The 133757-nt window shown below is 40.0% G+C and overlaps 3 protein-coding genes and 1 pseudogene across 4 annotated transcripts; 2 read left to right on the top strand and 2 right to left on the bottom strand.

Moving 5' to 3' along the window:
* Window positions 1-13030: 13030 nt before the first annotated feature.
* Window positions 13031-15297, bottom strand: LOC141649524 (uncharacterized). The gene is made up of 3 exons (XM_074458212.1): window positions 15210-15297; window positions 13208-13428; window positions 13031-13153 (listed from the first exon to the last, which is right to left on the bottom strand). The coding sequence occupies exons 1-3, from the start codon at window positions 15295-15297 to the stop codon at window positions 13031-13033; spliced, it is 432 nt and encodes a 143-aa protein (XP_074314313.1).
* A 51253-nt stretch (window positions 15298-66550) lies between these two features.
* On the bottom strand, window positions 66551-122853 carry LOC141647873 (ferrochelatase-2, chloroplastic-like; annotated as a pseudogene).
* On the top strand, window positions 82998-86240 carry LOC141646228 (serine/arginine-rich splicing factor SR45a-like). 2 transcript variants are annotated; one of them, XM_074454196.1, is made up of 6 exons: window positions 82998-83072; window positions 83352-83384; window positions 83794-83895; window positions 83991-84093; window positions 85169-85318; window positions 85902-86240. In XM_074454196.1, exons 2-6 carry the CDS (start codon window positions 83362-83364, stop codon window positions 85923-85925), a joined length of 402 nt encoding a protein of 133 aa, XP_074310297.1. In that variant the 5' UTR covers window positions 82998-83072; window positions 83352-83361; the 3' UTR covers window positions 85926-86240. The 2 variants fall into 2 exon arrangements, with proteins under 2 accessions (XP_074310297.1, XP_074310298.1); XM_074454197.1 differs by having other exon boundaries at window positions 85905-86239.
* LOC141649523 (uncharacterized) lies at window positions 87063-89490 on the top strand. The gene is made up of 6 exons (XM_074458211.1): window positions 87063-87182; window positions 87263-87563; window positions 87641-88174; window positions 88251-88384; window positions 88487-88562; window positions 88655-89490. The coding sequence occupies exons 1-6, from the start codon at window positions 87063-87065 to the stop codon at window positions 89488-89490; spliced, it is 2001 nt and encodes a 666-aa protein (XP_074314312.1).
* Window positions 122854-133757: the final 10904 nt, after the last annotated feature.

The raw sequence follows: 133757 nt of genomic DNA, 5'->3' as shown, positions 1-133757 counted from the left end.
TCTAATTAGTTGTAATACAATTTATCAATATTAATCATATCTTAATCTCTTCTTAATTTCTCTATTATTCATCATTTATTTTGGGTAATTAGAAGATTATTTGGGTTTATTGGGAGATTGACAACCTTCCATCAATCATCAAGTACTTCTATTATTTTTTGCATTATTATTTTGGAATCTCTATAGGTATAATTCTCTTAACCCTTGTTTAATTATTGTTAATCACTTTCATTTATTCATCATGTTTTGCTTTACTAGTATGATTGACAACCTTGTTAGCATACTAAACTTGATAATAAGTGACTAGTTTCCTTAGCTAGGGTTAATGGGGAATTAGGGGAAACCAACATGGGGATTGATTCATGCTTAATCTAATATGCTTTCATAATTAATTTGCTTGCTTGTTGTGATTTCAACTTATGCACATGTTATGTTTGATGAAATGCGAGCATATGAATCCTTGCATTTTTTATCCATCACCTATCTTTTTAATGAGGCTTGTAAGCTTATACACCAATTCGAGCCTCATTAGACCATGCATATAGTTGAATAGGAATGATTAAGTCGACTTGTAGGTGTTGTACAATCTAATCGATTCGGCTCCCGGGCCCAAACCTTCCTAGGGATTGTAAGCTTATACACCAACTCAATCCCATCACAACAATAAGTGCTTGCTTATAATTGAAAACGTGTTTGTATGATTCTAAAACAATTTTCTAGTCACTTACCCCTGAGTCAATAAAATCAGCCTAGAATTTCGATAAATACTTATTGGCTTGGAAAGTAGAGTCTGTGTAACCCTTCAAGACATAACTTAGTGTGTTATCCAAACACAAGAACGTATCCTCATTCCTTCTCAGGAATTTATAATGGATGTTCTTGAAGGCTTTCAAATGACTTTTATATGAAATAATTTGTCATTTACTCATTATGCTCCAAGCATATGATTCATCATGGCATGTGCATATTTTGGCATACATGATCGTTCTAATGGCGGAAACATTAGCAATCGATTCCATGTGATCAACAACTCATGGGTTCAGTGAAGGACTATGACTCTCTCATAGTAATTCCACTTTCATCAAAATGAATAACCTCCTCAAGCTATGTTGATATTAAATAGATAAAAAATCTTTTCAACATAAGATACTTATCCCAGTGCCAATTTAAATTTCCCTATATTATGATAGATTTGGAATTTTAGAATGCATCATCTCTTCTTTCATCAAGAATTGGAAACAAAAACACTTCTTCATTGATGGCAGTGTTAGCATGTCATCCTTAATGACATTAACATGAAAGAAAATTTCTCCCACTGATCTCCATGTCTAAACATGACAATATCGACTCCCACTTAAATCCATGTATACTTATGGCCTCTCGATAACTCGAGTAAAACCATTTTCTTATCACATAATTGAAATGATCATTGCAATTTTAAGTGTTAATTAAAACCTCGTGTTAATGTCACACATACACTCTTTTCTAAATACCAATTTAGAAATTGGTCTTAACTTGCTTATACACACTATGAGGTGTAGCAATAATGATATGAATCTTAGCTTGGTTACATTTTAACTCAGCTTTCTTGACAACTTTAGTGTCTATATATGCAACTCTTATGCATAGACTTCACATTGGTTCATTAGGCTCTTTTGTAAAATTGAATTGAAATTACTTGATACAACCACTTCATAATCATTATTTAAGAACACTTTCTTTTGGTCTACTCATTAATCTTGAGTTTGACCTAACAAGCTTAAGAGAAAATGTCGCACATTATGACCTTAATAGGTGACCCTCTTGTAATGGCATTGTAATCTAATAAGACATACTAATCGTTATAAAATAAAGGATTAGATTCATATCCATGTCTTATACAATTTTAGGGTCTAAAGACCTCCCATAACTCGTATGGAATCTAAGTGGTTATAACTCTTAGTTATAAGTGGTGTTATCAATTGGTTTATAAAATTCTCTATCTTGAGTTCAAATAACTCTATTTGACTTTACAATCGTTCTTTCTTATGTCAAATAAGATGTGATATTTAGTCATAAAAGCATAAGAGGGAATCAAATTCATGGCTTATGAACTCATTACAATGATCCAATCGTTGTAATTCTTTTATGATCAATTTAAGTCAAATAAATTTATGTTGTTGAAGTAAAAAGTGCATAATGACAAGTTTTTAGAACATAGAAAAATTCCATAAACCGAATGACTTGGGTTGAAAGCCAAGTCATTAAAATCATACAACCATTGTTTGCGTAATGGAAATAAATCAAATTTCCATGTCCAACACGGAAATAAAATAAGTTCTAAAACAATAAGTCAAAATACAATAATACTAAGAAGACAATACAAAATAAAAGCCAAGCTTCCATAGGTCTTCTACTATGGGCGGCTACCCTAGCATCCCTTTGTTGAAGATCTTTCTCAAGCTTGCTTGTCCTTGCCTTTGTCTTTGCTCACATACCCTATATTTCATTAAAGGGGGTGAGAATCACAACTTGTATCAAAATACCAAAGTTGAGATTTATATCAATAGCACAATAAATTAGAGAATTTATTACCTACTGGAGTCACACGTCCAGCTTTAACATCTCCTAGATACTTTGGGCAATTACGTTTCCAATGGCCCGTACCACAACAATAGTGACACTTATCTTAAGAAGAAGCATTCTTTTTGGGCTTAGGAGAGATATTCCCAATAGCTTTCCCTTTGCCCTCATTTGGAGTGGGTTTCTTACCCTTTCTAGCGCGTTTCTTGAATTTTCCTTTGCTCTTATTATTAATATTGAGTACATCCTTGGTCGTACTCACATTGAGACCCATGTCTCTCTCGGCTTGTACAAGCAAGTTTTGCAATTCATGGAGAGAGGTTTTCATGTTTTGTATATTGTAGTTTACCCTAAACTGAACATATGCTTTTGCGATTCAAGTAATGGAGAACTCGGGCAATAACGAGTTGTTCGGGAATTTTAACTCCTTGCGATTAGAGTGTCTCAACATGATCAATCAATTTGAGCACATGAGGGCTAACCTTTTGGCCCTCTTTGATGTTGAGCTCAAAGAATGCGGAGGCCGCCTCATATTGGATATTCTAGGAGCTTGTGAAAACATGGTCACAAGCTTGGTGTAGATCTCATAAGCGGTGCCTATCTTAATAGCACTCCTTTGGAGAATGGCTTCCATAGAGAAGATCAAGATATTCTTGATCGCGGCCGATTCTTTTAGGTAAGCCTCATAGGCCTCCCTAACCACGGCGTAGGACCTAGTAGTAGGTGTAGCGGGAGCGGCTTCGGTAAGGTAACGAAGCTTGTCGTCACTTTCTGCGGCCAAGCGGAGTTGCGCATCCCAATCGGCAAAGTTGGTTCCATTCTTTTCAAGTTTACATCGATCCATAAAGGATCGGAGCCAAGAAGCATTAGTGGTGGAGCGGTTCCACTTGTGGAAGCGGATGAAATCGGAGTTGTCATTGCAAATTAATCAAATTGAGTACAAATGGAATGAAGGAAACAATTAACATTTATCAATTTACTTGTAAACATTTTTAACAAGGTTTTAAAATTATGCATTTATATAATGACCTTGCACCTAAATTATATAAATGATTCCGAGATCCATCTTTACACAAACATGGGCACGGGAAACCGATACAACCCATGCTTGCATAAATTTGGTGAATTAACTCTTTAATTGATTCTACTATAGAATTCTCGGTCGATGTATTTCTTAAATTCTATCTCTAGCCCTGGAACTTAAGACTAGTCTTTATATCCCATTGAATCTGACCAAAGTTCGCGTGTAATAACGTTTTATTACCCCACTTACCCAATGAAAAATGAAAGTACCACGGGGAACCGAATCTTCCCCAAATGTCAAAGGGATTCATGAGTCCTACTATTTGGTAAGGCTAATCTCAATTTTAAATATGTGAGAGGTCTTGTCGATTTATTATCTATCATCTTTAAGTGAACTAAGTCGATGAATACTTGATAATTATAATTGACAATAGTCGATAAGACGATAAAATATGCATGTGAAGTTATGGCGATTTGGCAATGTATGCAAACATATAAAGCAGGCAAATAAAGAAAATAAATGTCCTAATATGGCTTTTCCTAAAATAAAAAATCTTATATTCTATTACATATTCGGAAACCAACTCCTTTGGTCCCTTGAATCTTCATTTGACACGCCTCCTAAGAACAAACACCGTCTTGATCGAAACTCCTTTCCGAATGGCACCGTCTTTAGGAAACTCCGGGATTACAAATAATTAAATAATAAAATGTACATTGTACTTCCTATTATACATTTGGAAAATGAAATCTAATGAAATAAAATAAAAGTGATACGAGATCACAATAAATTACAACCGAATCAATATTCCCTTACATTACGGGCAATATCGATTAAAACTAAGGCCATACTAAGATAAAATTACATAATTCAAAATTATATAAAAGAAATATGACATTCATCAAAGGAAAAATGAAGCATTATAATATGTATCTAACATTCTAAGTTATGTGCCAAATCGCCCTATTTAAACTCATATCGTAAATACAAACCCGTTTTATGGTTATTCGCGATCTTTAGCTCATTAAAACCACAAAATAATACTAAAATCAAATTTTAGTCCAAGTTAAGTATCCTAACCTTTTAGGACTCAAAAATTAGTCATTACTCAATTTTTTGACAATAATTCAACTTGATATATCACTCATGCTCATTATAGACCTTAAAATCATAACTTTTTTATGAATAAATCCAAATTCAATTACAATAATTTCAAAATTTGAGTTTTAAATTTTTGAACATTCTAGAATAATTCCATGACACTCATAATATCAAAAATCAAGGTTAAAATTTTTTGAATTTATATCGAAAAAATTATAGTTGCAATTTATCGGTTTTATCAAATAAAACATCTAAAGCATATGAAAATTAATCTAATAAATGTTCCAACTTTAGATCTTATTTTTGAGATAATAATGCAACCTAAAATAATTTTCTCATGCCATGTATTTCATTTTAGCTATTTTTGCTAAAATAGTCATTATTTATATCATTTTTACACTAAAAAATTCATAAATCATGCAAAATAAATCAAGTTCATCTAAAATTTTACAACCAATGAGTAAAATGTGCATGTGACAACATATTAAAATTTCATTGCCTCTTTCGAAGTTTAACTAATTTTAACCCTTTTACCTCCATTTATTTCATTTTTATCTCATAAAAATTATAAATCATGCAAAATAAATCAAATTTATACGACATTTTACATACAATAATTAAAATATGCATATGAGGTCATATAAATATTTCAAGGTCAGAAACAAAGTTTAACTATTTTTAACATTTTAAACACCATTTTAATCAATAAAATGTAATAAAATTACTAAAAATCATTAAAATGAGCCAAAAAATACCATAAATCATCAAAATGACCTAAATATATTATAGGACCAGAATATATCAGATGTAAATATTTTCGTGACTTTATAATATAAATTAAAAAATATCTAGTTTTATATATTATACTTTTAACTCGGATAAACTATAAACCGATTATGCATGCAACAATCATAACTCTTGATACCACTTGAAAGGATTATATAACCCTCTAATTAAACTCTTTTAATTATAGATCTATATTTCTCATAAATTAGATGTTGATCTTATGCATGCATAACATTATATAAATAAAAAGGTAAGAAAATTTTTCCTTACATTAGTAAAATCGGTCTAAGGGCACAAGTGAGGATTCCTTCCAACACTTGTTCTTGAGCTATAAATTAAAGGATGATCCTCCAAAACCCCAATATTAGAGATTCTCCTCTTGATGGCACCAAGACAACCCCTTAATTCTAATAAATATATTAACTAGATATATAAATTAGAATCCTTAATATTAATCTTAATATTATTTCTATTACTACCTTTAGTAATCTAAATATAAGATTCTTTGAACAATTTATTTTTCTAAAACTTGTTTTAGAGAGATAATAAGAGAAGTGAGAAGTGAATAATGTAAGAATGAATTATCGAGTATAAGAACAATTCTTATGAAGTATAGAGGGGGGAAAACCGGTGGGTGTGGGGTGGTCTAAGGACCCAATGCATGCCCTTTCACTTTTGCAATTTTTTCTTCTCAAAAACAAGCTAGAGTGTAGATTAGGTTAAATGGTAATCATTATGTTTTCTATAATATAAAATAATTTAACCATTTCTCCCTAAACGCCCCTCTAAAACCCCTCCATATAAATAATATGGAGTCCATTTTAATTTTTTGTCAATTTCATTTTGACATATACTGTGTAACATGTAACATGTTATTAATAATATTAATGCATATTTAACAATTGAATATCATTACATATATTAATTCAATTATATATAACAATTGACTAGTAATTCATGATTACAAGTATATAAAATGGTTCACGTTAATATAATCTACAACAGATTGTAATTATAATTAACCGATCATTCTCAATTTAATTGTTTCATAAACAAAGTTTTAGTAATATAAAATATTTTATTTAATAAAACGAATCTCATTTAATCGAATTATAATAAGATTCATATTCTTACTCTCATATGTAAATTATTCAATTTTAAGGAATTAATTAATCTGTATCAATATACAATTAATTAATTAATTTATCTATTAAGGGAATCGTCTTTTAGGTGTGACCTTAAGGGATCAACTGATCACCACAGTATAAATGACAGTAATGTCAAACTCTAGTCAGCCAATCATTACCGATTAATGTTGACCAGTTGACTTATATAAATGAATCATCCCTTTACGTATTCTTGTTATGAGTTTCAATAATGTGATCGCACTATTGTTGAGAACACATTCTCCAACAGCATCAACATTAGCTCTGAGTTATTCATTCACCATTTTTATGATTGTCTTTTGTATTGTATGTTTTCTTTCCTTAGGGACAAACAAAGAGTTGGTTTGGGGGAGTTGATGAGTAATTTCTATATATACTTTTATACTCCCTTAAAGTTTTTTTAAGACAGTTTTCGTGCTAGTTGCGTCATTTATATGCCAATTATATTAGAATATCGATAATGACGCTATTTGGTGTTTAATGCAGGAATAATGCATTTATGGAGCAAAAGAGTAAAATGGAGCACCGCGGGATTGGCATGACAGGATACACGGAGTATGGCATGGAAATCTAGAAGATTGAAAGAAGAGAAGTGAAGAAATCCATATGAGAAAGAGATGAGAAGAGTGGATACTCGATCAAGTCAGCCAGTACTCGATCGAGTGGTTGTGTACTCCATCGAGTGTCCTATAGTCGATCGAGTATGCAGTCTGATGAAGACTTTTCTGAATATTACCTAAAACCTGTTGTTTTGTAATATAAATACAAGACTCATTTTAAATTATTAGGTTACCCTTTAATTATAATTAGAACTCCAAAAACTCTTAGTTAGTCGGCTACATCATTAATTTCGGGTCTAATCTCTTTAATACGGTACTTTGTTAACCTTTCCTTAGTTATTAATCATTCAATATTTAGTTTATTCAATCGATCTTTTGATATTCCTTCTTATTCTTATTAGCATCCTTATTTGTTTGCAATTAGTTATAGCTAAACAAATCAATCTTCAAGAAAATCGTTACCTTGAGACAATTTATTGCATTAACAAATAGTTTATGGGTTAATTAATGAAAATACTCTGAACTATTGTACCCCTTCTCAAAATACTCCATACTTTAGATTAACCAGGAATAATAGCAACTAAAGCATCCCCACCCACATAATAGAACGGATGGAAGCGCTACCTGTTCTACCGATTGCCTTTATTTAATATTTTTTTATTATTTTTTCACTTTTACGTCCCCTCTACCTTCATTTGTTACATTTTGTTCTTCCTTTTTCTTGTTCCCTCCTGTACTCTTCACCTATTCATCCATCATCCTCATTATCAATCTTCATCGTCATTCACTTCTCTACACAAATGACCTGAGTGAAGACTGTTTAATTTCAATTTCGCTCTCTATTGATTCAAGGCAAATCATCAATTTCGGCCTCAGTTGATTATTGTTGCTACTTATTTATTTTTTAAAAATTTGATTTTTTCAACGTTAATATTCTCATTTGCAGTGCTTTAATTAATTATTTTTTTATTTATTTTTTGGAATCTGAAACATACGATTAATCACTTGATTTGATTGAGCAAATTTTGTATTTTTCGTCAGAAAATATGGATATTTAATTGAACCTGTATCTTTTGCTTGATTTAAACTACACTAATTTTGTGTATTATTTGCGAAGCTAGTTGAATTTGTTGGGTATCAATCTGCATTCCTATTTAGAAACACTAATTTGGGGAAGAAAAAAAAAAGAACAAGGGTAGTGTTTTAATGGTGAATGTTGATTTGGGGAAGAAGATGGTTGGATAAATCAGAAAAAATTAGTTATTGCTGAAAAATTTTAATTTTTTCAACTTTGTGTTGAATAGATCATGTTTTCAAGGTTTGTGCCTTCTTTTGTACATGGTCTTTATTAGGTGAATCTGAATAAGGTAAGATCTGTTTTTATTCGAGTTTGTGAAGACTATAATTTTAACTTATGGAGTTTGTAAATTGAGTATTCATGATGAATTGGATGAATTGTGACGTAGGTATATTGAGATAGATAATTTACAAATTTAAAAAATTTATAGGTATCCCTAGGAATCTGGGATGGATGAGCGGAAAAGATGAAACTCTTAATGAAGAAAAAAGTGACGTCACCTAAAACATTATCTGTTGTATCAGGTCAAAAAGAGAGCAATTTTGTTAGATGGGGGTGGGTGCATTAGTTGGTAATATTCGTAGTTAATTTAATGTATGGAGTATTTTAAGAAGCGGTGCAATAGTTTAGAGTATTCTCGCTAAATAACCCATAGTTTATTACCGCCTCCCTGTGTATTCGATACTTGTCTTACCGCTAGCTATTAGTTATTATTGAGTTAGGTTTATTTTGATTAAGGTGATACGACTTTAGCCCTATCAATAATTAAAGTTTAGTTGATTACATAAACCAAAATCAAAGAAATACATTTGTAAATCCAAAGTATAAGAATATCTAAGACTCGGCGGATGCTATGAAACTAATATGCATCGTCTGTGTTCCGTCTAATCCCGCATGCAAGTTCAACATCATCACCTGCTCGACTCATTGCTCATCATTCCCCTATGGATCACCACAGTTTTGACAACAATTGAAGGGGTTAGTATTGTAACACCCTCATATACCAAGGTGCTTTACCAAGACCACCCTAGCACATGGAGATGCTACCATCTCGGTTACCCGAGGTAGAGTAATCAAAGGAGACCATAAAGAAACATGCTTTACGTTAAATATTTAAAGTGCGTATAATTTATAAACCAAACCGAGTATAAAAAATCAACTGTCTCAAACTGAAATCCAAAATAGAAATAAAACTGTCATATACTATCAGCGGAAGACTAAAAGACTCTGACTAGTGATTGTACTACCCCCAGCTAGATCCCGCACGTACTCCATAGAAATATATGTTAATCAACTGCTCACCATCCCCGAATAGATCACCACAGTTTTCAAAACATTTAAACGGGGTCAGTTACTGAATAATCAAAATAAGCAAAACAGCAACATCCAATTACATAAGCACATTCCTCTAACTCCAACTCATCACCAATCACCTGTCTACACACATTAGTGTGTAGACCTGCCAGAATATCCATCTCAACAGGTATTCCACTCGGCCAGTGGAGACCGCAGCCTTGCCACCTAAGCCCCGCTCAAAACCGTAGAGCAAATAAACCTATGACCATTAATGTGCACATCCCCCTTGTGACGGAAACCACAAGGGCGAATTAAGGGCGTGAAGCCATTCCCGCAAATGAATCCACTCAGCCGAGGGCGCACCTCGCAAACCACATACAATTACAACCATAAACCACAATATATATAATCATGTCAATACCAAGAAATACAATTATGACCACAATGATAACCATGTAATTCATCCATCAGACCATCACATTAACTTAATTCAATTATACAGTAACCGAATAGGGAAAACTCTACCTGCAATTGAATCACCAACAACAACAGCAGCAGATCAAAAAGCCACTTCTATGAAATCACCTCCTATAAAAATAATCTACTACAACAATTACTCCCAAAAATCCCCAAATCACCCAATTAGGGTTTAACCAAAATTAACAAACAAACATAAAAACAACATAGGAATCTTACCCAAACGACGATGATCACAAGGGTATAACGATCTCAGAAATACGATAACCCTAGCCTTGATTTGATAGCAAAAGAAAACAAAACTTGAAGCAAAACAAACCACATCCAATCCCATTGAGCCCGGTTTTGGAACTTCGAACAATTTGAGTTCCAAAACGAAAAACGTCTAAGAACATGTGGTACTTTTTGGCCTAGGATCCTTCTATGGAAAATTTGGAGCACTTTTGCCTAAGATCTTTTGTCTTGGAAGGGTTTGAATCATATTCAAACAAGAGGAACGTACAAAACCGGGTGGACCATGGATACACGGTTTGCAATGTCAAGTACAAAGGTCGCTTTCAAGCTTCCCAATTTGTCCAAGACAATTTCTTGCCTCCTTCTTATATGCTCTAGCTCTTTTACACTCTTTTGGCCGGTCCATGTGAAGCTTCCAAGCTTGTTAAATATGCATTATCCCATTAGTTTACTTTCTTGTTTTTCTATTTGAATTTCAACTTATGTAAGAGCTTTGTGTAAGGCCTTCGGGCCACTTTTGTACCGGCACTTCTAGGGTCTTTTGGACCGTTAGATGCTAGGGTAGATGAATGGTGAGTATTGCTTAGCTTGGACTATAAAAACAAGGCTTCCCTCATCAAAAATTCAGATTTGATGAATGGTAAACACAAGTTAGAAGCTTTGCTTTCTACTAATCTTCTTTGCTTAGTGCTAGAAAACCCTCTTTTGCGTTGTGCTTAGAGTTGAGTGATTTTTTTTCTTAGTACTTGGCTTCCTCTTAGGCTTAATCTAGTGGCTTAGTGCTTAGATTAAGTCATATCTCGAGTTACTCAATTCTAATCATACTTGCAATCCCATTTTCGTGTGTTCTCCAAAACAAAGTCGTTGCCATAAACAGTCCGTTTTAATGTTCAAAATGACTTCTAAAGTTTCTGCCCAAACTTTTAGTCGTTTTATTCACAATTAAACATACTGTTTTACTGTTAAAATCGAGTCTTAAGAGTTCTAGTTTAGAACTTGAACGTCGTAGAGTTTTCTTGTGAAAAGTTTAGAAAATAAAGGTAAAAGTGACAAAGAGTGCCGATTAAAGCTTTAAATACCTCTCCACGATTACTATCAAACCCGGCCGAAAGTCCGTAAAACCCGAGCTACTCGATCGAGTAACTAACGTACTCGATCGAGTATCCCCTACTCGATCGAGTTGCTCCCACTTGATCGAGTACATTCAAAGCACAATATACTCCAGATCTGTAATCAACTTACTCGCCAGAGTAAGTCCTACTCGATAGAGTACCCAACAGCTCAAATATCTGAGGTATTACAGTCTTCCCTCCTTAAAACTGAACTTCGTCCCCGAAGTTCAAACCCATACTAAAAATAAAACTCACTATACTCAACTATACTCAACTATAACGTAATGACACAACTAAAACTCAAGGCAAAACTTAAAACATAACTTAACAACCCAAAACATACACTAAACTTGACCAAAACTGACCAGAAATCGCACCAAAAGCTTATGCGATTATCTCCTACCCCCTTAAAGAAACACGGTTACGTCCTCGTAACCACACATACCTGATCAAAAAGAAATGGATAGAGTTCCTTCATAGCTTCTTCCTCCTCCAAATTTGCTTCCTCGACGTTGTGGTTGGACCACAACCCCATTAGCAATACAGTCTCCCCATTCCTAGTCTTGCAAACCTGGCGATCTAGATACTCCTTTGGAACTTCGAGATAAGACAAGGATTCATCCAACTTAATGTCCTCAACCTCTAACACATGGGAAGGGTCACTCACGTACCGTCGGAGTTGAGACACATGAAACATATTGTGTACTCGATCCAAAGCTTGTGGCAAGGCTAACCGATAAGAAACCTCGCAAACACGATCCAAAATCTCATAAAGGCTGATGAATTTATGACTTAGCTTCCCTTTCTTACCAAATCGCATCACCCCATGCATAGGTTACACCTTCAAAAGAACCTTCTCCCCAACCTGGAACTCAATGTCCCGACGATGTAAATCCGCATACCTCTTTTGTCGATCCTGGGCTGCCTTCATCTTTTGTCGAATGAGCTTCACTTGGTCAACCATATCTTGTACCATCTATGGTCCTAAAACCACTTCCTCTACGGTATCATCCCAACAAATCGGACTCCTACACCTCCTCCCATACAACGCCTCAAATGGAGCCATGCCAATACTCGTATGGTAGCTGTTATGGTAAGAAAACTCAATCAGATCCAATCTATCTTCCCAACTACCACGAAATTCCATCACGCACGCCCTTAACATGTCCTCCAAAGTCTTAATTGTTCTCTCTGTCTGTCCATCTGTCGCCGTATGAAATATGGTACTCATCTTCAATGTAGTCCCCATCAATTCCTCCAACTCTTGCCAAAACCGAGTAATGAATCTCGCATGTTGATCTGACACAATATCCTTCGGCACCTCATGCAATCTCACCACATTTTTCTTGTAGCCATTCGCCAGCTGCACCTTACTCTATGTATCTTTCATAGGAATAAAATGAGCGGATTTGGTCAATCTATCAACGATCACCCAAATCATATTATTACCTTGTTGAATTCTCGGTAAACCCACAATGAAATCCAATGGAGATAGATTCCCACTTCCACTCAGGTACCTAAAGAGATTGAATCTTACCTTGCGATCTTCGCTGCTCCCCTTTGACTCTCTGGTAAGTCAAACATCGAGCCACAAACTCAGCTGTCTCCCTCTTCATCCCAGGCCACCACAACGTCTACTTAAGATCCTTGTAAAGTTTGTCACCACCTGGATATACTGAATACGAAGTGCAATGAGCCTCAACCATGATTATCTTCCTCGTCTCCTCATCCTTAGGTACACACCATCTCCCATTAAACTGAACACTCCCAACAGTATGAATAGAGAACTGAGACACTATCCCCTTCTATACTCCAGCCCTCCACTCCTGAATCTTAGGATCAAGAGCTTGTTTCCTCTGAATATCATCATAAAGCTCTGGTTCAACTGTCAAATCTCCCCTAGCATCCCCCTTCTGGATCACATGTATCCCCATCTTGGTCACTTCATCTTTCAACCTCATCAGTGACATAGTTGTGCATAGGGAATGCACACTCTTCCTACTCAACGCATCTGCCACAATATTCGTCTTCCCTTCATGGTAGATAATATCCATGTCATAGTCACCAATGAGCTCCATCCACCTCCTTTGTCGCGTATTCAACTCCTTCTGAGTATAGATGTACTTCAAACTCTTGTGATCAGAAGACACCTTAAAGGTCTCCCCATATAGATAGTGCTCCAAATCTTTAGGGCAAAAACCACTGCACCTAGTTCCAAGTCGTGAGTAGGATAGTTCTCTTCATACGGTTTCAGCTGCCTTGAAGCATAAGCAATAACTTTCCCATTTTGCATCAAAACACAACCTAACTCATTCTTTGAAGCATAGGTATAAACCTCGAAGTTCTCACTCCCCTTAGGTAAAGCCAAGACTAGAGTTGTATTCAAACGCTCCTTTAATGTTTGGAACGCCGTTTCACAACGCTCATCTCAACGAAATCTAGTCTCTTTCCTCATAAAAGCTGTCATAGGTCTGGCGACCTTAGAAAAGTCTTTCACAAACCTCTTGTAGTAGCCAGCTAAACCCAAGAAACTCCGAATCTCGGCAACATTCTTTGGTGCTTCCCAGTTTATCTCTGCCTCAATCTTGCTAGGATCCACCAACACACCCTCTTTCGAGATCACATAGCCTAGAAAGGCCACCCTCTCTAACCAGAACTCACACTTAGATAACTTAACGTATAACTGATTATCTCGCAAGGTTTGTAGTACTAACCTTAGGTGCTTCTCGTGCTCCTCCTTAGTCTTAGAGTAGACCAAGATATCATCAATGAAGACGACCACAAATCTATCCAAGAATAGACTGCAGATCTGGTTCATAAGATCCATGAATACCGCTGGTGCATTAGTCAACCTAAAAGGCATCACCACATATTCATAATAACCATATCGCGACCGAAAAGTTGTCTTTGGAATGTCCTCGTCTGCTATCCTCAACTGGTGATAACCCGGCCTCAAATCGATCTTAGAAAACACTCCTGCACCACTCAACTAGTCTAAAAGATCATCAATCCTTGGCAATGGATACTTATTCTTCACGGTGATATGGTTCAACTCCCTATAGTCGATGCATAACCTCATACTCGCGTTTTTGTTTTTTCACAAACAAAACTGGTGTACCCCAAGGGGTTACACTAAGTCTTATGTACCCCTTGTCTAGTAACTAATCCAGATGCTTCTAAAAATCCTCCAACTCTTTAGGCCCAATCTGGTACGATGCTTTTGATATCGGTCTTGTCCCCGGTTTGAGTTTAATACTGAATTCGATGTCCCTCTTAGGAGGTAACCCCGGTATCTCAAATGGAAAAACGTCACCAAACTCCCCAACCACTGGTATGTCAGATGCTGATGGCTCCTCTACTCGCATATCCCTCACATGACAAAGGATTAAAGAACACTTCTTTCTAAACCACGACTTTAAAGTCATTACCGTGATCAAATTCATCTTAGGTTTTACTAGGAACCCATGTATGACACTTTGGCTCCCTCGGGCCCTTTTAAAGATACCCTCTTTTGCCGACAATCTATCTTAGCCACATATTTGCCAAACCTGTCCATCTCGACGATAACCTCAAACCCATCCATAGGAAAATCTAACAGGTTGACCGGTAAGTCTACCTGCCCCACTATCAAGGACACCCTTCTATATAGCTTAGAACATGACACTTACTTCCCCGAAGGTATAAACACGTTATCTTTTTCCAGCTCATACTCTCCCAAACCCATAGCTAAGGCATGACTCCTAGACACAAAAGAGTGAGTTGCCCCTAAATTAAACAGTATAAAAGACTGTATGTTATGAACAAGGAAAGTACCAGTAACCACATGAGCATCATCCTCAGCTTCCTGCTTACCCATCATGAAAAGTCTACCGTTGTTCTTCAGGCCTCCTTCTTGTACCATACTAGCTCATGTAGTAGATTTAGCAGTTGATGCCTGATTGGTATTAACTGCCGGACGCTGATAGGAATTACCACCATTGCGGTTGCAACCGTCATTATTATTGCTCTGTCCACCTTGGTTTTTCCACAACCCACCTGGCCAATTACTTGCATAATTTTGCATCGGTCCTTGAGAATAGTTCCCCTGAGACTGTCTATGAAAGCCTCTCCCAGCAGCACTAGTACACTTATGCCTCTTGTGGCCAACACCGCCACAGTTAAAACATGCGGGACTCCAGTTACCCCTACCACTACAATCACTACGACCGAATGAGGAATCTCCACCGAATCCCGTCCCAGAAGAATAAGCCTTTGACTGATTGTGGTTACCATGCTTGTAACCAGATTGATTACCGCCCTCACTCTCGGCCTTTCTCTTCTCTGAGCTCTTCTCCCTAGTTTCCTTAGCCATTTCGACTATCCTTTCAGCCCGTCCAGCTCTCTCATAGACCTCTTTCACATCAGTAAGAGTCCCTGTCGGTAGCTTTTCCATGATCTGGTAAGTTAGCCCTTTCTCAAATCGAAGTGCCAAGTTTGCCAGAGTTAGTCCCATATCCTTAGCATACCTCGACTTCTCATTGAACTTATGGGTAGTACTCTGTCACGGTCATGTCCCCAGTCGTCTTAAAAGAATAGAACTCATCCCGAATCTTACATCGAACATGCTACGGAACAAACTCATTTCTCATAGCTCTTTTGAACTCGGACCACGGAATTACGGTCTCACCCTACTTAAGATAGATCTCTAAATCATTATCTTTCACCTTAACCCACCACTCTTCGGCTGAGTAACTTAGGTAGAACGCAACATGTTCTACCTTAAGCTCCACTGGACAATGCACCACCTCAAGGATATTCTCCATCTCACGATACTAGTTGTCTAGCAGAATCGACGCGCCTGTGCCCACATAGGTAGTGGGGTTGAAGCGAGATATGGTAGTACTCATCTTGGAGAAATCTACCCAGTCTCCTTTTCTTTCGCCAACCTCTTGAGGGTCTTAGTGAGCGCATTTTGGTGCTCAAGCATTTTGGCAATATCCTCAATGCTCATATCTTGAGCCTTAACATACGCGGCTGTTCTCTTTGGCGACATATCTTTGAGCTAGAAAAAAAAAAAAGAGGTAAACGTAAGCTCATAGCCTACTGCTCAAAGCAATTATGAACCACACAAATACATACTCAATCGAGTATTTACACTCACTCGATCGAGTAACCTACGCACTCGATCGAGTACCCCAACTCTAAAAGCTGACCAGAGCTGTCATAAAACATACTCGATCGAGTACCAAAACGTACTCGATCGAGTACTCCCCTTACTCAGTCGAGTAACTCGACTCTAGTAGCTACTGCCCAACACACAAAATGCCCACTCGATCGAGTGCAGCCAACTTGATCAAGTCCACCCTACTCGATCGAGTTCCACATACTCGATCGAGTCATGCTCACGAATTACACTACCCGCATGCTTATATATATATATATATATATATATATATATATATATATATATATATATATATATATATATATATATATATATATATATATATATATATATAACTTTACGTCTTTACGCAATAACAATAACATAAATATACTCAAGACGGGGGAGGAATTATTTATACCCATCGCAACAGGTATTCCAATCCGTCGGTGGGGACCGCAGCCTTGCCACCTGAAAAGTCTATCGATCCGAAATACTCAAGAGGGGGGAGAAATTAAGTATTAAAACTTTTATCCCACTTTTTCGAAATGGGCGTGACTAAATAGATAGTTACTTAAACTTTATTGATTAAACTTTAACTAATTAACTAAACAAAGTTAAAACGTAAAGAAACGAACAATAGAAAACGAGTGACACACGTGATATTGAAGTGGTTCAGTTTCATAAGTCGAAATCTACGTCCACTATTCTCGATTAATAATTTTAGTATCTTTCTACGGATTACAAAATTACTAACCCACTCGTACAACTAACTCTAGTTGTAACTCAAATGAGTATCGTTAAATACTCGGTTTTTGTCTAACTTACGTTAATAATAAAGCACTCAATTGTTCTTTTAAGTGTTCACACAAATGAACGAGTAAGAAACAATATTTAAGTACTATTATCTAATTACGTAATCTTATGGAATAATAAGCAAATTGATGCACGACTTTTCGTAAAGATTTTCGAATTGCAAAAACAAATAGATTACTTGATTAAGAATTTGACTTAATTTGTTTGCAAAAGAATTTTAATATCGCGAAAAGTTAATTTGAAATAATGAAGCACATGTGTATATATAGTAGAGGAAACAACTAGGGTTTATTCGAAACCCTAATAGTGCCGTGAGGTATGGTGATTTGTTTCATAAGAAACAAATCTTATCTTCCCTTAACTAATCCACAAAATATTTCAATTAAGTAAATAGGATAAATCCAAATAATTGTTTAAGATAAAAATATCTTATGACAATCTATGCTAGATTTAACCTAGTATATTACTTGTGCAAGGAGTATACCCAATATGAGAGACGGCTCATAAGCCCAACTTATTCGAAACCCTAGTCTAAATAAGGAGTGTGGATTTAGGGTTTATGTTTGAATAATTTAGCAAACCCTAGGTAGAATGACGACTCATAAGTCGTTTTACTAACCAATAGGCGGATACATGTAAATCATTTAACCTAATTGAGCCCGTATCTTGCCTCAATCATACATATACACATGTTTTGGAAAATATATAAATGATTTGAGCTTTCGAACATTGATTTTAAATCCTTAAAATCGTGCCTTCAAAATGCAACCTAAAGTTATAGAACAAATGACTATAACATTAAGCTTGGTAAGAAAAGTTATAGGTGAAATAGCTATAACTTTATCTTCCCAATATTACTTCCAAAGATACCATCATTAGATGATGTCCTATACTAGCTAATCTTCCTGGAGATCTTCAGTAGTAGGATCATCTCTTCATCTTGATCAAAAGCTCTTCATCTAGAGCTTCTTATATACTTGATCATGTCTTGTGCTTGAGTGATCATCATACTTGTGAATGAAGTAGTCACAATGATGTTTTAGGAATCTTAAATGTTATAGCTCAAGCAGCTATAACATTACTCTAATGATGCTTCACAAATCTTCAAAGTTATAGCCATGGATGCTATAACATTGCTTGCTATTATCGTAACCTTTATTAAATCTAACAATGACTAACAAACGATTACGCGCAAAGAATATATACATTATAAAACATACTTGTCATTATCAAAACAAATCATATAACTATATGGTCCAACAAATTCCCCATCTTTGATGATGACAAGTCTCTTACGATATGTGACTAAGTACAAGTTCCCCCTTAACATAATACTATAAATAATATAGTCAGTCGAACGCAAGAACAAGCTACTTATATTCAAAGTTATAGCATCTAAGGACCTTCAGAGATTAAAGGTTTTGACAAGGAGCAAGCTTAGGTAAATACTTAAGTCACGGTCATTTCTTCCCCCTCTTGAAAACATCGAAAAGACGAGAACAAGACATAAAACAACTAGAATAATATAGACCAAGGAAATAAATAAACATGCAAACACACATTATAGAACGAGAAGGAAATTAAATCGACGATAAGCAAGTATAATAGAATATGTATAATACAAACCGAAAGTGTGAAAGCCTATGAGCCGAATAAACAAATATGCCAATGGGCCGAATAGAGTATAAAGTGCCAAAATGGACCGAATTAGACAAATAGCAAAATATAAGTCTATCAAAAGCAAAATGAAATTGAGCAAAGAGTTAGGTTAGGACGGGTTAAAGGAATGTCGTGTTTCACAACATTGGGGTTAATGAGCGTGTCGTTGTCCACTCAATCAAACACTATTTATATCCAACTACTAGCATAGCAAGCAAGTCGGAGTCGAACCCAAAGGACGGGGGTATTTGAATTATTCAATCTAGTTGTAGTTGCACTAGGTTGTCACAATTGGTTTGAGTTGTTGATTCTAAACTAATGAAAGCATTAAAAGGCAATGAAAGGTAAAACAAGCGATAAAATTAAGGATGTAAACAAATGATAAAATATGCTAGGGGATCACGGGATCATAGGGAAATCATGGTAAGATAGCATAAATGAGTCACATAGATGCAAGCAATTATTATTGTTGGAATCGAGTTAGTTTATATATTACAATTCCTGGGAAGTTTTGGGTCTTGGAGCCAAGTTGGTCAAGACTTTACAACACCTACAAGTCGACTTAATTCTCCATATTCAACTATATTCATGGTCTAACAAGCTTTGAGTTAGTTTATTTCTTACAAGTTTTGTTGAAAGGATAAGAGAATCATCCTAGGTTGTCAATCAAGCATTTCATCAAACGTAACATGTGCATAAGTTGAAAGTACAATAACCAAGCATTCATATAAACGCATTAAGCATAGATTTATAACATAATTACTCCCCTAATATCCCACTAACTCTAGCTAAGAGACTACTCACTACACATCATGGTTAATATGCTAAAAGTGGTGTCAAACATCACAACACAATTGAAAATGATGATTAAGCAAGGTGATAAAACAAGAGATTAACAAGTAAATAAAAAGGGATTAAGGAGGTTACCAACTTGGAAAGTAAAGATGAACATAAATAAAGAAGAATCCTTGAATAGAGATGGAGACTTGTCATTTAGTTTTCAAATACATACCCAAAAGATCCAAATGTAAATAACTTGAGATGAACAAAGGAAATGGAAGAACAATAGAAGAAACCCTTTGATTAATGGTGGAGAGTTGTCAATTCCTCATTACAAACCTGAGAATTCTTCAAGTACAAAGCTAAATCTAAGATTGATTGATAAATTATTGAGGAAAGATTAAAGTGCAATTTGTGGAATGATTAAAGATTAATCTATTCTAATCTACTCCTAATGAGAGCTTAATCTAAACTAAGGGGACTTCCTCTCCTTTAAATACAAGAGGGGTATATATAGTTGGTACAAGAATTAGGTTACCTAATGGGTTAAATGACGATTAAGCCTCTCAAAAGAGGATAAGTGCCTTACAAGCCCTCCAGGGAAACGTCCGTCGTGGGTCTGTTGGATGCTCAACCTGTAAGGAAAACAGCATGTCCTGCTCTCGGGACGCCTGGGCTAAGTCTTAGGACACCCATCCTGCCTTGGGGACGCCCGAGCTGATACTGGGACGTCCGTCCTTTGAGTCAGCTCGGCTTCTTCTTCAAGTGGCTGCCTCATGATACGTGGGGATCGTTGAGGAGCCGTGGGAGTCCTTCATCATTGCCCATTTGCTTGTTTTATTGACTTAGGCCTTTACTATTGGTCTCCTCCTTGTTGCTTGGTCGTTAGATGCGATCACTTTAGCTTCGTTTTGCTCCATATGTTCAACGCTAGCATTCCTCTCCTACCAAGGACACAAAATCTCATAGAATATGCAAAGTAAGAATCTAAAGATAAGAAACAACCCTAATGCATGCAAGAAAGCATAGGAACGAGGCTAGTTAGGGGACTAAATGTGCATAAATACGAGTCACATCAAATATCCCCAAACCGAACCTTTGCTCGTCCCGAGTAAAGAGGTGACTAAAACTATGACCTTTATTTATACTAATCTAATAATATAGCCGATGTGAGACAATTAGCGGGTCTCACTCCGCCCCTTCAACTCACAACATGACATCCATGAGGTAAGATACCTTATTGCTAAACAAGGTAGGGCTTGCCAAAATGGCGATACATCCAAGCATTAAGCACATAAAACATATAATGGATGCGTCTACAAAAGAATAGCCACTTTCCTCATCTAAGTGACGGAAATTATCTAAAGGTGAAGCAATCTAGAGGTCCACTCAGTCGAGAACGCACCTCGAGAACCACAGACAAACAATAACAACCAACTACGTTATACAACAACAAACACCAACTACCAATTCCAATACGATATGAATCAACAACAATAAACAACCATCAACAATACTATGTAATCAATAACCGAGTAGGGAAACTCTACCTGGAATAAGAAACCACAAGATCTTCACAAGCAGCTAATCAATAATGCTCCTCTACAAAGCCTTCTCCTATAACCACATATAATCATACAATCATCCTCTAAACAACATTATACTCCCAAACCCCTAACATACCCGATTAGGGTTTTAACCAAAATCAACAAAACAATATAAAAACTATACGAGGATCTTACACTTGACACGACGAACTCAACGACCTAAAGAACACGACGATCCGACAACATTAACCTTTGGGATTTGCTAAAAACGCGAAGAATGAAACAACGTACTCTTTTCTCTCTTTGAAAGTTTTTTAGAAAAGTGAAAAGTAATTAAGAAATATGACGGAACCCTTAAATATTAATCACACATTATTAACAAAACCCGGCTAAAATAACTCGTAATTCCAACATACTCGATTGAGTAAGTGACTTACTCGATCGAGTGCCCCTTAATCGATCGAGTGTCACACTTACTCAATCGAGTAACCATCAGGTATCCTACTGTTTCGTATAAAAATATACTTACTCGACAGAGTAAGCCCCACTCGATAGAGTACCCATAGACATAGAAAACGGTAGTATTACAGTCTTCCCTCCTTAAAAAGAACTTCGTCCCCGAAGTTCAACTGAAACACAAAAACAAAACATACTAACTCAACTCCGACATAACAACACAACTAAAGACTCAAAACAAAACTCCCAACCAAAACTCAAACCGACTCAAAACAACTAGTATTTGTACCAAAACCAACATAAACCATACCAAAACCTTAAGCTTTCACCTCTTAACCCCCTAAAAGAAACATGGTTACGTCCCCGTAACCACACATACCTGATAAAAAAGAGACGGATACCACTCCCTCATAGCCTCTTCCGCCTCCCAAGTAGCTTCCTCAACCTCATGGTTAGATCATAGAACCTTAAGTAACATTATTTCCTCATTCCTAGTTTTGCGAACCTTGCGATAGAGAATATGTTTTGGCACCTCAAGATAAGACAAAGACTCATCCAACTCTATGTTCTCCACCTCTAACACATCTGAAGGATCGCTCACATACTTCCGTAACTGAGAGACATGAAACACATTATGCACCCTATCCAAAGCCGCTGGCAACGCTAACCTATAAGCAACCTCACCCACACGATCCAAAATCTCATATGGTTCGATAAACTTTTGGCTCAGCTTCCTTTTCTTACCAAATCTCATAAACCCAGGCATAGGAGGCACTTTTAAAAGAACCTTGTCTCCAATCTGAAACTCTATGTCACGGCGGTGTAAGTCCGCACAACTCTTTTGTCGATCCTGGGCCGCTTTTATCTTTTGCCTGATCAGCTTAACTTGTTCTATCATCTCTTGTACCATCTTTGGTCCTAAAACCACAACCTCAGCTCTATCATCCCAGCAAATCGGACTCCACCACCTCCTCCCGTACAAGGCCTCAAACGGTACCACACCAATACTCGTGTGATAGTTGTTGTTGTAAGAAAATTCAATCAGATCCAATCTATCCCCCTAGCTACCACAAAACTCCATCACACAAGCCCTCAACATGTCCTCCAAGGTCTTGATAGTTCTCTCTGTATGCCCATCTATCGCAGGATGAAAAGCAGTACTCATCTTTAAGGTAGTTCCCATCCAATCCTACAACTCTCTCCAAAACCGTGATATGAATCTCGCGTCTCTATCTGACACTATATCCTTAGGCACCTTATGCAAACGAACCACATGCTTCCTATAAGCCAAAGCTAACTGTATCTTGGTCCAAATATCTTTCATCGGAACAAAATGAGCTGACTTGGTCAAACGGTCAACTATCACCCATATCATGTTGTTACCCTGTTGACTCCTCGGTAAACCCACTATAAAATCCATATAGATGGATTCCCATTTCCACTCAGGTACCTCAAGAGACTAAATCTTACCTTGTGGTCATCGCTGCTCTCCCTTAACCTTCTGACATGTTAATCATCGAGCCACAAACTCAACTGTTTTCTTCTTCATCCCAGGCCACCAGAAAGTCTTCTTCAAATCTTTATACAACTTGTCACCGCCTAGATGTACTGAGTATGGTGTCCAATGAGCCTCTGTCATGATCATCTTCCTCAACTCTTCATCATTAGGAACACACCATTTCCCATCAAATCTCATACTGCCATCTGTGTGAATAGAGAATCGAGACATTGTCCCTTTCTCCACTCCTCAATCTTAGGATCCAAAACCTATTTCCTGCGAATATCATCATAAAGATCTAGTTCCACTGTCAAGTCACATCTAGCATCCCATTTCTGTATCATATGAATCTCCATCTTCCCCACCTCATCTCGCAACCTCATCAAAGACATAGCTGTGCATAGAGTGCACACTCTTCCTGCTAAGCGCATCTGCAACAACGTTCTCCTTCCCTTCATGGTATATATTATATAAGTCATAGTCCCCTATCAGCTCCATCCACCTCCGCTGTCTCATATTCAGCTCCTTTTCAGTGAAGATGTACTTGAGACTCTTGTGATCTGAAAGCACTTTAAAGGTCGCCCCATAAAGATATTGCCTCCAAATCTTGAGAGCAAACACAACTGCACCCAACTCCAGATCATGTGTCGGATAGATTTCCTCATAAGGCTTCAATTTCCTAGAAGCATAGGCAATTACTTTCCCATTCTGCATTAACACACAATCCAAACCATTCTTTGAAGCATCTGTATATACCTCAAAGTTCTTACACCATTCAGATAATGCTATGACTGGAGTTGTGGTCAAACGCTCCTTTAATGATTGGAACGCCGTCTCAAAACTTTCATCCCAACGAAACCTGTTCTCTTTCCTCATCAACAATGTCATATGTCTGGCTATCTTAGAAAAGTCTTTCACAAACCGACGATAGTACCCTGCCAAACCAAGAAACTCCTGATCTCTGCCACATTCTTCGGTGCTTCCCACCGAGTGACTGCGTCAATCTTTGTCGGATCCACAGCTACACCCTTCTTAGATATCACATGCCCTAGAAAGGCAACTTCCTCGAGCCAGAACTCACACTTAGACAACATTGCGTATAGCTGATTATAACGCAAAGTTTGCAACACCAACCTCAAGTGCTCCTCATGCTCCTCCTTAGTCATGTAATAGACTAAGATGTCATCGATGAAAGGCACCACAAACCGATTCAAAAACTGACTGAAGACCCAGTTCATCAAATCCATAAACACTGCAGGTGCATTAGATAACCCAAACGGCATCACCACATACTCATAGTGACCATACCTCGATGTAAAAGTTGTCTTTGGTATGTCCTCATCCCGAATCTTCACCTGATGGTAACTCGACCTCAAGTCAATCTTGGAAAAGACTGTTGCCTCGTTCAACTGGTCAAACAGATCATCTATCCTTGGCAAAGGATACTTATTTTTCACTCTAACCCTGTTCAGCTCTCTGTAATCGATACACAACCTCAAACTCCTATCTTTCTTCTTCATAAACAGAACGGGTGCTCCCCACGGTGATACACTAGGTCTAATGTGTCCCTTATTAATCAAATTATCCAACTGCTTCTTCAGCTCCTCCAACTCCTTAGGACCCAAGCGGTACGGGGCCTTAGAAATTGGTCGTCTCTGGTTTCAGCTCCACACTAAAATCTATCTCCCTCTTTGGTGGTAAACCTGGTATCTCCTCCGAAAAAAACATCTGAAACTCTCCCACCACTGGTATCTGATCAATTGTCGAACTCACCATACTATGGTCTCTCACATGGCATAGGATCAAAGGACACCTCTTCCTCAGATAAGACTTCAATGTCACCGCTGCAATCACTTTGACTTGGGGTTTCACAACAAACCCACGATAAGACACACTAAGTCCCTTAGGACCTCTCAAAGAGACTCTCTTTTGGTGATAGTCTATCCTAGCCTTGTACTTACCCAACCAGTCCATACCAACTATCATCTCAAAACCATCCATAGGAAACTCTAACAAGTCCACAGGTAGGTCAACCTGCCCAACTATCATAGACACACCCTTATACACCCTCCCACAAGATACAAACTCACCCGACGGTATAAAACCTTCCTCTTTTACAGACACAAACTCCCTCAAACTCAAAAGCTTAGCATGACTCAACGATACAAAAGAATGTGACGCTCCGAATCAAACAGAACAAAGATAAAGGCATCATTAACAAGAAAAGTACTCGTAATTACGTGAGCATTATCCTCAGCAGCTTTCTAGTCCATCATGAAAAGCTTGCCACTGGTCTTCTGTCCACCTCCCTGGACAGTACTAGCAGAAGTAGACGGCTTAGCAGCCGACCCCTGGTTGTTGTTCGTTGCTGGTGTCTGATATGAATTACCGCCATTGCGGTTAGCCCCATCGTTGTTGTGGGTGAATATCCGTATACTACCCCTTTAATTGTAGGACTATAACGTAAAATTTACATGTGAATATTGTCATAAAACATAAAAACGATAAGGAATTAGAATCAACCTCGGGTCCTTATAGTGCGGCGTAGAGAATGTAAAATCAAGCGAGATTTCCTCCTAATTGTTGCACCCAAGACCTTGTCCGAGATATGCCCTTGTGCTAGAACAGTGTTCTCCGATTGCCTTGCAATATAGGGAGAACTTGTTGTGAGGTTTTCGAGATGTGAGATCTGAGTTTCAGAGAAAGTGTCTCCAAAACCCTAGTTTTCTCGTAAAATGAAAATGTCTAGGTCAAAAGGAGAGGAGCCCTCTCCTTTTGTTTGGTTCGGCTGGACCGAGTGCATGCATGGGGAAGTGGGCTTCCACTTCCTCTTAATTTTAACTCGTAGTCCGTACCCAAAATGACTAAATGTATATGACGCGGTCGATTATAAATCACATTATCGGTTATCGGAAATTAAGGCATCGACTAATAATACGGGTTAGCTAAATTATTAATACGTGTCCGACAAAACAAAAGATTGTATAATTATATTCAATATACATTTAATTAAATATAAATCGCTTATATTTAATTTTACGAATTAACTGGTTAATTCGCCTTAGCCCATGATATTTAATCCGTATTAAATATAATATCTCAACATCACATATTTGACTAATTACTAGTCAAATAACTCGGACTAACTGGTTAGTCAATTTTGGCATCTACATGACAGTATTTTCATACCGTCACATCTCTCGAACGTATCCTATAGGTGTGACTTTTAGGGACCAGTTGATCACCGCCATCTGTATGACAATAACGTCAAACTTATCTAGCAAGCCAACCGTTATTGATAAACGTGGATCAACTGATAATAATACCAAAGTATGCCCTTTGATCCTTTTAGAGGTTTATAAGTCCTTGCACTAATCAAGTTAAGGACACCAACCCCAACAAGCTCCCACTTGTCCGTACAAGTGCATGTGCAATGACGTTATCCGCACTAACTGGAGGACACAAGCTCCAACAAACTCCCACTTGTCCGTACAAGTGTATGTGCGATAACCGATTCTCATATTCATTTAAAAATTTCTCCCACTCAATGTAAAACAATTTGCAGATCTGGATCCACAAAGGTCGTATTTTACAATCGATCTTTATCCAGAGTGGTTTCCCCGACTAGAGAGTAACTTAACTGATAAAACGAATCCGTATCCGAGCATGGCCATGCATTTCAGTTACAGCTCCTCGAGTGGCCCTGAGAAATATCGAGTACCTGATAAAGGCTGAATATTTCCTTCAACTCGAACTCCTTCCGATCTAAGCACAGCATGAAATGACCCAGAAAAGATCTACTTGGCCCCCTGTTACGGATGACCGTGAGAAAGAAACCAAAGTCACCCAAAATCTGCCGTAGTCTCAAGAGACAGTCGATAGTCAAAAGAATCGACTCTTAGGATCACCATGGAAGTCCTATCCACGACCGGGCAACGAATGTTATAAAACATTTAGGACTCCACGTCGATGTCACAAGTGTGTCCTACGAAATATCCGTATAAATCGCCTCTGTGATTGGTCACCAACAAGTGGTTGACTTATGGCTAGTTGAACCCACCATCAACCAACGTCACAAAATAATTGCCGAGTTATCGGTTCATGTGGGCAATTACGGATCAAAAGATATAATGTTCGTTCAGTTCACTTTGTGGTGTTCAAAATTTGTCGTACAAATCCACATGAAAAACAAAATATATATATATAAAATATCAAAACGATGATGTCGTATAGAGTACAAGAGAGGATGAATCTGATCCATAAAAGAGTACTACAACTTAGGAACACGTTTAATTCCCATGGAATTAACATGCCCTTCATGCTTATCTTGTCGTAATGCTTTAGTGAGAGGATCTGCTATGTTATCATCTCGTAGCAATCTTTTCTATCACTACCGTTTTTTGCTCCACGTAATCCCGGATTAGATGAGCTTTCCGTTGTACATGTCTAGACTTGTTGCTAGACTTTGGCTCCTTAGCTTGGAAGATGGCACCACTATTGTCGCAATAGATGGTGATCGGGTCATTCGAACTAGGCACTACAGAGAGCCCATGTAAGAATTGACGCATCCATATCGCTTCCTTTGTAGCTTCGTGACGCGGCATAGTACTCGGACTCGATCGTAGAATCTCTTTATGCTTTGTTTCGAACTCTTCCACTGATCATAGCGCCATTAAGAGTAAAAACGAATCCAGACCGAGATTTCGAGTCATCTCGATCCGTTTGGAAGCTAGCATCTGCAGAATCGGTTGCGCATAGCTTTTGATCGCCTCCATAAGTCAATGCCCAATCTTTAGTCCTCCGGAGGTACTTAAGAATGTTCTTGACACCAACCAATGTGGTTCACCTGGTTCTTTGTTGGAATCGACTTGTCATACTCCATGCATATGCCACGTCTGGACGTGTGCATATCATGGCATACATGATTGATCCTATAGCCGAAGCATAAGGAATCCGTGTCATGCGCTCTTTCTCTTCCGGTGTCTCTGGTGCCTGAGACTTGCTCAAATGCACCCCTGGAGCCATAGGAAGGAACCCCTTTTTGGAGTTAGTCATGCTGAATCTCTCTAGGACTTTGTCTATGTAAGACTCCTGACTGAGAGATAACATCCGACGTGATCTATCTCGATAGATACGGATGCCTAGAATTCTTTGTGCCTCTCCCAGATCTTTCATCTGGAAATGGTTTTTCAACCATACTTTCACCGAAGTTAAGAGAGGTATGTCATTCCCAATCAGGAGTATGTCGTCAACATACAATATTAGGAAGACAATCTTGCTCCCACTCGACTTGATATATAGACATGGTTCCTCGACAGATCGAGTAAATCCATTTTCTTTTATCACTTGGTCGAAGCGATGATTCCAACTCCTTGATGCTTGCTTAAGTCCATAAATGGAACGCTTAAGCTTGCACACTTTCTTAGGATGTCTTTGGATCGATAAAACCTTCGGGTTGTACCATGTACAATTCTTCCTCCAAAAAGCCGTTTAAGAAGGCGGTTTTCACGTCCATTTGCCAAATTTCATAGTCATGAAAGGCGGCAATCGCTAAGATAATCCGAATGGAACGCAGCATGACTACGGGTGCAAAAATCTCATCGTAGTGCAAACCTGGCACTTGGGTGAAACCTTTAGCAACTAGTCGTGCTTTGTAGATATCTTGTTGACCTTCCACAGAATGCTTTATCTTGTAAAGCCATTTGCATTGAAGGGGACGAACCTTAGCCGGTAAGTCAACAAGATCCCACACGTTGTTCTCATACATGGAGTCCATCTCGGATTTCATGGCCTCAAGCCATAGTTTCGAGTCGAATCTGGTCACGGCACCTTTATAGGTTGCGGGTTCACTACTCGTTAAGAGTAGAACGTCGTCTATATCATGTTCCTCAACCATACCAATGTATCTGTCCGGAGGAATAGAGACTCTTCCCGACCTCCTAGGTTCCTCAGGAATGTTCACCGCAGCCGGGATTGAAGGAATAGGTTCCTCCAATGGTTGCTCGGTGTTTGGTTCTGGAATCTCCGACAGGTCGAAGGTTCTATCACTCTTTGCATTCTCGAGAAATTCCTTCTCTAAGAATGTCGCACTAGCCGCAACAAAAACACGTTGTTCGGTTGGCGAATAGAAGTAATGACCACGTGATCCTTTAGGATAACCTATAAAGTATGTCTTGACCGATCGCGGGCCGAGCTTATCTTCAGGTCTCCACTTGACATAAGCCTCGCAGCCCCAAACCCGTATAAAGGACAAGTTAGGGACCGTTCCCTTCCATAGTTCATATGGAGTCTTGTCAACAGCTTTAGACGGACTTCGGTTAAGTATTAGAGCGGCTGACAAAAGAGCATAACCCCATAATGAATCAGGTAAAATCGTGTGACTCATCATGGATCGAACCATATCAAGTAGTGTTCGATTTCTCCGTTCGGACACACCATTCAATTGAGGTGTTCCAGGTGGAGTTAACTGTAGGGCAATCCCACAGTCCTTTAGGTGTTGATCAAACTCGTGAGAAAGATACTCGCCACCACGATCCGAACGTAGTGTTTTAATCTTCCTACCTAATAGGTTCTGCACCCTATTTTGGTATTCCTTGAATTTCTCAAAGGATTCACTTTTGTGCTTCATTAAGTAGACATAGCCATATCTACTTAAATCGTCCGTGAAAGTGATGAAATACCTATAGCCTTCTCGTGCGGTGATTGACATAGGACCACATACATCCGTGTGTATGAGTCCTAATAGGTCAGCAGCGCGCATTCCAACACCTTTGAAGGAAATACGAGTCATCTTACCGATGAGACATGATTCACACGTGCCAAATGATTGAAAATCAAAGGCCGAGATAGCTCCATGTTTAATGAGCTGTTTTACGCGTTTCTCATTTATGTGTCCCATACGGCAGTGCCATAGATACGTTTGATCTTTGTCACCAACCTTTAACTTTTTATTCATTACGTATAATATTTCGGTGGTCGATCTAAAACATAAATTCCATTCATGGAGACTCGCCGCCATAAATCATATTGTGTAAAGAGAAAATGCAAGAATTATTCTCAATTACAAATGAAAATCCGAGTTTGTCAAGTGCAGAAACTGAAATAATGTTTTTCGAAAGACTAGGAACATAATAGCAATCATATAATGATAACTCAAATCCGCTAGGAAGCTGGATCACATATGTTCCCCTCGAGACGGCAGCCACTCTTGCTCCATTCCCGACACGCAGGTCAACCTCACCCTTTGCGAGAGGTTCGAGATTTCGGAGGCCCTGCACATGATTACACAGATGAGAACCACAACCAGTATCAAGTACCCAAGTTCCGTAACTTGCGTGGTTAATCTCAATCATATGAATAAAAGTAGAAGAAGAAGACATACCAACAGGTTTAACACGACCCGCTTTTATGTCCTCATGGTAAACAGGACATGTGCGTCTCCAGTGCCCAGACTTGTGGCAGTGATGGCATTCCATGTTATCCATTTTGCTCTTTGTCGCGCCTGATGAGGTGCTCGACTCACCAGGCCCACTCTTCCCTGAACCCGACTTCTTGAACTTCGCCTTACCTACTGCTAGGTTTGCCGGAGCTTTGCCCTTACCCTTCCCTTTATTTGACACAACGAGAACATCCTGTTTCATGCTCCCACTGGACTTCATGTCCTTCTCGGTCTGTACGAGAAGGGAGTGCAGTTCATGGGGAGTTTTCTTCAAATCATTCATATAGTAATTCGCTCTAAATTGCGAATAACCATCGTGGAGTGAGTGAAGAATACGGTCGATAACAATATTCTCGCTGATGTTACGATTAAAGGTCTCCGTTTCTCGACATTCTCAATCATGCTGAGAATGTGTGGGCTAACCGGTTGGCCCTTCTGGAGTCTCGCATCAAAGAAGCGAGTGGTATGCTCATAGGTCACGATTCTCGGTGCTTTCGAGAATTCCTTAGTGAGCGTGGTGAAAATCTTGTTTGCACCATGGGCTATGAAGCGTTTCTGCAAATTGGGTTCCATTGCAAAAATGAGTACGTTTTTAATCGCACCCGCTTCCATACAGAAGTCATTAAACTTGGTGACTTCTGCAGCTCTAGCCGTGGGACCTGGGTTTGCCGGGATGGGCTCCAAGAGATATTTGAGCTTCCGTCGCGCGGCAGCATTCCGTAATGCCGCCTCCCAGTCCGCGAAGTTGGATCCATCATTCTTCAGTCGAGTAGACTGATTCATCTGATTCATGAAGATCCTAAGCCAGGACTCACGGTCCAATGTGGCACTTGGCATTGGGTTATCACTTGAACCAGCCATTTGATGTTTAGCAGTTTAAAATCGTGATCTACACTTTGAAAAAGAAAGAAAAACAAAACGAAATAAGCAACTCATCGAGGTGATTTAAGTCTATTTTAAAATTCATTTTAAACATGTAGACTCTCGCACTTGCATAATTGATCTCCCTCAAGAAAGATACAAGTGATCCCAAGACTCAATTTCTGTAAATTGATAAGCCAACTGTTTAGCTAATTCTTCCGGAAGAACTCTTGGTCGATAGATTTCCGTAAATCCTATCTATAGTCCACCATGATCACGGGATCGTACGAGTGACCATAGTGTTGAGATAAAATAGGTCAATCGGTTCCAACTTACCCGACGTAGAAGGGGTCATAGTATGCCTACCGACGAAGAAGGGACTCATTGGAGTTTGACCTATAAAGACTGTTCTCAATTTTTGTTTATACGAGGAAGATCCCATCAACTAAATTATAATTCATTTTAAGTGAACGAATAACTAGCGTCTGCGTGAATGAATTAATTTGGGTGATGGCTTAACATGATCGTGTGACATACGAATGTCAAAGAAAACTAACTCGTGACCTCTATATGTGTCAGTTTTCATGCAATTATTAGGTGGTTTGGTTTTTAGGCGGAATATGATGCATACTATCGTTACAATAAAATAAATAATTGAATGCAATACGTAAATAAAATTTCCTAGTGTGGCCTATCCTAATAAAAAGAACAAAATACAACTTTGGAATCCACCGTTGGACCCAAGAAGCTTGTCTTGTTGTTCCATCTTGATCCAAGTAGCGGGAGTGAGCATCTGGTCTCCGTCTTTGGTCTTCTCAAAAATTACAATTTAAAATTACAAAATATAAACCTAATTACATTCTAATAAAAACTGTAATTACAAGTGAAAAATCCAAAACGGAGATACGAGATCTCAAAATACAACCAAGACCGTGTTCCATCATTACGGTAACACGTTCTACTAAGGCCACACTAAGTTACAACCGTTTGCAAATTAAAATAAATACGTAGTAAAAAGGCATTCACGGCATTCATAAATTAACGATAAATAAAAATGCATCAACTAAAAACTAATTCTTTCGGGACATAATTCCGTAATTATGTTAAATTTATCCAAACCACCTTTTAATGATTAAAATTCATGTGATAAAACCGCTTCTATCATTTAATTTTAATCTATTATAATCCGTTACTTTAAAAACGCTTTAAAATAACCTAATGGTACGTGTGTGAACCGTTTCACAATCATAGCGAGTGTACTATATCCGTATAAAGTACATATTATAGCCAAAAGAAAATTTAAATCAAAAGAAACAAATTTTCAAAGTCATCAAAGACGAAATCCCTCGATCCAGGGACACAGTGCTCGATCGAGGAACACACAGGCTCGATCGATCAACTGCAAGTCGATCGAGAGGGTGCTGCGAGAGTGCTCGATCGACTAAACTGGTGGTCGATCGAGTACTTTTATTAGCACATCTGCTCGATCGAGTACGAGGACAACTCGATCGAGCAAAAGGGTTTTGAAAGGGGTCGATCGAGTACAAGCAAGGACTCGATCGAACCAAAACAAGGCGAGAAGAGCACTCGATCGAGTAGAAATACGCTCGATCGAATGCAAACAAGGCTGAAAAACAAAACCCTCGTGAAACAGTTTTGACGAGACAAAACAAAACCAACTTTGATCAAAATCGCATCAAAACAATTTAACAATTTGACAAAACTTGACATATTGTTATAATCTCCGTATAAAACAACAATATGCATAAAACAAATTGATAAACAAGATGAAAGAACCGTGTAAGACATGTCACGGTTTCAAAAAAAAATTTAGCCGTGTAAACTGGACACGGTTTTCGAGACAAAGAAAAACGCAGAACACAAAAAAAAATTTTCGTGATGAAAAACCCGTTTGCCTCACGGTTTTAAGCAACATCCGTGTAAACAAGACACGAATTTCGAGACAAACACAACCGTTTCAAAATCGTTTTATGAAAAACACATAGAAAATTTACGTGGCCTCGCTCTGATACCACTTGTGGGTGAATATCCGTATACTACCCCTTTAATTGTAGGACTATAACGTAAAATTTACATGTGAATATTGTCATAAAACATAAAAACGATAAGGAATTAGAATCAACCTCGGGTCCTTATAGTGCGGCGTAGAGAACAGAAATCAAGCGAGATTTCCTCCTAATTGTTGCACCCAAGACCTTGTCCGAGATATGCCCTTGTGCTAGAACAGTGTTCTCCGATTGCCTTGCAATATAGGGAGAACTTGTTGTGAGGTTTTCGAGATGTGAGATCTGAGTTTCAGAGAGAAAGTGTCTCCAAAACCCTAGTTTTCTGTAAAATGAAAATGTCTAGGTCAAAAGGAGAGGGAGCCTCTCCTTTTGTTTGGTTCGGCTGGACCGAGTGCATGCATGGGGAAGTGGGCTTCCACTTCCTCTTAATTTTAACTCGTAGTCCGTACCCAAAATGACTAAATGTATATGACGCGGTCTGATTATAAACTGTTATCGGTTATCGGAAATTAAGGCATCAGCTAATAATACGGGTTAGCTAAATTATTAATACGTGTCCGACAAAACAGTATTGTATAATTATATTCAATATACATTTAATTAAATATAAATCGTTTATATTTAATTTTACGAATTAACTGGTTAATTCGCCTTAGCCCATGATATTTAATCCGTATTAAATATAATATCTCAACATCACATATTTGACTAATTACTAGTCAAATAACTCGGACTAACTGGTTAGTCAATTTTGGCATCTACATGACAGTATTTTCATACCGTCACATCTCTCGAACGTATCCTATAGGTGTGACTTTTAGGGACCAGTTGATCACCGCCATCTGTATGACAATAACGTCAAACTTATCTAGCAAGCCAACCGTTATTGATAAACGTGGATCAACTGATAATAATACCAAAGTATGCCCTTTGATCCTTTTAGAGGTTTATAAGTCCTTGCACTAACTGTTAAGGACACCAACCCCAACAGTTGTTGTTGCTCTGACCACCCTGATTGTTCCATTACCCAGCCGGCCTGTTACTAGCATAACTCTGAGACGGACCCTGAGAGAAACTCCCCTGTGATGGCCTCTGGAAACCCCTGCCCACAGCACTGGTGCACTCATGTCTCTTGTGTCCCATACCGCCACAGTTAAAGCAAGATATTCCCCACCTGCTACTACCACCACCTCGGCCACGCCCAAAAGAAGCTCCACCGCTAAAGCCTGATCCCGACCAATAAGCCCTTGCCTGGTTATGGCCACCCCTCTTGTAACTGGACTGACCACCACCCTTACTCTCAGCCTTCCTCTTCTCGGGACCTCTCTCCTTATTCTCTTTACCCATCTCCACCAATCTGTCAGCTCTTCCCGCTCTCTTATACACTTTCTTAACATCGGTAAGGACCCCAGCCGGTAACTTTTCCATAATCTTATATGTCACACCCTTCTCAAATCTCAACGCTAAGTTCTCCTGACTCAGCCTCATATCCTCTGCGTACCTAGACTTCTCATTAAACTTGTGATAGTACTCAGCCACTGTCATATCCGGAGTTATCTTGAAATCATCAAACTCCTCTCTTAACTTACTACGGACATGTTCCGGCACAAACTCTTGACGCATAGCTTTCTTGAACTCATCCCAAGGTATAGCTGCCTTCCCCTGTCTCACATACAGATCTAAGGCAATATCCCTCACCTTATCCTGCCATTCTCCGGCTGCATCCCTCAAGTAGAACGCAGCTTGTTCCACTCTAAAATCCTCATGGCAATGAACCACATTCAGAATATTCTCCATCTCTCTGTGCCAATTATCAAGCAAGATTGGCGCACCTGTAACCATATACTCCTTCGGGTTGAAACGAGCGATGTTGATGCTCATGTTAGTAAAATCCATCCCAGCCTCTTTATCCTTCCCAAACTTCTTTAAGACATCTGTAAGCGCGTATTGATGCTCTAGCATCTTAGATATCTTATCAACGCTCGTCATCTTGGCCCTAGCATACAACGCAGATCTCTTTGGCGGCATTTTGAACTATATAAGAGAAAGGGTAAATATAAACACACATCCCATAACTTAAACACGTAAATGACCTGAGCTGCTCACACTCGACCGAGCACATAACCCACTCGATCGAGTTGAGGCCACTCCATCGAGTTGCCTACTTACTCGATTGAGTGCCTCGACTCCAGAACCTGACCAGAAAGCATCAAAAACCTCACTCGATCAAGCCCCTTACTTACTCGATCGAGTAGACCTCGCTCAATCGAGTCCCACTTCTTACTCGATTGAGTGCCCAAAAATAGCAGACTGTCCAGAAATGATATACACCCCACTCGATAGAGTCCTACCCACTCGATCGAATCCCTCACCTACTCGATCGAGTGCCCCCCACTCAATCGAGTCATGTTGACTCGTACACTACCCGCATGCTCAACTCGACTACTTTCCACAACAACTATATATATAGATCGATATGCATGGGTATATACAACAAGCAACATCCTATTTCACATGTTTCTAATAAACCACATTAGAAATCAATCAACATGCAATTCCGTTTTCATATCAACATATAATCATGCTACTTACTCACCTTTTCGCCACCACACTCTCTATCCTCCACATTCATTCAACCACCGATTCATACAACACTTTTCAATATATATATTCAACATAACTTAAATAAACACATAACGACCCCAAGACACACCCCCTAGTGACCGGTTCAAAGTTGTAGGGTGAGATCGCGACTTTAGGACGTCTCCCAAGCCGTTGCATTAGCTCCTAACAACTCCTATCCGGGTTTATTTTACTTTGACTTCCTAGATTTATTGGGTTCATTAGTTACAGGTTCCAAAATCGTCTCTCTGATACCACTTTGTAACACCCCCATACACCAAGTTCCTTAACAGGACCACCTAATGCATGTGAATACTACCATCTCGGTTACACGAGGCAAAATATATCAAATAGACAATAAAGAAACATAATTTATTAAGTAAATTTAAAGTGATACATGTCCAAAACCAAAACTGTTAAAGGAAATACAACTGTTTCTCAAAAATGTCAAACCAACTAAAATGAACAAAATTTCAAGACACAGCGGAAGACTTCTAGACATCTCGTGGTAACTCAACCCAGCTATCTCATGCGCATCTATCTCATACCTCCTCAATAACTTCTCACCATCCCCGAATGAATCACCATAGTTTTCATAACAATTAATCGGGGTCAGTTACTGATTACCCAAAAACAATACAACAAAACAATACAACAATCACCCAATCTCCATCATAACTCCTCACACCTGAATACACACTAAAGTGTGTAGTCCTGCCACAATACCCATCTCAACAAGTATTCCAAACCGCCAGTGGGGGACCGCAGCCGTTCCCACCTAAGCCCCGCTCATCTCATCCGAGCGATAACCCATGTTCCTTAATGTGCACATTCCCTCTGTGGCGGGTTCCATAGAGGGCGAATAAAGCGCGTGAAGCCACTCTCGCAAGTGACTCCACTCAACCGAGGACGCACCTCGAGGACCACAAAAAACAATCACAACCAACTACATTATACAACAACAAACACTAACTACCAATTCCAATACGATATGAATCAACAACAATAAACAACCATCAACAATACTATGTAATCAATAACCGAGTAGGGAAGCCCTACCTGGAATAAGAAACCACAAGACCTTCACAAGAAGCTAATCAATAATGCTCCTCTACGAAGCCTCCTCCTATAACCACATATAATCATACAATGGTTGGCGAGCCTTACAGCGCGCAGCGGCTGACGAGCCCCTTCATATACGCACAAAGGCTGGCGAGCCTTATAACGCGCAGCAGTTGGCGAGCCCCTTCATATACGCACAACAGCTGGCGAGCCTTTGTCCGCAAACAATATGCAAATCGAGGACGTATCCCGAAGAAGCCTCGGGTACGACTCCTCCACAGCAGCTGGCGAGCCTTTGTCCGCAGACACTATGCAAATCGGGGACGTATCCCGAAGATGCCTCGGGTACGACTCCTCCACACAGCAGGCGAGCCTTTGTCCGCAAACAAAATACAAATCGAGGACGTATCCCAAAGATGCCTCAGGTACGACTCCTCCGCATAGCTAGCGAGCCTTTGTCCGCAAACAAAATACAAATCGAGGACGTATCCTGAAGATGCCTCGGATACGACTCCTCCGCACAGCTGGCGAGCCTTTGTCCGCAAACAGGGCACAATTCAAGGACATATCCCGAAGATGCCTCAGGTATGACTCCTTCTTATGGCTGGCGAGCCTTTGTACGTAGTCTAACAGACATTAAACGACCCGGACGGACAGTCGACAGACTCTAAATTGTTCCCGACGACAGGTCCTTGGCTTGTACCCTCGAGTCGCCTTGGCGTCCCACTTCCCGACGGCAGGTCCTTGGCCCGAATCCTTTCGAGCCGCCTCGACGTCGCTTGGGTCTCCAGGTTGTAATCTTCGATTGACCTGGGGGCTCTACTTTGACTGTCGCCATGTCCAAGCCTCAGTCAAAGTTGGGGCTCTTTAGATACCCAGTATCTGATGAGACTCCAACAAACACCCAATGATTATCGGACTGGAACATGCTTAGGAATCGCAGCGTTTGATCGATAGTTTGTGTACAACTTTACGTCGGAAAACTTAAAACGATTTCGAAAATAAAACTTTTCAAAAGTACCTGGAGTGTTTAATGCATGACAACGGGGTCGCAATGGCACTAACTAGAGTCAAAACCGACACCGGACCAAAAACCGACTCAAAATTCAAATCCCAACTCCAACAACGAGTCAAACACAAAAAAAAAACCATTCAAAAACTTCTATGTTAAGGTTTCCCGGAATCTTACATAGTCAAGTACCAAACATGTGCATCCAAATCCTAGCATAGAACAAATCGTGATTGCACTTGTGTGAAAGCGACAAGACACCTCGAAGACGTGCTACATGGCTCGCGCCTCTTTGAGCAGCCCAGGTGGCGACGTCGCTCAAAACTCCAACCACCACTCATTTTCCTATAAATTCCCCTCAAATGCAACCATTTGAGAGTTACGCGAGTGTCCGCCCCCTCTTTTCTCCCTTAAAATTCTTGACTCGACTTCCTAAGTCACAATCCAACACGTGTTTACGACCTACCGATCGTAAACACAAGCCTTACACATTGTTTGGTACCGTCATCGTGCATTAAATTACTTGACCGACCATCTCGGCCACTACACCATCACTAAACTTAACAAATCACTCTTCTTACTTACTAAAACGGTTTTAAACCGAGTTTTCCGACCAAACGAGTTGATACACTTACGTCGATTTCTCGCCATAAGCCTAGCATGTAAGTATGAGGGTGTAAAAATCCTCTTTTTATCATGTCTTTACTTGTTTCATGACTATAACATGCTAAATCATGCATAAAATGGTCCAAAACTTGGGAAGAATGAGCCACAATCGGACTTTTGATTGAGGCAGAGGCTACTTACGTAGCACATAGGCTCGTGCCTAAAGGACCCTGCCCAGCCTTAAGTCAAATCTGTGTTTGGTCTCTTCATCTCCCTTATTTTCATATTTGTAAAGGTTTTTACCATTTCAATTATTTTCAAACCCTTTTTATTTTTACAAGTTCTTAACCATAAAACATTTTTCACCCTTGGTTCTTAATACCATGACGGTTTAATCCGCGTTTCGGTGATAATATTTGGTTAATTACACTTAGAAGGTATTTTAAAGCCTTTTATTTCATTTCTTTACATTTTGGAAGGTATTTTAAAGCCTTCCATCATTTCTTTACATTTTCAAAACAAATGTATTAGTCATCAATACAAAGTCATCCTTGGTTCCATATACCATGTCGGATTTTAACCCGAGTACGATGATGAATATTGACTAATTATATTCAAATGAACTTAAAACAATTAGTTCATAACCATTTTCAAAACTATTCATGTCAAGCTTGCAAAGTCGAACCCGACATCGAATACCGCCAAAACAATGACAGTTATCCAAGTCTCGATCTTCAAATCAACACAAAAGAGGCCTAAACGGCCTTTTCAAATCAAAACGGGTCCAAATACCCATTTTTCAACACGTTTTACAAACGTTTTTCAATGGTCAGAACACGTCGTATATCGTTGACTGACCCGCGCCTAAGCAGGCCACTTCTTTTTCTATTTTCAAACCAGGGGAGACCCTATTGCATCGCCAATAGGCTCGCGCCTCTTTTGGCTGCCTGATGCAGGGTCTGTTCCTCTTCCAGCATTGGTCTAGGACGATCCCGACTCCGGCTAACCTGGATATAGGACGGATCAGATGACTAATTTGCTCATTCAAATACCGTATTCGCAAAACGTCTTACTAAGACAAATGGATCACGTTATGCACCATAAACTGGTAAATGGATGTTTAATTTCCGTCTTGCATGCAAATCAACCATTAATCCAACTCGACATCTTATACTTGATACTTGGATTAAATCAACCGACTTAGAAAGCTCTCACATGTTAGGTTTAAACTATTGGATGCGCATTCATGCATTTAAACCGTTTTATCAACTTTTGCATTCAACCAACCAAGATCGATCGGTAGAGGCCACTACCGCGGGCGGGATTGGGTGTCTGATTAAAGGGCTTTCTGATACATACCTTCACCTCTTACTCAGAAACTTTGGATAGTGACGACCTTATCCAGGGCGTACGAGAGTCATTCTAGAGATAGGATGCTAAAGAGGGACGATTCCTTATCTTTAGTACCTATGTCAAACACTACTTTGTGCTTCGTTTGACCGAGGTATAAAGTGGATTCGAACGGGTTCCAAGGATCCCACAAATGCTTGGTGGCGACTCCGAACATCTTTAATCGTTTCGAGACCCTTGCCGAGACGAAACCGACCGATCTAAAACGATCCGGTCGAACCATTTTTACGCCGCCGAGCGCGACTTTCGAAAGACTGCTATACGTCTGACAGATCGGCTCGGTGTGTAGGTGGGCCCATGTCCACAGATTGGCGACTCCGCTGGGGAAAACTAGGACACTTGTGTCTTTGTGATCCCTAGATTGTGAGACTCGAACGAGGTCTTGGTTGGAATGCATTAATTGATATTACGGTCACGGTCAGTTTCCTTATCCGGGCCCACAACCTAACCCTTTTCGACCAATGGGCTCGTCTCGTCGGCGTGAGTTTTCTCATCCCCGCGTTTTGAATCCCGATTGAGTCAAGCATACCGTTAACGTTACACATTTCTGTTTCGCCAAAGACCTTTCATCACCTTCGAGCACGAGGCTAGGGCACCCTCCTTACACATTTTGTTTGGATTGGTATCCCTCTCGCAAATCGGGGTTTGATTGCTTGGTGTGTAACCCACCCTTTAAGCCAAAACCCGTGTCAGCATTATGCATAATCTAATGAAACTGTGAGTGCTTATGTGCTATGTGATCATAAGACCTTCCGTGTCATTTTCAAACTTTCAAAAACACCTTTTTGCGCCGTTATAATGGCCGTTTCAAACCTCGGTCTTTCGCCGACCGTTGCTTTTTAACACGCCTTTCTAGGCCGTAGTAATGACGATTTTCAACCCGGTTTTTATAACCATTTCAACACGCCTTTCTAGGCCGTCGTAATGACGATTTTCAAACCCGGTTTTTATAACCATTTCAACACGCCTTTCTAGGCCGTCGTAATGACGATTTTCAAAACCGATTTTCATAACCATTTCAACACGCCTTTCTAGGTCGTCGTAATGACGATTTTCAAACCGGTTTTTATAACCATTTGAACACCCCTTTCTACGCCGTCGTAATGACGATTTTCAAACCCGGTTTTTAAAACCATTTCAACACGCCTTGTAGGCGTAATGACGATTTTCAAACCCAGTTTTTATAACCATTTCAACACGCCTTTCTAGGCCGTCATAATGACGATTTTCAAACTCGATTTTTATAACCATGTCGACACGCCTTTTTAGGCCGTCGTAATGACAATTTTCAAACCTGGTTTTTATAACCATTTTAACACGCCTTTCTAGGCCGTCGTAATGACGATTTTCAAACCCGGTTTTTATTACCATTTCAACACGCCTTTCTAGGCCGTCGTAATGACGATTTTCAAACCCGGTTTTCTACAACCATTTCAAAACACCTTTTTACGCCGTTATAATCGCCGCGTCTAGACACGGATTTTAACCCGTTTCGCGCCGACAATGGCTCTTTCAAAACCTGAGAAAAGCACACATCCTTTTCTCGAGACACTTTCGAGATCCCGAGGACCATGCACCGTTCCCGAGACCTTTTTTAAAACTTTTCAAACCTGATTTTCAAAACATACAATTTTGAATTTCAAAAACCATCTTGGGAAACAGTACTTTGTTTTCCGAGCCGACCCAAACTCAAACCGTCTTTTGCAAACAAACTTAAGACAACCTTTCAAGTGACCGACTTGCGGAGATCCCTATCTTCGAAAGCCGTCCATAAAGTGACAAACGAATCATTTTGAAAATTTCTATTTTAGAAAACTTCAGTCCACCATTCCAATTCCGCCTCGTGTCTATCGAGTCGAAGCAAACGTACTTATGGGTCTTTACTTATGAGTCGTCTCACCACGAGACTCGTCCAACGGCGTCACGCCACCACGTTGGACACTATTCGGAGTCCGGTCAACACCGTCACGTTATAAATCGAGTCAGCACCGAGTCATCACACACAGTCATTCACGTCTTGTTGAGTCTGATCTTTTTTTTTGTTGAGTCTGATCTTTGTTCTGTCCTTTGTGTTGTCTGCGTTCAGTCTTTGAACCGTGTCGGATTGAATTGTAATGTGATCCGTTTTTCTGCCCCAGAACCATGGCCCCGTCTTTAACTTCGTCCAACAACAACGACAACAGAGATGTCACAACTGCTCAGCTAGCCAGCCTACTCCTTGCTCTTAAGCTCACTCTGGATCGTGTCGAGACCCGTATCGACACCCTGGAAAACAAGGAAACTGGAGAGCACAATACTCCGCCCTTGACTGAAACTAAGAAAAGGCTCAAGCTATTGGAAGAACAACTCCTATCCCGGAGAAACAACATCCACCTTGAAAACAATCGAAGATTTGAACCCATTGGGGATCAACTACCTAACAACTTTACCCTGACTGATGTGTCCGAATTCAAGGGAGTGGAGGACCCACTCAATCACATTCGAGCCTTTAAAGACTACATGGCCATAAAAGGGGTTAAATAGGAACTGTTCACCCGGATCTTTCCATCATCCTTGGAACCGATCCCTCGCCAATGGTACTACTCCCTTGACCCGAAGAACCTCACTACCTGGGATGAGGTTGCAGTCGAATTTGCTAAGCAATATGCCGACAATGTCGAAATTCAAGCCAATATCCGTACTCTGGAGGTCCTAACCCAAAATAATAAGGAGGGATTCACCGAATTCTAAACCCGTTGGAAGAGAGTAAGCACTCAGCTAGTCAGCAAGCCGAGTGAGTCAACGTTGCTGGAAAAATTTGTCAACAATCTCCGCCCAGTTTACGCCAACTTACTGAGGTACCACAACATCAAGACGTTCCAGGATCTGCAAATCCTTGGGTCACGCATTGAAGACGACCTCTGAAAGGGTGTCCTAGCCAAAACCACCGATAGAGGCTACCAGGGATCCATATCAACCGGATCTCGCCCTTATGGTCAGACGAACAAAATTGACGAGGTCAACCTCCTCGAGCCAACCGCCAAGAGAGATGAGCGCCCTCAAAGAGTTTTCACCAATATAGGGTCAACTTATGCAAGCTCCCTGAAATGGCTTATGGACCAAGGGAAGTTACAGTCGATCGGACTCACCTTGGATCCGTCTGATGCTAAGAAATCCCGCTTCTGGAACCCCAATTCCTACTATCAGTACCATCAAGGGAAAGGTCATGACACGGAAACCTGATACAAGCTCAAACACGTCATTCAGGACATGATCAAGAAAGGGGACTTACCTTTGCCTCCACCGACAAAACCAAACAACAAGACAAACCCTTTGGGAATCCATGCCATCTCCGATGACGAGCCAACCTTGGACTGCTCACACCTCATCTTACCAATTGATGACGAGGTGAATGCCCTGGAGAAGGATGCCTCGGATGGGGTATTTGTGTTCAGTGCCGCAACTATGATTGCCATGTTCCAACAAGTCGAGGAAGCTATAGCTAGTCTCTCCGAAAGGATTACCCGACTTGACGATGCTTACCGCCGATTGATTTTCAATCCTCCAGCACCACGCCCGAGGGAAGGTCCCCCAAGTACCCCAAAACTACCCTCACCAGGATGGATTGCTCCCGCGAACATTCTGGCACGCACCTCACAATAATCACCCTCATAATAATCAACCTCACAAAAACTACCCTCACAAAAATTTCCCTCATAAAAACTGTCCACCGAGGAATACCCCTCCAAGGTACCCTCGGGATCCCGAAATCAATGGTATCTGGAGAGATGATGCTGAGGATGTCTATATAATCCCAGGGAAAGAGAAACGGGCAAAAGAGATCGATCATCTTACCCTGTCCGGACGCCCCTATCAAAACCCGAACAATTCAACGGTTGCTCCAACGAACGACCAGGTTGTCTCGGACATGGACACTCAACCAAAGGTTCCCGAGAATTCGATCCTCAAACAACTGCAGAAAGCAAAAGCCGAAATTTCAATTTGGCAATTGATTGCTACATCCTTCGAGCATCGGCAAGCTCTACTATAAGCCTTGGGAAAACTGACTGTGCCCTCTACCTCCTCCCCTGAAGAAGTAGTAGCACATATGACAAGGGATGTCCCCGACCTGAACAGCCCAGTCATCTTCTCTGATGAGGATATCCCTCCCTTCGGAGCCAACCACAACCTGGCCCTATACATCACCGTGCAGTACCTAAAAAAGAATGTACCTATAGTTCTTGTGGATGACGGATCCGCGGTAAATGTCATTCCCTTCAAAACGGCTCATAAACTGGGTATCAAAGAAGTTGATTTGGTCCCAACCAATCAAGGAGTACGCGCTTACGACGGCACTCATCATAAGGTCGCGGGGCTTATCACTATAACCGTCGCAACTGGACCACTGGAAAGGCAAACCAGTTTTCAGGTAGTCGACATCGACGCCTCCTTCAACATGCTTCTGGGACGTCCCTGGATCAACGCCGTCAAAGCGGTTAACTCCACCCTTCACCAGAAAATCAGGGTCCCCTTCAACGGGAAAACGATCACGATCCCTGCTTCCCCGATCAAAGCTGTCATGAAAAAGGGAATAGCCTCCCAGGTCATTGAGGAGGATGACAACAAGATGTGGGGATTTCAAGCTGTGAATGTCATAACTGATGAATCAACACCCTCCGATTGTGACCCGTTCGCCAACCTCACAGTCAACTGCATTCTGATGCGACAGGGTTACTTCCCAGGTTTACCTCTCAATCCGCTAAAGAGCACCTTACCTCCCTTGAAACAGGCTAAGGTCCCCAACATCCCCTTCGGCTTGGGCTATGAACCTACCGCTGAAGATATCCAGGAGATGAACCTCCTAATTCGGAAGCGCAAGAAGCACGGAGTTATCCTCCATCCCTATCATTTGACCCTCAATTGATACTTTGTCCCCGAGGGAGAGTCTGAACTCTATCGTGGCTTCTCTGATCCGATCTATGACTCTGTGGCCAAGGTCAGGTACCCGGGTGTAGAAGTCTTTCAGGACTGCTACTTCATCCCTAACAACACCGAAGCTGCATCAACCGAGTCAAAGTCATCCTCATGCCTCGACGGACAAGTTGTCACTCTCCTCTTTGGAGTGGATAACATCAAGCACCTCGGTTATGAGGACATCATCAACATTGCTCAAAGGGACAACCAGTTTGACCGCACCGCCTTAATCTCCTATACTGACCCGGAGAAAGCTACACAAGGCTGGAGAAAAACCGTTAAGTGGATCGATCACCAAAGCCGCATTCTCAAGATTACAACTGGAGAAAGCCCTATGTTCAAAGAGGGAAGTGAAGAAGAATCTGAGTCTGAGTCGGAGTCGGAGTCTGTCTTAGCTCCTAGCACTCCTGATGTCCCAGTCAAGGTCCCATTCCCACTATTTTATCACAAACTTGTGGCTGCTTCAGAGGCTGAGTCCACTAGGGTCATCCCCACTCCCATGGAAGGTGACAACTTGGAGCCTGTTCCAGGGGCCACCTCCTCTGCTATGTCGCCTCTGACTGACCATGAGATGTCAGTCCTGTCCGAGCTTTTCGCTCATGTCAACTTAATGAACGCTAAGTTTGCTTATGACTCGTCTCAATTTAACTACAATGCAATTCTGAATGACTATTAGGAATTTGACTTGAGTGACTACCCAACTCACTTAGCCAAAGAACTTGACAAAAGGGAAACCAGGACCCCCATCATTGAGGAGACCGAACCTATTAACGTAGGAATCGACAACACACCTCAAGAACTTAGGATAGGGACAACCCTTGACCCCTCAGAAATACGACAATCGTTGACCTCTTACATGAATACAAGGACGTATTCGCCTGGTCCTACAGAGATATGCCTGGGATCGACAGGTAAATTACCGAGCACCGGATACCCATTAAGCCCGGAGCTAAACCCATGAAGCAAAAACTGCGTTGGATGCGCCCTGAATGGGCCCTGAAAATCAAGGAAGAAGTGGATAAACAGTTCAAGGCCGCTTTCATCAAAGTGTCGGACTACTCTGACTGGGTGGCCAACATTGTTCCTGTACCAAAGAAAGACGGGAGAATTCGGATTTGCGTCGACTTCAGGGATCTGAACAAGGCAAGTCCAAAGGACGACTTCCCTTTGCCACATGTTGATATTCTGGTGGACAATACCACTGAACACGCCCTTTTATCATTCATGGACGGGTATGCTGGGTACAACCAGATCAAAATGGCTGAGGAAGACATGCACAAGACTGCATTCACTACGCAATGGGGTACATATTGTTATACGGTCGTGCCCTTGGGCCTCATCAATGTCGGAGAAACCTATCAAAGAACCGCTACCACTCTCCTACACGATATGATGCACAAGGAGGTAGAGGTATATGTCGATGACATGATCGTCAAGTCAAGAGAACGGGACAGCCACATCAACGCCCTCCGAAAATTCTTCGCTCGTCTGCGGAAATATAACATGAGACTAAATTCTCAGAAATGTGCATTCGGAGTCACCTCCGGAAAACTCTTGGGACAAGTTGTCAGCAAAAGAGGCATTGAGATTGATCCAACCAAGATCAATGCCCTTCAGCAAATGCCCCGGCCTAAGAACGAGAAGGAGATTCGGGGATTTCTAGGTCAGGTTCAATATATCAGCCGCCTCATAGCCAAGCTCATCATGATTTGCGAACCAATCTTCAAGAAACTTCGCGCCTCCGATCACACCGATTAGGACGACGATTGTAAAAAAGCCTTCGACAGGATAAAGGAGATCCTATCCAAACCTTCTGTCCTCATGCCACCGCAACAAGGGATTCCCTTATCCCTATACCTGACTGTCATCGACACAGCCATGGGAGCAATGTTAGCATAAACAGTCGACGGCGAAGAACGAGCTATCTACTACATCAGCATAAAGTTCATCAAGTATGAGACGAGGTACGCCCAACTGGAAAAGACATGCCTTGCCCTAGTATGGTCAACAAAGAAGTTGCGGCATTACATGCTCAGCTACACAGTCCACATCTATTCCAAGATGGACCCGGTCAAATACATCTTCGAGAAACCCGTACTAAACGGAAGGCTGTGTAGGTGGACACTCATGCTGTCCGAGTTTGACCTCAAGTTTTTACCCCTCAAGGTTATCAAGGGAAGGGCAATCGCCGATTTCCTGGCAGAGAATCCCGTCAGCGAGGATCTAGCGACCGACACATGGTCACTTCCTAACGAAGACATCCTTTGTGCCGACACCGACGCATGGGACCTATACATCGATGGTGCATCTAATCTGAGAGGCTTCGGGGTAGGAATCCTTCTAATATCACCAGAGGGAGAATATGTTCCGATCTCGGTTAAGCTAGACTTTGCCGTCACCAACAATGCCGCCGAATATGAAGCATACCTCATTGGCCTACAAGCAGCCATAACACTTGGCATTAAGAGACTGAGGGTCTACGAGGATTCCTCGCTCATCATCAATCAGGTGTCCAGATCATGGAAAATCCAAAGTGACAGATTAGCTCCCTACCGAGCAAAAATAAATCAAGAGGCCGAGTTCTTCGACCAAGTCGACTACTTCCACTTGCCACGAGAGGAAAATCAATTTGCTGATGCCCTAGCAAAACTTGTCGCGCTCGTCAACATACCTGACGACATGACATCGATGCCCCTATGTGTCGAGAGAAGGAGCGAGTCAGCTCACATCTGTGCCATCAATAGTGACGAGGAAAACCATGATGAACCTTGGTACCAAGCCATCCTCTCTACAAAACCAAAAACGAATTGCCTCCTAACTCTGATCCAAGAGGACAAAGAGCCATCCGTTTGCTTGCATCACAATTTGTGATGAACCAAGACCAATTATACAAAAGAACACCAAAAGGGATTCTCCTCCTTTGCATTGACCATCACAAAGCCAAAAAACGTCATGCGAGAGGTCCACGACGGAGAATGTGGCCCTCACATGAGCGCAATGATGCTTACCCGAAAGATCATGTGGTTAGGCTACTACTGGACCACCATGGAAGCCGATTGCCGTAACTACGGTAAACATTGCCACAATTGCCAAATTTTCGCCAACATACGACACATACCACCATCCCTTTTATACACCATGACATCACCCTGGCCTTTCTCAACCTGGGGCATCGACATCATCAGGAAAGTCAACCTGATAGGCACCAAGGGGCATTGCTTTTTCCTCGTCGCCATCGATTATTTCACTAAATAGGTGGAAGCATAGTCATATGCAGCCTTGACCGCCAAACAAGTGGCCAAGTTCATCCAGAACAACATCATCTGCAGATATGGGGTACCCCATGAAATCATCAGCGATCAAGGCTCTCACTTCCGGGCGGAGACACAGGCCTTGCTGGACAAATACAAGATCAAACGACATCGGCATCCCCCTAGCGTCCCCAAACCAACGGAGCGGTGGAGGCAACAAACAAAAATCTTGTCACCATTATCAAGAAAATACAAGACAACTACCGGATTGGCCGAGCAAACTCCCATTCGCACTTTGGGGATATCGAACCTCCATCTGAACACCGAAAGGCGCCACACCCTTCTACCTAGCATACGGTATGGAGGCGGTTCAACCGGTAGATTTAGAGGTCCCATCTCTGCGCATCCTACTAGAGAGTCAACTTCCTGAGGCGGAATGGACCCGTCGAAGGTATGAACAACTCACTCTTCTAGATGAACGGCGGCTCAACGCCTTGCATAACGTCCAGCTATATCAACGACATCTACAACGGGCATCCAACAAGAAGTTTAAACCCAGGAACATCAAAGAAGGCGACTTGGTCCTCAAGTCGGTCCGAGCACCATTACCCGTCGATCCGAGGGGGAAATTCAAACCCAACTGGGCCAGGCCATACCTGGTCAAAAAAATACTTTCGGGGGCGCAGTGAGACGGAGTGACCTAGACGAGGAGTATTTTACAAACCCGACCAACCTGGACCAACTCAAAAAATACTACCCTTGAACCGTAGTAACCAACAACCTCACCCTAGTTTTACAACTAGCGACCACCTTAACCCTTTCAAGTCAAGTCCTTAACGTGTTCTGATTTGAAATTGCATGTTTTGTCGTGTCTAAGTTGCGGTACCTTGCCCGTTTCGAATGCCCTTTGATCTATCAAAGGCAACATACATTTGCACTAAAACAAAACCCCTTGAACTACGAGCATGGTTTGATTTCACCTCTTCAGGTGGATACGTAGGCAGTCCTTCTTACACATGAGGGATACAACCACAAAACCCAATCAAAATTTACAAAACATTTTGAACTACGATCATGGTTTGATTTTGCCTTTTTAGGTGGATACGTTGGCAGTCCTTTCTTACACAAGAAGGATACAACCATCCCCATAATCAAAAAACACATCCCCATCAAAAAACCATTCCCTTGTGTTTACCAACATACAAAAAAGATCACCCATATCAACCTTTCAAAAAAGAAAGAAAGGGAGCAACATTCCTTTTCCCATAAAAATGCAAAAAAGAAGTCTTTCTCCCTTCCTACAAAAATCCCATTTCCTAAGTGCAAATGTTTAGGATAATTCAAGCCGAATTACCTTTACAAAATGGATGGAAGAAACAAGCGTTCACTTTTTTTTGACACAAGCAATCCTCTTATTTAATTAATAATATGAAGGATAACAAATTCAACAACAAATAAAGCTCGGCAAGTCTACAACTTGTCAAAGCTAAGGTGTCGACTAAGATACCTCACATAATAAAACTAGCACAAAACACACAAAACATAGCTAGTACAACATAATAAAAACTCACAACACTAATACAACATAATAATAAAATGGGTAATGGAGGTCTTCACTCTTCCATTCTACCCTTGCCTTTTCCCTCGGGGTACATCTTCCCCTTGTTCTTCTTGTTGGCTCGCCTAGCATGAACTTCCTCTTCGGAACGGATCCTCAACGGATTTACAACGGCGACGGCCTCAAGTCTCTTGCAAGACCCCATGCTCGATCCAAAACGAGCCCATACACGGCCCACCACATCTTTGGGACCCGAGCTTCTCCTATTTGGTGGCCTCATCACATCCGGGCTAACTCCATCAATATAGTCCTCAAAGAAGACACGGTTGGCCTTGCCAACCTCTCGATACTTCAAGTCGACAACCTCGTCCTTACGGCATTTAGACCTCTCCTCCAAGGATGAAGCTCTTGACCACTTGACATAAGCGGGAGTCACCCATGTCGTGGAAACGGGGTTTGGTACCTCCCAAAGCGGCCGAGTGGCCTACCATATTTCGAAGACCTCCACAAGCTCGGAGTTTCGGAAAATATTCTCTTGGACAAGGGTATCTTGAACGGACACCTTTTCTTGACGCCCCATTTGACTCATAAGCCTTTCGGGATAAATGAAGGAAACAACCTTCAAACCCACCATCATCAAAGAATGAGGACTAGCAGCCTAAGCGGGCAACCCCGTGAAGGACCTAAAGTGCCACCATGGCACCACCCAACGGATATGAGGACCACCCTCCTCCGCCAATCTCGCGGCCCAATAAGCCTCGGTGGAAGCAAAGCTATCCGAGTACAACTTCTTCCTCATGGTAAGGTGACGGAAAGAATAAGAACAAGAATTAACCGGAGGCTCTACATAACTTAGCCTCTCCAATAGCCATACTTGGAGGATCCTTGGAGATCTGAACGAGGGAGCCTCTCCACAAGAGCCCTTCTTGTCCAAAGCTTGGATGACCTCGCCAAGCACCAACCATGATGGATCTCTACCATGCTCCATTTGCTCGACTACATGTACAAGGGTCATGCTATCATAGCATTTTGGTCCTCCTTCTTCAAAGCATGCATCAACAAAGAGGTATGCATGGACAAGGCAAAAGGCAAGAGCCCTTCTCCTAGCCACCTCCGAAACATTGGCATCCAATCGGTTTGAAAAGATGTTGATAAGAGCCAACATATCCACACCATGAGGAGCAAGGAGGAGGTTGACTTGGCTTGTTGACAAGCCCAACATTGAACGGAATTTCTCCTTGTAACACAACCGAGTCAGAGGAAGCACCGGAACGCAACCCGGCCATCCGCCAATGGCTCCTACTTCCTCAGTAAGAGGACAAATCTCGCCTTTCGGGAAAACGAAAACGTGATGTTTCGAATCCCAAAACCGAAAACAGGCTTCAAGAAATGAGGATTGTACCTTGACTTGACGGAGCACCAACAATTGACCAACTCCCATGCAAATGAGTTGATACTTTTCGGGAGGCGACAAATCCCGGCACCATTGTTGCAACGCATTCTCAAAGGCATCCATGAATATTTTTGTGGAAGAAGAAGAAAGGTTTTGTAGAGATGTTTTTTGTGTTTCGGATGATAAAACAATGAAGCACAAACATCCCAATTTATACAAAAAAATAAGCGCGTTTTTCAAAAAAAAAGGGAGAGTTGGCTTCTATCGCCAAGCTGCTCGCGCCTCTTTAGGCTTGTTCTCAGATTCCCCGTCTTAAATTGTCCTTATCAAGTTGTGTTTTCTCCTGATACCTCAAACCTCCCGCCAGAATGCTCGCGCCTCCTCGGGACAGTCCAGTACATTTTGTGTTTTCTCACACTCACATTTCCTTGTTTTCGCGTTTTACAAAATCCGACACGGTTTACATGATGCAGCTTTAAACATACGGATTTTTCTATCTTCTTTTTAAGGGGGAAGGGCTAGTCACCCCGATCCGCGATGGATCGTTTCCATGTCAGTCAAATCCCGAAATTTTTTTCGCTTTTTCGCATTTCCACAAAAATCGAAAATTGATAACACGACGTCAATTTTCCTCAAATTTCAAATCCGAGTCGTGAACTCACAAAAATCAAATCAAATACACTCGCAAAAATCTATTCTAAAAATTTACCCCTGGCGGTTTGAGTTTGAATTTTTCGAGTTACAAATCAATTTCAACAATCCCGATGCAATTTAATTCAAGACACGAGTTAACTGCTCAAATTTTCAAATCAATTTCTTTTGAGGAGTCCAAACGTGACGACTTGTCGCGGAATTTTCAAAATATCATTTCAAATTTCAAATTCCAATTTTAACTTCGAGTCATCGTGGTTAATTTTGTTTTCAATCAATTGTTTTTTACGTGTTTACGTTTGACCGGGGGTGATGTCGTTGTACACCCAATCAAAACACATTTATAATACTCAACAAATAACTAGTTAGCGGTAAGTCGAGGTCGATCCATGGGACGGTGTGCTTTGGGTTCTAAGTCTATCTATCTCAATTTATACTAGTGTCACAATATGTTTGGGTTTGTAGATGTGTTCTAGACTAATGCAAGCAATAAAGTAAAACAAGCAATAAAAGGAAGAATGTAAACAATTGACTAAAAGTGCTAGGATATCATGGGATCAAAGGGGATTCATGGGAGTTGACCATACAAACATGTTCACAAAGTTACAAGCAATTAATATTATAAAGGAACCGAGTTGGTTTATATCTTACAGTTCTTAGGAAGAGTTGGGTCCCAGAGCCGAATCGATTAGATTGTACAACACCTACAAGTCGACTTACTTTCCTCCTAATCACTTCTATGCATGGTCTAACAAGACTCGAGTTGGTTTATGTCTTACAAGTCAAGTTAAATAGATAAGAGATGGTTGTAAATGCAAGGATTCATAGGCTTAGCATTTTATCAAACATAACATGTGCATAGGTTGACAATACAAAAAAACAAGCAATTTAATCATGGAAACATATTAAATTAAGTATGATTGTTCCCCATGTTTACCTCCCTTAATTACCCATTAATCCTAGCTAAGGAAACTACTCACTCATTATCATAGGAAACATGTCATTAATGGTGTCAATCATTACAACAAGTATAAACATGATAAGAGCTTAAGAAAATAAACAATAAAGAGTAAAGAGTAAAAGAATTATACCAAACTTGAGATGATCCAAATAATAAAGCAAAGAATAAAAGAAGAGAATATAATTGATTGATGAAGGGTTGTCAATCCTCCAATAATAACCCAATAAATCTTCAATTACCCAAAAGTAATAAACTTGAACAATAATTAAGGAGAGATTAATGTGAAATTTGTGGAAAGATTAAAGAGTAATCTAATCTAATCTACTCCTAATCTATGCTAATAGGATTTTCTAATGTGGAAGCCCCCTTTGATTATTATCAAAATAGGGTATATATAGTAGTGCATCATTAGGTTAAATAAGGCTAAATTAGTAATTAACAATTCTAAGTTCTAAGTAAGGAAATGCAAGTATTCTCGAGGAGATGAGCATATCACTGAAGTTGCTACGGTCCGCTCGTGCAAAGGGGTAAGACGCTCGGATTCTGGACAGGGGAGACGAGCGGCTTGGCAGTCGGGACGCTCGAATTGCTTGAGGTGGCGACGAGCGTCTTGAAGCTAGGACGCTCGGATTGCTCTTCATAGTGCTTTAGCTTCTTCCTCTCGCATACTTCTTATTCTTGCAATGTTTATCTTAGTTCTTGCCTCTCCTTCCATACTCGTTCAACCAATATCGTCAATAACCTTCCAAATAAGCACGAGAGACGGGAATTTCCGCCTAATTGTCTCCTTTCCTACAAAACAAACATAATGCAATAGGAAAGCAAAATAGAAGGCGTTTGACGGATAAAATGGCTATGGAACGCTATAGTAATATGCAATATAGGCTCAATTAAGGGACTAAATGTGCGCAAATATGAGTCACATCAACGTTTATGCATACGTGCTACCTGTTGCCTGTTTTCTACACTAACGATGCAGGAACTGGTGCGAAGCAAAAGGGGAACTGACAGCCGATAGCGCTCCTCCGAAAAACAAAAAAGCCAAAAATCACAAATAAACCACAATCCAAAAACACATAAATACAAACCGCCTCACGCAAAATGTAAATATGTACAAACAAGAGTCCAAAACACAGACAAGCAACTATAACTACTCAGCACCTCCCGTCGGACCAGTCTCGGTCTCACGAGGAGTCGCGGGCAAGGCAGACGCCACCATCTGCTCAGGCTCCCTCTCCGGAGAACTCTCTAGCGTCTCGTACTCCATCCTGACGCGAAACTCCTCCGACGCAGCAACTGAGCCCTGAGAGAGGTAATCTCCGCATCTCGGCTCCGCAACGCGTCCTCACGATGCCTCAAATCCTGGTCTCGACTGGTGATCCCCAACCCCTGGGCCTCAACTGTCGACCTAGCTTCATCCAACTCAGCACGGACCCGAGCAAGCTCCGCTGGATCCGCAGTACCCTGCAAAACATAATACAGATCATTAAGTTCTAAAAACGTGAAATGCAACACAAAATACACAAAAACAACATACAAAAGTACCTGAGTAAGCCAAGCCTCCCTCGCAGCCAGTTCACCAGCTAGTGCCCTCCACCGGTTAGTCATCCGCCACAAGGCCTGATGACTAGCGGTCGTCACCTACAACCAAGAAGGTCCTTCAATACAATGCAAGGCAAAACATAAATGAGGAAGAATGTTCAAATCAGTAACTCACCCTCGGAACGCTCAACCTCCACTCCATGCCAACGTCGATCACCTCGGCGACCGCAGGCTCTGGCAGGTGCAACTGTAGCTCCTCGCCGCCCGGCCCCTGAAAGGTGGTCTCCGCCGAAAAAACTGGGGGCTGAGTCCTCATCAATGCATCGACCCCTGCAATTCGGGTCCACATCGAAGGTAACAAACCCTCCTATCAAAAGAGGCAATAAAAACAAAAGAGCAGAGGAAAACATACCTCGATCGGGTACCAGGCAAGCCTCGACCACCGGAAGGTGTCGTAGTCGACCTCCCGCCGCAACAGCTCCTCACCTCCCTGACCGTGAAGGTGCTCCTCAACCTCGTCGGGGCTTGACTCTTGGAACAACACCCTAGGCGGATCGACGGGTACCACGAAAGTCTCAGTAAAGCACTGACGAGCTAAACGCTCGCCCAGGTACCAAACCCGCTCGATCGTCGTCTCAAGGTACAAATGCAGGGAGCTGTGAGGCCGCAAACGCTCTCTGACAATGGCCGGCACCTCTGTGTAGTGCTCCCAAGGCCACCCGACGAACTGCACTCGAAAAAGCTAATCAACTAACTGGGGGCTTCCTAAGCTACCTAGTCATCATATCCCTATCTGTTTCTACAAAGTAGAAGGAGTAAGGAAAAGCTACTTACGTCAGCAACTCGAAGGGCGTTCACACGACGCCTGCAGTCCTCGTAAGTCGACTTAATCGACTTTTTCCGAGCCACCGTCCAAGCCCTCACGGCAGGGTAAGTCGAAGGGACGCCACCCGTGGTCCCCGGACGCAGAGGGATGAAGTAAGCATACAACCAAGCCTGTAACCAAACACAGCAAACACAAATCAGCCAATTCTTCAAAAATTGCCAAAATTAAAATCAAAATCAAACTCAAAACTACAAAAAAACACTCGTACCTCCAAGATGAGGTCGGGGCCAACCAAGGCAGGAAGACTACCATCCCCCACCGCCTCCCGGCGCACCGCAGCGTGCAAGTACCGGGTGAAGCTCGCCAAAGCCGCCGTAACCCAGTCAAGCTGACCCAAAGCATCGAGGTCAGCAAGTAGAGGAAGTACCTTGGTCGACAAGCGCTCACCCTTATCACCAAAGTACGTGGCACCCAAGAAGTACCACAACCACAACCGCGCCTCCTGCGCGTCAGCTCTAGCCTCCGCCTCCAGACTCGCCAACGGCACCGAAATGTAACCCACCGCTCTCCCTCTGAAGTGGTCTCTCACATACGAGCTCGCGATCAGGTACGGAGTAATGTCAGAAGGATCGGGCAAAACAGTGTCGATCAGGCGAGTAACCACGGGAGAAGACACCGTCTCCGGTGTCTCTGTGAACTCGATAGGCGTCTCGCCACATGGGAGGCCTGAAATCATGGCAAAGTCCTCTAAGGTCACACCGACCTCCCCGAACTCTATGTAGAACGACGACGTCATATCCCAGTACCGATCCAACATGGCACAGATCAGACACAAGTTCGACCTGATCGAAGACCTGTGAATATCCCGCCAAGCAGCCAACAACGGCCTGAAAACTGGCCTCTCTATCAACGCCCTCGTACCGGCTCGGAGAACGTCGTAGAAACCCAGACAGGTGGTGAAACCTGAGAAAGTCCTCATGGTGCCGATCTCCTGAAAACCAAAAATAAACAACGTCAGAACACCTATTCAGGTCTGAAATGTCAGAAATGACGAAAATTCAAAAACTTTATTACAATGCTCAGAAACTATATAATTGGTGGTAGTGCATCAGATGTATAATCTACCAACTGTAAAATATGGGACGAAAGAATTACTATATTATTAGTTGGTAAAAGTAGTAAATTTATTTGTTTTACAATAAACTTGTGTAAGGTTGACTTACACACAGATTTGTATGAAATGATATTTTTAAGACAATGGCAGGGCATAAGGTAGACAATTTCACCTGATATCCATGCGCATCTCCCTACTATTAAGAGAATAAGAATTCTCTAAAAATTTTCCGCTCAACTTAAATGCTCTACGATTGGTCCTCACTCCTCGCGCTATATCATAATTATATCATATTAATTATATACCATAAATAGAAGATACTACTACTAATTTTTAATTTGTAAACACACATTAGTGGGATACTTTATTTTTCTTATACATGTGTCATTGCATTAATAATACGTATGAGACAAAATATGCTGCACAATTTTATTGTATAATTAAATCATTACTTAAGGTTATTCTTTTGGTAAATGTAATGTATAATAATATACTCCCTAATGTATAAATTAGGTTCAGTTAAAACATCAATCTTATTTGGTGTGAAAATTATCAAATATTCTCTCTTATTATACCGCTTAAGCATGTTACCGAAGTAATATTTAACGTCTTTCTACATTAGTATCTAAAAAGTCGCGCATTTGCGCGGGATATACACTACACTACTACAGATATAGGGTATAACAACGGTTAAAGACCGTTGTTATATAAAAAAGCGGACGTTGTTAAAGCATCCGTTGTTAAAGGTTTTAACAACGGTTGGTTTTTTTAAGAAACCCGTTGTAAAAACTATTAACAACGGTTAAAAACCGTTGTCGTTACGAGTCATTCGTTGTGGAAAGTTTGACTAATTTTTGGTGGGAAAGTTATAACAATGGTTACAATAGAAAAAACCGTTGTTATAACTAAAGACAACGGGTTTTTTTTAAATAACCGTTGTTATTCTTTTTTAAAAAAATAAAAATACAAAGCATTACTGCCAAAATCCCTCCTGCATCAATTAATTATATATTACTAGATGCATTATTACTGCCAAAATCCCTGCATGAAAGGACACAATATATGGAATGCGAAGGGTTATAAGATTTGAAGCAGAGATATGGCACAACTTCCTAAACAAAAATATACTTCGTATTAATTTAAGCATCAAACCCTAAACATATTAATTAGAAAACAACTCAAACGACACATATACTAATTATAAATTGATTCCACTATCTCAATAACCAATCCATTATATCACTATCTCCACCCTAAACTCCAAACCCTAAATCTTTAAAACCTAATAAACTCCAAACTTCTTTCAATAATGAATGATACCATTCGTTTAACATGCATTATGACCGAGTACAACAAAAATTTCATACGCCGCTTGCAGGAAATCGAGAGGAAGAACAGACTCTTTCTTGAGCAAGCTCGGATCTCACTCAAGGAGGCCAAAAAACATGGCTTGTTAGAGCCGCAGCTAATGCAAAGATATTGCATCTGCGGAATGAAACCTCCAAATAGCAAAGGAGGAGAGGATGATTCTCATAGAAGAGAATGCATCCCTATATGAACATCTAAGAAATGTATTTTTAGCAATGCATTAAGTTTATGTATATATATCAATTAATTAAGTTTATGTATGTTAAATGTGGATTTGTTTTACTATCCTCTCCATCTTCTTCTTTGTTTTATTTTATTTAATTTGTTTTACTAATAAACGCATAAAAACTAAGCGAATAATTAGAGAAAGAACAATGGCGGAGAAAAACACAGCAAATAAAATAATTACAAAAAGAACAATAATGACGGAGATGACAAAACCTAAAACCATAAAGCGATAGATATATACCTGATAATTAGAGAAAGAAAAAGACGATGACAACAACAGTGACGGAGATGATAAAGCGACGATGAGAAAGAGATGATGAGAAAGAGTGTGGTTGTGTGTTTGTGTTTGTGGCTGTAGCTGATCTGTGTTTGTGTGGTATTTGCTTGAAAGTATTGACAACGGTTATTACACATAAGCCCGTTGTCATTAGATAATATATTAACAACGGTTCCTTTGACAACCATTGTTAAAAAGTATTAACAACGGGTTCTAATATAACCGTTGTAATTACTTTTCACTAATTTTGTGTCAAATTATTAACAACGGTTATAATGTATTACAGAGTAAACTGTTGTTATTAGTTTTTATATTAACAACGGTTGTGCAAGTTTGACCCGTTGTTAAAACCAATAACAACGGTTAACAACACATAACCGTTGTAATTAAGTTTAATAAAATTTCGCGCAATCCATTCTACAACGTCTTTTGGTGATTTTCGTGAATAAGCGTTGTTAAAGGGCCGTTGTGGTTGCCTGGATTTGTAGTAGTGCTAGTACTTAAATTAAATGGGTGAGATATGGATTATACTTTCATATGAATTTAGGGTATGATATGGATGTATGGATTAATGTAGGGTGAACAATTAGTCTTGCTTAAAACGACAATATTATGTAATAATTTTCAATTTATTATTTGGTCGCATACGAGTCCTGTTAACAATTGCGTTGCACACGCATTAGCTCATATTATTCCAAGGGTTATTGGTAGAGTTGTACGGGCGGATGGTTTACCACCTTCTGCAAACAGTGTTGTAGTATTCGACTTTTCATTGTTATAGTAATATAGTAATGCCTTTGGGATTCTTTAAAAAAACGACAATGTCCGTTTTAAAGGTAAAACGAATTCAAATATTTGTACTTGATGATAATAAGACAAACAATTTAACTCATGGTTCTTAAACTTTCTTCCTTATTGTGTTGGTTTACTCCCTCCATCCCAATTATTACGTGAGGGATGATGTGTCGTAAGATTAGGATAATGGGACACGAGATGAGACACAAACGTGGGATATAAGATCTCAACTCTGTATTTCAGGGTGTCTCAATCAATTATTTTGTCATTCTATTTTGGGTTTGTAATACCCGGATATTGTGGGACCCGAAAAGGAACCTTGGGATGCGTGATACGACCTTAGACTAGACTAGAGGTCACTCGGGAGTGAAGTATGACTATAAAGTGGGCCGAATATAACCTATACTAGACTTAGTGGAGTTGTTATAACGCCCGCCTATAGAAGGGTCGTCTTAAAACTGTCATAAACTCGGATCTAGACATGATATTGATGATATTCAACAGGAGGCGATATCTTGTCCTCTTAGGACTCCAACTGTAGGTCACACGCCCAAAATGACCAAGAAACGAGTGAGATATGACTGTTTTACGAAAACTGGTCATTGCTGAGAACTGCGTCGCACTCGACCGAGTGAGGTTCACCTGACCGAATGGACTCGGCACTCAATCGAGTGAGTGACACTCGACCGAGTGGGCTTGACACTCGACCGAGTGGCACTGGATCAGAACACGGGATAAGGAAATCTTATCCCCTTATCCTCATTCATTCTATCTTCTTCCTTATCACTCCAAATGCTCTCCCTTCTCTCTAAAACCTCCATAAACACTCTTACATGAGATTCAAGCTTGCTTTCATGGATTATTCATCCTTTTCCTTCCTTCCTCAACATTTGTAAGTTAAGATCCACCCTTCTTTAATTATTTTAAACCCTAACTTTTGAGGGTTTTGTGTTGGGTAATTAATTAGTAATTAGTATATGTAATATGGATAATTAGAGGGTAATAATAAGCGGTTTTGTATTATATAATAGTGTAGGATGTATTTGTGATGGTATTACATGGTTCGTTTAGGAATAAGACGGTCTTGCAAGACGGAATCGTATGGAATTCGAGTAGTTTATGAAGAATGCTAAAAGGTAGGTTTATCCTACTCGGTTTTAATATTTTGTGTGCATATTTGTGTGTCTTCCATCATCATTTTTATGTATGAGTCGATTGGGATAACATGTTGGTATTTGAGGAAGTTTTATCCATGGTATACTAGGATTGAGTTCATGATGAGTCATGTAATTGGTGTTGTGTTACATTTTCCATGTATGGTCATTGTGGTGTTGTGTTGGAGATCATTGGTGGTGTTACTTGATTATTGAGGAGACGTAAGATGGTTGGGAGACCGTCTTATGCTTGAGTCGCCTCTTGGAGCTTCCCACTCCAAGAGGAATATGCACATTAATGGCTTGAGATACGGGGGGACTCGTGTGGTTGAGACAGGACGTCTAGCAGGGGATCCAGTTGGCTTCCGGACCCTGTACATCTGGGCGTGTTCCGGTACCTATTTGTGATTGTTGGTGTAATACCCTCACATACCAAGGTGTCTTACCAAGACCACCCTAGCATGGCAGACTGCTACCATCTCGGTTTCCCGAGGCTAGTATATCAAAGTTACCATTCCAAAATATTTGTTAAAGTATAAAGAGTTAACGATTACATGTTCCAAAACCAAATCCAAAACAAACGTTCACTAGTACTCAAACAACTGAAACTAAAAAAGTAAATCTCATGACAGCGGAAGCTAGACTCGAAGTGATGACTCCCATCTCGACCCCAAATCTAAAGATCATCATCACCTGTCACAATCTGCTCACCATCTCCGAATGGATCACCACAGATTTTACAAAACTACAACGGGGTTAGTTCATTGCATAATCAAAATAAGACAAAGTACGATAAAGATAACAGCTGTTCACAATCCACCTCCAACTCCCAATCACATCTCGTAACTGACTACACACTAAAGTGTGTAGCCCTGCCAGTGGGGGACCGCAGCCTTGTCCACCTAAGCCCACGCTCAACAATGAGCGATAACCCTGTTCATTAATGTGCACATCCTCTCCTGCGGCGGGTTCCACAGAGGGCAAATCTAGGGCGTGAAGCCACTCCCGCAAGTGACTCCACTCAGCCGAGGACGCACCTCGCGAACATCATCAACCATCTCAACACCAACACCATACTCCAATCCGACAACAGCAATCAATCACAATATCAATCGTACAAACAATTACAACACATATCTTAGATCAATTAAACAGTAAACCGAGTAGGGAAACCCTACCTTAGCACAATCTGACAAGAGACAATCAAGCAGGCTAAAATGGCTCCTCTAAGAAATCTCCACCTAACAATAATCATACAATTCCAATTTCAAACATGAAAAAATCCCCTTTCCCCAAATCATAAACTAGAGCAAAACCCTAAGAGACAAATTGATAAAACTCATAGAACTAGAGGCTTACCGACACAATTAATGCGAAAGAAGGATGAACAAGACTCACGAAAGATCCACGAACTTAAGAGAGATTTGGAGATGATTAGAGTTACGTTGTAAGTTTAGGTTTTGGTAAAAATGATTAAGAAACTGTAAATCTCGTTTATATAACTCTAATCTTCTCTAAATCAAACCGCGGAAATAAACACCGTCAGACCGGATATTCGGTCGAGTATAGAGTATACTCGGCCGAGTATCCCCTACTCGGTCGAGTATTCCCATACTCGGCCGAGTATTCCTGGACAGTAGTCTGACCAGAAACACACGACGCACTTACTCGGCCGAGTAAGCCATATTCGACCGAGTAACAGACTTAGAAAATCGTAGTATTACAGTTGGTATGTCTGAGCGTGTCCCGATACTAGTGTGGTTATCAGTATGTCTAGGCGTGTCCCGGTACCGTGGTGGTTGTGGGTACGTCTGGGCGTATCCCGGTACCGGAGTGGTTGTTGTTTGATAGCGTCTCATTCATGTGATAGTCATGTTGCATATTCACACACTTTTAGTGGAGTCACACTGTATTCATTTATTGAAACTGAAGTTTGTGTGTCTGTGTAATTGTCACCTATTTCCGGGGTGACCTGTGTCGATCCATATGATATTTTCGATCATATGGGGAGCAGGTTAAGTATAGGTTGTTTAGGTGTCACGCAGGAGACGGGACGAGATTCAGGCTTGGAGTCGAGTCGGCATGAAATATTATTCTTTAGAAGAGTATATTAGTCATGAGTTGTATCATTTATCTCATTTATTCATTTATGGTTATGTAATCCACTAAATACTTTATTTATATTAATTGTTTCTTAATTGCAACTCCGATTTCACCGCGTCGGAAAACCGAGATGGTAACATCTCCCAATTACCTTTGCCGGGTAAGAAGAGGGTGGTGTTACATGGTTATTTCATAGAAATAATCCACCCTATGAGTGGCCTGCTTAAATTACTGCATCCTTTAAGTAATCCGAATTTAATCCCTCTTATCCCTCCTTTCTTCCCAGAACACACTAGAGTGAGCGGTAACCTAAACAACAGGTTACCCTTATGTTTTTAAGAGTTAAGACGCCTTAATTCTTACCCTAATTCCAAAAAAATCCCAATTAATCTCTTCTCCCTCCTTTCATTACTCCTCCGTCAACCGTCGACAGTCCTCCCTCCGACCACCACTCCTCTTGCAGCCACTCTTCGGCGCTAACTCCCTCCGACCACCAGCGCAGCTGCTCACCTCCGCACGCGCTAATTCACCATTAAACTTCACCAACCTTCACTCCTTATCTTCTTCGTTCACTCTAAAGTAATGTTTGTCGTGGGGTGGGTCAAATTTGGGAGTTAAATGAAAAGGGGAGAAAAGGTGACCTGCTAGGGTAAAAAAAAAAAATTAAGTGAGTTTGTTCTGGGAAGGAAGGGGGGATTGGAGGGAATAAATTCAGATTATTTAAAGGATAAAAATAATTTAAGCAGGTCACCCATATGAAAGATTATTCATATGAAATAACTCTTCTATTTTAGGAATATCTTTGATGGGCAGTTAAATCCTCCACTCTCGATTTGGTCCAATCATTTAATAATTAACCCTTTTCTCTTTTCTTAGGCTTTGAGCCAAAACGAAAAGTAAAAAAATGGTGGATTGACCATTTATGAATGTGTATTAGTGGATGAGTAATAATAGGATTATACACATGGGCACATGGGTTGATTAGTTGATTTATATTGCTTAAAATACACCTTATTGCCATTTCTTAATCTCTTAATACTACCACTATGGTGGTGACTTTCATTATTGTTGTTAGTTGCTAACTTAGACCAAGGAGGACATCTACATTTATCATCTTATTTGCATGCACGTAATAACTCGAGGTGTTAACTCATCGCAAGAATACAAGCCAATCTATCTATACAATATAATTAAAAGGCTAATGTGACATGGCAAATTAAATATGACATGACAAATGCGACAAGACAAAATTAAATGTGACATGACAAATTAAATGTGACATGGCAATATCATAATCCACATATTATCAATCTATACAATATAGTTTAAAAGACTACATAAAACATTAAGTTTTATTCCATGAGCCATTTTTACAATTAATTTGTATTTTGTATTTGATTATATAATATTTGCTTAGTGACAAATTATAATACAATCTTAACGTCTTAACGGATAATTATTACTAAAAAACACATTGAATGATAATTGAGTTAGTGCCCCACCAAAAAAAAAAGTAAAAGCCTATTTGGGAAGGTGTGTATCAATTATAAATAATTTTCTATAATAAAAAAATACCACAGTCCACATGAACACCGAAACTTTGACTATTTCTAATATAACACGGTTTATTTTGAATGAGACCATTACAAGTAACTAAATTACCCTACAAAGTAATATTTACAAATTTTTGGGATCAACTTAAAAATAGTTTAAGTATTTGTGACTTAAAAATTGAAAAAATATTGCGGTCATACAAAAGAACGGTCTCACAAAAAAGATTATCTTTATGTAGAATTTAGAACATAATCAACACAAATATTTATTATAATATTTGTCATAATAATGAAAAAAAATGATGCTCAAAAGTCATGAACTTTGCTCCATATTTATGCCTATATTAAATTTGTTAATAATGAAAAAGGATGTTCAAAAGTCATAAAAGATATCCTCAATTTTTGAGATCAACTTAAAAATAGTTTAAGTATTTGTGACTTAAAAATTGAGAAAATATTACGGTCATACAAAAAAACGGTCTCACAAAAAATATTATCTTTATGTAGAATTTAGAACATAATCAACACAAATGTTTATTATAATATTTGTCAATAATAATGAAAAAAAATGATGGTCAAAAGTCATGAACTTTGCTCTATATTTATGCCTATATTTATCTCTAACATATAGGCCAATACCTTATCCCATGACATAAGGACTCTATTAGGCTTAATATCCATCTCGATCCTAATATTTATTGATATATATGGGCTAAAAAAAATTCGACGGAAAATTTATTGATTCCTTGCCAAATTATCACGCCCAAAGATGGATATTGATCCTAATAGAGTCCTTATGTCACGGGATGATAAATGACAAGTTTGGTTACGCGTCCAAGTAATCATTTAGCGCCTAAAACTGAGTTAAATTGACGGAAAATAAAGTTTAGGAGTACACTTAGTGATAATGACAACAACTAGGGGTACCATGTATGTTTTAAAAAGTGTAGGGGCACCATGTAGAAAGTCGAAAAATTGAGAGGTACCATGTAGAATATCCCAATTTAAATTTAGGAATTTTGACAAATTGATATAGATGATATACTAAGGTGTTTGGTTGGCTCTCTTGGAATGGATTGGAATGGATTTGCTCCATTCCAATGTTTGATTGGAGTCTTTTGGAATGGAGTTAGATACCCAATGGATTCTAACTCCATTCCAACCCCCTAGAATCTCATACCCAACTTCCTCCCTTGGTATCAAACTTCATTCCTCCCTTCTACAATTTTAAGATAACCAAACAAGTTTATGAGGGAATGGATTTAGAACCCCATACCATTATGGATTCATATTCCAATCCATTTCATTCCATGCTATTGAACCAAACGCCTCTTAAGACTAGCATTTATTAAACTTCATAACTATGTTACTATAAAAAAATATAATTTATGAGAATTAAAATATTGAGAAGAAAAAAAACCTATAATCATATATGTTTTAAGCTCCTTACATTATGAGATTTATCATTCTCAAAAAAAAAAAAAAAAAAAAAAAAAAAAAAAAGAGAAAATAATTCAACATTATGCATTAATTTGCCATTTCATCTTCACTTACTAACTTTATTATCCTAAATGACAAAGGGACGTTCAAACTTTCACATAGAAATTTTATTACAAAATCTATACAATTTAATTTAAAGGCAACGTTAACCATTTAATTTTTGTTACATGGGTGTCATGAATTACTGAACTCATTGATGATTTGAAGGTATTTTTTGCTTTTTTAAAACCACATGTTATTAGTATATTAATCAAAACAACAACTAAAGTATACTCCTATAGTTTAGTTGTCAAAGAAATAAGGCGTTAACTAACTAAATTTTATGTATATCAAGACTACATTTTTTAAATGGATCAAATATTGCTCGGACAAATATAAACAATATGATAAAAATAACAAAATTAAAACAGATAAACTCGTGAATTTCACGGGTCACAAACCTAGTTAAACTATTGATACTGCTCCAAACTCTAATCAAACTCAAGGAATGGACCAATTTAGATAGTCTTTTAGAGCATGCACATTGTTGACATTTCACCCATCTTCGTTCTACATAACAATAATCCCCTTTTAGTCCGCACTTGCAATTACACCTGGTAAATGGGTCATTCGGATCGGGTTTGTGCCGTATCATTGTCGGGTCAACAATTTATTGGGTCACTTCGGATCGAGTCATTCTGGGTCTGGTCGTTTGAGTCACTTCGGGTCCTGATTTTGCATTATTTTTGCCATAATTAAGTCATTTCGGATCATTTTGGGTCTATCGGGCCATTTTGGGTCACTTCAAGTCGGGTCTCCTCGTGCCGGGTCACTTCTGGTATGTCTGGTCTCGAAGTCATTTGAGTCGGGTCAGCTTCACCAGGTCTATATTTGTGAACTTTAAACAAGACATTTGCAACTTATGATGCAAAGACCACTACAATTTATGAGCCAGATACTTAGCCTTGTGCCGTCTCTTACACCCAACAAAATTTATTCTTACACCCAACAAAATTTATGAGAAAAGATCAATGGGAGATTGCAAATATCAGGAGTAAAAATTTACAAGACTTCAGATGTTGCAAAAAAATGCAACTATGCTATGTTCTATGTATTATATCTGACGTGCTATTGCCACAAAGGATAGGCTACAAAATATAACTCCACTCTTTATCCGTGTCGAAACTAGTCACAAAGAAGTATAGGACTTGGAATAATTACTCACTACTGTGGTTCTCCTGACATATTTAGGCACTGTTAAGTGTAAGCTTTCAAGTTTCTAGTAGGTTACTCTCTACAAAAGGTTACTCCTGAACGCCGAGACCAATTTAGGGGACAAAAGCAAGACAAAGGCGAGTATGGACCCGGAGAAAATCTCGACAAAATACTTAATGGGGTCGTTATCACCTTCCTCAGATGCACCTGTAGACATTGCAGTGGCCAAAGGTAGGGCTTCGGTAACAGCATCTGCTAGATCATTGATGAAAGAAGGGTTGCAGTTGAGGGCAGGTACACGGCCCCAGTTCTCGACGCCTGACTCAAGGGCTAACTCCCTGTATTCCATATCTATTTCCTCAAGTGTCTCTATGTGCTCGCTCACAAAGCTACATTAAGTTGTAAGAGAAATAAGATGTTAGAACTTTCAGATTCGTAACATACAGCCCAACAAGTAGATTTCATCTATTACAAAAAAAAAAAGTTTATAATCATCCTCCTCTTACCACCAATAGATTACATTAGCTTTTGGATCAATTTTTTTTTTTTTTTTTTTTTTTTGCGTACACATGCAAAAAAAGCATAATAGTACTTTTTGCTGTTTGGCGGGATGGACCAAAAGGGAATATGTAAACTACTGGCTAAGACAAACGAAGTACAAGATGCCCTCTCTTCTTAAACGAGATAATATACGCCAAAGTAAGAGGCTTGGGACTTAGTCCATACCCCAATTAAAGTTCTAAAATTGGATATAATTCTTTAGCAGGGTTCATGCTAGTATGTTGTCCGTTAAGACGCGACTTATCCCTCACGAGCTTCAGAAACAATAATATAAACCAATGTAAAATGCTTGAAATTTCAGACAGTATCAATAATGACAAATGAAATTAACTGAACTACTCTATCATCATTCATTAGGACAACAAAAGACGAAAATGACCTCAATCAATCTACATCTCACCTCACAGGCACCGCTAGCAGATTCTTGACTCCTTTCTTGCCAAGCTCAACAAGAACTTCATCAGTATACGGTTTCAGCCATTGCACGGGACCAACTCGACTCTGAACATTAGGGCATCAAGAAAAGAATTACGACAGAGAAGAATTAAAGGAAGAAATACTCGGTATTACTGGCAAGAGAACGACGCAGACAAGAGGACTAGGATAAAATAACTACAAAACTACAATAAAGGTCCATATATTCAGAAAGCCACGTGTATACAAGATTTTCTCGTTTCAAACCTGGTAAGCAAGAGTGTGATCGTTGTTGATTCCTCTAGATTTGAACTCTCTCATAATTAAAAAGATGCAATCCTCCATCTGGTCTTTGTAGGGATCGCCAGCATTCTCTACATAGCTAACTGGCACTCCATGAGCACTGAAGAATATCATAACCTAAACATTTATTAAAACAATGACAATTAGTGTCAACATGGATTTTAGTTTAGCTGACAATTAGTGTCAACAGTTTATGTAAAACCACCACAATGCTAAAGTATTCCTCATTTAATTTTATGGTAAATGAATTGGCCTCACATGTAAGACCGTCTAGTGTAACTTATTGCAGAGTTCCAATCCAAACAAAAATCTCAACACAATAGTTAACAGCAGGAAGAAAAAGGCCACATTTTCCCAGTCAATGAAAGTGCCTACCTCTTCTGGTGCGGAAAAAGATTGTAGCTCTTTCTCAATCAGATCAGCCATAGACCTTACATACCTTCCCGTTGGTACCAGGATCTAATGATTGCTACCGGGAGACTAGAAAGATACGCATCCTCCCTGAAACAGACTTGAATTAGAGTAAGCAAAAAAAAAACAAGGCTAACGACATGACTTGATTTAGAAACAAGGATACCTGAACATATTCTGCAGAATTCGAAGACTGGAACCAGTTGTAGATATAGAATACTGGGGGTAGAGAGGGAGAATAACCAGCTTTGTAATCTTGTCACTCTTAATCTATATGAGCAAATGATACAAGTTCAACCACCTTGTCTTGGCAAAATCAAAATATAAAACTTTCAAGGGTAAAGAAATATATATTGACCCTTTGCCGACTCAGCTATATGACAACAACAACATCAGAGCCTTAATCCCAAAACGATTTGGGGTCGGCTATATGACCAAATGCAAAATAAAAGCAACAGATTAGAGTGCTTGAAAGAAGAATGTCGAGTAGTAGCAATTTTATTAGTTAAAAGGTTTTGAAAATGCCTTTTGAATTTCATTTCAAAATTCAAACTAACCATGGAAAGAGTCAAGCATTATACATAACAACGCCTTTTGGACTTTGATTAAGATTAAGCTTCTATTGTTGATATCATGTACAATTCCTGTTCAGACACAGCAGACAGGGAAAAATCTAATTGAAAATGAACCTGATCTACTGCCTCTTTGTTTACAGGAAAGCTTGACAATGCGAATTCTTGAAATAAGAATGTTTTCAGTAAACAGAAATTATATCTGCTAAGTTCCTAGAGAAAGTCACTGTTTTTTGCAGTGCAATTCAAATTAACCATAGAAAGAGTAAAATAGTCCCCATTTCATTGCATGCTCCAATTACATGAAACAACAATACGCTACTCCTAGCACAGATGAAGTTGGCAACATTAAACTCCTTCCATTTTTTATTCTCCCATTTGACTTGTCAACCTTTTTAAGGAAATGGTCTTTGTTTGCCCAATTACCCTTCATTAGCTCTACTCTCAGTGTCACATTAACCTCATCCAATCTACCCAACATACCCACCCCAAGACCAGCCACCACACCGACACCACACAAATACCAACCATCAACGCTATCACCGCCAGCCACCCTCAACACCCAATTCGCGAGCATCAACTCCCAACTGCCACCGCCATCCCATGACCTAGCCAACAAATACTAGATCTAGGGTAGAGGGTGAACAGGGGTGATACCTCCGATGGAGGTTGGTGGTATAGTGATGGTTGATGGGAACGGGACAGGAACGACGTGGGTTTTTGGGTAATAGAGGTTGGTTTTGGGTGGGGATGAGGTTGGGGTTGATGCTGAGTTATGGCTTACAGTTGGGTGGGCTTTGCACTGGTTGGGTATCTGGTGAGGAGGAGCAGTGGAAACGGCTAGGACTTGTCTTCGTTAGAGTGGCGGTTTGCGGGTCATCGCTTTGGAGAGCCGGTGGCGGATGGGTCGAGATTCAAGGAAGGCCAAGTCTGAGGGTGGATCGAGGTGGTTGGGTTTGGTGATTGGGGGCCCGAATGTTGGATGAGGTGAAAAAGGGTGCCGCAGGGGTAATTTTGGTAAAAACAATTGAAATAGTTACCTTATAAGGAAAGCATGAGAAGTGGGAGGATACAAAATATAGAACCCAAAAAGGAGGGAGTATTATGCCAACAGGTTCAAGCAAACATGCTAGCTACTGCTAGAAAGAATTTTATTTTTTTCCTGAGTATAATACATGACATTTAATTTGAGCCTCCGATAAAACAGCAGATGCATCTTTTATTTCATTTAAATGTAACAAAGGAGAAAAATTAAATTGAATCTGAACCTGATGAACTGCCTCTTCAGTAAACGGGTACCAATATCGCATGCCAACATAGACTGACACATTCTTATGCTTTGTTTCCAACGCCAACTTCAGTGCATTTGCCTTCATAATTCGACAGTTAATACCATAAGAATTGGCAGCATGGTAGAGTTTAATTATAATGAACTGAAATAAAAACAACTATGGATACGCATTATACTAAAGTAACACAAAAAAAAAAATACCACTAATGACTAACTTGCTCATCTGTCATTTTTCGTAGTGGTGAACCCCCTCCAATGGAAGCATACCCTTCCTTGCTTTTTGGAGCTCTAAGTGTAGAGATAAGTTGAGCCAAAGGTCTTTGCAGAAACTGAAACAACCTGGGTAGGCGAATGATGTCTTAATTCAAAATTATGATTGATAAGAAAGTCAGTATATATGTTTTGGGAGATAGAAAGCAAATCAATATATGAAAAATGGAGTCAACGGACAAACAGAGTCAAAAAGGCATACTGGATCAGCAAATAGATTGTACAAGAACGGTTGGACGTCATCAAGCGTATCAGGTCCACCAAGATTCAGGAGAAGCACACCAATTTTCTCTTCTGCAATTTGTGAAGTAGCTTCCACCTCACCATATGTGCCTGTGTAAGTGGTTGCAGAGCAAAAAGAATTCCCCACTCTATCGCTTCTCATTTTTAGCTGGCAAGAAGATAATCCAATGCTATTTCTAATATGACCATTGACTGATCGAGAAGGAGAGACACCGCAGGAACGGAAAGAAGATCTACTGAATGACACGCCATCTGAACAATGGCTACATGTATAGCTAAAAGGGAAAACGTAAATGGTTAGTGAAGATGATCAGACAACTGCGAATTATAAAAGTCTCACCGTGCACAAAATTAGCTAAACAGAGTCATTAAGAATGGTACATTTGCCTTCATTTTTGGGTAAATTTCTGTATTCATGCCAGTAAATGAAACATTGATAGCTATAACAAAAAAAAAAAAAAAAAAAAAAAAAAAAAAAATGATGCTTAGAAACTTATTTACCAAAAAAAATTAAGAGCAGCAATGACAGGATGTAGCATGTAAGGAAATGCGAGTATTGAAAATGTAATCAACCGATATGAACAAATAAGAATCTCAGTTTAAGGTGTGAATGTGTGATAGGTAGATTAGAAACCACAACTCAAAGTTCAAGAAAGGTGAGTTACCACTGATAACTAACCAACCGAGTGATAAGTCATTAAATCGTCCTACATGGACCACATGGAGACAAAATCCCACAAAGCACCATTACATAATCACCCGAATCACTCTCCGGAGACAACTACTTCACACCTTTAATGGCAAAATTGTCTCCGACTGAATAATTAGCACGATGTAGACAACAAATTTCAGAAATATGGCTAAGAAATTTATAACCTTATGATTTTGCTATCATTGAAACAAAAATCATAGAGTCATTAAGTCATCGAATAGAATACTTAATTTGGTTCAGCTAGTCCAAAACAAATACCCAAACTAATACCCAAAACTTGAATGTTTGCTTATAACCTAGTCGAAATTATTAAAGAGGCCCAGATACATTCGAGGAATGAGAACCTACATGGTTTAAACTATTAAAAAATTTCGTAAGTACAAATCCGGCATGTAACTGGCTGTGCTCAGCTTGAATCTAAGATTTTCGCAATTGCAATCCTAGAACATATTTTCCTACAGGAACACGGGGAATCAAACACGGCCATGGCTCTTATTATACTTCAAACAATACGATTGTTAGAATAACACAAAAATGATCAGATAGCATCAGGCTAATTAGAACAAAAATAACAACCACCACCAACCGGAGTGCGATTTTTCCGTCAAGTCCAACACCCTCCACCAATCTGTGACAGCTTGATCGTGACTGATCCAACGGAAAATCCATAGTTATTTTTTAGTAAAGGGAGCCATAACCATAAGGGCAGTTTTGGTACTAAGAGGACTGAACCCAGGTCATAAGTCGAACCGCTTTTGACTTTACCGGCTAAACTAGCTAACATAAGACGGCCAGGGGCGCAGGGCCATCATTAAGAAACGATTAATCAGCAAAGGTTGGTGATTCATCATAATTCATAACGTACACAATACTCAACAGGCTCACAATTCAACTAATACAACATAACCGATCTTGTGACTCCAACCCGACTAGTAATACACAATTAAGAACATGATTAAACTTACAAAAAAAAAAGTATACGATCAGTGATAAAAAATGAAAAACTTAGTTACCTATTAAATCTATGCCTGGAATTAATGAAGGCGGTGATTTGGGAAATGGTAACAGAAGTTGCATCCATGGCGTCTACACCAGGGGCGTCTCAAAAGAATCGTAGGCCCGGTGCGGGAAAATAAAATGAGGCCCTAAAAAATGAATAAACTGTTTATTTTTCATATGCTCAACACATAAAAGTACATAAGAAAACTTGGATTACAACATTTATTCATTCAAAACTCTTCAACCATATATCAATCCTCCGTTTCAATCGATTTCCATCAACAAAACTTGAAAATTTGATTCCAAAAGACGAAAACGTACAATAAAATACAAAGAATTAACCAAAAGTTAATGGGAGGCAGATTTAGGTCAGATATCCGAACTCCGTCGCGGCGTTGCCATCAATAAATTTTTCAGACGGTCTGAATCTGACCCATATAAAGAAATAAAATAATTAAACAATATAATTATGAATTACAAACTAAAATTAGCCAATAATTTCTACCTTGTCTTTAGCTTACTTCGTCTTTGTAAGCTTTTCAACTTAAAATTGATGAACAATGGATGCTTCTGTAAGAAAATAGTATGGAGTAATAGATACATCTTTAATCCGGTGTCTAATTCGATTGAAGGAGAAATTGGGAAATGAGAATTGATTGTAAATTTGTGGCATAATTTTGTGAAAATTCAAGATATTTATAATCAGAATTCTGAGATTTTTTTTATGAACGTTTGATTGTTTATTACGTTTGATTGATTATTGGGAATTGGGAGAGCTGAAATTGGGAAGGAAATATCAGAATTGGGAAGGGGAATAATTAAGGGGAGAAAATTAGGAGTGTGATTAATACTCCGTATCTTCCACGCTTAATAGTTTTCTTTTTTTTTTTCTTTTTTTTTGGTTTTTCTATAAGGTAACCCCCAGTTTTTTCGATTTTTATAAGGTAACTCTCTATTTAATTAAACTTCTAGTAGTAACCCTGTACTCTATATAAAATAATGAGCATGACCTCAACTTTGCAATCCGTCAAATTTGACTATTAACTTGGTTAGTGGTTGTTAAACTTGGTGACAAACTTTTTGGCTTCTTATTTGGCAACTTCCTGTACATCAATTTTCCTGCATTTCTGTTATTCCTCCTTACTCCTTTTAAATTCCCTCCACTTTAATTGTCTTTCACTTCTTTTACGTCATTTTTTTTTTCCATTTTTTTCCCAAACAGACAACAAAGATGAAAGCCATCTTTCTTCTTAACATGATTAATGACTGCATTTTGCGGCTGCCTGTGACGGGTTTTTTGGTGTCCTGAATGAGATTTTTATCGTTGGTGTTTGTTGTGAGATTAACTAGATTTCAGAATCTAATTATGATTGGTATCTTTCGAAAAATGCTGAATTGGTTGATTATAGAAGCATACACATTGTTCTCGGTCCTTTGGTTTGAATTTGAGCAAAATGGGGTTACAGTTGTATTAGTTGGAGGGATAAATGTGATAGCATTGTAGGTTGTTAGTTTTGTGGGAAATTGTTGTTTGATGCTTGGGAGGCTGGAAGTACTGGGAAATTTGAGTAATGGATTTTTATTACATCATGATGAAGAATGATCTTAATCAATCGACAACAACCAAAGGAAAGGGTGAAGAACCAAATCACTGGTTATATTAGTAAGCAACTGTAACATTAGAAAGTCGTTGGTTTTGAATTGAGGAATTAGTTGTGTAAGATAATATTATTGACATATTGTTTTCAACTTTTCATGGTTAAGGAGGAAGGGGGAGTAAAGGAAATGGAGGAAAATTGATTAAAAAAAAAAAAAAAAAAGGTCAATATCACCAAGTTAACAGCCACATCATCAAGTTAACAGCTAAATTTGACGGATTGAAAAGTTAAGGTCATTCTCATTAGTTTATATAGAGTACAGGGTTACCACTAGAAGTTTAATTAAATAGAGAGTTACCTTATAAGAATCGAAAAAACTGAGGGTTACCTCATAGAAAACCCTTTTTTTTTTATGGTGAAGGACTGGACTACAAATTTGGGCCCAAAATTTGGAGGCCCGGTTCGACCGCCCTGGGCCTTAGACGCCACTGGTCTACACAAAGTGATCCAAAAATGGAATGGAAGAATTAAGGGTTGTAGTGTTTGTAGGGGCGGACCGGGGTGTGCGCACAGTACCCCACGTGCGCACCCTCGGTTTTTGGATTCTTTTTTTTTTTTTAAACCTTTAGAACAGCATGTATAGCATTTGCGCTTCTTAATATACACTATACCAGGTGTGGCACAGTGGTTTAGACTAGAGGGTGTAAACAGAAGGATGTGGTAAATTATACGGAGTATTTCGTATTTCAAATGGAATTTGACCTATTATAATAATTTTTTTTTAGTTCTTCGATTAAAAATTTTGTTTCAGCGATTAAACAATTTTGACTCTTCTAAATCAATTAAAATTTGGAGTAGTTTATTTCCATGTCACTTTGAATTTTACGTTTTATTATGCAAATCAAGTTTATTTCCACTTTGACCGATCGGATCGCTTTAGTCGCTTCCATTTTATCGTCTCTATTGAAAAGTGCACCCCCGCCGTATGAATCCTAGGTCCACCAATGAGTGTTTGTGTCGAGAAATCGCGACTTTTCTTTGGTAAAATGAGGGAAGGGAGTTGGTAGCTGCTACCAAACGTACGTGTTCGTTCAATAAGGGGAAATTGCTTCGTTCTTAACTACTATCGTGTTTTCAAACGCTACCATTGAATATCTTTACCAAATAGAATTGTCTGACTTTCGGGTGTAGGGCTTTTGAAAACATAGTTGCTCATTTATGAACGCATTTTACTTTTTATAGATTTTTTGCCATTTATTTTCCATACCTCACCTAGAGGTGGCAATCGGGTGGGTCGAGTCGGATTCGAGTCGAGTTATTTCAGGTTCGGTTTATTATGATGTCGGATTGATTCGAGTCATGAACATTTTTCGGTCGGATCGGGTTTGGTCGAATTATTTCGGGTTATGACTTACCTCGGGTATCGGGTCGGAATATGGAACACTTTGTCGGGTTACGGTTGTTCTGGATCGGGTCAGTTGGGTTAAAAATCATGTAGCGGTTCATGTCGGGTCAAAAAAATTCAATGTTAGTTCTTATCGGGTTATAACGAGTAGACCAGGCAAAATTGACCCGACCCGACCCGACCCGAACCCCGACACACACCTGAACCCGACCCGACACCCGAATTGAGCCGACCCGTTTCTGACCCGATCCGAAATTGACCAAACCCGAAACCGGCCTGATTGACCTGTTTGTCAGTTCTAAATTAACGGGTCACAATTTGACGAATTTGTCCTTTTTAGGTTATTCTTTAATATTATACAATAGTATACATAGATAGTTACTAAAAAAAAATATATAAGATATTGTATTCAAATTTTTATTTTAAGACTAATTACCATTAGTCGATTGATTATGTATTTATGAACTAAGCATCTCATTTATATAATATTGAATGTGAACGTATGAGAAATATATTTTGACTCGATTGTGAACTCAACTGAACTTGAATTCACCTAAATTTGAATTAAACTAACTATAGTTAATTGAACTCGAATTGACCCGAACTGAAATGTAGCTTATAAGTAATTATAATTTTAAAAATTAAGTTAAGTTAAGTTTAATTATCTTAAGTTAATTATGTTTGTTATCTTAATTTAATTTAAGTAAAGTTTAAGTTTAAGTTAAATCCAAGTTAAATTATATTTAGCTAAGTTAAATGCAATTTTAAATTTACTTAAGTTAAGTTAAGTTCAATTAAGCTCAGTTTAATTTAGCTCAATCAAGTTCAATACTACTCAGTCCAACTACATTTAGTTCAATTTAGCTCAATTAAGTTATGTAAAGCTACAGTCAATTCAATTTAAATCAATTAACTTCAGTTTTGTTACAATCAGTTCAATTTAGTCCAACTACATTTAGTTTAGTTTAGCTCAATTAAGTTCAATAAAGCTACAATCAAATCAATTTAGCTCAATTAACTTCAATTTTGTTACAATCAGTTCAATTTAGTCTAACTACATTTAGTTTAGTTTAGCTCAATTAAGTTCAATAAAACTACAATCAAATTAATTTAGCTCAATTAACTTCAGTTTTGTTACAATCAGTTCAATTTAATTCGATTTAGCTCAATTAAGTTCAACTTAGTTTAACATAACTCAATCAAGTTCAATTCGATTTAGTCCAACTACATTTAGTTCAATTTAGCTCAATCAAGTTCAGTTCAGCAACAATAAGTTCAGTTTAACTCAATTTAGTTCAATTAAGTTCAGTTCATCTACAATCAGTTCAATGTAACTCGGTTTAACTCAATTAAGTTCATGTCAGTTCAGTTTAGCTCAATTATGTTCAATTCAATTCCGTCCAACTACTTTTCATTAAGTTTAGCTTAATTGAGTTCAGTTCAGCTACAACCAATTCACTTCAGTTCAGTTTTGCTCTATTAAATCCAGTTATGTTTAGCTCAGCTCGGATTTATTTCAGTCTAAAACAGTAAGACCTTAATCAAATAAACTACTTCGTATTATATACACCAATATTAAATAAATTTATATAAAACCGTCTTACTCAAATATCCGTGATTGCCGATCGCGACATGTTCTTACTAAAAACGTGAGAAATATAAGAAATGGTATTAATGAAGTCATGGCCACTTAGGCCACCTTCTCCATTTTTCTATTAATGCATAATGGGTTTTGCCCACAAAGACACGTTTAAGACTAAAAATTAGGACCAATCGTTGGTTGGCGCAGTGGTAGCATGAGGCTACGCTTGGTAGGGAGGTATGCGGATCGATCCCCCACAACTGCGATTGGGAGGGGTTTAAATACCGTAATCCTTGGACACGACCCGAAATTCGGATTAGTCGGCTCAATATGGTTCGGATTACCGGATGGTTTAGACCAAAAAAAAAAAGACTAAAAATTAGGGAGTAGCAAATTAAATAGCCATGGCTTTTAGTTTTCACTCTTCACTGTATAACATTGCAATAACTCCAATTCCAAAATTAACAAATCAAAAACAACAAATCTCTACTAATAACCATCAGCTACAAAAATTTACCAAATATCAAACACAATACAAGATAAATCTCACATCTCGCTCCATTGTAAGTAATAAACTCCTGATTCCATTAAGTTCAATCGATTAATTTTTGTGTGTTCAATTTTTGATCATGTCTTTCGTTTTACGAACAGGGACGATCATGTCAACGGAAGAGGCTAATTCAATTGCTACCGGTAAGTAATCAAACTACTTTACTGACATAATTGCATTTTTATTGGATGAATTTGTTAGTTTCGATGGTTCTTAGTACCATCTAAATGTATGTGTTTATGAATGTAGATTTTGATGAAGAAATCCAACCAGACGGTAACGGAAATGTAAACCAGGTTGACGATGATGGTTCTTCAGATGAAGCGTTAAAGAAGCGAAGGAAATCTTGGGTATGGAAACATTTCAAGCTTATCAAACAGAAAACACCGTCTGGGGTCAAAATAATTGGAACCTGTAAGCATTGTAAGTCTGCTACTTATGACGCTTCATCCCTTGTTGGAACATCCAATTTCAAGAGGCATTTGCTAAAATCTTGTAGTGAGTATAGAAAACTCAATTCTAACCAGTCAAGTTCAGGGAAAGAAATTGATCAAAATTTATATAGAGAATTGTTAGCTGAAGCAATTATGAAACATGGGTATAGTTTTTCTTGGGTTGAAAAATTCACAAGTTTCTTAACGACAACTTTCAACACATATCAAGAAATACTGCCAAAAAAGTCTGTTTGAATATGTACGGCAGTTTTAAAGACAAGATAAAAGAAAGTTCTTAAAGAGTTGCCGGGTAGAATATGTTTGACATCTGATTTATGGTCAGCGCCTAATAAGAGAAGTTTTTTGTACATTACTGCTCATTATATAGACAAAGACTGGATATTGCAAAGTAAATTGTTATGCTTTCGACGTTCCCCTCCCCCACATGGTCAATTTGAACTATCTCAGCAAGTCACTGATGTTATTTTGGATTGGGAAATTAAAGACAAGGTATTTTCTCTAACGGTTGACAATGCAAGTAATATGGATAAAATGATTGATTACTTGAAACAGGGAACATTTAAAGACCTGCTTTGTCTTGGCGAATACTTCCATATACGTTGTTGTGCTCATATATTAAATTTAGTGGTGAAAAATGGTCTGGAGATCATAAAAGGCTCTATACATAAGGTAAGAGAAGGTGTTCAATATATTGATGGATCAGATGCAAGGATAGAAAAATTCTATGAATGTGCCAAAAAGCTTAATATGTCTGTTTCTTTTGGTTTATGGATGGATGTGCCTACTCGTTGGAATTCGACGTATATGATGCTTGATAGGGCACTTAAATATAAGGATTATTTTGCTTCTATTGATGGTACTAGCATGTATGTGCTTGATATTAATGAGTGGGATAAAGTTAGGAAAGTATGTCATCTTTTGGAACCATTTTATGAAGTTACCAAATTATTCTCCGGGAGTGATTACCCTACTGCGAGTTTGTATTTTCCATATGTATGGCAAATACATACTCGTCTTAAGAGGGGAACTATTTGTGATGACATTGATATTAGTCAAGCATCTGGAGAAATGTTGGTAAAGTTTGATAAGTATTGGCATGAATATGCTAAGGTGCTTGCATTTGGGGTTATTTTTGATCCACGATATAAGTTAGAGTTTGTTGGATATGCTTTAAAAAAGTTACATGGGGAGGTCGACGGCCTAAGAAAGATGAAAGAATTGAAAAAACAGTTTGAGGATTTGTATGAATCTTATGAATCACAAGCGGGTATTTTTAGAAATTCTGATTCACGGGATATTACAAGAGAAATAAATCCTGCTGATGATTTTGCGGTACGCAATTCTTAATCTTGTTTCTCTCCCTCTCTATCTTTTCTTTTTTGTCATTTCGATGTTCTATTACTTATATTTTTATTTGAGATGTTTCTATATATTATGTAAATATAGGAATTTGCAGCGTATGATCGAATTAATGCAGCGACAAATGAATTCGATGTGTATTTGAACGAGAAAAAGATTTCAATGGAAACTCAATTAGATGTGCTTGTCTATTGGAAAGAGAACTCCGGTCGTTTTCGTGTTCTTTCTTCTATGGCTCGTGATATACTAGCCATTCCCATTACTACAGTTGCTTCTGAATCAACTTTCAGTATGGGCGGAAGAATTATAAGCAAATGGAGAAGCTCACTTTCATCGAAAAGTGCGGAAGCACTTGTGACATGTAAACATTGGCTGACTGGTTATGATGGTAAAGTGTGAATTATTATTTAAAAATTATCAGTATTTGTTATTTAAACATTATCAATATGTTTCATATCTTTAACATTTTGCTAGATTTTAAAGTTGTTGGCAACATTGTTTCGGTTGACTCGGATGAGGAATCAGACTAGTGGGAATATGGTAACTTTATCCTAATTTTTCTATGCGAAATTAAAATGCCGCTAATTTTTTTTATCACAAGACGCAACTTTTTACAACTGTTTAATTGGTTAACTTTTGATTTTATGCAGTCATACAGACATGAAGCACACCGTTACCCTGAAGATGATCAATTCTACTTAGATTTCATGATATTTCTAGTTGTTAGGATACTCTTATATTCTGTTATCATCTTTCTTTCTAGTTGTTAGGATATTTCTAGCCATAGAAACAACTTTATCTTTCTTTTGCTTGAGTAGATTTGTTTTGTACTTTGTAATTCCTAGGCATTTTAACAGTTTCAACTTTCAAGTTTTGTATATATGTTGAATTATTATTTTTCACTTGACAAGTTCCATGATAGAAAGATGGATTGTATGCCATATGCCATGTCTTTTTCATTCACGTTCCTTTGAACATTTGTGCTAACTATAAAGTTTGAAATTTTTGAAAAGGAAGGATAAATGGCCCAAATAACTAATCTCAACTAAGTTTCAATAAATCGTCATGAAAATAACATTAATCTCTCACATACAACCAAAAAAAAGTATATACATATACACACTTAAAGTTGAGCAATAAATTTAGTAAAACTCATAAATCTAAGAGTTAAAATAAACTAAGTGTTAACCTTGTAAAGTTCTAGTGGCCGGCCTCGTATAATTTAGACATTGGCATTCACATTACAAACAATAAAACAAATCTGAAAAAACTCTTACAGAAGTTCTCCCTTTAGACAGTCATTTTTGTCAGAAGGTTTGAGACGGGACATATGTGACTCACTAACGGCTTAATGTGACACAACTTTAATAGTTGACATTTTAAATTAAAAAAATATGACCCAGTTTAAATGGTTACATAAGACCGTCTGAAAGGCTTCAGACGAAATAGTCCGTATGAAATGATAATTAGTAAAACTCTTAATTTATATATATACTTAACGTTAGTTGTAGTCCTATAGACATAGACTTATTCGGGTTAGTTTGTATCGGTTAGTCGAGTCTTACTCGGGTCGGGTTTTTTCCTTGTCGGGTTTAGTCGGTTTCGGTGTTATGAGGTCCGGGTTATATCGGTTATCGGATATTATTAAGAATCGGGTTATGTCAGATCGGACTGGGTCGGTTTCAGGTGTGCTGATTTTTTGTATTTTTGGGTGCCAGACGGGTTCGATATCGGGCGAGTCAGATCAGTTTTGTCGAGTCGGATCGGGTTTTGCAAGGTCACCCTTCTCCCAAAAAAACAAAAAAGAGCACACTCCCTAATTCTCTCCCTCACAAAATTAATCTTCCTCACAAAATTAATCAAATTCGTCGGATTAATCTACTATGGACATGGACGCTAATTCTCATGTCGATCAAGTAATAATTCTAATTTATTTACTTCATTAACGATGTTATATTAAATTAGGTGAGTGAAATTTGTTATATTAATGAAATTAGGGTTTTCAGAAATTAGAAATTAGGATTACAGCAAGCACCCTTCAATGGTGATTTCCAATTGGTCTTGTACACTCCTTTGTTAATGGTTTGCTTGCTGTTTTATGTCTCTCAATATAATAGTTGTATTGCTCACATTGTAGTACGAGTGGACGACATGCATACAAACCTTTATGATTAAGCAATCTATATAAACATGATACACCTCATCAACCACCTTGCTAGATGCGTGACAATTGAAATCAGAGTAGGTCGTCAAGACCGGCTGGTGGCGCAAGGAAGGCGGCGGTGAGGGTGGTGCATGGTGGCTGACGGGTGATGTTAGCCGGTGGTGTTTGGATGATGAAACAAAAGAGTAAATGAAGGAATTAAAATAAAAGGGATATAATAGTCATTTATTTCCATGAAAGAGTAAAACTCGTTCATGAATGAGCACCACCCTTTGAAAATAGTACGGGAAATGAAAAAAAAATATATACAGTTTGGGTCTTGGACTCTTGGGTGTTTGGGCTTGGGTAGAGCACCTGCGAACTGCGGTATGAGTTGTGCTTAGATCTAGCAAACGGGTCCATCCGGTTGGGTTCGGGTCAGGCTAGCAGGTCGGGTTAGTTCGGGTCTCTCGTTGATTTTGGGTTAATTCGGGTCGGGTCATTTCCGGTTTCGGCTGTATTTTGGGTCAAACAGGTGGGATTTCGGGTCGGGGTGCTTTTGCCAGGTCTAACTTGTGCCCATCTTAAATAATCTCTTTTTTTCCTCTCTATGCCCTGTTTGTGTCTGTTCCAAAACTTCCTTACACGAGTGGAGTTAATTAAAAAATGAGGGGAGTTGGTATTTATAGCTACGAAACGTCCTGTTCAATAGAGGAAGTGCTTCGTTCGTTCATATGATTCCTTTGCTACTATCTCCACGGTGCACCTAACTAATTAACTATCGTGTTTTAAAACGCTAGCATTGAATAATACGGAATAGAATTGTTGGACTTCCGAGAAGACCTGGCAAAACCAACTTGCCCCGATTGACCCGACTCGAAAAGGCTGATTCGACACCCGAATTGCAACCTTCGTCTTTGATCCGAAATCCGAATTTACTCGACCTGACCCGAACATGACCCAAACTTTGTTGACCCGGAACTGACCCGATCCAAAACCACCCGACCCGAAAATTACCCGAACTTGAAATAACCCGACCCGCTTGACCCGAAAATGACCCGGCCAACATACCCGAAAAACACCTGAAACCCAAAACGATCCGACCCGACTCAAAATAACCCGATAGAATGAAAGACCCGAACTGACTCGACACGAATTGGCCCGACCCAAACCCGACCCAGTGACCCGTTTTACCAGGTCTACCCTATAGGTTTGGGGTACTCGGTTTAACCCGTATTTTAAGCCCGACTCTCTTTCGAATTTCTAACTCTATCATTTGGACGGACCAACTTTATCGTATTTAAGAAATGAGAGCTCCTATCACTCGGACCGGCCAAAAAAAAAATTGTAAACATATTAAAAGAAAGTAAATGGTTAGGTACCAGAATAGTTTTGGACCTTCATCTTCCCCAAATTTCTGGATACAAACAGTGCACGGTGAGCTACCATTTTGGTGAGTTTCTTCACTCTGCTCTTCTTCTATTGATTTTATTGTCATAATTTCTTGCTTAAATCCGGAGCTCATTCAGAACCCTAACTCTATTTTTTCTCGGAATTCTTGAATTTTGTAATTAGCTTCACTTTGTTTCTCCTGCTCTAAATACAATAATAATGCAATGGATGAATTTCAATATTAGTGATATTAGTGGTATAATCTGTTACTGTTAAATTTAAGAGCTTATGAATATTTATAGTAAATGATTTGTTTTTGTTTTGTTTTGTTGATTTGTAGAGTAGACTAGATGTCACATTCAAGGGATGAAAGGTTAGTGTTTCATTTAAACTATACTAAATGTTGAAACAAAATCGCACCCAGTGTACCACTTTATCGTACACCTTAACGAATGAGATCTCTCCTTTTTTTTTTATTCTACTTCGATATATACTTGGGTATTTGCGGAACCACCAATTCTTGTTAAAGACCGTCTTAACTTAAGACCACTCTCACAACGGATTATAATAGAGGTGGAAATAAAAGGAGGTTGTGAAATATCTTAGGGTAAGAGGGTCTCAAGCAAGACCTACTCTTGCGGAAAATAGTTTACTCAAGCAAGACGGATTATAATAGAGGTGTACGATGACATGGTACAGCAGGTGTACCCTATAATTTCTCCTTTTTGATTGGTATTGGAATTGATTCTAAAACTGATTTGTTTGGATGAGTTATATTTTAGTAGGTCACCTTCACCAGATGTGTCTGCCTCCCCAGGCACTACCTGTCACCGACCTCGGTCTAGGTCTAGGTCAAAGTCATTGCCGAGACGCAGTCGTTCTAGGTATTGCTTTGCAACATCATCAATTTTCATTTTTTTGGGCAAGGGTATTTGAGAATTAAGGGTTTAATTTTGTGGTGTTTTTGTTGTACTGTTAGGAGTGTTGATGTTTCGAATCCCGGAAATAACTTATATATGACTGGTTTGTCGATGAGGGTTACCAGCGATGATCTTGAGAAGTTCTTTAGCAAGGAGGGGAAGGTATGGGCTTGCTTTTATTGTTGAAACACAGTCTTGTTTAAGATGAATGTTGTTCTAAATTTAATTTGCCTGTTTATGAGACAAAAAGTGCCCTGCATATGGCGGTGTTGTAAATCTTACGTCTTGTTTTGCTTGCTTGGGTTAAACTGATATTGTATCGTAGAATATGCTGTCATCCATGTCAAACGCATGAGAAACTACACCGACATTTGTCATAGTGATTTATTTAGTGGATGCTTCAAGCTGTTTAATGATGTGTGCAGTCCATTTTCAGTGCAAATCACCAATCACCAACAGTCCATCACATGTGTGCCATTTTTGCCAAGCTATGTTTCCGTACAATTGCTTACCCAGTTACCCCGTTTTGAATGGAGTGAGAACTGAGAAGATGTACAAATACACAATGGCTAACGAGTTGTGCTTGTGTGTGAGTGGTTGGGGGCAGAGGTTCTATTTTCTTCCCTGTTAATCAAATTTAAATCTTTCTAACGTAAGAAAGATTTGGAAGCAAAGCATCACTGGTGCATGTCCCCTCCTTCCCCTTCCTCTCCCTCATAATTTCATTTCCAAACAATGCCTTAATATAAGTGTCTCTTTAAAACATTTGTTGCTTGTCTTTTTCTGAGGCTTAGATTTTAGAGTAGCGTTTTGTTATAATTTTCACCCAGGCATATCTATGTTTATGTGATCCGTTTGAGGTATAATCCCCCCTGCTATGTGGCAATCTTGGGCACAACTTTTAAATTGAGGCTTTATTGGTATTAAAAGCTTTAGATCTCTCGGCTTCAGTATGTTTTCCTCCCTATTTAACTACTAATCTACTAGATGTGAGTTACTGAGTTATAATGCTTCCTGAAAATGTAAAAATCATGGAAATGAAGACTGGTGGAGCGTAAACCCATCAGTCTCATTACATACACGGTGGCACCAGCTAATTGATGCCTTCATTTTCTGTGAACAGTTCTGCTTAAAAAAATTCGTAACCAATGTATCTTGAGACCTATGTCCTACTTTTACATGTTTCATCTATCTCTGTGGATTAGCTCTCTGTGATAACTCATTGCCGTATCTTCAGGTCCTTGAATGCAATTTAGTTAAGGATCCTCATACAAAAGAATCTCGTGGCTTTGCTTTCATCACTATGGAGACTGTTGAAGGAGCGGAAAGATATCTGAAGAATCTGAATCGCTCTGTTCTTGAAGGCCGACTAATCACAGTGGAGAAGGTTTTTCTTCATAGTTGATAAAATCTGATTTAACTGCGTGCTTTTCCTCTTTCAGAATGTTTTTTTTTTTTTTATAAATTTCGGCAGCAAGTCTTGTCAGCCTAGCCCAGTGTTTAAAAACTCGCCCGAGTCGACTCGTATCGGCCGATAAGTATCGGTCTCGTGGCTTTCCGAGACACAAAACGGCGAGTTATAACGGTTACTTTTAAAAGGGTCAAAAATCGTCCGAGTAGACCGAGTCAACTCGGGTATCGAGTGACTCGGCCAATATGACTGCACCCATCTGTAATGATTTGATATTTTCTGACAAATTTACCAATAATAAAAACCAACCAAAAAAACTTTAAAAAAGCATTCAAAAGGTAAATTATTGCAATGTACATTATTGTAGATTTATGGCTCAATTCCATTTATAAAAGCTACAATAAGGTCGCTCTTAGTATCTACCAAAATAAAGCTGAAAATCATAAAAAACTTACCTTAAATTTTGCGGATCTTAATTCTTGAAGAATACTATGGTACATCGTATCATCATACACTTCTTTTCCATCTTTTTTGATATCATGTTATCGTTTGTATGTAGCAGATAGAATTGGGATATGGATGAAGACGATCGGGTAAAGAAGATAAGAGGATCATGGTGGTAATTTTTCTGGGTTTGGCAGGGATGGGCGGATGGCTGGAGAAGATGATTAACTTTTAGGGTTGGGGAGTTGATAGATGGAAATCGTAATTGAGGGGAAGGGGTGTGCATTACGTGGCTTATCATAAGCCACTAAGCTTTAATTAGCAATTAATAATTATGGGTCATGGCTATAATAAATATTAATATGTTCCGTATTTGTGTTTTTGTAGGATAATTGTTTGTATTTTTTTTTTTATCATAAAACACTTATTTTATTAATTATTAATATGTATGGATGAATGAGTTTATTAAATCTTGATTTTTTTATTAGAGTATTTGACGACTTTATTTATTGAATATGTATTTATATGTTTACTAATTTTATAATTTTGTATGAAACTTAATAATTAAGTTGAATATTTCCTTTAATAATATTTTATAATATTGCATGAAACATTTTATTAATTTATTGTCTTGAAATTCTTTAGAAAATGCCTAACATTGAAGACGTTGCATGGCGCTTTGGAACAAAACTTGATAAGGGAGGTCGAAGAGTTCAATGTTTGTTTTGCAATAAGAAAATGAGTGGAGGGATTACAAGGTTAAAGGAACATCTAGCTAACAAAGCAGGAAAAGTTTCCGGGTGTCCAAAAGTTTCTCCAGATGTTCGGAGAGAAATGTGGGATCTTTTAGTTAATTTCAAGGCAATAAAGAAAGACAAAGAAAAACGTGTCCGAGAATTTGAAGAGGATATTGTAGGTTCATATCGTGCCAGTGGTAATGAAAATGACGACAATGAAGATGATAATGACAACGACCAACTAATATGCAAGGCATCAAAGTCGAATGCAACATGAGACTGATCACCGTCGCCAGTACGAACAAAATATTGGTGGTGCTGGAGGTAGTAGAGTTAACCCGCAACTGCATCGATCAGGCTCAGTCCAAGAAACTAGGACCAGAGGTAATAGGTTTGAGCCCATTAACACCCCAACATCTAAATTGAGGGCCAGAATCGTTGAACTTGAGAAAGACTATCCGAAACATAAACAATCAAAGATTAGCACCACATGGTTAAAATAGGCAAAGAAGCAATTGATCAAAGCTTGGGGGAATTTTATGATTGATACTAATATTCCATTTAGAGCTATAGAGTCTCCATATGCAAATCCTTTGATGCAAACAATACGTGATGTTGGTGAGGGTGTACAAGCCCCAACGGCATATGACATATCCGAGGTATCTCTAATGTGGACATCTATTTTTATAATTTTTATGTTATGTATTTGTATTTGTATCTAATTTATTTCTCTATTTAGATATATCTTCCTGAAACTTATAATGAGATGAAGGAATTCATTAAGACTCTCGAACCAGTATGGGATGAAAGAGGTGTGTCAATAATGTGTGATGGTTGGACAGGGCCAACGAACATGCACATTATTAACTTTCTAGTATACTCAGTTCGTGGTACTATCTTTCATAAATCTGTTGATGCTTCTCATGTCTTGCGGAAGGATGCAAATTACTACTTCAAGCTTATGAAGGACGTGGTAAAAGAAATTGATCCGCATAGAGTTATTCAAATGGTAACAGATAATGAGGCAGCGGTTAAAGCAGGTGGAAAAAAGTTGATGGAAAAATATCCACACATATATTGGACACCTTGTGTAGCTTATTGTTTGATCTTCTTTTAGAAGATTTGGGTAAGAGGAAAAACATTAAAGCAGTTATTGAACAAGCTCAAAAGGTAACTAGATTTATCTATCACTATAAGTGGGCAGCTAATTACATGAAAACATTCACCGCCCATAGAGAATTGCTACATCCATCGTTGACTCGATTTGCTACAAATTTTATCATGTTAGAAAGTGTTGTAGATCTGAAGATTGCGTTACAGAATATGTTTAATTCACCTGGTTGGATAAATACCAGATATTATAATATTGATGAAACTGAAGTGGAAGTCCGTGAGTTGTTCTCTAGAAGTCCATCAACTGAAGTAGTTAAATTTTGGGACAAGGCAGATGAAATCATAAAAATTCAAGCACCCATTGTCCGAGTATTAAGGTTAGTTGATGGAGATCCTCTACCCACTATGGGGTATATCTTTGAGGCTATGGAACGATGCAAGTTAGCTATTAGGGAAAATTGTACCAGTTATAAGCAATATTGGGCCATGATCGACAAAAGATGGGACAGTAAACTTCATCAAGATTTACATGCTGCTGGTAATATCATGTATTTATTAGTTAGATGTTGAACTTTCTAATTATTATTGATTCTTTAATTCATGTTTATTTGAAGGATGTTACTTTAATCCCAAATTTTTGTATGGAGTGGATAAATTTTCAACCGACAAAGAAATAAAGAAGAGCGTAAAGAACGTTATCGAAAAATTGGTGCCAGATATTGACACTCAAATTAGAGCATCAACTCAGGTTAGAGTAATATCCTACTAATTTTTTAAAAATATCAAATATGTTTAACAAATAATGATTATAAATATTTCGCACGACATTTACTAATTTTATTATTTATAGTTGTTCATGTATGAGCAAAAGATGGATAGTTTCGCAAGTACCGTGGCTCAGAGAGCAATAAATTTAATGGATCCAGGTATAATTGGTTTGAAAATATAATAATCTATAATATAGAAATAATATTCAAATTTAATTGCAGTTGATATTTTGTAAATTCCGTGAATGCAGCTACATGGTGGTTAACGTATGGTGAGAGTGCTCCTGCTCTTCAGGCAATAGCTGTTAGGGTGTTAAGTCAAACCACATCATCCTCTAATTATGAAAGGAATTGGAGTATGTGGAGTCTGGTTCACACAAAAACAAGAAACCGTTTGAAGTACAAAAAACTTCACCAGATTGTGTACCTGCGGTACAACATGTGGTTACAGAGAAAACACCAAACGAGGCGTAGCGAAAAGGAGATTGCTACAAGTTTTGATCCAATTAACTTGGATAATATATTTGATTGTTCAACTCCGATAAATAATTGGTTGGAGGTAGAGCCGTTTAAGGAAGCTGAAGGTACATCATGGATATATGCAAGTGATGATGAGAATGATGCCGGTTTCCGGGAGACTGGTGAAGAAGGTAATAGAGTCATTCGTCCAGAATTTGCATATCATAACAGAGTTCAAACCATTAGGGATTCTGTGTTGACTCCTCCGAGCAGTGATGACGATGGAAACAGGGACGACGATGGAGGTGGTCAAGATGATGGAGGGGGTGGTCGCGGTGAGTATATGAACTCGTATAGTGGTGAAGATGCATATGTTCCACCCGAGAATTATGACGACCCTCCCCCTAGTTTTACAATGTTGGATCAAGTGTACGAGTGTGCCCATAAAGGGAAAAATGTTGCCAATGATATGGATATCAATAAGTACTCTTGGCAAGGATTATCTGGAAATGCCGTAGCAAATGAGTCTGTCGGTTCAAACATAGACCCATATTTTCCATATTATCCCAATTGTGAATCAGCGGGATATCCACCAAGTAGTGGATATGACTCAATATCTAACTCATAAGGTGTAAATATCTATAATTATGGCAGCATCAATTACGGAGACACGCATTACCATAATCCATCGTTTTATGGTTCTGATACTTCTTCGACCCGTATTGGATGGGATGGCCACTCGAATCAAACAGCATGGGGATTTAATGTCGGGTCGATTTTTAATGGAAACCAAAATGAACAATATGATTATGATGAACCGCCCCGTCACTCCATGTGGTATTAATATTTCATGAAGGTCCACAAATATTTCGACCACCATTTGTGTTATTATTAGAATTAATTATTATTTTGTCTTTTTTGTGGTGTTATTATTATAATTAATTGTTATTTTATGTTTTTTATAGGTGTAATTTCACGAAGAGAAGGCTACTTCATAAATTTGTAATAGTCAATTGTCATTTATCAATGTACAACTTCTTCTTATCTATTTCTTGAATTCATTTCTATAGTACTTTGCTTTGAGGGCTCCACCACTCTTTTCCTTCCACAATTTTGGCGCCTACTTTTCCATTTTTCCCTCCATGCTATTTTCTTTTTTATTTGTTTTATACTCTCCAATTCATCCTCTTTCTCCTGGCACCTACTTCTCCCTCCACTGCCATTTTCTTTTTCATTTGGCGCCATGCAGATTTCAACTTCTTATCACCTAAACCCTTAATGTATCCACCGAGATTTTCATCAGACTATTAAAAACATTGTTTTATACATATTTAGACATAAAATAACATTAGAAATACTTATAAACAAAAATATAGCAAAAAAACATTGTAAAACAAAAAAGGACCGCGACGAGCGATTTTGGTCCGCGGCAAGCGGTACAGGACCGATTCCGTGACACCGCAACCGCGATCGCGACCGATACCGAGTTTTAAAAACCTGATGAGAACCTAGATGGTTTAGACTATTAAGAAATTTCACAAGTACAAATCCGGCATGTAACTGGCTTTGCTCAGCTTGAATCTAAGATTTTCGCAATTGCAATCCTAGAACATATTTTCCTACAGGAACACGGGGAATCAAACACGGCCATGGATCTTATTATACTTCAAACAATACGATTGTTATAATAACACAAAAATGATCTGATAATATCAGGTTAATTAGAACAAAAATAACAACTACCACCAACCCAAGTTCGATATTTCCGTCAAGTCCAACACCCTCCAGCAATCTGTGACAGTTTGATCGTGACTGATCCAACGAAAAATCCATAGTTTTTTTTTAGTAAAGGGAGCCATAATGTAACACCCCCATACTCCAAGTGCCTTACCAGGACCACTCAGGTATAAGGATACTACCATCTCGGTTACCCGAGGCATGATAATCATAAGACAATGAAGAAACATACTTTATTAAATAAGTTTAAGTGATTACATAACAAAACCAACTGTAAGCAAAATACAACTGTTCTCAGTCTATCAACCAACTGAAAGGAACTGTCCTAACAAACACAAATGGAAGACTAAAGACTCTGACATGTGATGACTCCATCCCCAGCTAGATCCCACGCGTATCCAAGATATACCTGCCAAGCAACTGCTCACCACCCCCGAATGGATCACCACAGTTTTTAAAACATTTAAACGGGGTCAGTACTAATCACACAACTCAATATACATCAACAATAAGATAAACAGACAGCTTAACTGTCACACACACAACCACACCAATTCCAATAATCTCAATCACCGACTGTCCACTGGACCAGCCCTGCCAGTGGGGGACCGCAGCCGTACCCACCAAATCCCCGCTCATCATACCGAGCGATAACCTTGTCCCATTAATGTGCACATCCCTTCCCGTGGCGGGTTCCACCGAGAGCGAAACTAGGGCGTGAAGCCACTCCCGCAAGTGACCCCACTCAGCCGAGGCCACGCCTCGCGAACCATCAACAACGATCACAACCACAATCACAATACAATTATTATATCAAACAACCAAATACAATACATCAACCAATATCCCATTATGGGACTAATACTGAGTAGGAAATCCTACCCGTAAGCACACAATCGAGACGGTCTCTCTTCTTTGAATCAAAAGCTTCCTCTATGAACCCTCCTCCTATCATACAACATATAAAGGCTACCAAATCACATACTACACATAAATCCCCAAATCTCTAAATTAGGGTTTAACCAAATCAAAGGAAAGACAATAAAAAGGGTACATAGATCTTACCCTCGACGCAAGGAACACAACGGTATAACCAACGACAAGAACTGACCGTCCGAACTCCGGGGATTGCTAATAATGCGATTAAGAAGATGAACTTGCTTGCTTTCTCTCTTAAACAGTAATTTAGGTTTTGCAAAAGTGATTTAGAATAAAGACGACAAAGCTTATATACCTTAATCGCATAATTAACAAAACCCGAGAAAACTTCCCGTAAAACCGGATACTCGATCGAGTACCCAAGGTACTCGATCGAGTACCCCCTTACTCGATCGAGTGCCCCAAATTTACTCGATCGAGTACCCAACAGGTCAGAAACTTTTTCTAAAACGCAATTACCCTTACTCGACAGAGTAAGGCCTACTCGATAGAGTACCTAAAGACTTATAAATACGGAGTATTACAGTCTTCCCTCCTTAAAAAGAACTTCGTCCCCGAAGTTCAACCCATACATAAAAACAACCATACTCCCTCGACCGAGACACAACAACTTAGCTAAGGACCCAAGAACTCGACCGAACATAGAACATGAACTCTTAACACCCACTCCACCAACTATGTTTACTTCCACAACATGACTCACTATATCGTATCTACCACATATATATCTTTCACGACACCAACTCTTACATAACCAACTACCATCCTCTAATGCTGCTAGCTCCATAATATCATCAACTATCAAATCCAATACCAAGACACTCATAGACATCAAACGGAATGTTACATTCTACCACCCTTAAAAGGAACTTCGTCCTCGAAGTTTACTCACACTCGTAACCTCATATTCCAACTGTCAACACTAGTGAAATATTCTCACACTCCTAAACATCACGCTACTACAAGCACGGTCATGACCTTTAATAAAATCACCCACAATACGAATCGATCTTTTATTCTACATCAAGACTCAACTTCCGAATATATTACCATATGTACAACCATCAAAATCTGTTTTATCGCATCCTACTCCTCTTAAGACAAATGTTACGTCCTCGTAACTCACTAATACCAAACCATATCTATATCTCATTACCCTCTGTACCACCACATGTCAAAGATAACCGTCTATAAACCAAACACTCACCATTCTTATATCCAAGGCTCCCACACATAAACATTTCTCATTCCTCAACTCATTCGGCATAGCACCTAACCTATACCATAAATTCATAGCAAATCACCATACCCACTCTTCATTATTACTGCCAAACAACATACCTCTCTATGTAAGGCACTTATCTCCCCGAAGCATAACTCACGATCCACACTCGTTACGTACACGCACACTAGATCCTCAAGTTCTTTCTTTCATTACCGCAAAACTCATACACAACTTAACATGACACTAATTTCCCCAACACCCTACACTCACTGTCTCAACAAAAGATTATGAACTACCTGCCGATTTCAGATCATTACAACACATGTTCCACGAATCATTTTCCATTACCATGTCTACCGATGTCTCATCAACCGATTATCACTATACCATGACAACAACGAAAACATATACAACTCTATTTCATATCATACTCTACCCTCATTCCCAACTTAACTCGGTAAAGAAAACATCAATAAACAAGACAACTGTCTATCTCGCACAAACCGAACTCGCAGGAGCAACATCAAACAAAACAACAATCCATGTATAACTGGTATGTACTTTCGAAACTCGAATCATAATCATCCCGCCTACTCCACCACAACCGGTGACGGCATCACAACACCGCCACCAACAGCCACACCGTAGTGCGAAAATACCCGCATCACATCACTATGTACCGTGCCCGGATCACCACCCGGGGCACCACAACCACACCGATAGACATCACAACCGCATACGATTCCCATAAACACCGACTCAAAGATAACTTCTCGACAAGAAAAACTTACTCAAATCCACTTTATTAAATCACCACGCAACATATTATATGGATAAACAGATAAGCATCTCATGAACATCATCTCTACCATTTCACGGAATACACATGTATTATCAATACACATAAAATTATAACTAGCCATGTCAAATCAATCAAATTATTACCTTTTTTGGATATCATTCAATTAAATTACCGTGTCCAACATATATATTACAGAACATTCATAAAACAACTTTATAATTATCACACCATACCACTTCTTGTGAGGTCAGAACCTCACACAAACATTTACACATATCCTAGACCCGTAATCACAACCAACTAGTCAATCCTAACCACGTAAGTTACCACTCGATAAAGGTTACCCGACGCCCGAGTTTAACTCATATGCCCCTCATAACATATTCCCCCATTCGCACAACCATCACTTCCTGCCAAATATAACCATACCTTTACTATTCAACAATTAGCATCCGCCTCATCTAACCACATCTTATACCCTCTCACAATCATACACAACAATCAGGTCCCTACCAAATCAACCTCTTTAGAATTGCTACCTTTCTAATATACCATCACTCTTAACCACTAGTGATAACACCACAATGCCACCACTGCTCGTATATCAAACCTCTTACTCTCATATCAAAATAACATGGTTTTTTTTCTCCTATTTTTGGTTAACATTCCAAATAACGAACATCAAACCCATCCACAAAATTACCTCATCATTATTCCCAATACTATCTTATTTGTATTGTCATCCAACTCTCCACCAAATATCTCGTATCGTGCCAATACTCCACCAACTCCTTACTCCCTTAATTCCTCGAAACTCATTATCAATCATATTGTCCTGAAACTCCTATATAACCTTTAGCTAACATCCTCGTGATACTATCACACATTTCGATGATTCCTTACCTTTATATCACATAACTCCGGTGAACATTTTCCTCAGCTTACTTTTATCCTTCTTTTCTCTTTACACTCAATAATACCAATTAATAGTTCAACTCCTTATTCCTTATAGCTAACTCTTTAGAAATCCAGTTACCCCTTCGTTGCTCCAAAACTCAAATTCCATTATTTTCTACCGACATCATCTCACTCTTTCTTACCATGGATCTTCTCTTATTATGCTATCACTCACACTTGCCACTAATCTATCCATAGAATCAACGTTTAATGTTCAAACAATTGCATCTCCCTTTTTACATCTCTAGAAATCAGAATTCATTTAATACCGTTAATTACCCAAGGAAATCACACAGTAGTTTCATCTTTTAATAAACCAAACCTCCCAAACTCACTCACTGTCTACAAATACACCTCGCGACATGTCTCCACCAAGTTCACTATATATTACTCTTCTCAACCCCTTTAAACGAACTTTCATTACATATATCCATAACCCACACGACTCCTAACCATTTCCCTCCATAATTCTTTACACATCTCAAGCTGCCACTATCCACTTCCTTACTTTCAATCTTTTTATTCTCACGTTCATTATACTCATATCATCCCTTGCCCATATTCACTTACTTTTACATTACTCAACACACAATCATATCACTCATCCCGTCTCGCAAAACGTGCGCCATGCCTCAATAAACTATACCAATCTTCCTTTTCTTTTTCCACCATCTATCATAATCACATATAACTCAAGTCCTCCCCACCGAACTCATACTCATCATAAGTGCCACTCTTTACATCATAAGATTGGGTAACTTACGCTTCAGGACCAACACATACGTAAAACAATGCATAAAGAAGTAATACAACACCTTTGAATTAAACATAATATGCAACGAATGTCAAAAAGATAGACATAAGACCCGAAACACGCATATGACCTGCACAGACCTCACTCGATCGAGTACCAGAACCTACTCGATCGAGTTGAGGCTACTCGATCGAGTGCCCAACATGCTCGATCGAGTGCCCCGACTCCAACCCAAACAGACCTTCGATCTTCGACTTACTCGACCGAGTAGCCCGGCTACTCGATCGAGTGACCCCATACTCGATCGAGTGCCCGAGGTACTCGATCGAGTGCCCAAAAACACGATTCTGGTCAAAATAACGACAAATACCCACTCGATCGAATCTTGCAGACTCGGGAATACTACCCGCATGTTATCTCACATACCCCAACGTATTATGTATTCATTATTATTTCAACATTATGATTACAACTACGCATTCAAATCTGCGCGACTCCTCATACAATCAACAAAATAATCTACTTCGTGTTATCAAGTGCCACGTTATAAACAACCATCATACTTTTCATCCAATTCGTTATACAAAACACATATCATAGAACCTCTATTCTTCATGTTACTACTTACCAAAAGCCAAACATTACCATCTATCATGCTCATATAACATTCAACTTTCAATCATGTATTACCCGCATGTTTTAATTTTCATAACTTTTCGTAACACAAACCACACCCATACCCTACAAATCCTAATTCCATGTTGCTAATACAACAACATTACAAATCCACTTCATCACATAAACACTTCCATAATCAAGAAATTCATATCCTTACGAAAGTGCCACTTCATCTTTTCCAATCAATTCATCTAGTTCAATCACATACTTCATCTAACAAGCGCATATGATACGATAGTAGACAATTATACGAACTTAATATATAGCTTTACGCAAACAAAATTACGAAAACAAATCTTATCACACCCCCTAACAACATGTTATTAGGATTGCCTCATTATAAATCATTCGTCCTGCAACATCATTATTCATCACACATCATCATATACGAACTACTTTCTTTTTCTACCATATCATTCATCATTCTCATATACTTTTTCAACGATTCCAACCAACATGTAAACCAACTATCATGCAACATGTTTCAACAAACCATATACAAAAATCACATCGTCACCATCTTTATCTACACATTCCCCATTCTCCACAAGCATACATCCACTGGTTCATACCACACATTACTATATAGATACACAATACACAAGGTAAACACATAGCGATCCCGACTCATATCCCAAGGTGACCGGTTCAAAATTGTAGGGCGAGTTCGCGACTTTAGGACGTCTCCCAAGTCTTTGCATTAGCTCCTACAACCTTTACCCCGGGTTCATTTTAATTGACTCCCTATATTCATTGGATTTATTGGTTACAGGTTTCAGGATCGTCGCTCTGATACCATTTGTAACACCCCCATACTCCAAGTGCCTTACCAGGACCACTCAGGTATAAGGATACTACCATCTCGGTTACCCGAGGCATGATAATAATAAGACAATGAAGAAACATACTTTATTAAATAAGTTTAAGTGATTACATAACAAAACCAATCGTAAGCAAAATACAACTGTTCTCGCTATCAACCAACCGAAAGGAACTGTCCTAACAAACACAAATGAAGACTAAAGACTCGACATGTGATGATTCCATCCCCACTAGATCCCACGCGTATCCAAGATATACCGCCAAGCAACCGCTCACCACCCCGAATGGATCACCACAGTTTTTAAAACATTTAAACGGGGTCAATACTAATCACACAACTCAATATACATCAACAATAAGATAAATGTATGACTTAACTGTCACACACACAACCACACCAATTCCAATAATCTCAATCACCGATCGTCCACTTTGACCCGACCCCGCCATGGGGGACCGCAGCCGTACCCACCAAATCCCCGCTCATCATACCGAGCGATAACCTTGTCCCATTAATGTGCACATCCCTTCTGTGGCGGGTTCCACAGAAGGCGAAACTAGGGCGTGAAGCCACTCCCGCAAGTGACCCCACTCAGCCGAGGCCACGCCTCGTGAACCATCAACAACGATCACAACCACAAATCACAATACAATTATTATATCAAACAACCAAATACAATACATCAACCAATATCCCATTATGGGACTAATACGAGTAGAAATCCTACCCGTAAGCACACAATCGACGGTCTCTACTGCTGAATCAAAAAGCTTCCTCTATGAACCCTCCTCCTATCATACAACATATAAAGGCTACCAAATCACATACTACACATAAATCCCCAAATCTCTAAATTAGGGTTCAACCAAATCAAAGGAAAGACAATAAAAAGGGTACATAGATCTTACCCTCGACGCAAGGAACACAACGGTATAACCAACGACAAGAACTGACCGTCTGAACTCCGGGGATTGCTAATAATGCGATTAAGAAGATGAACTTGCTTGCTTTCTCTCTTAAACAGTAATTTAGGTTTTGCAAAAGTGATTTAGAATAAAGACGACAAAGCTTATATACCTTAATCGCATAATTAACAAAACCCGAGAAAACTTCCCGTAAAACCGGATACTCGATCGAGTACCCCCCTTACTCGATCGAGTGCCCCAGCTACTCGATCGAGTACCCAACAGGCCAGAAACTTTTTCTAAAACGCAATTACCCTTACTCGACAGAGTAAGGCCTACTCGATAGAGTACCTAAAGACTTATAAATACGGAGTATTACAGTCTTCCCTCCTTAAAAAGAACTTCATCCCCGAAGTTCAACCCATACATAAAAACAACCATACTACCTCGACCGAGACACAACAACTTAGCTAAGGACCCAAGAACTCGACCGAACATAGAACATGAACTCTTAACACCCACTCCACCAACTATGTTTACTTCCACAACATGACTCACTATATCGTATCTACCACATATATATCTTTCACGACACCAACTCTTACATAACCAACTACCATCCTCTAATGCTGCTAGCTCCATAATATCATCAACTATCAAATCCAATACCAAGACACTCATAGACATCAAACGGAATGTTACACATAACCATAAGGGCAGTTTTGGTACTAAGAGGACTGAACCCAGGTCATAAGTAGAACCTGTAGATACCTCATTTCTGCACCTTCCGCAAACCACCCGGTGATTATTTGGGCCGCATGTTTGGTACGCGGAACGATTTGTGACAGTTCGTAAGTTTATCGTCAAGTGATTGCTCAAACACTGATGTCTACCTCTTAGTTGTCATCTACGCGCCGATACGGTCGTTTTGACAGTAATTAGAGTACATTTGGAGTCCGGGCCTAAAACCGTCTTCATTTTCTCGATAACCGTTAAATCCCGAGTCGAATGTTCGAATGTTCCGGATATTTCTATTCCATATTTTATAAATCTTTCACAATCTTTTAATCTTTGGTAAACAATTTCCCGTAATATTCATACAAAATATTAAGGAAAATAAGATAATCCCGTTATTCCATAAACCAAACACGGAAATCTTTCTTCCGCAGGAGGAAACCACCTGGGAATAGACGCAGCAGGTGCTGCGCCTCTTCCAAGGGACGCAGTGACTGCTGCGCCTCTTCCCAGGTCCTTTTCTGCGTATTTTTCGTATCTTTTTCATATTTTTTCGAGATTCACTTCCAAAGTCTCTTCGAAAACCCTATGCCTTCACGTGATTAGTATAAATAGGAGCCTTCGTTCCTCATATTTCTCACTCGAGTGTCCGCCCTTCTCTTCTCCCTTTGCATTCTAGACCACGTTCTTACTTTTTGGCGTCTACGTGCTTGAACATTCGACCACGTAAGCTCGGATCCTTCTGAGTACCAGCCTCGTTTGCATGACCGACCAATTTGACCAACTCCACAATCAATCAACTTAATTAATCTTAATCATTTTCCTCCTACGAGGGCACTTTCGTTACATTCTCGTCGAGCATCACTAGTCATAAACTTAGTTCATCTCGTTTCGTCAAACATGTAAGTCTGAGGGTGTAAATCTCTCTTTATTATTGTTATTTACCTTTTTGTATCACTAATGTAAGATTTATGTCGAAAATACTTGTTAAAACCGATTTCTAAAACCGTGTTTAAAACCCTTTTTACGGATTACCAGAAGATAACCGTCGAGAAAGGACGCAGCAACTGCTGCGCCTCTTCGAAGGAGCGCAGTACCTGCTGCGCCTCTTCGTGAGGCTGCCGCAGTTCCTGCTTCCTTTCTTCTTCCTTCGTCCTCTGTAAGTTCGTCAACTTTTATTTGTTTTCGTTTGTTTTCAATTCTTTGATACAATAGCACAATAATTTCACATGTATATTATTTATCATCATTAATACGTTTAATTCATCATTAAAATTTGACTTAAATCCCTTATAATCCAATATTTGCGAGTTTTCGTCATTAAACTCAACCCGGGTTGTAGAAATTCGATTCATTCATATTGGGTTTCTGGAATTCGATCTTTGATATATTTTCATCTGTCTATTGTCATATTCGTCCTTAATTCGTCATGTTTAACCTATTTAGTTCACCCATATCACTAATCAATCTTTCATCCATGTAAATAATTCGTTTGCATTCGTCTCATCCATGTTTTATTGTTTTTATGACTCATTCATATGTAATTAATGTATTAAATCACTTCCATCCGAGTTAGTTATCATAACCAATCCTTAAAATCACCGATTAATATTAACGATTTGCGCTTCGGCTTCACGGCCCTTAACTCACCCTTGAACAGACGCAAAGAATCGCTGCGCCTCTTCCAAAGGGCGCGATCTTCTTTGCGCTGTTCGTGTTGACTTCTGTCTCTGAACCTCCGTTCTGCCTTGACCTAATTAATTAGTTTACGTATAATTAACTAGTAACCCTATTATCGCCTAATGATTTGTTCGTTAATTTATTCCTTTATTCTTTTTCTCAAATTATCCGTTTTAGAAGTATTTTCGACATAAATAGTTAAACCCATTGTAATTATTGTAAGTTTTATTATTGTAATTTTCTTTTATTATATTTATCCTTGTATTTTGTATCACTTGTATGTTTTCACATGTAATTGAACTTTAATCCCAACTTCGACCCCAATTAATTGTATGTTAAATTAATTGTTCACCGACTTAGTTAATCTTCACATGCTAGGATCAAAACTTGGATGTTGCATTGCATGCATATAATCGACGATATATCGAGTATAGATAATTTCCCTAATCATTAGTAGAGGCCGCTATCGAGTCGGGCGGGATTAGGTGTTCGATCAAAAGAGCTTCCTAATACGTACCCTCACCCCTTACTCCAGATCTCTGTGAACATCCGTGTTCATTGGCATTCACGAGAGTCATTCTAGACATAGAATGCTAAGGGTAACGAGTTCTTGGTGTTCATGTCACTACTTTGTGTCTTGACATGACACGAGGTATTCGAACGGTTCCAATTTCCCATAAAAATTGGTGGCGACTCCACAAATGCAAACGCTTGTTTCCCAAGCGCCCCCGTGGCCCCATGTCCATAGTTTGGCGACTCCGCTGGGGATAATACACTTACGTGTAGACAAAAGGGTGAAACTTGAACAAGGTTAGGGAATAGTTTGTACAAGACAATTGTCGGTTTTCATAACTCGGTCTTCCTAGATCGTTTCATTCGGCCTTCCTAGGCCCAACCCAACCCATTCGACCAATCGTCCCGTCTAAACGGTCCTAATTCTTATTTGGGCCTAAGGATGGATAGCGATTGACGTCATCCATACCATGATGCTTACTCTTGTTTGTATCAAGGACCTTCACTACTTGAGGAAATGGACTAGGAATCGGCCTTACTCTTGTTTGGTACGAGCCTCTCCACAGACTTCGGGTTTGATTGTTCGGTATGGCAACCCACCCTTTAAACCAAAACCCTTTTCAATGCACTCAGCATCCCGTTATAATGTTTGTACATTACGTGATCGCCATTTCTAAACAAAACCATGACGATTTTTGTAAAACCAAACCCCTTTTTTTTAAAAAATGTAAATTTCGAAAAAAAAGAGAGGCCCATGATTAGCGAAAAACCGAGTCGAAATTCTGTCCATTTGTCGAGTCAAAATTCGGGCCCAAGCCCATTTCAAAACCTCACTTCGAGTCCACTTCTACAACTACACTAAAGTTGACTAGGACTAACATTTTTCAAACCTTGGCATTTCTTCAAAAGCTCACTGACACAAGTGGTACACACCCACTTCACGAGTCAAAACATTTCTTTCTTAGTAAGTGTGTTAGAGTGGTCGATCGTGTTTTGATTCATCGTCGATCTCTTATCCAGTTTCTAAGATGCCTGAAACAAGTGACGTGAACTTCAACCAACTTCAAGATGGTAATGATCAAATCCTAACTGCGCTAGCTCAAATCCAAGTTACCCAAGACCAAGTGTATGATCGCCTCGACACCATCGAAGGCCGGATCTATGACGTAGAAGCGAGGTTGCCTCCTCGAGAAAGTGAAGTCGTTGATGACTTCGTGAATGACTCTAGGGACGAAAATCCTCCCATGGGAATGACTGCAGCTGAGAAAAGACTCCAATACTTAGAGGAGCAATTGATGTATCTTAAAGGGGATGACATTTATAGGGAGAATAATCGCAAGTATGAGGCCGTAAATTCCAAATTGCCAACCAACTTCAACATGACGGATATCCTTAAATTCAAGGGGCATGAAAACCCTTTGAACCATATCCGTGCCTTCAAGGATTACATGTTTATCAAAGGCATCAAACTCGAGATGTTCTTAAGGATCTTTCCTTCATCTCTTGACACCATCCCAAAGCAATGGTTCTACTCTCTAGAACACAAGAAGATCGCTACTTGGGAAGATGCCGCGATCGAGTTTGCTAAGCAATATGCGGATAATGCTGAGATCCAAGTTAACATGCGCACTCTAGAGGTTCTTACCCAAAATGACAAAGAAGGTTTCACCGACTTCCTAAGTAGGTGGAGGAAGACTAGTACCCAACTAGTTGAACGCCCGGATGAGGCTACCCTCGTAGAGAAATTCGTGGACAACTTAAAGCCCATCTATGCCAACCATTTGAGATACCAAAACATCAAAACTTTCAAGGACTTAACCGTACTAGGGACAAGAATTGAAGATGACATCCGTAAAGGGCTCTTGTCCAAAACGGTAGGTCGAGGATATCAAGGCTCAACAAGTCGTTCTTACGGCTCCACTAGCAAGACCGATGAAGTTAACCTCCTCGAGCCATCCAAGAAAAGTACCCCACCAAGGAAAGTCACAAATCTCGGGGACACTTACTCCAATGCTCTAAAAAGGTTAATGAAACAAGGCAAACTCCAACCCATAGGACCTACTCCCGAACCAGAAAAGAAGTCCAAGTTCTGGGACGAGAACTCATATTGCGAATATCATAGGGGTAAGGGACATGACACAGAAAAATGCTACAAGTTGAAAAATGTGCTTCAAGATATGATCGAGGATGGCCGACTACCAATACCGCCGGGAGTTAAGCCCAACAACACTCAGAATCCTCTTGGAATTCTAGTGATCACAAGTGAAGAATATACCTTAGATTGTTCACACCTCATTTCTCCAGTTGAAAACGAAATCCACGCAATCGAGAATGAAGGATTCTACTCTACCATTTCCCCTACCATCGCCGACTTCATCGCATGGGCAAAGAGTGTGGATAGGCAAGTTTGGGAATTGGAAAATGTGATGACAACTTTACATAACCCCAATGCGACACCTAAAGAACATGCGCCACTAGTCTTCTCTCAAGATGCTACTATGCAAGAAATAGTCGTCGTGGTTGATAAACTAGTCGACCAAATCACACAATTAGAGGACGAAATCATGAGAATGAGGGAACTAGCTACAGTCAATGAAGTATGGGCCGACGATGATGAAGACGAGTATCTCATTGAACACTCCCTAGTCAAGGAAATAGTCCAAAATGGTGAAGACCAAGATGTGGACCACCTAACTCGTTCGGGGCGTCCATATCAAAGTACTACTCAAAATGGTCCAACCAACGTTGTCACACAGAATGATAACGAAGATGATTCCACCGATCATTTGCTCAAGCAATTACAGAAGACAAAGGCTGATCTTTCAGTTTGGCAACTAGTAGCAAGCTCTTTCCCACATCGCCAAGCTTTACTGCAAGCTTTGGCCAAACTAAATGTAGCACATAATTCCACACCCGAAGATGTAGTCAACTTGGTCTTCCAAGAATCACCGAAGCTAAGTAATCCTATTACTTTCTCAGATGAAGATTTGCCACCCTTTGGCGCTAGTCACAACTTGGCTCTTAACATCACTGTCATTTGTTTAAAGAAGAATGTGCCAATGACCTTGGTAGATGATGGCTCCGCGGTCAACGTCATACCCCTGAAAACGGCATACAAACTAGGTATGAAAGAGTCGGATTGGACCCCCACCAATCAAGGTGTTCGCGCATATGATGGTACACGACGAAAAGTCGTAGGACTCGTTAACCTAACCATAGCCACATGGCCGATTGAGCGAAAGGTTAACTTCCAAATAGTGGACATTGAGGCTTCCTTCAACATACTTCTGGGAAGACCTTGGATTCACGCTTCCAAAGCGGTAACATCCACTCTTCACCAAAAGATCAAGATCCCATTAAATGGCAAAGTGGTGACGATTACTTCGTCACCCATCAAGGCTATAATCGAAAAGAAGTCGAATAATCAAGTCCTTGCAGATCCAGTATATGAACTTGGGGGCTTTCAAAGCATAAGTGTCATAGAAAGTGAATTGGCACCCCTATACTACGATCCCTACTCCAACTTGGTGGTCAACCACATACTCAAATCCCAGGGATACTTTCTTGGAATGCCTTTGAACCCTATCCGAAGAAACACCTTCGCACCCTACAAGGAAGGCAACTCAAAAAGAATACCACTTGGACTAGGGTACAAACCCACTAAAGAGGAAGTTCTCGAGATGCTCGCTCAAGTTCAAAACTGTAAGTACGTAGGAGTCCAAATGCGACCCTATCTCCCAACCCTAAATGGATATTTTGTTAAGGAAGGAAGTCTAGAACTCTTTCACGGATTTCCCGAACCTTGGCACTATCTCGAAAGGAAGCTAGCCGGAATCGATATCATTCACGATTGCTACTTCATTCCTCCAGAAACGGTTCCTACCGTTAAAGCTCGTCAAGCACCTTGCTTGGACGAACAAGCTGTTAGTCTACTATTTGGAGAAGATCGATTCGTTAGAGCCGCGCAAGATGAGATCATTACCATGATACTTCAAGACGACCACTTCAACCCTACCGCGTTAATCACAGAAACAAACGCGAACCAGCAGAAAGGATGGAGAAAGTCAATCAAGTGGACCAACAATCAAGGAAGACTCTTCAAGCTCACCACTGGAGAAGGAGAGATGTTCAAAGGAGAACCAGAAGACGATGAATTCGAGTCAGAGTCAGAGTCGGAGTCTAGAGAAGTCACTAAGGAGTCTCCTCCTGTCGTCACCCCTATTCCCTTTGTTTCTCCTAGCTTAGCCTCAAATAGTAACAGTAGTTCGGGAAATATCCCAACAACTGTCCCTTTACTGCCACTGACCACAGATCAGATGGCTTCTTTGTTTCAACTTTTCTCAAACTTTAATATGAATAAATCAGGTTCTGCTTACTCTTTGTGTTATCTTGAGTGCAATTCTGTTTTCGATGATACTGAGGAGGACCCAGATCCAGACTCAATTGAGATACCTCCCTACATAGCCAAAGAAATACTACAAGAGGGGGAAGGGGGACCAATAATAGAGAACACTGAACCTATCAATATAGGAACCGAACTAAAACCCCAAGAACTTAGGATAGGGACTACCTTGAACCCCACCGAAAGGGCCAGTTTCGTAGACCTCCTACACGAGTTCAAAGATGTTTTCGCTTGGTCCTACAAAGACATGCCAGGGATCGACAGGGATATCGCTGATCATAGAATCCTAATTAAGCCAGGTTTCAAGCCCGTAAAACAGAAGCTTCGCCGAATGAGAACAGAATGGGCTCTCAAGATCAAGGAAGAAGTTGATAAGCAATTCAAAGCCGGGTTCATCAAAGTTTCCGAGTACTCTGACTGGGTAGCCAACATAGTGCCCGTACCCAAAAAGGATGGGAGAATCCGTGTTTGTGTTGATTTTAGGGACTTAAACAAAGCAAGTCCTAAAGATGACTTCCCCCTACCATATATCGACATATTGGTGGACAATACCGCAGACCACACGTTACTATCCTTCATGGATGGGTACGCGGGTTATAACCATATCAAAATGGCCATAGAAGACATGCATAAGACCGCCTTTGTCACTCAATGGGAAACCTATTGCTATACGGTCATGCCGTTTGGGTTAATCAATGCCGGAGCTACATATCAACGCACCGCAACTAAACTCCTACATGACATGATGCACAAAGAAGTTGAGGTATACGTAGACGACATGATTGTCAAGTCCAAGGATAGAAAAGGGCATATTGTGAACCTTCGCAAATTTTTCGCAAGGCTACGAAAGTACAACATGAGACTCAATCCTCAGAAGTGCGCATTCGGAGTAACATCTGGCAAACTCCTGGGATACGTCGTTAGCCAACGAGGTATAGAAATAGACCCTTCCAAAATCAAGGCTCTGATCGAGATGCCACAACCTCAAACAGAAAAAGAAGTCAGAGGATTCTTGGGAAAAGTACAATATATAAGTCGATTCATATCGAAACTCACCATGATTTGTGAACCTATCTTCAAGAAACTAAAGAAAACAGATCACACCATGTGGGATGATGACTGTCAGAAGGCATTCGACCGAATCAAGGAGATATTAGCTAAGCCACCAGTGCTCATGCCACCTCAACGAGATCAACCTCTTGGTTTGTATCTCACAGTTACCGAAACGGCCATGGGCGTCATGCTAGCTCAAACCGTAGGAAAAGAAGAAAGGGCTATCTACTACCTTAGTAAGAATTTCTTGGAGTACGAGTGCAAATACTCACAACTCGAAAAGACATACCTCGCTCTTGTGTGGGCAACGAAGAAGCTACGCCACTACATGCTTAGCTACTCCGTCAAGATATACTCCAAAATGGATCCAGTCAAATATCTCTTTGAGAAACCCGTCCTCAACGGACGCCTAGCAAGATGGACTTTGATGCTCTCAGAGTTCGATCTCAAATACGTGCCTCTAAAAGTTATAAAAGGGCGCGCCGTTGCCGAATTCTTTGCAGAAAATCCCATCAATGATGCACAAACAATAGATACTTGGTCATTCCCAGACGAGGATATACTCCAAACCGATGTAGACTCCTGGGACCTTTACTTTGATGGAGCATCAAACTTAAGAGGATTTGGAATAGGAGTGTTGCTCATTTCTCCTGAAGGCGAGCATACACCAATCTCTGTCAAACTCGACTTTGAGGTGACAAATAATGCGGCAGAATACGAAGCTTGTCTCATTGGACTACAAGCGGCAGTGAGCTTAGGCATTAAAAACCTCCGATTTCATGGGGATTTGTCCCTAATCATCAATCAAGTTACGGGATCTTGGAAAATCCGGAGCGAAAGCCTAGCACCTTATCAAGCCAGGATAGACCAAGTCACCCAATTCTTTGATCACGTGACCTATCTACACCTACCTCGGGAAGAAAATCAATTTGCAGATGCTCTTGCAAAACTTGCATCTTTGATTAATATGCCAGATGACATGGTGGAAATGCCTTTATGCATCAAACGACGGTCGGAGCCAGCTTATGTCCACCAAATCACCGATGAAGAGGAAATCACAGAAGAACCATGGTTCCAAGCAATCCTTAATTTCAAGCTCAACGGTACCTATCCACCAGATATGGACAAAAGGGGACAACGTGCTATACGCTTACTAGCTTCCCAATACGTTCTCATGCAAGGGGAATTATACAAAAGAACACCTTTTGGTGTAATCCTACGTTGCCTTGATCATTCACAGGCGCGGAAAGTGATGTAAGAAGTCCATGATGGAGAATACGGTCCTCACATGAGTGGGCCCATGATGGCAAAGAAAATCACACGTTTGGGGTATTATTGGACCACAATGGAATCCGATTGCATCAAATATGTAAGACATTGCCACAACTGCCAAATCTTCGGGAATGTACAGCATGTCCCTCCTTCATTGCTCTATACAATGACATCTCCTTGGCCATTTTCTGCCTGGGAAATTGACATAATCGGGAAGATAACCCCAGCTGGAACAGGAGGTCACTATTTCATCCTAGTGGCAATCGACTATTTCACCAAATGGGTAGAAGCGGCTTCTTACACTAGTCTCACGGCTAAAAACGTAGCAAAGTTCATACAAAACAACATCATTTGTCGATACGGTTGCCCACATGAGATCATTAGCGATAATGGATCACATTTCCAAGCTGAGACTGAGTAATTTCTGGCCAAGTACAAAATTAGGCATCACCACTCTTCGCCATATAGACCACAGACTAATGGCGCGGTAGAGGCAGCAAACAAGAACGTTGTCACAATTCTCAAGAAAATGATTGACAACTATCGAGATTGGCCAAGCAAGATACCCTTTGCTTTGTGGGGATATCGCACATCAGTTAGGACGCCCACTGGGGCCACCCCTTTCTATTTGACCTATGGCATGGAAGATGTACAACCAGTCGAGTTAGAAATACCATCATTGCGCATCTTACTCGAAAGTCAAATCCCAGAAGCCGATTGGAAGAGGGATAGATATGAAGAACTCATCCTCCTGGATGAACGTAGGCTACGCGCATTACATAATGTCCTAACCTATCAAGCATGTATCAAACGAGCCTTCAACAAAAGGGTAAAGCCGAGGAACATCAAGGAAGGAGACTTAGTACTCAAGTCAGTTAGAGCTCTTTTACCTGTCGATCCACGGGGAAAATTAAAACCTAATTGGGCCGGACCATTTCTAGTCAAGTCCATACTTCCAGGGGGTGCGGTTAGAATCACAGGCCTAGATGGGAATGAATTTGCCAACCCAACAAACCTTGACCAATTAAAACGGTATTATGCCTAGAATAGGAACAAAAACGCGCCTCGCGTAACCTCACGTGTCGCTCTTGTGGCACTAAATAAACGGCCCCTGGCCAAAGCTGAAATAAGCCAATGTCATTCTCCTCTTGCATTTTGACAAATCGTCATCCTCATTTCATCAAATAAACTAAATTTGCACCTTTAGAGTAAGTAAAAAGCTCATGCTTATCTTCTAAGTTCATTACAAGCTCTTGCTTAGAACAATTATTCTTTTACATTTACTCGAACTACGCGCAAAGGTTTGATTTCATTTTTTAAATGAATACGTAGGCAATCCTTCACGGGATACAACCCACTAATTTCAAAATGTAAATAGAAGGACATTTGCAATTGCACTTGGAATACGATAAGAATAATGAATAGAAAATCACAAACGACTTCATAACCAATTAACCTCTTTATTTTCATTCATTCCTAATAATAATAATACGTTACATAATAATAATGCCAAGTAAAAATAAAAAATAGGCTAAGATTCTAAAAACCCCACCTTCTTATTACAATAATAATAATAGTAAATAATAATAAAGACTTGGGCTATTTCTCCATCTTCCCTTTGCCCTTATCATTCTTGTCGTATTTCTTGTCACGATCCCGAGCCGGACGCTCTTGCGCCACTTCGGACCTAATCACGAACGGTCTTTCTCGCGGTCTAGCCTTCCCATTCTTGTCAATCACTTTGCCCACGGCAGGAGAGGTCTTCGGTTTCTTCGAAGGATGAACAACTCGAAACCCGACTTCCTCCTCTCCCTCAGTCAGATGCTTCTCTTTCTCCTTTTCCACCTCGCGCACCTTATAGTCAACGGGCTCGCACTTCCTCAATCTCTCGCGCTCCTCTGGAGTAGTGACTTTCCTCCATCGCAGGTAGGAGTCCGACACCCATAAGGCACTAACAGAAGAGTTCAAGAACCATACATTTCTTTGAGCCCATTTAATGGCCCACTCCCTTCGACTCTCAGTAGTAAGCACCACGGCAGTCTGCGGGACAGTGTCAAGCTTCGAGATTGTCTGTTTTAGTCCAACCTGTCTCATCAGCCTCTCCGGGAAGATGCATACCATGAATTCCAAGCCAGGAATGCGCACAGATCGGGTAGGATCCAAGGAAGATACTCCGGTGACGGATTTGAGGTGCCACCATGGTACAATCCACCTAATCAAGGGGCTATCATCACTCTTCAATTTATTCTCCCAATAATTGCAGACCCGAGTGAAGTCCACCATGTAAAACCTGGTCCTCATTGCAATCGAACGAGCATGATAAGAAAGAACATGAACTGGGGGCTCGATCAATCGAAGACGCTCCATAAGCCAGACCTACCAAAACCGGGTATTAGAATGACAAAAAAAAACGAAAAAAAAAAACGAAAAAAAAAACGAAAAAAAAGAAAGAAAAGAAAAGTGTTCTTTTACCTGCAAAATAAAGGGACTTCCCAAATACGGTAGGTCGCGATTGGCCTTCCTATTATCCAAGCCCAATAGGATCTCTCCTAAACATAAACAGGCTGGGCTCCTGCGTAGCTCCATTTGCTCAACTAGGCCCAGGAGACGAGGATCGCCTCTCAAATCTTCATCCACATGCCCTTGAAGGACATATACATGCAACAAGCAAAACCCGAATGGCCTTTGCCTAGCAACATAAGAGACGGTGGGGTCGGCCTTATTAATGAATCGGTCAATAAAGTCCAACATTCGCACTCCTTTCGAGGTCACTAGACGGTCCACCTCAATTCTTGACAATCCAAGCAAGTCTCTAAATTTGTTCTTATACCCTTGTGAAGTAGATGGAATAGCAGGCAAGTGTTCTGGGTCCTACCCACCAATGGCAGCAATTTCTTCAGGAAATGGGCAAATATCACCTCCGGGAAACGCAAAAACTGTTGGAGCTTGTGTCCTCCACAAATTAGTGTGATAACATTTGTAAATCTCTTACAGGTTCACAAGGGTATACTTCGTATATTTACTCAGTTGATTAACGTTTACCTAATAACGGTTGGCTTGCTAGAAAGTTTGACGTTATTATCATACAGATGGCGGTGATCAACTGGTCCCTAAAGGTCACACCTATAGGATGTGTTTGAGAAATGTGGTTATAGAAATATAATCACATTGATGCCCAAAATGACTAAAAAGTTAGTCGATGTGTTGATGAGATAATTATTTAATGAAAATTAAATAATATTAGTTGAGACAATTAATCTGTCAATTAAGTAAATTAAATATAATAAGTTATATTTAATTAAATATATATAATGTTAGTTTGGACGAATTAATCTGTTAATTCGTAATTAAATATAATCAGTTGTATTTAATATCAACAAGATGAATGTGTCATAGTGGTAATAGTGAGGGTACACATACCAAGAGGTCATGAGTTCGATCCTCACTAGACGACAATTCAACACATATTAAAGCACTTCGTTCAGATCGGGGTGGCGAATATCTTTCAAATGAGTTTGATCAACACCTGAAAGACTGTGGAATCGTTTTGCAGTTAACTCCACCTAGAACACCTCAATTGAATGGTGTGTCCGAACGGAGAAATCGAACCTTACTTGATATGGTTCGATCCATGATGAGTCACACCGTAGTGCCTGATTCATTATGGGGTTATGCTCTTTTGTCACCGCTCTTATACTTAACCGAAGTCTGTCTAAAGCTGTCGACAAGACTCCATATGAAATGTGGAAGGGAACGGTCCCCAACTTGTCCTTTATTCGGGTTTGGGGCTGCGAGGCTTATGTCAAGTGGAGACACGAGGATAAGCTCGGCCCGCGATCGGTCAAGACATACTTTATAGGTTATCCAAAAGGAACATTTGGTCATTACTTCTATTCGCCTACCGAACATCGAGTTTTTGTTGTGGCTAGTGCGACGTTCTTAGAGAAAGAATTTCTCGAGAACAAGACGAGTAATAGAACCTTCGAGCTGTCGGAGATTCCAGAACCAACAACCGAGGAACAGATGGAGGAAGATGTACCTCCAACTGATGATACGGTTAATATTTCTGAGGAACCTAGAAGGTCGGGTAGAGACTCTCATCCTCCGGATAGATACATTGGTATGGTCGAGGAGAATGACGTTTTACTCCTAGAAAGTAATGAACCCGCAACCTATAAAGGTGCTATGGCCTGTTCCGACTCAAAGCTATGGCTCGAAGCCATGCAATCCGAGATGGACTCCATGTATGAGAATAACGTATGGGATCTAGTTGATTTACCTAATAAGGTAAAACCTCTACAGTGCAAATGGCTTTACAAAATAAAGCGTTCTGTAGACGCGCAACCAGATATCTATAAGGCACGGCTTGTGGCAAAAGGTTTCACTCAAGTGCAAGGATTGCATTATGATGAGATTTTTGCACCTGTAGTCATGCTACGTTCCATTCGGATAATCTTAGCGATTGCCGCATTTCATGATTATGAGATTTGGCAAATGGATGTGAAAACCGCCTTCTTAAACGGTTATTTGGAGGAAGAGTTGTACATGGTGCAACCCGAAGGTTTCATAGATCCTGAGCATCCTAAGAAAGTATGCAAGCTTAAGCGTTCCATTTACGGACTTAAGCAAGCTTCTCGGAGTTGGAATCATCGTTTCGACCAAGTGATAAAAGAGTATGGTTTCACTCGATCGGTCGAAGAACCATGCTTATCAAGTCGAGTGGGAGCAAGATTGTATTCTTGATATTGTATGTCGATGACATACTCTTGATTGGGAATGACATTCCTCTCCTTTCTTCGGTTAAAGAATGGTTGAAGAACCATTTCCAGATGAAAGATCTGGGTGAGGCACATCGCATTTTGGGAATCCGTATCTACAGAGATAGATCACGACGGACGTTATCACTTAGTCAGGAGTCTTATTTGGATAAGGTTCTTGAGAGGTTCAATATGACCAACTCCAAGAAGAGGAACCTTCCTATGACGACTGGGATGCAGTTGAGCAAGTCTCAGTCACCCACGACGCCTGAAGGGATTGAGCGCATGAGTCGTGTTCCTTATGCATCTGCAATAGGATCGATCATGTATGCCATGATATGCACACGTCCAGACGTGGCATATGCATTGAGTATGACGAGTCGGTACCAAAATACTCCAGGTGAAACACACTGGATAGTAGTCAAAAATATCCTCAAGTACCTACGGAGGACTAAGGATTGGGTATTGACTTATGGAGGCGATACTAAGTTATGCGCAACCGGTTACGCAGATGCTAGCTTCCAAACGGATCGAGATGATTCAAAATCTCGGTCCCGGGTTCGTCTTCACTCTTAATGGTGCTGCGTTCAGTGGAAGAGTTCCAAACAGAGTGTTGTAGCAGATTCTACTATCAATCCGAGTACTATGCCGCTTCGGAGGCAGCAAAGGAAGCGATATGGATGCGTCAATTCTTACAAGGGCTTTCGGTAGTTCCTAGTTCGAATTACCCGATCACCATCTATTGTGACAATAGAGGTGCCATCTTCCAGGCTAAGGAGCCAAAGTCTAGCAACAAATCTAGACATATACTTCGGAAAGCTCACCTGATCCGTGATTACGTGGAGCAAGAAGAGATAGTGATTGACAAGATTGCGACGGATGATAACATCGCAGATCCTCTCACCAAACCGTTGAATTATGATAAGCATGTAGGGCATGTTAATTCCATGGGAATTAAACATGTTCCTGAGTTGTAGTACTTGATTATGGATTTGATACATTATCTTTTTCATATATTATTTATAACTTCATCGTTTTATATATAATATTTTGTTTTTCATGTGGATTGTTCGACAACATTGAACGCCACAAAGTGAACTGAATTACATTATATTTGTTTTGGTCCGTAATCGCCAATGTGAGCTGATAACTCCGGCTATTATATTGTGCAGTCGATTGATGGTGGGTTCAACGAGCCATAAGTTAAACGATTGACTAATCGATCACAGATACGAGATTATGACGATACCTCGTAGGACAACTTTTTGTGACAACGTAATGGAGTCCTAAATGTTTAATAACATTCGGTGCCAGGTCGTGGATAGGACATCCATTGTGTTCCTAAAGTCGATTCTTTTGACTATCAACCTGTCTCTTGAGATTAAGGCGCTTTTGGGTGACTTTGGTTTCTTTCTCACGGTCTCACCGTGAATCGGGCTAAGTAGATTTTTTCCGGGTCATTTCATACTGTGCTTACATCTGCAGGATTCGAGTTGAGGAAAATATCCAACCCTTATCGGTATAGTTATTTCTCGGGGCCACTCGAGGAGTTGTAATTGAAATGCATGGCCATGCTCGAATGTTGATTCGTTTATCGGTTAAATTCTTGTCTAGTCGGGAAACCACTCTTGATATTGATCGCTTGTAAAATACGACCTTTGTGAATTCGGATTTGCAAATTGTTTTACATTGAGTGGGAGAAATTTTATAGGATATGAGAATCGGTTATCGCACATACACTTGTGAGGACAAGTGGGAGTTTGTTGGAGCTTGTGTCCTCCACAAATTAGTATGATAACATTTGTAAATCTCTTACAGGTTCACAATGGTATACTTCGTATATTTAATCAGTTGATTAATGTTTACCTAATAATGGTTGGCTTGCTAGAAAGTTTGACGTTATTATCATACAGATGGCGGTGATCAACTGGTCCCTAAAGGTCACACCTATAGGATGTGTTTGAGAAACGTGGTTATAGAAATATAATCACATTGATGCCCAAAATGACTAAAAAGTTAGTCGATGTGTTGATGAGATAATTATTTAATGAAAATTAAATAATATTAGTTGAGACAATTAATCATCAATTCGTAAATTAAATATAATAAGTTATATTTAATTAAATATATATAATGTTAGCTTGGACGAATTAATCTGTTAATTCGTAATTAAATATAATCAGTTGTATTTAATATCAACAAGATGAATGTGTCATAGTGGTAATAGTGAGGGTACACATACCAAGAGGTCATGAGTTCGATCCTCACTAGACGACAATTCAACACATATTATATATTTTTGGAAAGACCAAAAATAAGGAGCTGATAGTCCTTATTTCGGTCTGATGGCCGAAAATTAGGAAAGAATTATTCTTTCCTAATTAACTCGATAATTCGGTCAGTATAAAAAGAAAGGGAGCGAATTATTTCTACCTAATGCTTTTTCTTGACCTTGCCTCCTCTCTCTCATCACAAAACACAAAACAACTAAATTTTACAGAAAATTTTAGATTGATTTCTAGCATAATCAAAGGGCATATCTCATATCGTCTTGGGTGCAACTAATAGGCGAACATCAATTTTGATATTGTTCTTAGGCCATATTTGCTAGGACCGAAGGTTAATTCTAAATCCTTATACTTTGTTTATGTATTTTGTTTATGACCGTTAATCATCATTGTTAAATTCGTTATAATCCTTCTAGTTTAAGGGAAGTATACAGATTATTTCCCACAAAAACATGATAATTCGGATCCCAGTAATCAAGACAAGCATCTAGGAATGGTTTGACAACCTTGATAAGCTTCAAACTCAACAAAGATCCAAGATTATAAGCACCCATATCGTGCTTCTCCATGTTTGAAAACTCGTTGGTCCACTCTTTTAGACGAATCTCCAAAGTATTCATGATGAGTGATTATATTGAGAATTTTATGTAATAAGACGAAGAAGAGACGGAAGAATTGTGTGAATAAAATCTCTATCGACGTATCTATTTATACTAAAATCTGTTTCCTAAAATCCGCCAGGACGGATACACCTGGGAACAGGCGCAGCACCTGCTGCGCCTCTTCAAAGGGACGCAGCTCCTACTGCGCCTCTTCCTCAGCTTTGTTTCTGTGAATTTCCGCGTTGGATCTTTCCTAATTCCTTGACGAATAATTTCCTATTCCTACGGGTTATTGTTTTGGTAAATACGTCAAAATTACCATAATTCGTGTTTCCTAAATTCGCGGGCACGCATTTCGAGGCAATATCAGCATTTTCGTCATTTTAGCACACTTACATAGTTCTTTCTATTTTTTCTTTTTCGGGGAATCATTTCTCCAATGTAATTTATTTCAAACTTATATACCTCTTTTATTTATTTCTTTTCTGGGGAAACATTTCACTCCCGTCCTACATTACATTTCTAACTTATAGATCCCTATTTTTTCTTTTTTTTTTAGGGGGTAACCCTCCCTACCGTCCGGTCATTTCCGGTAAATTTTTTTCATTTTTGGCACTTATGAGTCTTTTGCTTTGCGCTAATTTAGGCCATATGTATATACAAATGTATGCTCTACGTGATTTCTATGTAAATTTCGGCAGCATGACGGCACAAACCGTCATCCACCAAATCTGTTCAAAGCTAACCTGCAGGTACAAGCAACACAACCCAGCAGCAAAGGCACTCAGGCCATCATATATACAACCAAAAGGAAAATGTACAACAAACTGGGGGCTCGAGCCCCAAGCAAAATCTAAAATGATACAAAATGTAGGTCCTAAATTGTACAAATGTGCAAGATACAAACAACAACAAAACAAAACTACCGTCGGTCGCCCTCTAACTCCGCAACTCTCGCCTCGAGAGCAGCAACCTCGGCGTCACGAACCTCGAGCTCCCTCAGCAAGCGAGCTGTCTCCTCCTGAGACTGGGCCAACTCGCGCTCCAGCTCACTCCTCTCCTGCAAACAACAAATTGGCTCATGTCAATCATTTCAATCAATTACAAGAAAAGTTGGAAAATCAAAATTAGGAAGAAAAGACATAAACGAAAGGTTCATACCTGACGACCTCGACCGCCGATAAGTGCCTCGATGGCAGTAGCTCTTAGCCGGTTGGTCACCCTCCATAACGCCACAAACCGAGACGGCGCAACCTACATTTTCAGAAAGAAGTTCTTAATAATTGGACAAGTTCAATCATATGTGTTCTTACACAAGAAAATCATACAAATCAAAAGCTCACCCTCCGAATCAGATGCTGCCAATCGTCCAGGCCAGCATCCGTCACAGCTACGTCAAAGTCACGCAGCTCGGAGATCGTCGTCCTCCCGGTCGCGTCAGTGTACTCAAGGGTCTCGGGGTACTCTGGGGGCTCGATGCCCGCTGCCTCGACCTCCTGCAAATTCAAATGTTGCTCATTAATCGATGATCTTTCATCATATTCTCAAGATCAGCAAAAATAAAGGAGGATAAAACACTTACCACAACCGGCCAGTACGCCAGCCTCCCGTAGAGGAACGCCGAGTAGTCCTCACCAGGAAGTAGGAGGGCGTCACCACCAACGCCAGCCAAGTCAGCCTCCCTCTCAGCCTCAGAAGGTTCCCTAAACATCGTCCTAGGAGGATCGATAGGAACCGTCAAAACATCCCGAGAGCACTGACGAGCCAAGCGCTCGCTGAAGTACCACACAGGACCCATCGGCGTCCTCAGCAGCAGCCGGCTCGAGCTCCTAGGTCGAAGGACCTCAGCCACAAAAGGAGGCGCGCCAGCGTACTCCGCCCAAGGCCTGGGCACCCACTGGGGAAAGACAAACAGGGAATCATTCTTATCATCGTTTGAAAAGTGATAAAGAAGCAAAACAAATATTAGTGAGATGCTCACGCTTTCCAGCTGAAGAGCGTTCACGTCCCGCCGGTAGACACCGTGAGAGGAGCGCTTGCTCCTCGTCCGACACATCACCCAATCCTTCACAACGGGATAGGCCTTCTCCAGCGGCTCCGTCCTCTTGGGCGAGAGGCTCGGAAAGTAGGAGTACACCCACGCCTGTGAAGCAAGATAGTCAATAAACGATCTTTCGTAATTTGATAAGGAAAGGAAATGATCTCAGTCTAAATGAAGGTTCGTACCTCCAACAGTAGTCCAGGGCCGACAGCACCAGGAGAAATCCCCTTCTCCATCAACTCCGGACGAATCATGGCCCTCATGAAGCGGATGAGGACCGCAAAACCAGCAGTGACCCAGTCCCAACGTCCTAGGGAGCTCAGGTCAGAAAGGAAGGGGAGAAGCTTCGTCGACAGCCTCTCTCCCTTGTCTCCAAGGTAGATCGAAGACAGAAACCACCAAAACCACAAGCGGGCCCTCTGCTCAGCTGTACAGGGAGGAGGAGCCGTCTCTCTCCCGTCAATCACCACCAGCGCCGGGGTCTTCCCCGCAAAGTAGTCTCGGACATAAGAACTCGGCACCAAACCAGACACTGTAACAGCCTTCGGCGATAAGTTCCAGCCGATCAACCTCCTAGCCTCGGTCGACTCCACCCTCATGGCAGTCTCCGGCCACTCCACCACCTCAGGCCCACACGGCAGACCAGAGATCATGCCGTAGTCCTCCAACGTGACTCCCACCTCACCAAAAGGCATGTGAAAAGTGGAAGTCGTGTCCCAGAATCGGTCCAAGAAAGCGCGGACCAGGCTAAGGTTAGCCTGCAACTTCCTCTTCGCGATATCCCTCCAAGCCTGCACCAAGGCACCAAATGCTCCCCGCTCGATCATGGCGCGCTCCTCCGCCGATAGCCTCTCGTAACACTCCATAGCCGTCGTGTAGACCGAGAACGATCTGATGTTCCTGGCCTCCTATTGTGATTTGAAACAAAAGCTATCTTTAGTTTGAATAAAATTGGAAGAGATATGAGCAAATGGAATGAAGAAGATGAATGATGAGTAATGAATTCAAGATTACCAAGCTTTTCACCGTCCTATAGGACAGGTGACCCTCCGCGGCCCAAAGCAAGTGCCTGTTGTCCCAGGTCTCAGCCCACGCAGGTGCTCCCCTCAGCTGACGACCTCCTCGCCCAATGTTGGCCCGCCTCGGGGCCTCCTCCATCTCAGCAGCCTCCTCCTCTCGGACCTCGTCCGCAGCAGCCATCACCGCAGCGGTGAAAGGCTCCTCCAAAGCCTCCTCGATAGCACGAGAAGGGTCAACAGCAGTGTCTATCTCCATGGGAGCTCTCCCAGAAGTAGAAGCCTCATCACCTGCAACGTTAAAGTAAATTTAGGCCGCGTCAAGTGACGACGAGCCTTGATTAGGGATTTTCGAGCTTTCGGAAGCCCTGAAATCGCTCTTTTCTCACCATCTTTGGCCGTATTCCCACAAACCCGATCACTCATGTGGTAATTTGGGTCAAGTCAAGCCTAAGTTGAAGCCTAGTCATGGGTACAAGTCGAAATTTCGGCAGCATTTCATTATAATGGCGATTGTGCCCTAGAAAAGTGTCCTGAAAAAGCCGTCGCAAACCAAAATTCCGAGATGGTAGGAAGTTTACCCATCATCCAAGGATCCCAAATATCAAGTTTCATTGCAAATGGGCAATCCTAAGGCCATTTTCGAAGCAATTTACGGTTTAGCTGTGAAACCGTCTCAATTTCACTCAAATGCTCAAAACTCAACGAAAGTTCGAAACAAATACATGGTTCTGAACCTTATACTACCAATTAGCCATTTACATAATCAATTTTGCAAGGCAAGGTCATTTGGGGGAAAAGCCCCAAATTTTCGACATTTTAGGGTTGGAAACCCTAATTTTGTCGATCAAATTCATCCATTATAGAAGATTAATGCAAGAATGATATACATACCTCGATTAATCATGGTGAATGCAAGCTTTTGGATCAAATTTTGGCGGAAATGGTTAAGATTTGAGAGAGAAATTGATAGTTTGTGTTTCGAACAAATGAAATGAAGCCCTCTGTTTATCGCGTTTTTACGCAGAAAAGACACACTTAGGAACAGACGCAGCAGGCGCTGCGCCTATTCCGAGAGACGCAGCTCTTGCTGCGCCTCTTCCTTAGCTTCCCTCCATACGAGTTTTCAAAAATTCGTTATGAGTTCGTTATTTGTGGGTCCATCTTTGGTGCGCCTCTTCCTCAATGCCATTTTATCTTTTTGGTCCGTTTGACGATTAATTCTTCGTTCAGACCCGCATTTCTGAGCCAACTGCAGATTATTATACATTATTTATCGCTTCCAAGACCTTGCTTGTCACAACGAGCAGGTATTCCTTCACGGGTGTTTCGACACGCCTTCATTATATTCCCTAGCGAGAGTAAGCGGATCGACAATACCTCTCGAGACATGGAGATACATTCCTGATAAGGTTTCCCAACACGGGAGTACACGACATACAATCGTCCCTTCTCAAGTTCTTTCGAAGTTTGTTTGAAGACGACCCAAGCAGATTTCTCCCAGCAGTTCCCGCCTGTGTCCTGCTACTCACAACATTTCTTGTTTCCCCGCGGAGTGCGATAAAGGTGTCGTTCTCCAGAAGTTCCCAAACCAGTAGAGTTCTTACACTCAAGCCTTAGTTACCCCTTAGTTTGAACTTATATTCGGGCCTCCTTCCCGTTGATGCTTTCCTTTAGGGCCCCACACCTTAACACCAATCCTTATTTATCTTTTAGGTCTTACCCTTTAGCTCCTACACTTACCCTTTAGCTCCTACGCTTACCCTTAGCTGCTATGCACCTCCGGAAGCATCTCGAGAAGAAGTCTCAGGTATGATCTCTTCTTATGGCTGACGAGCCTCCCTACGTAGTTTAATGGACTTTAAACGACCCTCCCCGATAGTGGACAGACTCTAAAATGTTCCCGACGACAGGTCCTTGGCTCAGACCCCTTGAGCCGCCTCGCGTCGCCATAGTCGTCAGGTTGTAATCTTCGATTGACCTGATGGCTATACTTTGATTTTCGCCTTGTCTAAGCCTCAGTCAAAGTGGGGGCTCTGTAGATACCTCATTTCTGCACCTTCCGCAAACCACCCGGTGATGATTTGGGCCGCATGTTTGGTACGCGGAACGATTTGTGACAGTTCGTAAGTTTATCGTCAAGTAATTGCTCAAACACTGATGTCTACCTCTTAGTTGACATCTACGCGCCGATACGGTCGTTTTGACAGTAATTAGAGTACATTTGGAGTCCGGGCCTAAAACCGTCTTCATTTTCTGATAACCGTTAAATCCCGAGTCAGAATGTTCTGGAATGTTCCGGATATTTCTATTCCATATTTTATAAATCTTTTACAATCTTTTAATCTTTGGTAAACAATTTCCCGTAATATTCATACAAAATATTAAGGAAAATAAGATAATCCCGTTATTCCATCAACCAAACACGGAAATCTTTCTTCCGCAGGAGGAAACCACCTGGGAATAGACGCAGCAGGTGTTGCGCCTCTTTCAAGGGACGCAGTGACTGCTGCGCCTCTTCCCAGGTCCTTTTCTGCGTATTTTTCGTATCTTTTTCATATCTTTTCGAGATTCACTTCCAAAGTCTCTTCGAAAACCCTATGCCTTCACGTGATTAGTATAAATAGGAGCCTTCGTTCCTCATATTTCTCACTCGAGTGTCCGCCCTTCTCTTCTCCCTTTGCATTCTAGACCACGTTCTTACTTTTTGGCGTCTACGTGCTTGAACATTCGACCACGTAAGCTCGGATCCTTCTGAGTACCAGCCTCATTTGCATGACCGACCAATTTGACCAACTCCACAATCAATCAACTTAATTAATCTTAATCGTTTTCCTCCTACGAGGGCACTTTCGTTACATTCGCGTCGAGCATCACTAGTCATAAATTTAGTTCATCTCGTTTCGTCAAACATGTAAGTCTGAGGGTGTAAATCTCTCTTTATTATTGTTATTTACCTTTTTGTATCACTAATGTAAGATTTATGTCGAAAATACTTGTTAAAATCGATTTCTAAAACCGTGTTTAAAACCCTTTTTACGGATTACCAGAAGATAACCGTCGAGAAAGGACGCAGCAACTGTTGCGCCTCTTCGAAGGAGCGCAGTACCTGCTGCGCCTCTTCGTCTTCGTGAGGCTGCCACAGTTCGTGCTTCCTTTCTTCTTCCTTCGTCCTCTGTAAATTCGTCAACTTTTATTTGTTTTTGTTTGTTTTCAATTCTTTGATACAATAGCACAATAATTTCACATGTATATTATTTATCATCATTAATACGTTTAATTCATCATTAAAATTCGACTTAAATCCCTTATAATCCAATATTTGCGGGTTTTCGTCATTAAACTCAACCCGGGTTGTAGAAATTCGATTCATTCATATTGGGTTTCTGGAATTCGATCTTTGATATATTTTCATCTGTCTATTGTCGTATTCGTCATTAATTCGTCATGTTTAACCTATTTAGTTCACCCATGTCACTAATCAATCTTTCATCCATGTAAATAATTCGTTTGCATTCGTCTCATCCATGTTTTATTGTTTTTATGACTCATTCATATGTAATTAATGTATTAAATCACTTCCATCCGAGTTAGTTATCATAAGCAATCCTTAAAATCATCGATTAATATTAACGATTTGCGATTAAAACTTCACGCCAGAACTCACCACTTGGAATGACGCAAAGAATCGCTGCGCCTCTTCCAAAGGACGCAGTCTTGCTGCGCCTGTTCCAGGTTGACTTCTGTCTCTGAACCTCCGTTCTGCCTTGACCTAATTAATTAGTTTACGTAAAATTAACTATTAATCGTATTATCGCCTAATGATTTGTTCGTTAAGTTATTCCTTTATTCTTTTTCTCAAATTATCCGTTTTAGAAGTATTTTCGTCATAAATCGTTAAACCCATTGTAATTATTGTAAGTTTTATTATTGTAATTTTCTTTTATTATATTTATCCTTGTATTTTGTATCACTTGTATGTTTTCACATGTAATTGAACTTTAATCCCAACTTCGACCCCAATTAATTGTATGTTAAATTAATTATTCACCGACTTAGTTAATCTTCACATGCTAGGATCAAAACTTGGATGTTGCATTGCATGCATATAATCGACGATATATCGAGTATAGATAATTTCCCTAATCATTAGTAGAGGCCGCTATCGAGGCGGGCGGGATTAGGTGTTCGATCAAAAGAGCTTCCTAATACGTACCCTCACCCCTTACTCCAGATCTCTGTGAACATCCATGTTCATTGGCATCCACGAGAGTCATTCTAGACATAGAATGCTAAGGGTAACGAGTTCTTGGTGTTCATGTCACTACTTTGTGTCTTGACATGACACGAGGTATTCGAACGGTTCCAATTTCCCAGAAAAAAATTGGTGGCGACTCCACAAATGCAAACGCTTGTTTCCCAAGCGCCCCCGTGGCCCCATGTCCACAGAACTGCTTTTGACTTTACCGGCTAAACTAGCTAACATAAGACGGCCAGGGGCGCAGGGCCATCATCAAGGAACAATTAATCAGCAAAGGTTGGTGATTTATCGTAATTCATAACGTATACAACATACGTAATTATTAGAGTATAAAACCGATCTTGGGACTCCAACCTGACTAGTAATACACAATTAAGAACATGATTAAATCTAAAAAACCAAAAAAGTATAGAATCGGTGATACAAATGAAAAACTTACATACCGATTAAATCTATGCCTCGAATTAGTGAAGGCAGTGATTTGGGAAATGGTAACAGAAGTTGCATCCATGGCGTCTACACAAAGAGATCAAAAAATGGAAGAAAAGATCTAAGGGTTGTAGTGTTTGTGTCGAAAAATTGCGACTTTTCTTTGGTAAAATGAGGGAAGGGAGTTGGTAGCTGCTACCAAACGTACGTGTTCGTTCAATAGGGGAAAGTGCTTCGTTCGTTCATATGATTCCTTGCTACTATTTGCACCTAACTACTATCGTGTTTTCAAACGCTAACATTGAATATCTTTACCAAATAGAATTGTCTGACTTTCGGGTGTAGGGCTTTTGAAAACATAGTTGCTCATTTATGGACGTATTTTACTTTTTACAGATTTTTTGTCATTTGTTTTCCATATCTTACCCTTCACCAAAAAACAAAAAGCGCACACTCCCTAATTTTCTCCCTCACAACATTAATCTTCGTCACAAAATTAATCAAATTCGTCAGATTAATCTACTATGGACATGGACGCTAATTCTCATGTCGATCAAGTAATAATTCTAATTTATTTACTTCATTAACGATGTTATATTAAATTAGGTGGGTGAAATTAGTTATATTAATGACATTAGGGTTTTCAGAAATTAGAAATTAGGATTACAGTAAGCACCCTTCAATGGTGATTTCCAGTTGGTCTTGTACACTCCTTTGTTAATGGTTTGCTTGCTGTTTTATGTCTCTCAATATAATAGTTGCCTTGCTCACACTGTAGTACGAGTGGACGACATGCATACAAACCTTTATGATTAAGCAATCTATATAAACATGATACACCTCATCAACCACCTTGCTAGATGCGTTACAATTGAAATCAGAGTAGGTCGTCAAGACCGGCCGGTGGCGCAAGGAAGGCGGCGGTGAGGGTGGTGCATGGTGGCTGACAGGTGATGTTAGCCGGTGGTGTTTGGATGATGAAACAAAAGAGTAAATGAATGAATTAAAATAAAAGGGATATAATAGTCATTTATTTCCATGAAAGAGTAAAACTCGTTCATGAATGAGCACCACCCTTTGAAAATAGTACGGGAAATGAAAAAAAAAAATATATACAGTTTGGGTCTTGGACTCTTGGGTGTTTGGGCTTGGGTAGAGCACCTGCGAACTGCGGTATGGGTTGTGCTTAGATCTAGCAAATGGGTCAATCAGGTTGGGTTCAGGTTAGGCTAGCAGGTTGGGTTAGTTTGGGTCTCTCGTTGATTTTGGGTTAATTCGGGTCGGGTCATTTTCGGTTTCGGCTCTATTTTGGGTCAAACAGGTGGGATTTCGGGTCGGGGTGCTTTTGCGAGGTCTAACTTGTGCCCATCTTAAATAATCTCTTTTTTTTCCCCTCTATGCCCTGTTTGTGTCTGTTCCAAAACTTCCTTACACGAGTGGAGTTAATTAAAAAATGAAGGGTGTTGGTATTGGTAGCTACGAAACGTCCTGTTCAATAGAGGAAGTGCTCTGTTCGTTCATATGATTCCTTTGCTACTATGTGCACGGTGCACCTAACTAATTAACTATCGTGTTTTAAAACGCTAGCATTGAATAATACGGAATAGAATTGTTGGACTTCCGAGAAGACCTGGCAAAACCAACTTGCCCCGATTGACCCGACCCGAAAAGGCTGATTCGATACCCGAATTGCAACCTTCGTCTTTGATCCGAAATACGAATTTACTCGACCTGACCCGAACATGACCCAAACTTTGTTGACCCGGAACTGACCCGATCCAAAACCACCCGACCCGAAAATTACCCGAACTTGAAATAACCCGACCCGCTTGACTCGAAAATGACCCGGCCAACATACCCGAAAAACACCTGAAACCCAAACAATCCGACCCGACTCAAAATAACCCGATAGAATGAAAGACCCGAACTGACTCGACACGAATTGGCCCGACCCAAACCCAACCCGGTGACCCGTTTTACCAGGTCTACCCTATAGGTTTGGGGTACTCGGTTTAACCCGTATTTTAAGCCCAACTCTCTTTCGAATTTCTAACTCTATCATTTGGGCGGACCAACTTTTATCGTATTTAAGAAATGAGAGCTCCTATCACTCGGACCGGCCAAAAAAAAAATTGTAAACATATTAAAAGAAAGTAAATGGTTAGGTACCAGAATAGTTTTGGACCTTCATCTTCCCAGATTTCTGGATACAAACAGTGCACGGTGAGCTACCATTTTGGTGAGTTTCTTCACTCTGCTCTTCTTCTATTGATTTTATTGCCATAATTTCTTGCTTAAATCCGGAGCTCATTCAGAACCCTAACTCTATTTTTTCTCGGAATTCCTGAATTTTGTAATTAGAGAATCCATGATTATGAAGGAATAGTAATTGATTTATTAGGTTTAATGCTTGTGTAGTCTTTGTTGTTAATCGCTGTAATTAATTGTTTCTGTCTGATTGAGTCGACGCAATTAGGCATTGAATCATAGTAAACCTTGACCTGGACCAGAAGGTTGGAAAGGGTGAAACTCATAGCGAACATTAGGGCACCATAGTGAGGGCAGAAGCTAAGCTATTTGTGCTTTAAGGCGAATTGAGACTGGAAGGAGATATTCACTGCCCCTTAGACCATATTTGCATTGACCTGAGACCAAGATTGCTATGACCCCGATCGAGGCTAGCAACCCCTATCGGGGCCATGGACATCTAGCTACGAACGTTACACTACTCTACTCCTATAAATATGAGGCTTTGGTCGACACTCAAGACACTTTTTTAGACCATTCACATACACAATTTCTCATAATTCTTTCTAAGTTTAGTAGTTAGATTAGTTTAGTTATTAGCTTAGCTTAGATTAGATTTACTTTATGTTAAAAACATTTCAATACAATTCCTATTCAAGTTTTATTCCAAAGTTTCATTTCAAGTTATTCCATTACAAGTATTGTTCTTCCATTTCTAGTTCATTAAACATATTGCAAGGTAATTTCTATTTACATTTCGATTATGTTTATCATTTTATTTGTCATTAGTTTAGTTTACATTTACATTATGTTAGAGTAGTCTACCTTGTCTAGGGAATGAAGGGAGCCATGCATAAAAAGTATTTGTAACATGTCAAAATGAGGATAAGTTAATATTGTCTAATTGTTTCTATCACATATTTGCGCCACAACGTTTAATCTTTGGTTACTGGCCATAATCGTAGATTAAGTTTGTTAATTCATTCTATAAGTCGAGAGGCACGGAATTGGATTAGACTAAGCATGTGTAGTAGGACGACCTAGTCATGGACGAGAGTTTCTCTAGGACCCGGTCTATGGTTGACACTAATATCGTAAGGTGGGTGTCTTTAAGCCTAAATATTCATCGTAAAATCAACTTCCTAACTCCACATGAGCATTTACATAATTTGCATGTGTGATCCGACCTCCCTAGACATTTTATTTATTATTGTTTTATCATTACATCAAACCAAACCAATCAATCAACCGTTAATCTACCAAGGTAAAATTCAATCCGTAACAATTAATTAATAACTCCCGTATCCTTTGGGTTCGACCCCTAAGTACTACATTCATTTGTTGTCTAGGGTATAAATATTATCTTTACATAGGTATACGATAAGCCTATCACAATACAAACATAATCTTAAATCAATTAACAGTAAACCGAGTAGGGAAACCCTACCTTAGCACAACTGCAATGAGACACAAGCAAAGCAATCTAGAACGGCTCCTCTACGAAGTCCTCACCTAACAACAATCACATAAACTCTAATTACCATATGCAACACCCCTTTTCCCCCAAATCATAAATTAAGACAAACCCTAAAAGGTTATCCAATGAAACTAATGAAATCAAGGACTTACCGACACCAACGATATAAAGAATGATGAAGAAGACTTGCTAACAATCCGCGCACTTGAGAGAGATTTGGAGAGGATTAAAGTTACATTGAAATGCTTAGGTTTTGTAAAAGTGATTAGAAACTGATTAACGCGTCTTATATAAATCTAATCATCTCTAAATCAAACCGTGGAAATAACACCCGTCAGACCGGATACTCGGTCGAGTATTCCACATACTCGGCCGAGTATTCCTGGGCAGTAACTTGTCCAGAATACCCGACACCCCTTACTCGGCCGAGTACGCCATATTCGGCCGAGTACCAGCTTAGGAAATCCGTAGTATTACAGTCTTCCCTCCTTAAAAAGAACTTCATCCCCAAAGTTCACACAAAACAAGACCAACAAAAGCCAAACAACTCCTACCACATAAGACAAAACACCCAACAAAACACCCAACACTAGCTAAACTAACACAAAACATCACTAAATCGACTCAGACTAGCTCAAAACAACCATACGGCCATCTCCTACCCCCTAAAAAGACAACGGTTACGTCCCCGTAACCAAACATACCTGATCAAAAAGGGTGGGAAAACTCTCTCTCATTGCCTCCTCGGGTTCCCATGTCCCCTCTTCCACATTATGATTAGACCAAAGCACCTTGAGTAAGACGGTCTCACCATTCCTTGTCTTGCGCACTTTGCGGTCTAAGATCTCTTTAGGAACCTCGTCATAAGATAAGGACTCATCAAGTTCGATGTTCTCAACCTCAAGCACATGTAACGATTCACTCACATACTTCCGGAGCTGTGAAACATGAAACACGTTGTGGACTCGATCCAAAGCTTGTGGTAAAGCTAACCTATAAGCCACCTCACTTACACGATCCAAAATCTCATACGGGCCGATAAACTTCTGACTTAGCTTACCTATCTTTCCAAACCTCATCACCCCTCGCATTGGTGACACTTTCAAAAGGACTTTATCACCCACTGCGAACTCGATGTCTCTACAGTGCAAATCGGCATTACTCTTTTGGCGATCATGAGCTGCTTTCATCTTTTGACGAATTAGTCAAACTTGTTCAACCATATCTTGCACCATCCGTGGCCCTAAAACCACTGCCTCTGCGCTGTCATCCCAACAAACTGGACTTTGGCACTTCCTTCCATATAAAGCCTCGCAAGGTGCCATCCCGATACTAGTATGGTAGCTTTTGTTATACGAGAACTCGATCAAATCCAGCCTGTCCTCCTAACTCCCACCGAATTCCATGCCACAAGCTCTTAACATGTTCTCCAAGGTCTTGATAGTCCTCTCAGTCTGACCATTTGTTGCAGGTTGAAAAGTTGTACTCATCTTTAAGGTCGTACCCATCAATTCCTGCAACTCTTGCCAAAACCGTGATATAAACCTCGCATCTCGATCCGACACTATATCCTTAGGTACACCATGTAACCGGACCGCGTGTTTTCTGTAACTCAAAGCTAGATGTATCTTAGTCCAAGTGTCCTTCATTGAATGAAGTGAGCTGACTTTGTTAACCGATCGACGATCACCCAAATCATATTGTTACCTTGCTGTGTCCTTGGTAACCCCGCGATAAACTCCATAGAGATCGATTCTCACTTCTACTCAGGTACCTCCAGTGACTGAATCTTCCCTTGTGGTCTTCACTGCTCACCGTTGACTCTCTGGCATGTCAGACACCTAGCCACGAACTCAGCCACATCTCTCTTCATGTTAGGCCACCAAAAAGTTCTCTTGAGGTCCTTATAAAGCTTGTCACCTCCTGGGTGAACTGAATAAGGAGTGAAATGAGCCTCTGTCATGATTACCCTCCTCAAGCCTGCATCATCAAGAACACACCATCTCCCATCAAAGCGAACACTCCCATCTGTGTGGATAGAAAACCTGGAAACTGTGCCACTCTCCACCTTTGACTTCCATTCTTGGATCTTAGGATCATGCTCTTACTTTCTCTTGATATCCTCATACAACTCTGGCTCGATCATCAAATCCCCGACGGTATTCCCTTTTTTAATCATATGGATCCCCATCTTAGACATCTCATCCCTCGGCTTCAGCAAAGACATAACTGTACACAACGAATGAACACTCTTCCTACTCAAAGCATCTGCAACAACATTAGCATTACCCTCGTGGTAGATAATCTCCATATCATAGTCCCCAATCAGCTTCATCCATCGCCTTTGTCGCATGGTAAGCTCTTTCTGAGTGTAGATATATTTCAGACTTTTATGATCTGAAAACACTTTAAAGGTTGCCCCATAGAGGTAATGTCTCCAAATCTTAAGAGCAAAAACAATTGCAACCAGTTCCAAATCATGAGTAAGATAGCTCTCCTCATACGGCTTCAGCTGCCTCAACGCATAAGCTATGACCTTCCTATTCTGCATCAAAACACATCCCAACCCATTCTTTGAAGCATCGGTGAATACTTCAAAGTTCTCACAACCCTCAAGTAAAGCTAGGATAGGAGCTGTGGTCAAACGCTCCTTTAAGGTCTGGAACGCTATCTCACAACTCTCATCCCATCGAAAACTGGTCTCTTTCCTCATCAAAGCTGTCATAGGTCGTGCTATCGTAGAAAAGTCCTTCACGAACCTCCTGTAGTAACCAGCTAGACCCTAGAAACTCTGAATCTCAGCAACATTCTTCGGCGATTCCCACTTGATCACTGTCTCAATCTTGCTAGGATCCACCGACACTCCCTTTTTAGATATCACATGCCCCAGAAAAGCCACTTCCTCTAACTAAAACTCGCACTTGGATAGCTTGACATAAAGTTGATTATCTCGCAAGGTCTACAAAACTAATTTCAAGTGCTCCTCACGCTCTTCCTTAGTCTTAGAGTAGACGAAGATGTCATCAATGAAGACAACCACAAACTTGTCCAAGAACGGACTAAAAACCCGGTTCATCAGATCCATGAAAGCTGCTGGTGCATTCGTCAAACCAAAAGGCATATAGTGACCATAACGAGACCGAAAAGCTGTCTTAGGAATATCCTCATCTGCTATTCTCAACTGGTGATAACCTGATCTCAAATCGATCTTAGAGAACACCCCTGCGTCACTCAGCTGGTAAAAAAGATCATCAATCCTTGGCAAAGGATACTTGTTCTTCACCCTGACACGATTTAGCTCTCTATAGTCGATATATAGCCTCATGCTCCCATCTTTCTTCTTCACAAACAACACTGATGCTCCCCATGGTGACATACTAGGCCGGATATACCCCTTGTCTAACAGATCATGTAACTGTTTCTTCAGCTCTTCCAGTTCTTTAGGTGTCATACGGTATGGTGCTTTAGATATAGGACATGCCCTCGGTTTAAGCTCCATATTGAAGTCGATATCTCTCTTAGGTGGTATCCCCGGAATCTCATCAGGAAAGACATCACTAAACTCTCCCACCACATGTATATCAAATGCTGTCAACTGCTCTGCGCGCTGATCTCTCACTTGGCAAAGAATCAAGGGACACTTCTTCCTCAAACATGACTTTAAGGTCATTACCGCGATGAACTTGCACTTAAGCCTCACAACAAACCCCTTATATGACACCCTTATACCCTTAGGACCCTTTAAAGACACTTTCTTTTGTCGACAGTCTATCTTAGCATCATACTTACCTAACCAATCCATCCTGACGATGACTTCAAATCCATCCATAGGAAACTCTAGCAAGTTGACCGGTAAGTCTACCCCTCCAACCAATATGGACACATCCCTATACAACTTGACACAAGACACCGACTCCCCGGAAGGTATAAACACAATATCCTTTACAAGCTTAAACTCCCCCATACTCATAGACAAAACATGGCCTCTAGACACAAAAGAGTGTGTTTCCCCAAAGTAACTACATGAGCATCGTTCTCAGCTTCCTGTTTGTCCATCATAAAAAGCTTCCCACTGCTTTTCTGACCTCCACCCTGGACCGAGGTGTTAGAAGTAGTCGGCTTAGCTGCCGAGTTCTGAGTCACACTGTTGTTCGGGCGCTGATAAGATCCTCCACTGTTGCGGTTGAAGCCGCCATTGTTGTTCTGCCCTCCACGATTACCCCGCGACCCAGATGGCCGGTTGCTAGCAAAACTCTGACTCGGACCCTGCGAGAAACTTACATGATAAGCCCCCGACGCTCCTCCAGCTCTGGCACTGGTACAGTCGTACCTCTTGTGGCCTATTCCCCCACAGTTGAAGCAAGTAAGATTGGATTTGTCACTGACACTCCGACCACCACCCCTTCCCCAAGCTCGAGATCCCCCAGAAAACCCAGATCCTCTCGAAAAGGCTTTAGACTGACTATAATTGCCCTTCTTGTGGCTCGACTGATTGCCACTCTCACTTTCTGCTTTCCTCTTTTCAGTGGTGGTTCTCTCCGTAGCCTCTCTAGATAAATCCACCAATCTCTCAGCTTGCCCGACCCTCATATACACATCCTTCAGATCGGTGATAAGCCCGGCTGGTAACCTATTCATGATCTTGGGTGCCAACCCCCTCTCAAAACGGAGAGCTAAACCCCGCTGCCCTAGCTGCATGTCCTCAGCATAACGTGACAACTCAAAGAACCGGTGATAGTACTTCGTAACCGTCATGTCGTTAGTCATGGTGAAAGAATCAAACTCGGATCTCAACTTGTGACGGATGTGTTCCAGCACAAATTGTTCTCTCATGGCGCTCTTCAAACCCGACCACAGTATAACACTGACCCCCTTATCCCTGTAGAAAGCTCTGGCATTTTCTTTCACGTTCTGCCACCACACTGCAGCCTCACCCCTTAGGTAGTACACTACCTGCTCAACAGCTAACTCCGGCGGACACATAACAACCTCAAGGAGACTCTCCATCTCACGGTACGGTGCCAGTTTTCAAGCAGCTTAGGTTTTCCGGTGCCCTCGAAAGTAGATGGCTTGAAGCGAGCGATGATAGTGCTCAGGTGGGTAGCATCCACCGGTTTCTCCGCCCCCTTACCCACATTCTTAAGAGCTTCAAAAAGTGCTGCTCGATCATACGGGCTACCTCATCTGTGGTCATCTCAGATGCTTGGATATACGCGGCTGACCTCTTTGGCGGCATTTGGAGCTGATAAGAAGCAAGGAAACGTAAGCACATAGCCTACGACTCAAAATAAACATGACCTTCCGCCAAAGAAGCACTTGGGCGAGTATGGTGAGATACTCGGTCGAGTATGGACTACTCGGTCGAGTATTACTAATACTCGGTCGAGTGTTCCACTCCAGAAGCCAACGCCAGAAACAAAGAAAACATACTCGGTCGAGTATGGGTAATACTCATTCGAGTATGCTCCACTCGGTCGAGTATGCTCTAATACTCGATCGAGTGGTCACGGCCAGTAGCTACTGCTACGTACACCCCAAAGAACACTCGGTCGAGTGCTTGGTTACTCGACCGAGTACCCCCTACTCGTTCGAGTACCTGCCCTGCTTGGCCGAGTCATGACAAAAACAAGATACAACTATCATAACTTACTTAAACATGCTTTTCTACCAAGATATATATGATATACCACTACCCAATTGAAAGCCACATAATAAACACTTTACATGCTCAAAATTTTTCATGCTCAAAATCTAACATCAAAAAATTCTCAATGCATATTTCACATTCTATCACGTTCCACTTGTTTTACATTTCATCTAACCTTTGAACAAGATTCAAGTTTCAAGTACTACACACAGATGACTCGATATACAACAGTTTCCTCCTACATGACCGGCTTGAGACCGTAAGGGCCTTAATGCGACTTCGGGACGTCTCCCAAGTCTTTGCGGTAGCTCCAAACAACTCTCCTCGAGTTCATTTTATTTAGACTCCCTATATTTATTTGGTTCATTGGTTTTAGGTGCCAGAATCGTTGCTCTGATACCACTTTGTGACAACCCCACATACCAAGGTGCTTTACCAGGACCACCCTAGCATGAGAGACTGTCACCATCTCGGTTTCCCGAGGTTAGTATACCAAAGTTGACAAACCAAACACAATTATAAAAGTATAAATGATTAAAGTTTACATATTCTCAAAATCCAAAACCAAAGTACTGTCACTAATGTTCAACAACTAAAACTGAAAGTTAAGTCTCTTGACAGCGGAAGCTAGACTCGAGTGGTGACTCTCCACGACGGCTCCATAGCTAGCAAACATCATCACCTGTCAAAAACTGCTCACCATCCTCGAATGGATCACCCCAGATTTTACAAAACAACAACGGGGTCAAGTACTATATAAATCTCACATAGTAACCGACTACACACCGAAGTGTGTAGCCCTGCCAGATTACCCATCGCAACAGGTAATCCTCGCCGCCAGTGGGAGACCGCAGCCAATCCCCACCTAAGCCCCGCTCATCAATGAGCAACAACCCTGTTCATTAATGTGTACATCCCCTTCTATGGCGGGTTCCACAGAGGCGAAACTAGGGCGTGAAGCCACTCTCGCGAGTGACTTCACTCAACAACTATCACAACAACCACACCAACTCCAACGCTCCAACAATGATCAACAGATAATCAAGCGTACACAATACAAACATAATCTTAAATCAATTAACAGTAAACAGAGTAGGGAAACCCTACCTTAGCACAACTGCAATGAGACACAAGCAAAGCAATCTAGAATGGCTCCTCTACTAAGTCCTCACCTAACAACAATCACATAAATTCCAATTACCATATGCAATACCCTTTTCCCCCAAATCATAAATTAAGACAAATCCTAAAAGGTTAACCAATGAAATTAATGAAATCAAGGACTTACCGACACCAACGATATAAAGAATGATGAAGAAGACTTGCTAACAATCTGCACACTTGAGAGAGATATGAAGAGGATTAGAGTTACGTTGAAATGTTTAGATTTTGTAAAAGTGATTAGAAACTGATTAACGCGTCTTAGATAACTCTAATCATCTCTAAATCAAACCGCGGAAATAACACCCGTCAGACCGGATACTCGGTCGAGTATAGAGTATACTCGTCCGAGTATCCTCTACTCGATCGAGTATTCCACATACTCGGCCGAGTATTCTTGGGCAGTAACTTGTCCAGAATACCCGACACCCCTTACTCGGCCAAGTACGCCATATTCGGCCGAGTACCAGCTTAGGAAATCCGTTGTATTACAA

This window comes from Silene latifolia, chromosome 3, assembly GCF_048544455.1.
Source record: "Silene latifolia isolate original U9 population chromosome 3, ASM4854445v1, whole genome shotgun sequence".
NCBI lineage: Eukaryota > Viridiplantae > Streptophyta > Magnoliopsida > Caryophyllales > Caryophyllaceae > Silene > Silene latifolia.
Note: the sequence above shows the minus strand (reverse complement) of the source record. Positions and strands in the feature narration are given on the sequence as shown.

What these genes read in the sequence shown, in the direction of transcription:
- LOC141649524 (XM_074458212.1), bottom strand. Translation starts at nt 15,297, where the DNA reads ATGGTACAAGAAGGAGGCCTGAAGAACAACGGTAGACTTTTCATGATG. An exon ending in TGATGCTCATGTGGTTACTG is followed by an intron (nt 13,429 to 15,209) that starts GTACTTTCCTTG and finishes TCTACCATGAAG; the next exon opens with GGAAGACGAATATTGTGGCA. An exon ending in TTCAGGAGTGGAGGGCTGGA is followed by an intron (nt 13,154 to 13,207) that starts GTATAGAAGGGG and finishes GGGAGTGTTCAG; the next exon opens with TTTAATGGGAGATGGTGTGT.
- LOC141646228 (XM_074454196.1), top strand. Translation starts at nt 83,362, where the DNA reads ATGTCACATTCAAGGGATGAAAG. An exon ending in TCACATTCAAGGGATGAAAG is followed by an intron (nt 83,385 to 83,793) that starts GTTAGTGTTTCA and finishes GTTATATTTTAG; the next exon opens with TAGGTCACCTTCACCAGATG. An exon ending in CCGAGACGCAGTCGTTCTAG is followed by an intron (nt 83,896 to 83,990) that starts GTATTGCTTTGC and finishes TTGTACTGTTAG; the next exon opens with GAGTGTTGATGTTTCGAATC.
- LOC141649523 (XM_074458211.1), top strand. Translation starts at nt 87,063, where the DNA reads ATGATTGATACTAATATTCCATTTAGAGCTATAGAGTCTCCATATGCA. An exon ending in TGAGGCAGCGGTTAAAGCAG is followed by an intron (nt 87,564 to 87,640) that starts GTGGAAAAAAGT and finishes ATCTTCTTTTAG; the next exon opens with AAGATTTGGGTAAGAGGAAA. An exon ending in AATAAATTTAATGGATCCAG is followed by an intron (nt 88,563 to 88,654) that starts GTATAATTGGTT and finishes CCGTGAATGCAG; the next exon opens with CTACATGGTGGTTAACGTAT.